At 32.7% G+C, this 144,179-nt stretch overlaps 4 protein-coding genes across 4 annotated transcripts in view; 1 reads left to right on the forward strand and 3 right to left on the reverse strand.

The window, feature by feature from the left end:
• Positions 1-8,714: 8,714 nt before the first annotated feature.
• On the reverse strand, positions 8,715-64,669 carry LOC143058193 (metabotropic glycine receptor-like). Its single transcript, XM_076231652.1, has 10 exons — positions 63,258-64,669; positions 46,508-46,616; positions 33,261-33,599; positions 31,997-32,065; positions 22,835-22,944; positions 20,364-20,602; positions 19,337-19,475; positions 16,220-16,325; positions 15,499-15,672; positions 8,715-11,544 (listed from the first exon to the last, which is right to left on the reverse strand). The coding sequence occupies exons 1-10, from the start codon at positions 64,196-64,198 to the stop codon at positions 11,209-11,211; spliced, it is 2,562 nt and encodes an 853-aa protein (XP_076087767.1). The 5' UTR covers positions 64,199-64,669; the 3' UTR covers positions 8,715-11,208.
• Positions 64,670-80,042: 15,373 nt separating this feature from the next.
• On the reverse strand, positions 80,043-86,595 carry LOC143058194 (SOSS complex subunit B2-like). The gene is made up of 6 exons (XM_076231653.1): positions 86,068-86,595; positions 85,083-85,221; positions 84,337-84,408; positions 83,076-83,136; positions 81,526-81,652; positions 80,043-80,429 (listed from the first exon to the last, which is right to left on the reverse strand). The coding sequence occupies exons 1-6, from the start codon at positions 86,150-86,152 to the stop codon at positions 80,275-80,277; spliced, it is 639 nt and encodes a 212-aa protein (XP_076087768.1). The 5' UTR covers positions 86,153-86,595; the 3' UTR covers positions 80,043-80,274.
• Positions 86,596-93,707: 7,112 nt separating this feature from the next.
• LOC143058195 (uncharacterized) lies at positions 93,708-123,339 on the forward strand. Its single transcript, XM_076231654.1, has 12 exons — positions 93,708-93,838; positions 97,163-97,190; positions 99,011-99,072; positions 99,821-99,964; positions 101,211-101,344; positions 102,182-102,367; positions 105,760-106,901; positions 108,829-108,993; positions 111,176-111,250; positions 116,109-116,338; positions 118,173-118,298; positions 120,821-123,339. Exons 1-12 carry the CDS (start codon positions 93,734-93,736, stop codon positions 121,649-121,651), a joined length of 3,228 nt encoding a protein of 1,075 aa, XP_076087769.1. The 5' UTR covers positions 93,708-93,733; the 3' UTR covers positions 121,652-123,339.
• A 19,172-nt stretch (positions 123,340-142,511) lies between these two features.
• LOC143059700 (uncharacterized) overlaps positions 142,512-144,179 on the reverse strand; it is a 2,651-nt gene continuing 983 nt past the window's right edge. The window contains exon 1 of the mRNA XM_076233259.1: positions 142,512-144,179. This exon is cut by the window's right edge and continues 983 nt beyond it. Within this exon, the coding sequence (XP_076089374.1) occupies positions 143,308-144,179 (872 nt within the window). The 3' untranslated portion in view covers positions 142,512-143,307.

Genomic DNA, 144,179 nt, shown 5'->3' on the forward strand with positions numbered 1-144,179 from the left:
ATTTTTTTTTAATTTTCAACTTAATTTTGAATATCCAACCGACTGCTAGCAGCCGGTTGGATATTGAATATCGAATAACGAATAACGAACCGGCTGCTAACTTCACATACATCAACTTAGGTGAAGATCGTTTGAAAAATACCAATTTGGTCGTGTTAACAAGTGTGATACGGATGTACGGACAGTCCAGTAATTATTTTTCATAAATTTTGGAAAATTTCATAAAAGCTTTTACACCAAAAAATTAATCGTTATTTACATGCGGCAAATATTTGGTAAAAGACTCACATAATCATAAAATTGAAGAGAAAGCGGGTCTGGATGCAGAATGGGTGCTGTATTTGTTTTAATCAATGCAACATGAAATGTTGTGTAAATACATACAAAATAAGAATAGTATATGACAGAGACATATATTGATTTATTTATTTGGTTGATATATATTCTGAAGCTATATAGTCAACACAATATATAACCGCCAATCCAATATGTTACTTTTTGATAACCATGATGGTTTTTGTCTTTGAGACGACCCATCCATTTTACCTGTAAACTACAGTAGGTGTCATTAGTCGGTGTCGAGAGTTGTTGAAATGGTCTATAATACTACTTAAAAGTATGTTTAATTGATACCACACGGCACTTCCATTTACTTTTATGCCCCACCTACGATAGTAGAGGGGCATTATGTTTTCCTCCGTCGGTCCGTTCGTTGTACCGTCCGTTCGTTCGTTCGTCCGTCCCACTTCAGGTTAAAGTTTTTGGTCGGGGTAGTTTTTGATGAAGTTGAAGTCCAATCAACTTCAAACTTAGTACACATGCTCCCTATGATATAATCTTTCTAATTTTAATTTTTACACCAATTTCACGGGTCACTAAACATAGAAATTGATAGTGCGAGTAGGACATCCGTGTACTGTGGGCACATTCTTGTTTAGATCATTTTGTACAATGGAGAAGAAAGCATATATTTACCTTGTATCCCTTCATACCAGAACATTTTTTACGCGTACATGAAAACATCAAAAGCAAAGACAATGTGCTGTCAATTCAAGTCACAATGATGGCCGAAACATAGAATAAAATTATGAAACTGTTTTGTATGCCCCACCTACGATAGTAGAGGGGCATTATGTTTTCTGGTCTGTGCCTCCGTCCGTCTGTGCCTCCGTTCGTCCGTTCGTCCGTTCGTCCGTTCGCTTCAGGTTAAAGTTTTTGGTCAAGGTAGTTTTTGAAGAAGTTGAAGTCTAATCAACTTGAAACTTAGTATACATGTTCCCTATAATATGATCTTTCTAATTTTAATTCCAAATTAAAGTTTTGACCCCAATTTCACGGTCTACTGAACATAGAAAATGATAGTGCGAGTGGGGCATCCGTATACTTGGGACACATTCTTGTTTCACATAGTTTTCATTTCGTTACAATAACATAAAGAATATTGAATATTTTCTTTCTTATTTGCAAATGTTTCACCTCCGTCAAAATATCTAAATGTATGATATCCTGTATCAATTTGATAATATGAATGCTTGTTAGTTTTGAATAATGAATGAGTTTTGGATGATATCATAGGCGGATCCAGGGGGCCCTGGGGGGCCCGGGCCCCCCCTGTCGTGGGAAAAATTTGGTTGATTATATAGGGAATCACTGAAGCATGACTGGAGCGGGCCCCCCCTTAGGCAAAGTTCTGGATCCGCCACTGGATATTGTCATGGTAACCCAATATTGTACACCAATATAACGATTTGTTCTGATTTGATTTAATTTGATTTGTTTACTATTTAAGAAGAAGTAGAGTATCATATATATTTGCAAATTATTGCATTTTTTTCCTAACATCGGTATTGGAGATTTCGAAGCCAAGACTCCGTGTTGAAGGACGTGCTTTGTCTACACAGGTCGAACAAAATGTCTTTGTGTAAATGTATCTGACAAAGTGTCTCTAGTCTACATGAGTGTGTCAAGCACATAGTTATATGATATGTTTACTTAGATTATTTGATTATTTTTTTAAAGATAAATCAATTTGTCAAACTCTGAATTGATATTCAGTAAAAGTGTTAGTTTAGTCCGTCTTTCGGAGAAATATGTGTGAATACAAACTGAGAGACTAATGAAATGAAAAAAAATAAGATGATGTGAAAGTGCTAGTAATTAAAACTCAATATTACCGAACACGAATAAAATATTTGCCACTGGACACATAGCAAACGTCAAACAATCAATATAAGTTCAATATTCATTCAATTGTTTATTTGTGTCTATTTAGAATTTATAATGAAAAGTCTAATTCACCTGTATTCGAATGAAATTCTCAATAGAATTTTATTTTTCTGAGTTTTTATTTGTATTTGTACTAAAACTATGTGTAATCAACCTTTTCATTCATTCATTTATTCATCACATCACTATGATTGACTTAAATTATAAAAATATGAATATTATTTTTCTTTGATTTGTACTATTTCATTATTGTATACTTACATTGCCATGTAGTCCTATAAAGTACTAAATACCGTTTGGTTTGTGTTGCACAAGACGTAAAATTAAATTGTTTCTAAAGTATTATAATATATACTAACTGACTTTAAAAACGCAACACTCATTTTGTTGATTATTTTTACCAAATCATGTTTGATTCTCATACAACTACTATTCAATGTACTTTTATCATTACCATAATATGTGTACTGTAATGCCATATCTTAAGTGTTTATTGTATTTTTAAATTGTATTTAATCTTTATTTATCATTATTATTTAAAATGTATTGTTTATTTTTAATGTAATTATTATTGTATTAAGGGAGCCTTATTGAAAATTGGTGTAATCCAAATGAGTTACTCTCTCTAAATAAAAATATTATTATTATTATTTTTTTTTTTATAGAACCCAAAACATATCGAACAGAATTGGTTGACCTTTCTGACAATCATTTTGACGTTTGTTAAATGCAAGCATTGCTTTTGACGGTGACACACATTCATTCAAAAATTCAAAAAGAATAATATAGTGTTGCGTTTCTAGGGTCGGTCAGTATATTTATATATAATATAAATCTTGGTGGTAACGGCGATATGAATTATACTTTGTTTTATGTTACACGCTCATTAAATCACGGATTGGTAATTTGATGTTAAGATAAGATAATCAGTATAGATTTAGGTCGTCTTTTGTATGGTCAGTTTGCAATAATAACTTGTACTTGTCAGTAAAGTATAATTATTTTAAGTTGAATTTAAACAATTTACATAAAATTTATTTTAAATTTAATCAAACCAATACAGTCCCGTATTGAACCTAGACTGCATAAAATGTTAATGTGTTTCAAATAATAAATGTTCATAAATTAATAATAAATGTTCATAAATTAATCTCTCTCTCTCTCTCTCTCTCTCTCTCTCTCTCTCTCTCTCTCTCTCTCTCTCTCTCTTTGTGTGTCGCCTTTTATAGTCACGAATTAATTTATTTGTGCTGATTCTGCTATTTCTTTGTCCAAAATCTGTGTCACGGACAACATATAGTTCACTGAACTTCCCCCTATAATTCGCCGAATCGATTACAAATAATTTTAAACTCAGTGCCAGAAAAAATCATCAAAGTTACTGATATTCACGCTTCGTTTTGTTTAAAGATAAATTACAGACAGAATTAATTAAATATTTTATTTATGCATAATTGGTGGACTTGGCTGAGTACAAAGGTTTAGCAACGGACATTTTAAAAACATATTTAAAAATAAAATTGTCACCGTTTAAATCTGTATACTTGATATTGTACCGAATACAAATCGCAAGATTTGGTTTATTGTCTTTCTTATAATAGATAAATTATCGTCATTTATAGAAGTATGGTCATGTTTTAAAGTAAAATCACAATACATGTTGGAAACACAATTTCGTATGTTCTATTTACCAGAACATGTTTTAGAATATACGGAATGTAATATCATATAGGTATGGTTAAATATTATGGTATAGTAGCTCAATCTTTCTTAATATTAGTCGATGTTATTCTAATAGTATTGTTAACTTTCAAATTGTCTTCGCTATTATTTCATGTCATAATCTGATTTCGTCCATGACAGCGTACTTGGATTTGGATTCAGATCGAAACAAATGTTTCAATTTCGCCATAAATCTCGACTCGTTTGCAACAGTCTCAATGTTAACATTGGTCTTATTATGTGTCCTTGAGGAGATTTTTGAACCCATATTTAAAATCGGTCAATTTTTTTATTTTTTTTTCATACAATGTAGATTCGACGAAGTGCATAGGATAGCAATATAGACGTCATGGTTTTTTTTATATTTGCGTTTTGTTCTGGGTATGAATAGAAGTCATGTCTAATCACCAAAGAGATAAAAATTTACAAAAGACAAAAGGACAATAACCTGAACAACTACATATCACGTGACATTATTATGCAGTCTTCGAAATAGGGGAAATGAAACTTAAGTGCAGTGGCGAATTGAGGGGGTGTTTTGGCGCGTACGTCCCATTTTAATTGAAAAAAGTATCAGATTTTTGGTATAAAATCGTTCAAATTTGTTGCACCACGATATGATCGGCGGAAAATGCGACATTTTCAGCAGTTACACATCCTATGAGAAATCCTAGATCCGCCCTAAAATGTAACATGCTATACTTAACACTCATATAAAAACATAACTATGAACTAATTTAAATTAGAAAATCAACAACCAGATTTGAACTTAAACAATGAAATGAAAAATATGGCAAGCAAGAAAAATTGGATTACTGATTCCTGCATGGCAATGTATGAGCTTTGCTCATTGTTGAAGGCCGTTCGTTCACATATGGTCATTATTTTCTGTGTCATTTTATCTCTTTTGGAGAGTTGTTTCATTCGTTATCATACCACATCTTTTTATTTTTACATAAATAAAATTTAGTATGCAAATATAAATGGGGTATAGGTCAAAGAGACAACAACCCAACCAAAGAGCAGATAATAGCAGAAGGTCATCAATTGGTCTTCAATGTAGTGAGAAAAATTCAGCACACGGAGATGGACATCAGCCGATCACTTAAATGCTCCAACCCTTAATTAAACTAATAAACAGATTATGTCTTCATCATATGAATATCACGCACAATCTTGCACGTTAGGCCTGTGGTTTAGTATCATACCATCATAGAAGAACATAACCTGTATCATGCCGACAACTGGTTTAAGAATAACTGCAAAGACCGTGAATCAATTTTAAAGCCAAAATATGCTATCTTTAATGACCTGACAACAGTATTGTATATAACTGTAGTCTTTCTTAATAAAGGCTTGTCTATTTAAAGGTTTTGTTATAGCTTTTGAGATGAATGCCGACATATTGTATGCATTGTAAGAATATTATCATAAAAGTTTGTAATCGTGCCGGCGTTAAACCAATCACTTCTTCATAATTTGGCCGAGGTGCGATAATTTAAGTTATATGGCTCGCTATTGATCCCCTACGAACAATAGAGGATGAATAAAGTCCATAGAATATTCGGACTGTGGCCTCCTCCGCTCTGCATGGCTTTTAGCGAGCCATATAACTTCATAAATCATCGCACCGCGGGTAAATTATGGCGTGATTGGTTTAATGCTGTCACGTGGTGACTCCTATGGAACCGTAGGTAGTTAATAAATTTCATAGTGGGGTTTATGGCGTCACGTCATCAGTTTATTGTGACGTCATTCATAGATATTGTCTATCATTTTTTTTCTACGCAAACGCAGCTATAAAAGTCCCACGTTCGATTTTATACTGTTCACTACTGACCCCAATCGGACCATAGAGGGTGAGTAACATACAGTCATTAAAATTAAATGTATCCTAAATATACAGAGTCTGTCCTTTTCTAAATCCTTTCTTTGGGCTGATTGATTGGTGTTTAACGCCATTTTCGGCATGGTGCTATTTCGTGGCGGTCAGTTTTTATTGATGGAAGAAAACGGGGCGATTGGAGTCGAGCGCAGCTGCGCCATGTTGGATTTGAGCTAACAACCTTAGCGTTGGAAGACTAGAGATACAGTAGTTCGACTCTTTACACTACTCGTTGATGAAGTTTTTGTTACCATTAGCCTGTAATATAAAGTTTGTTCAGATAAATTTTTTTTTAAATATTGCCTTTTTATTTAAAATCAAATCACATACAGTTAAGCACAGCGTATTATTCTCTCACTACATAATTCCAAATTTGGTGTCTATGTTGAATGCATCTATTCCATCGAGCTTGAGATAAAAGGTACAACAGATACAGTTAAATCTGCATCATATATTCAATACGAATAGAAATTGAAAATCATGTTCGGTTGAAAACAAAAGTTTACGACAAAAGAGATGATTTCAGATTCCCAATTATGAACTTTTCATTTCTATGTAGTAATTTCCAGCAGCGATCGAATACAGAGTATTTAACTCCTAACGGATACGATATTCCCGGTCTTGTATCATAAGTTGACTCACCGTTATGGAATATCCGTTTCAAAGATGATCGAAAGAGGATATGTTCCTGCTGTTTATTTGTTTGTCTTTTTCTATTTTAGCCATGGCGTTGTCAGTTTTTATTCGGTTCATGAGTTTGAATGTCCATCTAGTGTCATTTCGCCCCTCTTCTATTGCTTTATCACTTTAAACTTCAGTACTCAATCCATTTTCTCCCGGTTCAAATTTCCAATACCAAAGTCAATTTATAATGTGTTTATTCAAAAATACGAATTTCTCGATTCAAAATTTAGTGGAGTGAAACTGGTTCAATTTCCTTAGATGCAGCTGCATCTTTCAAGTCCACAAATGTAAACAACATTAATCCAATGTATAGTTCAGTCCATGTTAACTTGTCTTTGTTAATATTTCAACGATATTTTATAGTATGTCTTTCTATGCTGTATTGTTATACTACTGTTACAGGTGCGAGTGAAATAGGCGCGGCCTATTTAAACCTTTAAACCCGCTGCATTTGTTTGCACCTGTCTTAAGTCAGGAACCTTATGTTCAGTAAATATTGTTTGTTGATTTGGTTCTTATACAGATTTAGACCGTTGGTTTTCCTGTTGAAATTGTTTTACACTAGTCATTTTGGAGCACTATAGCTTGCTGTTCGGTGTGCACCAATACTCTGTGTTGGAGGCCGTACTATGATTTATAATGCATTACTTTTTTTAAATTGTGGCTTGAATGGAGAGTTGTCTCATCTGCACTCATATCGCAACTTCCTATATCTAATAAATGCTGTCATTGTTTCAATAATTAGTAAGCTAAAATGCACACATGAATTCCATTTCATTTAAACAGTTGTCTACCGCGTACATACCGAAGGTCTTTCTCATCAAAGCAGGGCCGTAAATTACATAGAGGCATGTAGGCAGTTACCTCCTATTGCGGGCTAACCACAAAAAAAAATGGAGAAAAAAAAACACTGAAAAGAAAAAACTGGTTAAAATCATGCATTGTTTTTATGGCACTGGTTGTTAGTTAAAACAACAAGGTGGTTAATCATAATGGCATGCAGGTGTGTTCAATATTTGGATCTGAACGGTCAGTACCCATCTCAACTCCTTTGCACACATAAAATTTTCCCACCAAATACTACTGCATCTGCATACATAGAAGTAACAATGTTGGCAATATTGAATGCATAGAAGTGCTAAAAAGATGGGATTCGTCCAGTCAGAAAAAATCACCTTAGCATTTGACAAAGCCAGAATAAAACTTTTTGGTGTATACAAACATTGTTAGGTTTTAATAATTTGAACTTGATAGATAAAATTATGAGTTATTGAGTATGCATTTTCATTTTAAGGTTTGAAAATTGTGTCTTTGAAACAAAGTCAAATTTAGTTCGATTTGGACAGCCAAATAAGCCGGATAAACCACAAAAAATTACCAACTTCACGGGGCTTTCATTTTAAGTCTTTGCAAAATTTTCCCTAAACTTAAATAAAATAGCTTGTAAAGAGTCATAAAGCAGGATAAAGCGAAAACAAATCTTACTCTACCGGGACACGTAATCTAACTCTGGTTTATAACTGTTTTTAATATATTCCAGGTGCAAATTTATTGAAATGTAACAAACAATTAACAAGTCGTGTATTCTTGGGAGACTTGTACATTGCATACAAGGAAAAGGCCCGAAAAATATCCTTTTCTGCATGGAATGGGTCAGCTCGGCGATAATGAACTGCCTCCCCTTACAGGGAAGGCAATTTACGGCCCTGCAAAGGTCAAATTAACAAAGACATTTTCATCCATTACAAGTCTAACAAGTAAAATAACATAAATATCGAACTCCCAGAGAAATTTCAAAACGAATAGTCCCTAAATGAAAAGGCAAATTGAAATGCGCAACCACATCAAACAAATGGAAAACAACTGCATGTCATATATTTGACTTGGTACCGACATTTTTTTTTTATATATAACAGGGTTGTTAAAACTTAGTTTTATATCAAAGTTATTGTAATAAATATTCATCTTTCATCTAACAATCTAACCCATGTTATGAACAAAACTGGACAATAGTTATCTCTAAGGTACCAGGTTTACAATTTAGAACGCCAGACGCGCGTTACGTCTACGTAAGACTCATCAGTGATGATCAGATCAAAATAGTTATAAAGCCAAACAAGTACAAAGTTGAAGAGCATTGAGGACCCGAAATTCGAAAAAGGTATTCAAACACATACCAATAAGTCAAACAATGATATAATATAACAATTTATAATTTTATTACAAAATATTTGTTTTACTTACATAGCTGAAAAGGAAGGAGATTTGGTAATATATATATACATAACGATATACAGTAGAAACCCTCCATGGTCCATTTATAGTAAAGATAAATATTATAGAATAGAAGACTATGTTCATACTTAGCCAAGCGGTCGCTTGTTTTTTTCGTTAACGTTTTACAAGAACGTTTGTCACTTCAAGTCAGACTTCCTTCCTTTTCTCCTTTTTCTTGAAAAGTTTTTTTTTGTGATTTTTAACAGCTATTTGGATTTGTTCAACTTTCATGACATTACATAAAAAGATAATTATTAGGACAAGGTGTTGTAGGGTAAGTTTATATCATTAAAATGATTTCATGTTTTTATCGTAGAACGCCTTTGACAAAGTTATTATTTAAAGTGCAAATGTACTTAATGGGAAATAACTCTAACCAACTTCTAATATGAATGAAATCAAAAACTATTTTAATAAATATGTATTAACGAAATAAAAAGTTATTCTAATTTGTAATTAAGATAGTGAAAGGAATTCTTATATGTTGTTTGCTGAAACACATGTTCTTTCTTCATTAAATAACATATGATTCGTTTTTATAGAAGAATGTCAATTTTATCTTTTCGATCAATGTCATTATACCAAATATGGCAGTCACACACACACACATTCATACAAGCAAAATAAATACACACATCTTTAAAATACCTTCTGTTATTTATATATTTATAAGATTTATTAAAAGTAAATTTAATGCAATCTTTTACAAAAATAAACGATTATTAGCAATATTCGTTTTCTAGTAAAGGGGGTTTCCCTAGGATAAGGGAGATAACCCATAACACACAATCTGTTGTATTCTGAAGCTTTAAGGTTACAAGAGCGCAATTATTCGTAATGCATTTTTCATAGGTAACTACTAGTGTTCCGTATTTTTTTTCTCGAAGACTGCACAAACTAGGGAAAAACGGGTAGCAGTTCCTGTTACTAGAAATGCCAGTGTTGCATTACAACCAAAAAAATATATAGGGTCATGCGGCTCAAATTGACTTAAAATGCAGTTAATGAAAAGGGCATATTTTTAATGGCTCCGACGTGCAGAAATTGAAGATATTTTCTATAATTCACAAAATGTGAATATGATTTTCGGCAATTTACAAACCTAATTGGATAAGCCTTCGATTAAATGTAATTTCAATCCTGTATCAACCAATCAGAAGCCGTATAGGATTCTATTCTGAGTACCATCTCATAAAACTCGTAAAATGTAAACAAATAATTGCGCTCTTGTAACCTTAACATATGTACCACAACTGGTTGACGAAAACGTACAAGTGATTGTAATAGTTACCTCCCATAACCTAGGTTGTATACAGCTATTAGTAGTTAATGATAAAATGGCACTATATAATTAAATCGTGTATGAAATATGGTAATGTTTTGGCACAATAATTAATAGTTCCAAGTGTAACTAAGCCGAACTTAAGTAGATCTCTTTTTTCAATCTTTCGTTTCTCTGAAGTTATGTTTAATATCTGGAACTAATTTTTTTTATTTCACTATTTCAAAAAATATTTTATATTTGAAGACTTGATGACTTTATGTCGTGAATTGAACTCTCAGTAAATGTGGTCTTCAGAAAAGGTGTTTAGTAAGGTATTAACATTTTGTTCTTTTTGTATCATATTTTATCGACGTGGGGCGTTAAAGTTTTGCTTCGATAATTTTAATCTTAATTATTAAAAAGAGTAATGGGGTACATACATAATTTTATCATGTTTTTAAAATTCTAGTTTCAAAGTAGATTCCAAAGTAAGAAACATTTATAAATTCAGATCCCTACAGTTATTTCGAATCAGTGGTAAGAAAAATTCATTGACAAAAAATTTGTTATTTCATCCACATTAGATATATTTTTCGTACCTGGAAAGTTGAAGTATCATGTAAGCCCAGAAGAAACATGTTTGCCTTAGATATGGCACTTTTGAAGATGAAATTTGTTGCCATAACAATAGCTCATCAATTTTCATATTTTAAGGACAAAAACCTAATGTATAACAGTAACACAGAAAATTGAAATACAATATGAACAGTCAAACACAATTCGCCGTTTTAGTATCTAAATGACTACGGGTAGTTTCATTGTTAGTACCCCAAATGGAAACAAAAGCACGCCATTGGTTGAATTCCCATTGTTTAGGACGTTATTAGCCAATCAGAAATATATAATAATATTGTTGAGACAGTGTTTGCATTCTGGTCCTTACATCTAAAACAGCTCCATTACTATCACGTGAGGTATTTTCATTGTTTTCTGACTAGCATTTTACTGTTTCTGTGGTCTAACCGCACGTACACATACCCCATCGTCTGTAGCTTATAAGGCTATCTCATTGGTCGTGATTCAAGTACAGGTCACGTGTTAAATGCGAACTTTTACCTTCTGTAGAAATATAGATGTACTTAAAAAATCTTTATTTGAGGCCCATTTTGAAAGTGACTGTACACTGTTCCCTTGGTTTTGTCTCCTTTTCATGAGTTTCACCGTCACAACGATTCGCGCATGCACTTTCAAATGTTAGTGCAACAGCCTCGGCACTGTTCGTTGATTCTTCGGGTGTTTTCGACATTTCGTGTTCGTGATCATGGTCACTATGGTGATGTCTATGTTTATGATGGAATGCCTGTAATGAAAATCTCCTATGTGTTTGTTTTCTGCCTCCTCTTCGTTTAGAAATATGTGGATTGTCTTTTCTCATTGTTCTTGTTTTATATATTTGAAGTTGGGTATACAAACGTTTAAGCTCAGCCTGAAAAAAAGAAATATAATCCAAATGAGTGATGAAATAAATAAAAAAATAATTATCCTCTCAAAGTACCATTATAAAGAAAAGTAACAAAAATAGCGAACTCCAAGGAAAATTTTAAGCGGAAAGTCTCTTATAAAAAAAAAATTAGAAAAAGCATACTGTCTACTTTTAAAATATAATTAAACTCATCAAAAATACCAGGGTTGAAACTTTGTATTAACGCCAGACGCGCGTTTCTTCTACATAAGACTCAGCAGTGTCGCTCGTATAAAACAAAATAAAAATAATTTGAAATACAAAGTTAAAGAGTATTGGGGACAAAATATTCCTAACTTTTGCCAAATACAGCTAATGTTAGCTACCCCTGAAATAGACGTCTGTAGTAACAGCTATTTTGTTCTTGCTATGAGTAACACTACCTCTGCCCTGTTTGGTGCACCTTTTTTCGTCCCATTAACATATGGAGTCGTTAGTTTTTATTTACATAGTGTTTCGTATTAATATATGCTTAACATAGTGTTGGTAATTCTTATGCAATTCGTATGTAACTAAGACAAAAATAAAGGACGTGTTATATTTTGATAGCGAAAAATGCACGGTTGACCTTTCTGTAATAATGTAATTAAAGAATGTAGTCACTCAATAAGAATACCAAAATAATGTTAATAACTTCACATATTTACGACCCAGTCCCCTCCTCTCCGGGTAAGAATTTGTTTTACCAATACGGTGTGTCTTTAACTCAACTCACTAGCAGTGGCGGATCAAGATATTTTCATAAGAGGGGCACTGACTGCCTAAGAAGGGACCATCTCCAGTCTTGCTTGAACAGTGATTTCCTTTAAAATTCAACCAAACAGCCCAACCTTAATCCGCCTCTACTAGTGTGTTTATGGCTTAAATATTTGAATAGAAGAAAAATCCGTCTTATGTGTTATTTAACCGATACGGGTCTATTCCCAACTATGACATACTTAATGAGTGGGGTTTTGCATGCAGATTGATGCATGAATAGTAAACGACGCTCACCCTGTCAAGGCATCCAATCCTATTTTCTGAGTTCGTGTGATCCCCTCAGTTTTTGTTTGTTACACTTTTATTTTTTACATTGATTTATAATATTTGTACATTGGTAAAATATGATATTATGATTTTGTTCTATCGATTTACTGAAATATTTGATTTTTTTCCCCGAATAAAATCAATAATTTAAGTAACAATGTAAATCTTACTATAAATGCATTCATGAATAAAAAAAAATTATAACATTTCAAGTAAAATGAATTTAACTAGCACAAAAATTTACGTAACTGTGTAAATCTTAATGTTACTAAAAATAGACTTATGAATAAAAAAATTAAAAAAAAAGTTTTTAACATTTCATATAAAATGGATTTATCTACCACATGTTGAAGTTTCTAGAATACAAGGCAGATAAACATGAAATAATAGAAACATTCCTATCTTTATGTTATGTTCCAAGTAAGACAAAAACATTGAAGCAATAAAACAACAATTAATAAACAGCTGCGCCATGAGCGCATGATACGCCCGACGTCTTGTGTGGAAGTTTAATGCAAAAATCATAAATAGTTTCTGAGAAAGTTTTAAGCAATAACCATAAATTGTTTTTGAGACACGGCGGGACATGTGAAACCCCCAACCCTGTATTTTTTTTACAAAAAACTAAATATCACTACAATAAAATTTTGAATCAAAACCAAAAAGTATACAGATCTTTAGATTAATATAACAAAGAAGTGTGTAAAGTTTTAAGCAATAATAATAAATTATTTTTGAGATACGGCGCGACACGTAAAAAAACCCTCCCCTGTTTAACAAAATACTCAATAACTCCAAAATAAAGTTTTGAATCATCAACAAAAAGTATGCAGATCTTTAGATTAATATAACAAAGAAGTGTGTAAAGTTTTAAGCAATAATCATAAATTGTTTTTGAGATATGGCACAACATGTAAAAAAAACCCTCCCCCTTTTTTTACAAAATACTCAATAACTCAAAAATGAAATTTTGAATCATCACCAAAAAGTATACAGATCTTTAGATTAATATAACAAAGACATGTGTAAAGTTTTAAGAAATAATCATAAATCGTTTATGAGATATGGTGCGACATGTAAAAAAAACCTCCCCCTTTTTTACAAAATACTTAATAACTCAAAAATAAAATTTTAAATCATCACCAAAAAGTATACAGATATTAAGATTAATATAACTAAGAAGTGTTTAAAGTTTTAAGCCATAATCAAGAATCGTTTTTGAGATACGGTGCGACATGTGAAAAAAACACACCCCTGTTTTAGTTACAAAGTGTCGTAACTTAAAAAGTTTAAATCTTATTTTCACCAAAAAGTATACAGATCATTTGACCATCATAAGAAACAACTATGTTAAGTTTCATGAAATTTAGATAAGTCGTTCTCAAGTTACAGTGCGACATGTTTACGCCGGACAGACAGACGGACAGACGGACAGACGGACAGACGGACGGACGGACACAGGACATTTGTATACCATAATACGTCCCGTCAAAATTTTGACGGGCGTATAAAAAAGGAAGTCGTGCCAATTTGGCAAAGTTTATACAACACAACCAATTACTAACCAAACACAAAGGATACATTAGTGCAAAAAATAAAACACATAAATTATAGCGTTACTTGTATAATTATGTAAGAATTACAAACCAGAGGCTCCAAGTTCTAGAACTCTTGCCTTTTACAATTTAATTTCCGAAAACCCAACCAAAAGCATGGTCGGTGTATTGAGCAACACATTATACTTCATCATTAATGTTTTTATATCAAATCAATTTAAACATGTTTCAAAGCTCTCCTTCGAAGTATTAAAGCACATTGTTAAGTGTACATATTTTTTCAAGTTTACAATTTGATATTATTCATTTATAAACAAAAACAGTCTTCTTTCATTTAGAAATCAATTTAAGCTAGTTTTTGTATGGACGTGAATGTTTTACATAATATACAGATTCTAAAAATGTTGTGTAACACTATCTATATTTTTTCATAATTAAAATTGTTAATTTGTCATTTCAATTGATTGAGGCTTTGCATTCCTCTTCCCATATTCTGAAGTTAAATAGTTTTCAATGGTATTTAGTGATCATCTATTATGTTTCTACATAATACAACAGTACTAATACAAGACCTATTGCTTGTATAAAGTAAAAAGAAGCAAATATATGCATTACAAATCTTAATAACTAATGTGTTTCAAAAGTTCATATGTAGTTTTTAGCCATCACATGATTTTAACAATGAATTGTTCAATCGGAATGAGACAAAACTGGAATCATATGCATTTGTGTGGGTAATGCAGTAGATACAGGTTTAAAAACAAAACAGATTAATATTAAAACCTCTTTTCGATGCCATTTTTTACTTCGGGAAAACCCGAGAAAGAAAAAGATAATGAAGTCGAATTCTAAGGAAAATACAAAATTATCACTAATGATGGCTAAAATGATTAATTGTAATTTTTTCACATTTTCGTTTTTTTATTGTTCTTCTTCTTCTTCTTTTGTATGTATATACTCTCAATTATGGAACACCTCTGCAACGGATATTATCCAGAGGGGAGTTAATTAAAACTTATCTTGTATGCACTAAAAGTTTTCAACAAATAACATAAGAAATTTAGATTCAATGTACACAGATAAAATCTAAACTATTTAAGGACTGATAAAATAATTTATGCAATTAAAAGGTAAAAGTATTTAGGCCTTATCAGACTCTGTCGAAATCTTAACTAACCGTGATATTCAAATCGCTAAAGAGATAAATAATAATTTTTCTATATTTTCGTTTGTGTATCTTTCTACTTGAAAACCTTCTTTGTTCGTGTTATGTCAGATAACTTTTATCGTTTTCTGTATCTAAGCATTGTTTGTGTAAACATTATATTGGACTTACTCTGATATCTTCTGGGTCCATATCAGCTAGACTTATCTCCCCTACATCGACATCTCCATTTGAGGAAATGCCAACATTTAATTTTAGCGTTTCCGGCGCCATATTGTCTGTAGCCTCAGAAGGAGCCCGATTTCTTATATGGTGGTCCTCAGGTGGGCGATGTGCATATAAAAGCTGCAAAAAAAGAATCGATCGTATGAAAAATAATAGCAAGCAATTCAATGGGTGAATAATTATCAAAAAACTGAATTTATGTACCGGTTTTGTTGTTTTTTAACTGATTATCATTCAAATCAAATTCAGGAGTTATCTATAATGAAATTAGAATGAACAAACAATAATTTAAAATTGTATCAGGAAAACATCGACTCAAAGCCATGTAAGTGAATGTTTACTTGTGTGTGTCTATGCGATATAAATGCACCCTTATCCCAATCTTGAAAAAATCAAAAGATCTTCATTTTTGACAGAATTTAGAAAAAGACATTGTCAAAATTATGGATTTGCTGATACTGTGTAGCAGCAGATCAAATTCGCTTAGTTAGATCATTTATTTGCCAACCCTTTACTATCATTAAAAGTTTTAAATTGGGTTCCTTTCGTGCTCAAATTTAAGCTGCATCTGTAGTTTTAGTCTTTTCCCTTTCTCTTATTTTTATTGTCCCAAGTGTGTTCTTTCTTCTTTTTTACTATTTGTATCTTCTTGTCTTTTAAAACTTACTTTTGGTCCATAAACGAGAAGAAGGGTAATTGTAACAGTCATCTGACAACGAACAAAATACATAAGAAACAAATAATCTGGATGAAGATTCAACCAATAAACATGCCTGAAAATACAAAAAAAAATCATAACATGTACAGAGAACATTAAACAATCAATTTGAGAGATAATTATACACAGTGATATATTTTTTTAAAGAAATAAATTTTATTGAAAACAAATACTTAATTTCAATAAATTATACCTGATTGTATGGTCAGGAATGACAAAAGCCATAGCACTTGATCAAAGGTTTCTAAAAACAAAACAAGCCAGGAATATGATAGTTGTTTTCCACTCGTGCTTGTGGTTGATGTGTTTGATTTAGAGTTTTTATCTCCCTTTTTTATTTTACTTTCCAGTTTGGTATTTTTGTCAGAAATGATCATTGGTTTATCATGTCGTCTTATATAGAGAATTATGCGTACTTTTTCATATAGAACTGTGTTGTGTCTCGAAAGCATTTTTACAATGTTTTAAGTTTTGGCTGCCGAATCCCAGTTATTGTCATATTAACCAAATATGTCTTTTTGGGTTGTTGACCAAATTTTTGTCAATAAAACGGAAATAAATGTATAAACAGCTGTCATTCAAGTTGAATATTAAGCTATATATTCTTTGAAATATACCTGCACCAAGTCAGACATTCGTTTTTCATTCGTTTCTACGGTTGATTTGGTCAGGTTTCATAGAATTTACCTTGGAGTTCGGTCTTTTTATGAATATGTTTTTCCAATTGCAATGTCTTAACACAACAATGTTTTGTATAGCACAAATGTTAAAATAATGAAATTGAAATGAAAGGGGGGGGGGGAAAGTAACGTTTGTTTCAACTTATTGAAACTTTAAATTCATGTACACATCTTGGTGTAATGGTTATTTACGTTTGAGTGATCATATTCATTGTCTCTATATACAAATAAAAGATATCAGGCTTGTGATCAGGCGGATAAGTACTTCGTCAGAATAGTATCCTCTTTGTCAGATATTAATATTTCACACGCATGAAAAAAATAGCTATTTCATATTTTACGCTGTAATGATAACTCTTGAAAACCATTGATTTCATTCATATTTCATCAATATCAAATCCTGCTTGAATGTTATTTTGATAGAAAGTGTTTCTTCTCACTTATAAGTAATTATAACTCGTATATTAATATGCCTTTGAACTATATGAAAATGTTGTCTGATTAATTTTCAGGGCGACGAAAGATCAAGAACATATCCCAAAATTATATGAAAATATTTCGTAAAAAGGCAGATTGAAAATTAGTAGAAGTTGAAGACTTATAGACAAAGACAACATTAAAAAAAAATTGGTCGTTTAAGGTAGCACAATACAAAGATTTTTCATCCCTAATCAGACATCTTTAAACTGATGTAATTCCACTCATCTTTCTTTAAATTTTATAAATGAGGTACCAAAAGAAAGAAGAAGGACCAATCTTTCAAATTGTGATAATTTCATATGACATAATTATTACATCATTAATTGTTATGTAATTAGTTGCCATATTGTGATGTCTAATAGTTGTGCTACCTTAACTAATGCCTTTTCAAAAGGGTAAACGCCTATCGCGTCAAAAGGTTTTATAGAAGAAAAATGTTATTTAATTTCAAATACAATTATATCAACACTCGAATCTGATGCACTTTGGTATATCTTGCTTTTGTTTTAAGTTTTAAGTCTGCATGACAACACGGTAGACTCAAATACACATTTATTTGAAAGGAATACACGACTTACTCTTACTTAAACTGTAATACCGTATTCCAGGATATATTATTCCAAAAACGTTTTACGCACAACCTTTTGGAATTTTTTGTCCTCCAACTTTGTAATTGGTTGGCTTTATATTTATTTTGATCTAAGCGTCACTGATGAGTCTTATGTAGACGAAACACGCGTCTGGCGTATCAAATTATAATCCTGGTACCTTTAATAGCTATTGACGAGGGTAGAGATTCAGATATATGCCTTTAGTAGGCAAATCTTTGTTTTTGTGTTGGATTTTAAACGGAGGAATTGGTACGGAGGAATTGATTTGTATGCATATTTAGGTCCAATTCATTTGCAATTACCACAATCAAATCACTAGTTTAGTACATTTTTTTTATGAAAATATGCATTATCTCCTTAAGTTTCATATTAAACTTTATGAGTTTGACTGTCCCTTTGGTATCTTTCGTCCCTCTTTTAAGTATAGATAAGTAGATAGCATACAAATCGTTTTGAAACAGACGAATGTAAGGTATGCTATCTTGGTCGTTTGATGTTCTATAAAAAAAGTTTAATTTCTATTTTTCAATTTCATCTGGAATTCTGCATTCGACATTTATAAGAGTAAGAGCATTTAAAATATATCCTAATTTGTAGGTAAAATCGTTTATCATTCTTTTTATATACCGTTAGCGATTATTTTAGTTGATGGTTTACCAAATTATAATGAATATTCGTTATTCAATGATGGCTTAGTTTTCAAAAATACAGTTTTCTAGATAACTGTCGATCTTTTGTTGTTCAGTTAAGTTTTTAGAGTTAGTCATAGCACAGTATTGAGATAAGTGCTTCAGAAGATGAAAATTACCTTCATACATAGAATACTATTGCAATAAATGCCTTGAAACATTAACAGTCTACCTATATAATTACCTGAATATGTTAAATAATACTGAAACAAGTTAGTATTGACACAACCTCACAAAACTTCCTTACACCATAAATAATAAACTGTAATATTAGTAAATGCAGTGTATTATTATACCTTGGTTATAGTATAATTGAAAAAAAAATGTATTAGCTAATTTAAGATCACGTGATGAGAATAAATTCGGATATTTTCCTCCAAATAGGTAAGGTTGGTTAATAACATCAACAAATTGTGTTGCCCGGTCAATAACCCTATTATTCTCTGCCGGTGAGGAGGCCGGACGAAATGTCAATATTTGTTTAGTACTAATAAAGCAGTAACGACCCTATAAATCGGGCAATATCTAAAATTATCAGCCCTGCTAAGTTTTGGACATTGTGGATATCCCCTCCTCATAGTGCTGTCATTGTAACAATAAACTTACCTAAGTACATAAAATACTGTTGAAATAACTGCCTCATAGCATATTGCTGCAGAAATATATGTTCCTTCTGAATAATCAGAAGGGGCTGATCTTATACGATAGCAGAGGTATATACCAAAACATAGAAATAATAATTCAGCTGAAAAATAAAGGAAACAATTAGCCACAAATAAATGGTTGAAAACTTAAAACATATACTAGCTTGACTATTATCATTATAGAATTGCAGGTTGTCGAAATATTTCACTTGAGACATAGCTCTAATTCCATTGTCCTGCTTTTGCTATATTTTTTATCCTTTTTTGCATAAAACCTTTTTTATTTTTGGAATTTGGTAAGATTTTGAAATATTTTGGCCTCAAGCATCACACAAGAGAAATGTATATCGAAATTTGCATCTGTTGCAGTAAACATTATATCGTTAATGTTGTTGCTTCTGTCTGTTGTTGAAACAGCATGTTGCCTTTTTAATCTCTTGATTATTTTTGTTTTTGTGTTGTACTACTTTCGTTCTAATAAAAAGGAACCATGTTCAATTTTAAAACATGCATCATGAAAACAAACCAAACAATGTATATATGAATGATATATGTACCCTTCTTACATGTATATACTATGGAATTAAATTCATTAACCATTTCATTTGTTTATAGATCGCGTAAATAATATAAAATAACATCAGTAATACTTTTATATTTATTATTAAATTAATTAATAATGTTTATTGTTTATTTTCATATTTCTAAATTTCAGACCTAGTGCTTTTTTTTAAAAGTTAAATCAGAAATTTCCTTTATGAAAAGGACCAGTGAAACATTAATAATCGTTTTACTTCCATTTGAACCCATCTCGCCACATAACACATATAATACAGGACAAAAAAAACATACCTTCTTATTTGATATTTTGTGGCATAAATGACTGACACATATTTTAAAAATAAAATATTCAGTTGCTCTCCATACACTTATTACTGCCTTCATGGAATTCTCAAGGAAAAAATAATAACAGTAGAATAGACACTTACCACTTTCTATAACATATTCCCACCATCCTGATTTACATACTAAATATTTCAAATTGTCTTCAGGAGTAACACCTGTATCTAGAATAGTTTTTCCTTCTCTAATATGATCTAAAGTTACAGTTGTCCACACAGACATATATCCTAAAACTACTATTATAACACAACATAAGTATTTCATTAAATCTTTATCACGAACATGTACTCTGTGCGCTTTCCTTGACTGAAATTCTCCTAATAACCTGAAAATGAAATAATATTTCATGATTTATTGCGTTCGATGAGATTTTTCTGGATTTTAAAGAGACTGTAGGTTTCTGAATGAAGTGTACAGAATTGATAATCATAGGCCAACTCTTTTGTAAGGGTTCCGCGGAACCAAGTGTCACGCCTTCTTCATGAATTTAATTAATGTTTTAAGAACACTAACTGCAGACTGTATGTAATCTCAACTTGAAGAAAAGTCCATATATAAGTAACATATGGAAAAACCGTAAATATGTTTAAAGAATTTTCTTTTGCATACTAGCTTTTGATCATAAACAAGCTGCTGTCAAAGTTTGGTAGAAATCAAGGATTGTTCAAGAAAGTTATCAAAATTTCTAAAAAGTTTAACCCCAGAGTGAATATAGTGTTAACCGCCAGAAAAACTAAGTCCATTTATAAGTAAAATAAGAACAGAAAAAACTTTTACTTCTTGATACTATCTTTTGATCATAAACAAGCATTGTCTAAGTTTGGAAGAAATACAGGATAGTTTAAGAACTTTTTTTTAAATTTCAAAAACTTTAACCACAGAGTGAATAGTTATGGACACAGACGACGGAATATAGGACCGCTATGTCTCGCTTTTTCGACAAAATTGGAAGGCTCGACAACAATAAACCTCGATAAAAATAGAGAAAACGGGGGTGTTCAAACATAAAGAATAGAGAATAGTGGTAAATATAGATATAGAATGAATAGTAATATTGTGGACTTTACAGAAACCATGACATAATCGAATCTGCGGGCTTTTACAAAGTCAACGATCTGGAATATTCAGAAATTATTGCGAGGTTTTTATTATTGTGATAAATGTGACAGAGTTGTAAACGCAAACATTTAAACTCGCATTTTGAAATGTTTTATATGAATTTACCAGGAGTTTTCTCAAAATCGTAAAATTTAAAATCGCATTTAAGTCTAAGATATCAAAATCGCAATAATAAATGCACGCCATAGTTTCTGAATTTACAGTATCTGAAATATTCAGAAAGGAACCCCAAAAAAAACACATATCAAGTGGTGTAATAGCCATTGTGTAATCGATAGTTCATCTAAACTACGATTCTACTATCCAAGCCGAGTAAAATAATTGCAAATTTCAAATAGTTTTGGTTAACTACGATTACGTGTTTTGTTTTGTTTAATCCAATTTAGCTATTTTTAATATTAACCAATATGACATATTTCGACTAATTCTTAATTATCCGAAGAGTGTAATAACAATGATGAACCAACTTCTTCTAATCGGATTTACGTTAAAAAATGTTATATGTTTTTTTCACATATCTGATCAACTACATCATGTACATGAAATACCATCACTACTTTAATCAAATTTTTGTTCTTAAATTGAAAACATTATAGCATTATTATCTATTTCAGTCAGTTTGGTATGATGACCATCTGAACTGGACAATAAGAAATTTGGCATATAAATCACAGCAAAAACAGAAACTGAATTATATTCTTGAATTGCATTGAAAAAGCCAAAAAAATGTACAAATAAAATAAAACATGTATAACAGTATACGTTTTAGTCAAAACCACGACAGAAAGGGTACAAAATATGTATTTTATGACAAAAACATCAGCAATAAACCAATCAAAATCCATAATCAAGTGTGTATACCCTTATCAGGGGTAACTATATTAGAATAGCATAGTATGATATGAATGCAACTTATCAACGACATGTTGTTCGGTGTGAGCCAAGGCACCGTGTTAAAGACCGTTCATTGACCTATAACGGTTTACTTTTATAAATTGTTATTTGGATGGAGAGTTGTCTCCTTGGCACTTACACCACATCTTCCTATATCTATGGACAATTCCTTTTCCTAAACATAATTCACAAAGATAGAGGAATTCTAGTAATCGTTTAACTTGTTTACCTAATTTCGAATAGGGTGACACTTTTGCGTTTCTATCGATTTTCTTCATATTGATATAAACAAAGTTGCTATGATACATTTGGCAGAGTATGATAACAGTCTTATTTGTGTTATGTATTTTTAGCACATTTGCTGCTTTGCCTTACATTTAAACTTTAAATATCAATGTTTGCCGATGTGATAAAAGGTTATTTTTTCATAAAAATTGTTTCTGTTGTTTTTCTTCATAATAATATAAGCAAGGTACTTATTTGTCATATTAAGAGTATTTACTCTTCTTGTGAATTCTTTTAGTACCTTTCAGCTTTGTCTTACCTATAAACTTTTAATATTAATGCACCATATACAACAGCAAATCCTAGCTCCCGAAACCATGGTAACGCTAAACAAATGGTCGTTGTAGGCTCAAAATATTGTATTATAACCTAGGAAATAGACAGAACAAAAAATATTAATATAGATGATTAAATTGTAATGTCATCGAAAGTATCATATGTTTTTTTTTCGAAATGTATAGACATAGCTATTGATAATTTCTGTATTGTCAATGTAACATTGCTTGAACTTTTAAATTGTGTGCACTTATAAAACACCACAACTTTAATGTCAGAATGAAATATCAATTAATTCGATTCCCTCAGGGTTTGGTTGTTTCCACTATTTTTGTATATTCTAATTGGATTTTATGGTTTTGATATCGTAATCTACTATTACAATAATGTTAATGGAACATTTTGTGAGTTTTGCACTTTCGTTACTTATTGTGATGTATACAATCTATACTTAAAAGAGGGACGAAAGATACCAAAGGGACAGTCAAACTCATAAATCTAAAACAAACTGACAACGCCATGGCTAAAAATGAAAAAGACAAACAAACTACAGCACATTCTTAAACTGAGAATTGAAATGGGGAATGTGTCAAAGAGACAACAATCCGAACAAGAGAAGATAACAGCCGAATGCATTTAAGAACTTTTACATTTATAAGAGAAACAAGACTAAACTTTTACAAGCATTTGTAATAGAAACAAGACTTAACTTTTACAAGTATTTATAATAGAAACAAGACTTATCTTTTACAGGAATTTGTAATAGAAACAAGACTAATCTTTTACAAGCATTTGTAATAGAAACAAGACTTAACTTTTACAGGCATTTGTAATAGAAACAAGACTTAACTTTTACAGGCATTTGTAATTTGTAATAGAAACCAGACTTAACTTTTACAAGCATTGGTAATAGAAACAAGACTAAGCTTTTACAAGCATTTTAATAGAAACAAGACTTAACTTTTACAAGTATTTTTGATAGAAACAAGACTTAACTTTTACAAGCATTTGTAATAGAAACCAGACTAAACTTTTACAAGTATTTATAATAGATACAAGACTTAACTTTTACAAGTATTTATAATAGAAACAAGACTCAACTTTTACAAGCATTTGTGATAGAAACAAGACTTAACGTATTTATAATAGAAACAAAACTAAACTTTTACAAGCATTTTTAATTGAAACAAAACTTAACTTTTACAAGCATTTGTAATAGAAACAGGACTTAACGCATTTGTAATAGAAATAAAACAAAACTTTTACAAGTATTTATAATAGGAACAAGACTTAACTTTTACAAGCATTTGTAATATAAACAAAATAATGTTCTAAAAGGAAACACTATTGCTGTTTCAGTTTAGAGTAAAGGTCCCAAAACATCACTATTCTATAACTTAAACTGTTCAACTAAATACAGCAGTAAAGATAAAAATGTGAAGTCAACGCAAACTTCTGAATTGGCGTTATCATAAATGGAATAAGTGTATTACTAAAAATGAATTAATCAGCTTTGTATTTGCAGAGTGCATATAATTATACACAGGAGGAAAATAATTTCAATAAAGCCACATTGTTAAGAGCATGATCATGTTACATTTTGAAAACCGTATCATTAATTAAAACTTCAACTTGTAATATCATCAAGACATCGAACTGCAACTAGTTTTCAATATCAAAATTAAATACCTGTCAAATACAGTAATTCATCAAGCAAGTGTGGCTAGTATGGGTTTCAATTATTGTGAAATAAATGGGGAAATTGTCCATGACACACAGATGATGCCCCTGCTTGCATATAACATTATAAAAGGACATGACTGAAGAACGCTATAAAGGCAACAGTAGTATATAAAGGCAACAGTAGTATACCGCTGTTCAAAATTCATAAATCGATAGAGAAAAAAACAAATCCGGGTTACAAAATAAAACTGAGGGAAACGTATCAAATATAAGAGAACTACGACACAACACCGAAACGTAACACACACAGAAACGAACTATAATGTAACAATGGCCATTTTATTTTCTGACTTGGCACAGGGCATTTTATAAAAATAATTGTGGGTTGAACCTGGTTTTGTGGCATGCCAAACCTCTCGCTTTAATGGCAGTGTTAATTATAACATTAAATGACAACATTACACGACAGGGTTTTTTGTCCATGGATTTATATAAGTTTTGAACAGCGGTATACTACTGTTGCCTTTATTTACAATAGATTTATATGACTCATCTAACTTATATTAATAACAGTGAAAATTATAATACTAATTAACTTTTAATTGAAGTAGTAAGTAGATAATTGTATTATCTAGCTTTGTGGTTCTTTCTTCTGATCAAACTGCAAACTAAATACTAAGATATAGTGTAAATTTCGTTGATCCAAAATTAAATCTACCAAATGAACTGGACGAGTAGTTATCCCCCAAATACAACACACAATAATACAACAGAAACTAGAGGCTCTAAAGAGCCTGTGTCGCTCACCTTGGTCTATGTGAATATTAAACAATGGACACAGATGGATTCATGACAAAATTGTGTTTTGGTGATGGTGATGTGTTTGTAGATCTTACTTTACTAAACATTCTTGCTGCTTACAATTATCTCTATCTATAACAGTACTTTCTGTGGAAAATGTTATTGAAAATCTTCAAATTCTAAGAAAATTGTTAAAAATTGACTATGAAGGGCAATAACTCCTTAGGGGGTCAATTGACTATTTTGGTCATAGTGACTTAGTTTTAGTTCTTACTTTGCTGTACATTATTGCTGTTTACAGTTTATCTCTATCTATAATAATATTCAAGATAATAACAAAAAAACAGCAAAATTTCCTCAAAATTACCAATTCAGGGGCAGCAACCTAACAACCGATTATCCGATTCATCTGAAAATTCCAGGGCAGATAGATCGTGACCTGATCAACAATTTTACTTCCTGTCAGATTTGCTCTTAATGCTTTGGTTTTTGAGTTATAAGCCAAAAACTGCATTTTACCCCCATGTTTTATTTTTAGCCATGGCGGCCATCTTGGTTTGTTGGCCGATTTACCGGACACATTTTTTTAACTAGATACCCCAATGATGATTATGGCTAAGTTTGGTTAAATTTGGCCCAGTAGTTTCAGAGGAGAAGATTTTTCTAAAAGATTACTAAGATTTACGAAAAATGGTTAAAAATTGACTATAAAGGGCAATAACTCCTAAAGTGGTCAACTGACCATTTTGGTCTTGTTGACTTATTTGTAGATCTTACTTTGCTGAACATTATTGCTGTTTACAGTTTATCTCTATCTATAATAATATTCAAGATAATAACCATAAACAGCAAAATTTCCTTAAAATTACCATTTCAGGGGCAGCAACCCATCAACGGAATGTCCGATTCATCTGAAAATTTCAGGGCAGATAGATCTTAACCTGATGAACAATTTTACTCATCTTAGATTTGCTCTAAATGCTTTGGTTTTTGAGTTATAAGCCAAAAACTGCATTTTACACCTATGTTCTATTTTTAGCCATGGCAGCCATCTTGGTTGGTTGGCCGGGTCACCGGACACATTTTTTAAACTAGATACCCCAATGATGATTATGGCCAAGTTTGATTAAATTTGGCCCAGTAGTTTCAGAGGAGAAGATTTTTCTACAAGATTACTAAGATTTACGAAAAATGGTTAAAAATTGACTATAAAGGGCAATAACTCCTAAAGGGGTCAACTGACCATTTCGGTAATGTTGACTTATTTGTAAATCTTACTTTGCTGAACATTATTGCTGTTTACAGTTTATCTTTATCTATAACAATATTCAAGATAATAACCAAAAACAGCAAAATTTCCTTAAAATTACATATTCAGGGGCAGCAACCCAACAACGGGTTGTCTGATTCATCTGAAAATTTCAGGGCAGATAGATCTTGAACTGATAAACAATTTTACCCCATGTCAGATTTGCTCTAAATGCTTTGGTTTTTGAGTTATAAGCCAAAAACTGCATTTTACCCCTATGTTCTATTTTTAGCCATGGCGGCCATCTTGGTTGGTTGGCGGGGTCACGCCACACATTTTTTAAACTAGATACCCCAATGATGATTGTGGCCAAGTTTGGTTTAATTTGGCCCAGCAGTTTCAGAGGAGAAGATTTTTGTAAAAGTTAACGACGACGGACGACGGACGACGACGGACGACAGACGACGGACGACGACGACGACGGACGCCGGACGCAAAGTGATGGGAAAAGCTCACTTGGCCCTTCGGGCCAGGTGAGCTAAAAATACGATTTACAACTACAAATGTTAAAACATTTGAAAACATCCGATGACAACAACAAACACAACATCAAAACCCAACAAATTAATTTGTGATTGATAAGTACCGTGCTACGTCTGAACAATGCTGAAAGCAATTCGTGATGGTGTCCGTAAAATTTACGTTGTGTCATTTTTAATCTGTCCTTCTCATAAGTTTGTTGGAGCAGTTTCTGCGTTAGGAGCACACTCCTGTATATGAAGTCCGTATAGTGTGAACATGCACGAGAATAACGTATTAATTGAGATATGTAAACACCATACGAAGAGTTGTTCAAAGGTCATTAATCGGTTGAGAAAAAACAAATTCGGTTTACAAACTAAAAAACGATTAAAACACATCAACTATAAGTGGAAAGATGGAACAACAGGAGCACTATAGTACATCAAAAACAAACGCCAACATACATAGAAACGAAATATTTGATAACAACTGCCCTACTCCTGACTTAGTACCGTACATTTTAAGAAAATTAAGTAACGCCAACAAAACTTCCAACTTACTTACTTTGTGGTAATAAGCATTGAGTAAAAGTTTCAACCTGTTTAGATGAGGTCACCCCGGTAAAAACTTCTGGATCCGCCAATGGTCAATGATACGTTTACCTAGATGGATTTAATATCTAAAAAATGATTCAGACGCTATACATTGCCGTTGAAAAAGAATTGGAAGTTGGACGTGCTTGTTGCGCTTTGCATCAAATGACAAATGAAAACAGCAAGAGGGATGTGGTATGATAGCCATACGACCACAGGGCAAAGATAAGATCAATTAAAATCAAAGTTGAGCCTACAACAATTAGCAAAGAAGGATACCAAAATGCGAGATAATTAAAACGGTAACAGCAACTGTCTGATGTATACAACAACAATAAACGAATAACAAAGATTGTAGCTAGAAACCAACGGCAACCATTAAATTATAGGCTCCTTCATTGCGTCAGGCGCTTAAGGAATTTTACAAGGTTAAATATTTTTGAGTTACAAGATTTTAACCTGATTTTATGAACATATAGGGCCAAGTGAGCTTTTCCCATCACTTTGCGTCCGTCGTCCGTTGTCCGTCGTCCGTTGTCCGTCGTCCGTCGTCGTCCGTCGTGGTTAACTTTTACAAAAATCTTCTCTGAAACTACTGAACAAAATTAAACCAAACTTGGCCACAATCATCATTGGGGTATCTAGTTTAAAAAATGTGTCCGGTGACCCGGTCAACCAACCAAGATGGCCGCCATGGCTAAAAATAGAACATAGGGGTAAAATGCAGTTTTTGGCTTACATGTGGGTAAAATTGTTTATCAGGTCACGATCTATTTTCCCTGAAATTTTCAGATAAATCGGACAACTCGTTGTTGGGTTGCTGCCCCTAAATTGGTAATTTTAAGGAAATTTTACTTTTTTTGGTAATTATCTTGAATATTATTATAGATAGAGATAAACTGTAAACAGCAATAATATTCAGCAAAGTAAGATTTACAAATAAGTCAACAAGACCGAAATGGTCAGTTGACCCTTTTAGAAGTTATTGCCCTTTATAGTAAATTTTTAACCATTTTTCGTAAATCTTGGTAATCTTTTACAAAAATCTTCTCCTCTGAAACTACTAGGCCAAATTAATCAAAACTTTGCCACAATCATCATTGGAGTATCTAGTTTAAAAAATGTATGGCGTGACGCAGCCAACCAACCAAGATGGCCGCCATGGCTAAAAATAGAACATAGGGATAAAATGTAGATTTTGGCTTATAACTCTAAAACCAAAGCATTTAGAGCAAATCTGACACGGGGTAAAATAATCTATTAGGTGAAGATCTATCTGCCCTGAAATTTTCAGACAAATCGGACGACCCGTTGTTGGGTTGCTGCCCCTGAATTAGTAATTTTAAGGAAATTTTGCAGTTTTTGCTTATTATCTTGAATATTATTATAGATAGAGATAAACTGTAACAGCAATAATGTTCAGCAAAGTAAGATTTACAAATAAGTCAACATGACCAAAATTGTCAGTTGACCCATTAAGGAGTTATTGCCCTTTATAGTCAATTTTAAACCATTTTTCTAAAATTTTAGTATTCTTTTAAAAAATCTTCTTCTCTGAAACTACTGGGCCAAATTTAACCAAACTTGGCCAAAATCATCATTTGGGTATTTAGTTTTAAAAATGTGTGGCGTGAACCTGCCAACCAACCAAGATGGCCGCCATGGCTAAAAATAGTACATAGGGGCGAAATGTAGATTTTGGCTTATATCTCTGAAATCAAAGCATTTAGAGCAAATCTGACAGGGGATAAAGTGTTTATCAGGTCAAGATTTATCTGCCCTAAAATTTTCAGACAAAACAGACAACCTGTTGTAGGGTTGCTGCCCCAGAATCAGTAATTTTAAGGAAATTTTGCAGTTTTTGGTTATTATCTTGAATATTATAATAGATAGAGATAAACTGTAAACAGCAATAATGTTCAGCAAAGTAAGATCTACAAATAAGTCAGAATGACCAAAATTGTCAGTTTACCCCTTAAGGAGTTATTGCCCTTTATAGTCATTTTTTAACAATTTTCATAATTTTTTTTTAATTTTTGTAAATTTTTAGAATATATTTTCCACTGTAATTACGGGGCCTAGTTCATTATAGATAGAGATAATTGTAGCAAGAAGAATGTCCAGTAAAGTAAGATCTACAAACACATCATGATCACCAAAATACAATTTTGTCATGAATTTATCTGTGTCCATTGTTTAATATGCATATAGACCAAGGTGAGCGACACAGGCTTTTGAGAGCCTCTAGTTCTTTACCATAATAGCATTACGAAACTTATTGACTGTATTGAACGGAATGTTTAAGTACAACTTTAATATATAACTAATTTGAATAATTTGACCTTGAAGAATATTGAACGGTTCAATCATTATATGAAATTGTTTCTAGGTTTCTGAGTAGCATTATACAAACCCGTTGTACTATATTATGCATGTTAACATTTTCCACAGACTTCGTAACAGGAACAAACGTATGCAAAACTGTATTCGTTCATCAACCCATATATTTCTCACCACATTCAGACATTTTTTTTTAATTGGGTCAAGCAATTGATATTTTGTTTTAGATTTGATATCCACTATATCTTTCACAGTTTAAATAGGAATCTTTTCATTCTGGAAATACAATTTCTCAATTAAACTCCCCTCCCTTTACTCAATCTTATACAATGAATAAGAATTATGTTCCACCACCTAAAAGTTAATTTATAAATAACAGTAAAAGAAAACATTCATTAAAGGAACTAAAAAAAGGCAATTAAACTACCTCTTGACCCTTGTAACATGTGACCAATACAATTCATATTGGAAATTCAACAGATTGTCATCATATCGAAAGAAGTGCAATTAGCATAAACGTAATATGCCGGGGAACTGAGTTATCTATCTGCATTCGGAAGTCGATGGAGTAGAAAATCCATCTAGAGGAATAATAGTTGATATTGATTCGAGACTTGTTGGTTTCTTATCAAAGCCAATGGGGCGCTACTGGGAAATTGAACATATTATATAAAAGAAAATACTAAATATGATCAGCAAGAAAAAAAATGATCAGCAAGCATTTTTGTTTCCAAACTGCAATTTCCATTGAAACTATGGAAATATATGATAAAAGATACGATACAAGAGTGGTACATATTTAAACATATGTTAATAGAGTGTAAGCAAGTATTTACAAATATATATTTCTAGATATATTCACGATGAAGTTATAATAATTATAATTTTAATTAAATCAATTACAGTAGTTTCTATAAACATATAATGTATCATATGTCATTGCAAGAGAGGCGAAATATAACATGCAAACCAAATGTGTTCTGTAAGACGGTTTCTGAAGTGAATGGGTTGGACGATACATGGTGAAATAAATGAGGTTACCTCCTTGGTAAAATAGAGAAATGGTGGAGTGGTAACACAGAACAAGAGAAATAGAGAAGTCATACAAAAACTATTAAAGAAATAAAAGATCAAGAAAATATTGGAAAGTACTGATATATGACTTATTAGGAATATGTAGAATATGAATGCTCCAAAAATGATAATGAACACCCCACAAAAAGTCAACACCCTCAAATGCCTGGATTAAATAGTTTACAGGAAATTAAAATAATAATCTAAAAAACAGATGGCGAAACAAGACGCAACAATAGTAAACTGATATTAAAATTTTACTAATTAAGAAAAAAACCTGAGAACATTGCTTAGTGTACATGCATTGATTTGTGATTGTGTTAGCTTAAGGAACCAACAGTGTCATGAAGATTGATACTTTGAATGCAGATGTATTAGCATTGGCATATATATCCCAATTCCAAGAACAAAATTGAAATAACAAAAATACCAAACTCCGTTTAAGGAAATTTCAAAACGGGCATTTCTTTATCAAATCGCAAAATCTAAAGCTGAAACACGCCAAACCAATGAAACAGTCATATGTTTTACTTAGTACAGACATTTTCGAATGTAGATAATGGATTAAACCTTGTTTAACAGCTAGCTTAACATATTATTTGTATACATTTTATGTCCCTTCACTAATAGCCAATTGAATGTTTTGCATAGTGTAGTTGTATTGCAATTTTCAAGTCTCATTTCCGTCGACATTAAATGTATAGTTGACATGTTAAATGATTAGAGTAAAATAAAAAAAAAAATAACACACAGGTGACACATATATCAATCTTTTTCGACAGTTTACGTATAAACAGCCACGGATAGCCTTGGCATAAATAACAAAATTTTGACGAAGATGATCATCATTATTTACTATGATGTCATTTCACAGTGCACTTACTGTAGCATAAAGAAAGACTGCACCAATAAGGATAATCTCGAGTAAAACCCACATACCACTAACCATCACCTGTTATAAATAAAGAACAAAACATTAAAAGGAGGAAATAAATTGCATATTTGAATCCATCGGATGGCCATTTTAACATAAACAAACTGTATGTAAATCTTTTATTATGCATTTCATTTCATAATGGCCCTTTCCAGCAGACTTTGTTCGAATAAATACTAAGAAAAATTTAATCAGATTACGAGTTAGTTACATGCGTTTTAAACGGATGCCTTTACCTGCATATTTGTTAAAGTAAGTTCAAGATTGTATTTCATTTAATTGAAAAAGGTGACTCTTTGCTTAGCAATTTTATTAGTATTTTTCTCCGTTTAAAATGTCCAAAAGAACATATGCTTTTAAATTAATACACTGATAAATCTTTTCGTAACGTGCTATTTTTTTATCTATCGAATTCGTTGTAAGATTCACCCTTTTTCTTAAAAACACATGCAGCAAGACACTTTCTTACAGAGTTCAGTAGAGTTCCTTTAACAATGTGGTGCCAAACAAGGCAATAATAGTTACATTTAATACATCCAGAATACTTTTACGTAACTTTGATTGGCTAATGCACTACAAAAGTTTTATTATATTCCCATATCAACAAATGATCAACATGATCAAACAAAACATCTATGAATGCAAGTGCTTTCCATGACAACGTTCAAACAAATGAACGTTTTGATTTATTTTGTAATTTCATGGTAGTAGCATTAAAATGTAATAACTATTCAGAAAAGAATGATTCTTCTAATATAATTTCGTTGTAAACATATTGAACGTGCGTACATTTTCAGTACGGTCTTCCGCGATACCTACAAAATGTGCTTCGGTCATCGCTTTAACACCCAAATAAAATTACAAAAAGAACCATTGAATTCTCACATAAAGAACCGTTTACTAAGATTGAAATATCTATTGAATGACTAATATTTGTTGTATTCCTGTTGAGTCAAACCTAATTTCCTCCATATCTTACTACAATTGGTTGGGTTCTAATATCATTTACAAGTTAAGAGGCCGAAGCAGGGAGCCCCTAGTTTGTATTGTTGACCATGCAGAAGACATAATTCAAACAAAATAAAACTCTGCTTTTGTTTCGATAATGCAAGCACAGAGGGTTGTTTGAACAAACTGCACTCCTGCGAATTATTAAATGAAAAATAGAAGACGAAATAGACAAAATGATAGAAGTAGCAACATTTTTACTTACTTTTGTCTTGCGTAGTCTTAAAACGGCCACGCCAATCACTAGTGAAACTGTAATACAAAAACTCTGTATACCAAGAGGAATACCGCGGAGTAATATATTATATTCCGCCATACATGGCGTTTTGTCATCACACAGTTCACATCCGGGCAAGCATGGAAGACATTGAAAGTCACTGCTGTTCATTGATGATTTGTTGTAATAGTCATCTAGAAACGAATTTTCCATTGTAATTCCAGAGAAATATTTAGTTGTAGCGTTCTGAAGGGGAAAGTAGTACCCAGGTCTACAGACGCATTTGTAACTTCCGGCACGCAATCCTCCTCCAGGTATGTGTTCACACTGAAAAAATACCCAACATTAATCTATAATGGTAACATAAAGGCGTGCATAGTTATACAAAGGACACGAGAAAGATATTAAAAGGACATTCAAACTCATAGATTCATAAGTCGAAATCGAAGAAGCATATTCGACATTGAGCAGGTCCAACATGACAAGGTTTAATCCGACCTGCGACCTTTAGATGTTGAGAAGACGATCTGGCAACCTGGCGTCTCTTTTCAAAAAGTAACATTGTGACCTTCAGCAAATTTTAAACGTGACCTTGTGACCTAAGGGTGTTACCCTAGTGTAGCCCCATTGATACTGTCGCAAGATTTTCTGATTCTGTCATAAACATTTTAGAAGATTTTACATTGCTTCTAATTTGTTCTGAAAATAAATTCTCTGCGGAATCTTCTAAATAGTAAATCATATGATAAGAATCTACAAACTCGGTGCCTAATATATCATGTATATCAAATGATGATAATACTTATTTCATTATTTCTGATTTATTCTTCTATTTATTGCTGATTGTATAGATAATAAACAACATGAAAATATTACCAAATATAAAATGACAAAGAATCATACATTAATATGTGGGTTGAAACTTCAATGGATAATATTGATGCAATTCTATTTTTACCAGACTGAAATCTAAGACTAGTACCACGTTAACACTTAGAGTTTCAAAGTGAGTTTCTTTAGACAAAAGTACAAAACAATTGCGCACTTGAAAGCACAATCTAAAACGCACCGATACCGGGTAAGGAAAGGATTCGCGAGGAAAGGTAAATGCATCTTCTAGTTTATTCTTAGATGTATAATCTTTTTTATTAGTTTTTATTGGCTTTGAACTAGCTGTCAGTAACTGCGAGTACTCTCAGACCTGTATTTTTGTTGTAAGGATGTACAAGTACCTAGCCACGTCCACTCTGTAGCTGTGTAAGATGTATTTCTATTTGTATGCAACTGATGCTTTTACGACAGATTTTAATATTCGTTCTTAGGTTGTACTGTTACACCACTGTCCCCGGGGATGATTGGGTCCATCTAACTTGCTTAACTCCGCCACATTTTGTATGCATACGACTGTCCCAGATCTGGAGCCTGTAATTCAGTGGTTGTCATTTGTTGTTGTGTTGCATTCTTTTTTTTCGTTTATTTTTTGTACACAAATTAGGCCGAGTTTTCTTGTTAGAATTGTTTTACATTTGTAGATCCAGAATTTTTAAAAATGGAGGGACCACCAAGGTTTAATAAGGAGTGGGACATGTATAAAGTATATGCATTATCCATATATATATGTAGATCCAAACACCCCCTCCCCCCTTTCCCCATAAATCCATTACTGCTAAAATCACTAATCAAAAAGCATTTCAAGTTAATCAAAGAGTAAAACAAGATGAATGAAAAATTATTGATAACATGGCAGCCATCGCTTAAAAACCAAGTTCATAAGTTAGGCCGTTAGTTTTCTCGTTTGAATTGTTTTACATTGTCATTTCGGGGCCTTTTATAGCTTACTATGCGGTTTTGGCTTTGCTCATTGTTGAAGACCGTACAGTGACCTACAGTTGTCAATTGCTGTGTTAGTTTGGTCTCTTGTGGAGAGTTGTCTCATTGGCAATCATATCACATCTTTTTTTATAGTTTTATTTTTTGGAATTTACACATTTAAAATATCTATAACTGTATATCGACGTCATTTTATCACTGTATCCAATATTGTGACAAGGTTCCTATTTTTTCAATCGACATACCGGAGAGCAAAAAAACTTATTCTAAACTACATAATCTCTTACTTTGTATGTGCATGGTGGGCAATATGGGTCCGTTAACATGTTAACAACACCTCGATTTTGGAAAAAAACAGTTAACAACAAATGCAAAAATGCTAATAACAGTTAACATAGTGGGTTGAAAACAGTTAACAGCTTTAATTGATCTCAGATAACAGTTAACAACACATTGAAAAGGGCCATAACAGGTTAACAAAAAAGGGTATTGCCCCCCCCCCTCCCCCCCCCCCCCCCCCCCCCCGTGCATGTGTATATAAATATTTGTTATCTCCTGATGTTCATAGCTTCAAGAAACTTTGATGTTTTTCTTGAAATTTATGATAAATAGACTTTTCGCTACACTATGCAATATTTTTTTTTTATTAAACAAAAATGTTCTTTCATTTTTTTAATATAAATAAGGCCGTTACTTTTCTCGTTTGAATTGTTTTACATTGTCTTATCGGGGCCTTTTATAGCTGACTATGCGGTATGGGCTTTGCTAATTGTCGAAGGCCGTACGCTGACCTTTAGTTGTTAATGTCTGTGCCATTTTGGTCTCTTGTGGACAGTTGTCTCATTGGCAATCATACCACATCTTCTTTTTTATATGTAATTCTCACTTTCAATAAACTGTGAACCCCTTTTTTCTATGATCCTGTTGGGTTTAGAATTTGCTCAAATAAGGCCAATATAAATGTACGTCCTCATAAATATCCATCTAATCTCTTTGTAGAATATTGTCGTAACTAAAAAGAATAGACATTTAAATAGGTGTCAAGATAAACAGTTATTTTTTGCTGAACTGAAATGTCACTTAATGTTTCATGTATATATAAAGACTACGATATAATATACTGTACAAGTGTATTTGCTACAGAAATTTAGAATTACAACACTTTTATAAAATAAAAAAAAAAGAAGAGAGAAACACACAAAAAGAAAAACTACAAAATTTTATAATTAATATGATGCGACAATGATTGCTTGAACCTCTACAACACATGCCAAAATTGTGCAAAATCCAGCCTGAGTTGTAACAGAACCTAGTCGGGACGATTCCTGATAGAAACTGAACCAATTTAGTTTAAACATATTTATTTATAGTGGATTGGGAACCAATTTAGAGCTTGAAATATTGTAAATACACTGTAAAAACAGTGTTTAGATCCTAAACACTTATCTAAACACTTTTTCTGTGTACGTTTTGAAACGCGTTTAGCATCTAAACATGTTTAGATTTTAACAAGTGTTTAGATTTCAACAAGTGTTTAGATGTTATATGTTTAGAAATATATGGTGTTTAGACCTTCCAACGGTTAGCCTACTAGTACTATGATTTCACAGGAACTACTTGTGGTACAGCACTACAGGTTGAATAGTCCACACGGTATTGTAGAATATACAATGCATGTGTACATTTCTGCTTAATTTTCTTGCAATGATTTTTACCATAATAAAATTATTTGACTTGTCTATATAGTATATTAAAGCTGGAAAACTTCAGTAATGATAATAATAATATTAACAATAATAGGTTTACACATTTTATTCTTCCTGGAGACCAAAGAAAAGTTTGTAAACAATAGGACCAAGTTAAGAAAAGTCTGTAAACAATAAGACCAAGTTTTGAAAAGTCTGTAAACAATTAGACAAAGTTTAACCCTCCATTATTTTTTAAGGAAAAGCCTGTACCAAGTCAGGAATATGACTTCTTTTTTTCGTTCTGTTTGATTGTTTATGTAGTCAAGCGTTTGATTTTTTTTACGTTTTAAGGACCTTCCACCTTTTTATACAACTTGGAGTCTAGTTCTTTTGTTTTTCTTTTTTCTGATCTAGTCTTAAACATAACATACAATCTATTCAAATTTTTCAATAATTTATTTTTAAGTCTCACTAAATGCAAACAAAAAATAAAATTATAAAATTTGATGATTTTTATCATCAACAAAACAGAAATTGTCAGTCCATCTCCTTTCATACAGGAATTTTTCATTGCGGAACAATCTTCTTTTGAATGATAAAGGCTCTTGGTGTGCAGTTCCTTTTGGTTGTCAGGTGAACTTTTGTATCCTGAAATGAAAAAATGAAACCTTCATGTACATATGTACATTGTATGCAACAGTCACTTATTCTTAGATCATGTTTATTAAAATACATTAAACAAGCTTCTTGAAAAAGATTCTTACAAAAGAAAAATACAAATTGTAGTTAAAAAGACAATACTTTACACCTTGTACAAAATACACATCAAAAGACAAACAAATCAAAGGGAACAATATATAGAGCAAACAAGCATGCAAGTTTTTTTTTATACCATAAAACAAAATCCTTGATTTCTGAGAACTTCAGCCTGTTTTTCCTATTTTATCCTAATATTATGAATATATTTTTTTTTAAATTGCCCGTTTGTTACCTATTCAACAGGATAAATATACATGTAAGGGGATGATTTAACCTCCATTTTTCTATCATATAGTTCTATTGGCAACTTAATAATATACTTATATATTTTTACTTACATCTGCTCTTGAAATTAAGTCATCCTTTTCTTTCTTCGTTGCTTTCTTTCTGATCTGTTCTTCAATGTGATCTATGATATAGATTTATTCTAGCTCTTTTCATTCCAACTACATGTACAGTGTCACAGTCCTATAAATGCATACATACAAATAATTATTATAGGTTTATATGAAAAAGAACAACTTGACAGTTTTTTTTTGACATTGGAGTTTGAATGTCAGTTTATTTTCAACTTTTTAGTCATGGCATAGTCAGTTTATTTTCAACTTTTTTGCCATGACGTGGTCAGTTTATTTTCAAGTAATGAGTTTGAATGTCCTTTTGGATGTTTGGTATTCTTTGTTTCTCTTTGACAAATGAAGTGAAACTATAACTTCAGTGTTTGTGTACAGGATGTTGCACTATGGGCCATTGTGATCTTATTCCTTGCAAAGTTAAAATACTTATATGTATATATGTACAGTGACAGTTTAGACTATTCAATCTCATTTTAAATTTACGAACTAGCTCACTCTTATTTTGTGCTTGGTCCCTGCGACTGATTATGTGTGCATATTATATGATTCGTACCACAATAGTCAATTTGAAATAGCATAGGTTAACAGTGTAATGCACATATTCCTTTTATTAGTCTGTTAAATTATGGTTTGTGCCCCTCCCCCTTTTTACAAAATCTGGATCTGCTTACCTTCCACTGCTGTAATAACTGTTAAGATGGCTTTTGATTCCGTCAATATTCTAATATATGAAGTTCTGTATCTGTTGCATCGTCAATAGATATATATACTTGATAGATGGGATCCATTGTTTTAAATGTTGTTTGTCTTTGGCGGGTCCGAAGGCGTCCGTATCAAATTACCACGATAGATAACTCTGTTCGTTAATTAATATAAGATCATATTCGGACAATGACTCCGGAAATTAGAGAAAATATGAACTGAACTGAACTATAAATATTATAAAAGATTATTTTATATGTCCCTGATATAAACAACTAATTGCTTAACTTATTTTTGCTTAACTTATAAAAAAAATAATTGAAAGTAATTTAATAAACCCGGATGTGCAATGGCGTAGCTGCTTGAAAACTGCTCCGCAAAAAAGTGTGTATTTAACCTGTTATGATCGGAATTCTTCCGGAAAAAAAGGTACAATATATTCATTTGAATTTGAAGAAGCTTTTGGCGAGAAATATTTATCTTAAACTGTGCTAATTTAATAATTGTATTTTGAAACGATATTGCTGTTCAAAATGATTTGAAGCGTTTCCAACGAGTAACGTCATAATAACAACCCTGATTATTCCGTAACGTTTTCCTATTGTGTGTTTTACGTTCTACAATTGTTTAAGAAAATGGCGTCTAGCAACAAAAACAATAACAGTCAAACATGAAAAAAATTCAAAGCACAGATAATAACAAAACTGTTCAACATCAAAATATATCAAGAGACTACACTTTAAATAAATCAAAGGCCTTGACCAAGAAACTAGATGCAACAAGATCAGAACATTTAAGTTTTAAATTGACCGGTGGTGGCCTTAGGCTGTTTTTTAGCACGTCTAGTTTTGAAGTGTTTAAACGTGCATGCACATACTATTATAAACATCTGAATACAAATGGAGGAGATAACAGAGAAATCGCATTTATTCCAATCAGCGATAAGAATAATAAAAATGCCGTTGAAGAACAAATTAAAGTTTCCGAAAAAGGTCTTGATTCGTTGGGAAGATCTATCAAGCGTAAATCTTATTGTATTAATATATATTTCACAACATCTTCTGTACTTATTAATGGAAAAGGACTGAACATATTTTGTGAAACAGATCTTCCGGTCATTGTAGTTAAAATGAAGGAATGCCAAATAAACGGGAAAGATGTAAATTTAAATGAGCTAAACAAAATTTTCGAAGAGGTGATTTTAATGGAGAAACAAGGAAAAGAAGACTGCAACAACAACTCTGTTATAGATGTAGATAAAACAGAACATTTAAACCCGGGTATCATTCAAATATCAAATCCTAATAACAACACAATAAAATCAATAAAAGAGGATGTATCGTCAAATACAAATCGGGAACCGTCAACTTCGTCAGTAGCTATACCTATAATAAATATTCCAGATGATACACAAGCACAAGTGAAAGATATAAATCCGACTAATTCAGAGGATAAAAGTACATGTTTAAATGGAACTGGTAACAATTTACCACAGTTGAATATTCAAGACTTCGTTACAACACTAGACAAACTAACTACTGTTGTTACAAATTTGAAAGACAAAGTTGACGAATTGGAAATATCTATACAAGCAAATAATTTATCAAATGCGAGTAGCATTCAAATTTTAAATGACCGCATGACAGCTTTAGCAAAGGTGCGCATGCAACATGACCAACAATCAATGAATAAGATGCAAGACATTGAAGCAGAAATTCAAAATGTTAATAAAAATTTGGAAAAAAAAGTTAACATGTTACAAGGAAAAACACAAAGCATCAGTGATAAAATAAAACTGTATGAAGTGGAAACCATTAAATTACAAAAGAGCTTTATGCCGGAGGAAAATCTCGGTAACCAATGTACCCCAATGTTAGATGAAGATCAAACAATTCCAAAAACAACATGTGAAACAATATTACAAAAACATCCACATGAACTAGAACAGTCAATAAATGCTGATATAAATGAAGAACCACAAAATCCTGTGTATGATACCCAACCAAAACTGCCATTATCAGGAAGTAGGGTTTTAATTGCAGGAAGTTCAGTCCTAAAAGGAATTGACCCATCTAAATTAAAAGATTATATAGATGTCCATGTTCACAGAGGAGCAAATGTACTAGATTTATACGAAGACATAAGAAGTATGGATCTGAGTACATACAATACCATTATAATTCATGTAGGTGGCAATGATGCAAGTAGCAAAATGAATGTACAACAATTTGTGGACATTTTCCAAGAAATCATTAACTTTGTAAGATGTCAAAACTGTCGAGCAATTGTATCTGGCATATTGCCAAGGATACAATGTGATGTCACTGAATATAACACAATCCTAAAACAAATGTGCCATTATAATGATGTCAAATTCATATCAAATTATGAATCTTTTGTTTACAAAGATGATCATATAGCTAAATCATTTTACACCACAAATGGCATTCATCTAAATAGATATGGAACAATAAAGATGTTGGCAAATGTTAATAGAGTAATTAAAGTATTCAAGGGAAAACAAATACAGCATCATTTGAACCAACAAAACAGAAATATATATCAAAGTTCCAGTCACCAATATTACGCAAACAACTTCAGAAGGAGCCCTGCAAAACCAAGATATCAATCTCGGAGCAACATGAATACAACAGACAGAAGAAATTTCAACCATTCACGAATCAACCCCAGAAACGTAAAGGACAGAAATGATCTCAATATGAACTCTCGTGACTCGTGGGAAAACAATAATGAGCTAAATAGACAAAATGTAGACAGAGCACCATTTTTTAACAATCATTCACCAAACTCTGTACGTAAGTCAGATTATGTTCATAGGTAGCATTTAGCTTGTTCTAGTTTTTCAAACAGATATAATATTTTAAATCTGTTATGTGATAAATGTAGTAGTATACAATGTTCATGTAATATAAAAGACATTGATAATATAAACAACAGTAATAATAATAATTGGAGAAAATCTCAAAAGAGACATAGAAAGAGTCAAAATAAAACACCTAGTTCGGTAAATAAAAGTAGAAATAATGAAGCAAGCTGGTTGTTTAAAAAAGGGTTTAAACTAGGTTGTTTAAATATTCAACATTTACAACCAAAAATTGAAAAAATAAAATATCTATTAAAATATGAACAATTTTTTGATATATTTGGTATGGTAGAAACATTTTTAAATAATGAAATTAGTACCGAAACATTACAAATTGAAGGTTACAAAATAGAAAGAAAAGATAGAAACGCTATTAATTATGGCGGAGGTGTGATTGCGTACATACGAAATAGTGTATGTCATCAAAGAAGAATCGATTTAGAAATAAGTAGTATTGAATCTTTATGGATTGAAATTAAATTTCCAAACACAAACTCTATTTTAATAGGCATTTTTTATCGTCCACCGAGTTCATTTCAATCTTGGATTGATTCAGCTGAAAAAGAAATAGATAAAGCGTCTGCAGAAAATAAAGAAATTATACTCTTAGGAGATTTTAATATAAACTTTTCACATATAAATCATACAGTTGTCGGAAACCAAAAATGGAAGGACTGTATTAATTTGTATGGTTTACAACAAATTGTCAATAAACCGACACGAGTAACAGATAAATGTGCAACTACCATAGACCATATATATACGACCGATGTAGACCATATTATAGAAGTAAAGGTGCCTAGTTATGCTGTCAGTGATCATTATCCTGTTTGCGTAACAAGAAAACTTAACCCAAAAATATCAAAAATGGAGCATTTGTCCATAGAATATAGATCATTCAAACAATTTGATAAAAATAAATTTATTGAAAATTTAACAAATACTCCTTTTTATCTCATTGAATCGATTGGAGATGTTGATGAAGCAGCTAATTATTGGTATAATTTATTTCTCAGCACCCTAGACAAACATGCTCCTAAGAAAATTAAAAGGGTAAAAAACACCCAACAACCAGAGTGGTGGACTTCTGATATAAATAGCGCTAGACACCAAAGAGATTATTTTCAAAGAATTGGTGATATATATAATTATAAAATTTGGCGTAATAAGGTTACATTTTTAGTAGAACAGGCAAAGAAAAAATATTTCCAAAATGCTATTTCAAATTGTAAAGATAGTAAAACTATTTGGAAGTATGTAAAAAGTCTAAATCCTAAAAAAGCACATAATAATATCACGCATTTAGAATATAAAAATAGTGTAATTCAAAATGATGTTGATATAGCAAATACATTTAATGTGCATTTCACAAATATTGCTGAAGGTATAGTTGATAACAAATTATGTAATAATGATGATGGTGCCAGTTTTGATGCACTCAATAAATTTGTAAAATCAAAGTTACAAACGGATAGTGAAAAATTCATTATACCAGAAATGAGTATTTTAGATGTAAACATGTATTTAAAAAAACTTGACAAGTCGAAAGCAACTGGTTTAGATGATGTCGGACCAAATATTTTGAGTATGTGCAGCGATGTCATTGCACCAGCCTTGACATATATATTTAATCTAAGCATCAAAAGTGGTAAATTTCCAAGTATTTTTAAAACTGCAAGAGTTTGCCCAATTTTTAAAAGTGGCGATGCCTGTAATCCTGATAATTATAGACCAATAGCAGTTTTGCCTTGTCTCTCAAAAATTATAGAACGACATATAGCTAATAGTTTGTATATATTTTTAAATAGTAATGACCTTCTTAATACTACACAGTCAGGTTTCAGACCTAAACATTCGTGTACTACTGCTCTTACTAAATTAGTAGATGAATGGTTAGCAAATATAGATAATGGAGAGATAAACGGAGTTATATTTTTAGATTTAAAGAAAGCTTTTGATCTGGTTAATCACATAATTTTATTGAAAAAACTTGAATACTATAATGTTTCAAATTGTACACTAGACTGGTTTAAGTCATACTTGTTTGAACGAAGCCAACAAGTTAAGGTCAATAACGTCATGTCTAATACTAAATGCATAAAAACTGGGGTACCACAAGGTTCTATCCTGGGCCCTCTGTTATTTATTTTATATATCAATGATTTACCACTAAATATAGAACATTCATTAATAGATTTATATGCAGATGATTCTACATTACATTGTAAAGGTAATAATTTACTTCAGTTAACTTCTAACCTTCAAAATGATATTCATGTAATTGAAAACTGGTGTTCGCAAAATTGTATGAAATTAAATGCCAAAAAGTGTAAATCAATGATTATTGGTTCAAAACAAAGGCTTTGTTCAACTGGAAACAGTTTAGATATCAATATTTCAAATGAACAAATAGAAAATGTAGATTGTGAAAAACTTCTTGGTTTATATATTGACAAAAACCTAAGTTGGAATCAGCAGATAGATAAAATGTCATGTACTATAACAAACAGAATCAATTTATTACAAAAGATAAGAAAATATTTACCTATGCATATACGTATTATCTATTTTAATGCTTATATTCTGCCATTATTTGATTATTGTTGCAATATATGGGGAAGCTGTTGTGAAAGTGGAATAAATAAACTTAATAAGTTATTAAAGAAATCTGCTAGGGTTATAGTAGAAGCTGACATAATGACATCATCCAGTTTATTGTTTAATAGTTTACACTGGTTAAATATGGAAAAACGCATTCAATACCAAAAGGCAATACTTGTATTTAAATCATTAAATGGTATGGTTCCTAACTATTTACAAGAAAATTTTCATTTTACTGATAATCAAAATTATAACTTACGTTCAGCTGATGAAAAACTATTAAATCTTCCAAAACCAAAAACAAATTTTTTAAAGAAAACATTTACATATTCAGGTTCTCAAATATGGAACAGTTTACCAAATGAAATAAAAATGAGTAATACACTTGTATCTTTTAAAACAAAATGTTACAAATTTTTCATCAATTGTGCAAATTAATATGCTTTTTCATTATTATTTAAATACAATTGTATATTGTGTATAATATAACTTTATAATACTCTATGTACTTATAAATATTTTATTATTATTTTGAGGACTCTCAGGAAGATTAGTTTTAACTAATGGGATCATCCTCTTGAAATAAAGATTATTTATTTATTTATTTTATTTAATAATCTTACAACACAAAAAAGGGAAACTCAGTTGGGGAAGAGTAATATGATTTGTCACAGTCTTATAAATAAAGAAGCTCCGCATTCTTGGGACTGAAGTTTGAAAATAATTTTAATTTCAAGACAGCCAAGATATCATAGTTTCACAGAATATGCTGGAATATGTAGGAACATCGGGTAAAAAGGTGAAACCAGTACTGAAATATTATAAAGTGTTTAGGTGTTTAGGAAAGTGTTTCAGAAGTGTTTAGATGCCATTTAATGTTTAGCTTAATGATAACATTCACTGATAATAACCCTGCAACACGTTTAAATTCTAAATACGTTTAGGTTTTTATGTGTTTAGATAAATATCCGTTTAGATCCTAAACGCTTTCCTAAACACGTTTAGACCTAAACATGTTGTAGATCCGTTTCAAATCTAAACGCTGTTTTTACAGTGTACTACTGATCTTGTTGAAGACTACACATGTTCTTCTCTAGATGTCTGTATATGGTTTTAATTTTCGTTGGGTTGTAGTTTCATTGACATATTCATTTCCCTTCATTCATCTTTGCTATCAACTTTCAACGAAAACTAGACGCCCTGGTTTGTCTTTAAAAACACTATAGACGAACAATAATCCAAAACGCAAAATACATCCGACTGCATATTGTACACCACAAATCCATCTGGATGGAGTTTCTTCATGTCTGCAATCTTTTATCGTTTGGCCCAGTTCACTCTTTTCTTTATATTTTGGTCCGGTATTCTATATAACCTTTTTTTGAGCACCCATTATTCTCTGGGTTTTGTAAATGTTTTGTGCTAATTTTTCTCTAGACCACTACCATGACTATAAACCCCTGCATACTCTCAACAATGCATTAAACTTCTTTTTATGCCCCACCTAGGGGCATTATGTTTTCTGGTCTGTGCGTCCGTCCGTCCGTTCGTTCGTCCGTCCGTCTGTCCGTTCGTTTGTCCGTCCGTCTGTCCCGCTTCAGGTTAAAGTTTTTGGTCAAGGTAGTTTTTGATGAAGTTTAAGTCCAATCGACTTCAAACTTAGTACACATGTCCCCTATGATAAGATCTTTCTAATTTTAATGCCAAATTAGAGTTTTTACCCCAATTTCACGGTCCACTGAACATGGAAAATGATAGTGCGAGTGGAGCATTCGTGTACTGAGGACACATTCTTGTTCAAAACATAAGATTAGATAGAACTATGCTATGTCCTTGTGCTTGTTTTGTCGAAATTGTAGTATTCAAGAATTAAACGTTCGACAAGAAAATGATGCCTATGGATATTTCATATCTAATTTATGAGAAAGATATGAATGAAAAATAGCTATAACGTATACATGTGATTCTGTACATGGTCATCTTGTAATACGCCGGGGTTTGGTCATTCCTAAAGAAAGAATCAATCAAGAGCTTCAATACAATGTAGAAACAGTGAAGAAATGTCAATTTTCTAGGGGAATAAACATTTTTAAGCTCTGGACATGGGATCCTTCCAGTGGCGGATCCAGGGGGGGGGGGGGTTCCGGGGGTTTGAAACCCCCCTTTTTTTGGACGATCAATGGATTTGAATGGGGACATATAGTTGGAACCCCCCCCCCTTTGTCCTTGGTTGGGAACACCCCCTTTTTGAAATGGCTGGATCCGCCCCTGCCTTCAGGTTTTTTATTCTTAATTTTTGTAAACCATTCTTAATTTATTTTGCTCGATATTCTCCATTCTATTATTTTTGACTGCCTGTTTTTCTCTTTTCTTTAAACTTTTTATCCATGTAGTGTTTGTTAAAAAAGCTTTTACCTGCGTGGTTTCTGTATAACATTTGTGTGACTTGGAGAACAAGGAGTCATCTTGAGCACACTGGTTTATATCTGTCTTGTTAAGATCAATCTCTACCATCACGACACCTCTGAAAATATGAAAAAGTGACATATAACAGTTCTGTTAAAAAAAAATAGAAAATTGTTTTTGCATAACATGTTCATGTATTGCAGGTATTTAAATTCACATTGTTCTTATAAAAATAATATGAACATGTATAGGAATTTCCATGGTTCTTATAAGGAGTTATAAACAGGTATTGTTCGTCAAATAAGTTGTGTAAAGGGGGTGTACGAATTTACCTTGTTCGTATAAAACTTTGTGTACAGATTTACGAATCCACCTTGTTTGTATATAAAGTGATGAGCAGATATACAAATTCAGATTGTTCGTAAAAAAGTTGTGTACAGATTTCCTTTCATGACATAAAATACCTATGTGTATATGAACATAAGTACCTGACACAACGAAAAGTAAAGGAACAACGCTTACATTGCTGTTGTTGATTTTCAAAATCGCACTGATTACTAGTACTTGGAAATATGAACAAAGGAGGCTCTCCTATTGCTGTAGTCACATCAATACCTTCAATTTCAGGATGCCCCTAATATTGCTGTTGTTCAACTCAAAATTACACTTTTACCTTCAAGACATAGCAAACGTTGAAACTTTTCTGCGCCTTACTTATATTGATAGTGCTCATCTCAGAGTGCTGTTATTACTTTAAAAAGGAAAGCAGATGGGCACAAAATGTTTTGTCAAGACTTCAAAATTTGTATTTAATTTAAGAATTTGATTTTGAAAATATTTTGGTTTCGAACATCACAGTAATAATCACTGATGTCGGAGATAACACTTGTCGAAATGCTCATCTGGTGTAATACATTTGGTACCGTTAATGCAATAATTATTTAAGAAAAATCCACATGATTAACAAGCAAAACGTGAATATGTATTTACTGTCATAATTTATCAGATTATCAGATTATCAGATAATCCCAATGATAAACAAACATTAATACTACCAGAGGCACATCAGCTGTTATGTTACTCTTTCTCTTACGACACTGACTTAGTATAGAAAAAAAATGTGCGTTTTAAAGACTATCAAACCGGGGAGATAACTTGCTTCGCATAATTAAAAAGGTTTACAAAAGTGCAAATATACTGACTTCAAATTCATTGGCAAAGAGGACAAACGCCCTCCCTCCTCAGTGTAAATAAAAGTCAATAGCTACATTCAGTGATATTTTAGCAACTAGTGCCACTATACCTCATTTTTTCTAGAATCCAGCATCCGCGTATGGAGTTAAAATTTCTGATGATACAGCAGTACTAGTATCACGTTATATAGTGGCGCTTTTTCATGAATTATTCTTTTGCATGCCAACTACACAAGTTTTAGTTGTTAACATTCAAAGTGTACAAAGCAGCCGAAACGACATAAATGAACAAAAGCAGTAGTATCGACAAAAACAATACCGACCAATCGATATCAAGTTCTGCATTCACTTCTTTTTTTTTTTTTTTACATCTAAATCTTTTCAAACCACATAATCAATCAAAATAAAATATATTGTATAATATTGATTGTTATGTTTGTGTCTGCATCACAGGTGAAATTTACAATGATGCGTCTATGTGAACTTGCGTGACGTAACAGTTACCATAGTAACCGTATACCTATATGACAACAGATCAATACATTATTTCATTCATAAAAATAGTACCGTAGAATGTGTAGGAGGGAATAAGCTATTGTCAAAGTAATTGTTACGTCTACTTATTAACAAAATGACTATTTGTAGTTACAGCAGTGTTAAAGGATCTCAAATATAGTGGGCGGAATCACGCCATTAAATTTGAACAAGAGTCTCAGTTTGAGATTTTACTGTTCTCAGTTTCTGATTTATTTAAAAGGTCAAGGTTTTTTCTTGCCTCTTTGAAATTATGTTGCATTATATAAATATACCCAACAGATAAAGAAAAACTACTTGTTAATTGCAGAATACGTTTTAAAATTTCACTGGAAGAAAATCTGTTCTCAAAAACTATTATGTTTAAGTTCATTAGAAAACGAGAAATGAAAACAAAAACACATAGTACCGTCATTTAATTGCAGTTTCCTATTAAAAAGCAATAGTAATAACTAATCGCTCAAATTTTTTCAGTATTATACTTCTAAAAGACAGGCTTACGATGCCAGGGCTATTTTAAAAAGAAACAAACCGACAATAAACGTCATGGCAAACAACGATTAAAATAAACAACTGCCCACAAAACACTATTGCATGGCAATGTCACAGGAATGACAAACAGAACATTTGAACCATATATTCTGAACATATTTCCTGCCAAACCAAGTTTCTGAAATATTTGGTGATGTCTGAATTTGAAAGTATGCGATATCCTCACTAACATACATATATGCCTTAATGATTATGAACCAATAAAAACTCAAGCTTTGTCTCCTACGTCAATCGTCTTGCCTTTAACGTTGAAATGTTTAAATTTTTTAAACTTTCAGACGAGGGGGGACATTATTTTGGTTTCTTTTCATTTAGTTATAGACTGACAATGTAGAGATGACAAAGTGTTTGCCAACGATGGTCAAAAATAGACCAACATTTTTGCGTGCGCAATCAATGACCTTCAAGATTGGATTGCTGCTTTCAACTGTTATAAGGGGTTTGTTTCCCAGTTACCACCCATAAGCCTAAACAGATTAATTTAGCCTTAAATTTCCAGATTTTTTTTATGAACTTAGCCTTCATAATTCCTGCCAGATTTGAAATGTCAGAATAAATAGGACAATCATTTAAAAGATTGAAATAAGGAAGTAATACATGATGGTCAGTATGACATTTATATAGCAAAGACCGCCGAATCACACGGTTTCCACCAATATACAACGAATTCATGAGACAGATAACTATATATGTTCTGCCCGTGACGACTCCATAAACAGCAAAGCTTTTAAAATATTTCACAAGGTCAATGAGGAAGACAGAAGAAATTCAATACTTTTGATTGGATAAAAAATTCTGTTATTGTCCTTGACCTCGGATTTTAATCAATAATTAAACATTCTAACTATAAGAAAATCAGAACTTTAGCATCTTTTTTTTCGGTAACTTCAATCGTTCCTTGATACATACTATCTAATATTTAGTCCATCTTTCTGTGTTTGTGTTCCTTCTTATAACTAGTTGGGTGGTTTTTTTTCAAACTCATTTCATTGTGCTAAATAGTTTTCGTTCTTTGGCTCATATAAATTTTTAAATATGGGGTAGTGAGCTCTTATAAAAAAGAAAATGCAGTATGATTGCCTATGAGACAACTATCCACAAAAGACCAAAATGACACAGAAATTAACAACTATATGTCACCGTAAGGCCTTCAACAATGAGCAAAGCCCATACCGCATAGTAAGCTATAAAAGGCCCGGATAAGACAATGTAAAACAATTCAAACGAGAAAACTAACGGCCTTATTTACATGATTTATGTAAAAAAAAAATAAACGAAAAACAAAAATGTAACACATTAACAAACGACAACCACTGAATTACAGGCTCCTGACTTGGGACAGGCACATACATAAATAATGTGGCGGGGTTAAACATGTTAGCGGGATCCCAACCCTCCCCTAACCTGGGACAGTGGTATAACAGTACAACATAAGAACGAACTATAAAAATCAGTTGAAAAAGGCTCAACTCATCAGATGGACAAAAATACAAGTGGACGTCCTAATTTGTTTATTTTAGAAAAGTTTGTACTTCTTGTTTGGTGTCCCTCTAAATGTCGCTGGTTATTATCGTTGATTATGGCTTCCATGAATTATTTCTTAATTATTTTTTGTCTCATTAACGTATACCTAACGGACTAAATGTATACCCCAATTCTGCTGTTCGTTAAAAATACACAAAGTCAAATACTAACTTAACTGGTGCCCGGTGGTTCGTACTATGTACGTTTATCGACTAGCAAAAGGTAACACAAGAAAGAATTTTAGTCTACGAATGAATGCTTGCAGTTAAGCAGAACTTGGAAGTGTAAACGAAAGTTTATCAAAGACTATATGGAACAACTTAATCCCCTCAAATATTAATACTTCCTAACGTCATATCTGGTACAGGACGCTGGTTGTAAACCTAGCGTAGCAATGTCGCGTTGTATAGAATACTAAATGAATAAAACGCTGAGTGGTAAACGCCTTTCTCAACAGTTTTGATCGTTGTTTGGGGTTACGTTTTTATTTTTACAAATTTTTAGCTATTTTGCGTCCCCGATGATACCAAACAGAACATACGTCTGACACTATGATATCATATTTCTGGTTCTTCTGCATGAAATATTTGTCACTGGACGTTAATAAATCAATCAATCAATCAATCATGTGGAGAGTGAAACAATAAACCGATGAAAAAAAAAACAGTAACCAAAATACCAAAGAAAGATTATTTTGTGTTATTCATTATTATCATTGTCAGAAATAGTACCTATGCAAAAGTAGCTGTGTGATATACATTACAACTTTAACAATTTTAACAAGGCAGCACTAGTCACCTTTAAGGAGGCTCGCGGGCATAAGATTTTCAAAAAAAAAATTAAACATTTATTTTTCATTACACATTTTATTTATTACCTTAAGTATTTGTTACTTTATCATATGGTACAAAAATCATTCCAAAAAATCAATTCGTGTTGGCCCCAGGTGACTTTTAAAATGAAGATATCATTAAAAAAGCTCCAAATTATCTCCCTTTGGTGCAAAAAATGCATTTTTTTGGCATTAAATTGAAATATCTTCTTTAACTCATTAGTGACCTATATTGTTTATTGTTGTTTTCGAATAAGCTGTACATAAACTAAATAATTGTAAAATTTAAGCGATTTCTGCATGTTCTGTAATTTAGTTCTTTTTTTATTTCGATATTACCGCTATTTCTCCTATTAGTTCAACAGAAAAAAAGGACATTAACAAAAATGTAAAAAATGTATGCTTCTTTCGAAGGCAGATTGTGAGCGTAAATGAACGCCGACCCCATTTTTTTATTACATTTTTCTATTAAGTATAAGATAAAGTTCATTTATAGAGAAATATAGCGAAATCCTATATTAAATAAAAAAAAATTGATTTAGACCCGCGAGCCCCCTTAAGGAAATAACGCTAAATAGACAACGGTTAGTTGTGTACTTACACCGAACCGATGTAAGGAAGTGTCGAAAGCGCATATAAATTAAGAAAAGTTGAGCGTTGAGCTGCTTATGTCACCTATTGTAACCAGACCTTCGTATAATGGTGAAATGTTGAGAACTGCATGCATATGTTATATCTATGTGTGATGCCAATCCAAATTCTGGATTTGAAATCACCTAAATTGTTTGACGTGACTATATAAAGCATTCATTTGGTACCTTTTCAGTCAGGAAAGCTAACTTGATTCATGAACATGGAGCCCAAATGTGAATCCAGAGTTTTGAAAAGAGAGGGTCAACTTATAGAAACCTTACGAGTGTGACTTGTAAACATTCGTATACATTAAACTATATGTATCATATAGCATGATAAGGAGTGCCCGGGACCAATATCCCTAAATCCTTGGTGTTTACTATATACATGATATATATCTGTACATTGCGTAGATGCTGCACGTGCCTGCGTATTGTACATTTGGTAGAGGCTGCATGCACATGTCTGTATTGTACATTGGGTAGAAGCTGCACGTGTCTGTATTTAATCGTGTTTACCATTCTCATGTATCTACAGGGATCCGAGACAGGGATAGTAAGTTTTCATATGGTATACATCGACATGTGTTTTCCCTGAAGTTTAATTATATGTATTGAATGTATAAAACAGATGTTTAATTATATAAACCAAAATGCATGTTCACAGTCTGGCAATTAAATTAAATGGTAACCTTACTGGGGTCCCACGAAGGGTGTTTTACATAGATTCATACATGATGGGGCCTTTTATAGTGGATATAGTTGTCTCATTTGGCAATCACACTACATCTCCTTGTTTTGTTATGTTAAGGTCACATTTGGTTGCTTAGCTTTATTTTTTTCCATTTACATTGTAAAGAAACGTGATGACAACAACACACATAGAAATATTTCCTATAAAGCGTTTTTAACTAGCCTATTGTTATATATCATTGGTTCATATAGTACAATTGTGTTACCCTATCAAACCCAGTGGCGGATCCAGCCATAAAAGGTGAATTCTATACCAAGGATAAAGGGGGGTCAAGTTATATGTCTTCATTCAAAAGCATTGATCGTCAAAAAAAGGGGGTACAACCCCGAAACGACCCTAGATCCGCAACTTAAATCTATTCCAAGATTTACATAATTTCCCTATATCATATATATCATTGCAAAATTGATCGAGATTAAGAATGACCTCTTGCCAGGTTTAAGAATGACCTCTAGTGGTTGTATGACTGTCTTGATTTCATTTGACTGAGAAAAAAATCAGCTAAAGTTCGATAGTAATAAGAACTGTAAAAGGTTTTATTATACTTATTGCCCTTCAAATTTATGTCATTTTGTTTTTCATATTTAGTATACTCATGTAGTAACTGATGTAGCTAGATTTCAGGGTGATTTTGATTCTAAAAAGGATGGTGTAATTGTATGTCTATTTTGCTTATATTTTAGTACCATATGTTACCAGGTTTGAGGATGATTTTGGATCCTTAAAATTAAAAAAAATGTGGTTTAATCAATTGATTGGAAGCAAATGATTTTTTCATGAATTTTTTGTTGAATGCTCTATTTCTATGAATGGTCATATTTGAAGGCGTTTGGTGTCAATAATTTTATTCTTAAAGGATGATAAACATATCTATAGAGTGTTTTTCATTGGACATTCGAGAAAAGAACCATTACAGCCAATTTCAGCGAGTGTGTAGGGAAAGGTAGAATCCATGGTTAGCTTGCTTGTTAGATGAGCCGTGAAGTCAGTATAAGGTAAGGTAAACTACCCTCCTTTAAGAGTAGACTATATAGTTCGACAATTAAACAATCTATCTGTCAGTAAGACTAGACTACTTCGAAAGGAGGGTAGTATATCTTACCTAATAATGAATTCACGTTCAGCTAAAAAGCAAGCTAACCAAGGATTCTACCTTTCCCTACACACTCGCTGAAATCGGCTGTAACATTTGTGCCAAATAAATAATGAAGTATGCTTGACATTCATGATATTGGCCATTCGAAGGTATGGTTCTCAACTATTTATCTGATATCATTCATGTATCAGTTTACCAAGATCTTGATCAGTGGCTTTTTCACGAGATTTTTTGGTCAAATTATACATAGGTTGCGTTTAATATCGTAGCGGCTACTTAGTGATACGTAGATTTTTGTCTACCACCCAGGGTTGCGTTCAAAATCGTAACAGCTAAATAATGCTACGTAGCCCTGTGTAGCCGCTATGATATTGAACGCAACCCTGGTTAGAAGGCTCGCCGTGGAGAAAAGAGTACACACATCATTGCAAATTATTTATTTTAAGACGCTCCTGATCTGTTTCCTTAGCCAGGTGCATGGCAATTAATCCTGTTCTGAGAAGACTTTCGACAATGAATTTTCTGTTGAATTGACCAAAACCAGGTAGAAGATAATGTATTTCGCATGTTTTACACTAACAAGCTTTTATCTAATGTGTCCTATGTCATCATGGGCATGTATGTATGCATATTGTTCAGAATCTATGAATTTAATTTTGTTCCATTACTTTAAATAGGATCGAAAGTCGTGAAAGGGCTGGTGGCATTTATCGCATAATTCGCAATGGGATCACAAATAAATCATCTCCTCAAACTTCAATAGTATCTTTAAAATCCATTGCATAATTTTTAACATTTTTCAATTGATTTATTTTCATACAGTAGTCACGCTTGACCACAAATCGCACAAAATTGATAATATGGGTTATTTATTACAAATGTAACACCATTCTGTTTCGACTCTCACGGCATCACATTAAAGATGTTAAACTTTTACATAAAAGAAGATAAAATATACTAAATTGTCCAAGGGTAATTACAAAACATTTTTAAAAGTGTACTTTGGACTGTGAATTACATACCCTGAACGCCAAGTATGGCACAAGCTCACAATGGACATTGAATCAGTAGAGTTGATGAATAGGGACAAATATTTACCATTAAAAGACCATTTCCGTTTGCTTTAAAAATTCAAAGATTGAATTACTATTAAACATGTTAAAACGAGCAAACAAATACTGGCAAAGACAGAGCAAAAACTGAAAATTACATATCTTTATACCATAATTAACCAACATTCGATAAAGATGAAAATTTACCTACTTCGTTTAATCAAGTTAAAACAGATGTTAACAAAAAGTATCTAGATTGTGTAAAAATAGACCATGCACATATAGACGGAATATATGTGTCAACTCGGAGGATAACTATACCATGTATACATATGAAAAGAAGGTGTGGTACGATTGCCAATGAGACAACTCTCCATAAGAGACCAAAATGACACAGATATTAACACCTATAGGTTACCGTACGGCCTTGAACAATGCCCATATCGCATAGTTAGCTATAAAAGGCCCCGAAATGACAATGTAAAACAATTCAAACGAGAAAACTAACGGCTTTATTTATTTTAAAAAATGAACGAAAACAAATATGTAACACATAAACAAACGACACAACCACTGAATTACAGGCTCTTAACTTGGGACAGACACATACATACATAATGTGGCGGGGTTAAACATGTTAGCTGGATCCCAAACCTCTCCCTAACCTGGGACAGTGGTATAACAGTACAACATAAGAACGAACTATAAAAATCAGTTGAAAAAGGCTAAATACTCATCAGATGGACAAACTATTCTTTCTTTATAACTGACTATACGGTATCTTATTTTATAACTGATGAAGGCCGTATGGTTGCCTATAATTACTGACATCCATTTCGTCTGAACTTCGGTAAATACTTGCTTCTTTGGCGAGCATACCTCATCAACTTCATCTCATATATATAACAAAAGACCAGAATAGCACACACAATGTGGTTAACTTGTAGTTCAGTTGTTACATGGTTTTAACCTAACAGAAGGTACAGATTTGAGGCAACAACTGTCAATGTATAGCTGCAGTGCCTCGCGGATCCAGGAATGGGCGTCCGGGTCTGCGAACCCCCTTTTTATTCGGACGATCAATGCATTTGAATGGTAACATATGATTGGAACACCCCCCTTTTTTGTAACCTTAGTTGGGAATCCCCTTCCAAAAATGGATAGAAACGCACCTGAGCTAGTTTTCAAGATGAAACCAGGTGTGTTAATCCGAAAAGACAAAAGCTTCAATAGGAAATTTCGGTCCTTTATCCACCAACAAGGACACTGTCCAAACTTGTAGGGTCGACTTCAATTGAATCATTGTCTCTGAGGATTTTTTTTACGACGACGATGATAACCGCCATTCTGTCCAAGATGTCATTACTATATACACAGTACCGCATTAAATATAAAAAGAAGATGTTGTATGTTTGCCAATGAGACAACTCTCCACACGAGACCAAATGCACAAATATTAAAAGTATAGGTCGCCACCGTACGAAATTCAACAATGAGCAAAGCCCATACCGCATAGTCAGCTATAAAAGGCCCCGAAATAACAAATGTAAAACAATTCAAACGAGAAAACTAACGTATGTTTGAAATTACCGAAAGAAACATGCATGCATACTTAACATGCTGATATGAAATAATGTCTCTGTATTAAAACTCTAATATTTCGATTGCAGAAATAAACGATATACAGAATGGAAATTATAAAGTTGCGGAAAGAATAATAGTAAAATTATTTTCATGAGAATTTTCAGAATAAGCGTCATTTCAAAGATAAAGAAATATGCAATTGAGTTTAATATACCCCTCATCAAAACCATCATCTGAGGGAAAATTACAAGTACTGGGGTAAAATTAGTCATCGTAATCTTTTTTGAAGTGATAGTTTTCTGAAGTTGAACTTCGTGAAGCAGCACTTTGAATTAATGTCTGCATTGTTACCGTTACCTTTAGTCAGTATCTTTAGATCGGATTCCCCCTTAGTGACCTTGATTAGAAAAAAGAATAATCTTTTAATCTATAATAACAAAAACTTCATTAAAACATTATTCGCCATGTTCACGTATGTATTGATTACATTTTATATTGTTATGCAGTGTAAAAAATGTGTTTAAATGCAAGTTCGATTCCAAGACAGTAAAAATCATGTGACTTGTGTGCATGTCCAATTTTTGGATCAATATCAAAACTGATATCATGTGACTGGTAACCAACGCAGAATCATAGAATCAATTTCTGGTAGTGTTTTGATTTATATTCTGAAAAATGATTGCAGTTAAGAGTTCGTGATTTGCCTCATTATGGGAGAGGTTGATACACTTTTCCCTTTTCATGTACAAGAATTATGGACATTTCCAGGCGAGATAACTCGTGTTAATTTTCTATTCTGGTTCCCAATTTGTTCTCATCATCTGGTGACCAGTAGATAAGAAAAGATAACTCCCCTAAACAAACACCCCCACCAATAGATGTCGATTTGCCGTTAGGCATATTGCGTAATTAATGATATTAGCAATTACACGATAATTCCAGAAGAAATAGATTTTAGAAGGGATCCCCACTACGACTTTAAAAACTCTAGGTCAGCCAAATAAAGGTTAATGATCCTTGATTTTAGAAGAAATATCCGAAGCAGATATCAATAATAAATTATCTGTTGATTTTGTAAATATGAACAAAGAGGTTATATGATACAGACCATTCTCTTAAATTGTATTTGAAAAGTAACGGTGTAAAACAAAGTTGTGGAATAGAGAATTTGAAGCTGTAAAGTCTGATTTTGTTATTGAAATTTATAAAATCATTTGCTTAACTATGTATTTATTGTTAATTCTATATATGTCATATATATACTTTATTTAAGACAAATGTATCAAAAAGTTTTGATTCGTTTATTCTACATTTGCCAGAGGTACAATTAATGTATAGCGAGAGGGTTGAGTTCTCACAAAACATGTTTCACCCTGCCGCATTTTTACGCCTGTCCCAAGTCGGGAGCTCCTTGTCTGTCTTTTTTTATTCTTGTGGGTTGTTTTTAATGTTAGTTCATTCAAGGATTTGTTTAGTTCATTTATGTGTTTAATTTTTGGAGTTTAGTATGACGTCGATTTTCATTAATTCTTTCACAAACATTCGAAACTCAACTAGACCCAACTCGAATAATTCAGTGCCCTCTATCTACTACTTTTCTCGTGAGTGTGATCGAAGTGATCATAATATAACGACTGGATTATTCGGGTTAAACTAGACCTTACTAATTCAACAGTGATAAACACAGAGTAGGAAATTTTCTTTGTTCGCAAGTTTAATAGAGAGAATCCCAGTGGCGGATCCAGGAATTTTCATACGCGGGGGCCCACTGACTGACCTAAGAGGGGGCCAGCTCCAGTCACCTTTCAGTGATTCCCTATATAAGCAACCAAATTGTTTTCCCAAAAAGGGGGGCCCGGGCACCTTGCCCCCCCCCCTAGATCCGCCTCTGAATCCATAGACATATTATAACCAAATATACACGGAACAGAAATATAATACATTTTATGAACGGAGAACCAGTAATGACCGCAAATAAACAGAAATCCTGACACAAAATTGTTGTGATTTAGGAAAGATTGTAACCCTCCTGTGGGTTTATTGGTCAAGTATTTCCAACAACCGCTGTCAGTAAGCAAATACACGGAAATAATTCAAAACAGAAACAAAATATCTAATAGCGCAAAACATTTGTCAATGAGGAATGTCATGACACCCGAAAGTCAGGTGCTCGTTTAGTTCACTTTTTTTGAAAATATTCGTTCATATTTCAACGTTTCTAAATTTATTTTCACTTAATAAAATACGTTTTTTTTTTTATGTATAACCCTCTGTATATTCTTATGTGTAGAAATAAGAATGCCCTTATACAAAAGAATAGAGAATAACAAATATAAATAAGTATGGTTATATCGCCAGAATAAGAGTTATACAAGAAAGAAAGAAAATGAAATCTGAAAAGAATATTTTCAAATAAAACTTTACCAAAATAAAATGAAAAAAAAGGGGGGCACTCAATAAGAGCCTGTGTGTGAAATACTTTATTTTCAATATAATACTTCCATGATAAGATAAAATAGCAACATATGGTATTAATTGGGGATACAGCACTGGAAAGGATTTGTCGTGGCCCCATGGAACGCTTATATACTATGTAAATATTGACACATTTGTGTTTTTATGGCAGTTAAGATCATGGAAGTACAAAATGTATTATATAATACTTCCATATTTAGATCGATTATTATGGAGCTTTTCTTAAAAACGATTTTCGATGTATTTTGTCATTTTCATTCATTGTTTATGTTTTGAATAACATTAATATGTCACGTTGGCATCTATATTCTATTTCAATAAAAATTTTCAGATTACGTAACCATTTTTTTTTTCATCAATACAATCATTGTGTATTCAATTAATTGATAACAAATTAATGCTATTGTTACTTGAAACTAAATAAGTTTATTTAGACAAAGCCTTTTTTAGAAAAAAAAATTCCCTTTTCCGTACTTTTCTCAAAGATGTCGACAGAACCACACTACTTAACTTTGATGTACTTTAAAGACATCTTTGGTATAACAGAAATTAATGTATTGCTTAAAACCTAACTAGATATTTTAAATAATGGATGTAAAAAAAAAAGGAAATTCATATCCTAAAATGGAGAATTCAAATTATAACACCAACCACAATTCGTCTTTGAATACGGTCAATCCTAGTTGTCTGAATATACGTTGTATAACAAAAAAATATGAAGTTCCACTTTTAAAAGCATAGGGACACCAGTAAACATTATTTTAAAATGATGATTTTTATACCATTTGATAGGAAAACTTTTTGCCGATATTGTATAACGTATTAATTTAATTTACAATAAAAAATGAATTAAATATGATTTTTTTAGTAGACATATATACCTCGTATTTGCTATATATTCAACCAAAAGATGACCCAACGTTCAACACGATGAGGACACCAGTAAATTTCAAGATAAAGTGAATTTTATTACACCATTTTAAAGCTAGAAAAATGGTGCAATCTTTATAATTTGTTAATTTTATATGATATCTATAGTATAGGCATAGTATTTCTTTATCTAACTAGTGGTCATAATTCCCCGTAGACAATAACGTTAAAAAAAATTCAATGATAACTGCTCTCTGTGGGATAGTTGATAAGGCCATCCAGCTGAGCTGTCCGCAATTCTTGTGTATGTGGGATCCAGACATTTCCATTTAAATGGGGGGGGGGGGGTTGTCCTGACTGCTTATTCAAGAGGGGGCCGCTCCAGTCATGCTTAACTGATTTCTAATATAATCAACCTAAAAAATGAAAAAAAGGGGTGCACTGTTCGATCAAGTCCATCGCAATGATTACTAGAACATTTTTTACGACAATGGATTGATGTGATGACAGCAAAAGAAGTCTTACATCATGGAGATAGTGTTTAGGAAACAACAATTTACTTCAACTGAATCCAGATTTTCCCTATACCTTATATAGTGTTAGATATTGAAAATTATAATTTGATTAATAGTGTCTATAAAAACTTTTAAAAAATCTGAACAACCCTTTTTTTAAAGTTAAAGGGTTGTTCCTTTAGTGTTTTTGACTTTTCAACCCAGAACATAAACTTCGGGGCCTTCTTTATAGTTGACTATGCGGTATGGGTTTTGCTCATTGTTAAAGGCCGTACGGTGACCTATAGTTGTTAACTTCTGTGTCATTTTGGTCTCTTGTGGAGAGTTGTCTCATTGGCAATCATACCACATCTTCTTTTTTTATAGCTATTAACTTTGACAAATACATTCAAAGATAATAAGTTCAACATTAGGATGCATGCTATAGAAAGATAGAATCACGATTTTCGTTTTGGTCTTGTCATGCTTGTTGTTCATGTTTGGTCTTGTCATGCTTGTTGTTTATGTTTGGTCTTTGTCATGCTTGTTGTTCATGTTTGGTCTGTGTCATGCTTGTTGTTCATGTTTGGTCTTGTCATGCTTGTTGTTCATGTTTGGTCTTTGTCATGCTTGTTGTTCATGTTTGGTCTTGTCATGCTTGTTGTTCATGTTTGGTCTTTGTCATGCTTGTTGTTCATGTTTGGTCTTTGTCATGCTTGTTGTTCATGTTTAGTCTTTGTCATGCTTGTTGTTCATGTTAAATAGAAAAAACAGAATTATTGTAGTCATCGTCACAATTGAAACCCGCCCAGCATGAACAGACAATGAAGAAATCATAAAGACAACAAATGGAAGTTTTTAACGACCTTGGCATCATAAAAAGCGGAGCGAGACAAACCCATTTTTGACGATGTATTGCTAAAGAGTTTTTAAAATCGTGCATGAGAAACCTGAACTGTTTGTTTGTTTTTTTTATTTAAGATTAAAATGGGGAACGTACATCCGTACGCCATATCCTTTATTCCCTCGTTTCAAACTATGGTCCAGATCATAAGTTTTATAAGACATCATCAATGAAATGTGAATCAAGTCAATAATTGCATTGTATGCATTTTGTTAAAATAGAATATTCATAATATATATTATAAATAATCCTACATCTCTCAATATGTTGCATGAAAAATTGAATGTATAATTCACCTGATAGCAAGCCCCAATATTTATGATTTACTAGTATAATTTTATGGTTAAATAATAATATTACATAATGTTACATACATATGAACTACATATGTTACATACATATGAACATACATTACAAATATTTTTAAAATACAGAATAGAACAAAAATATTTTTCAAAATTAGTACGTTAGACATATTAGAGTTGTACCAGAATCGTAAAATATCCTTTTAGGCTTGATCAAGTTGATTGCTAGATCTATTTTAAACAAATAAAACCATTACACTTATTTCCATGAACCATTATATATGTTAGATATTGTGCCATCTTCACTAGTCATGCTAGTGTCACAAAAGGAGGGGCTTGATCAAGTTGATTGCTAGATCTATTTTAAACAAATAAAACCATTACACTTATTTCCATGAACCATTATATATGTTAGATATTGTGCCATCTTCACTAATCATGCTAGTGTCACAAAAGGGGGGGGTGGGGGGGGGGGGGGTAACAGTCATTAGTGGAATGTTTAAACAGTATATGAATCGGTGTTAGTCAGACATTTGATAAGTCAATGTTATTAGATTTGATTTTGGTTATAAAACTGTGCAGCAGTTATATATTCGTCACCTCTATCCTTTACCATGATTTGTCATATTTGGCATGTGGAGCAAGGGACTTATTATCGTCAGTGGCATGGACAGCTGTGGAAAAGTTTTAACAACAAATAAAAACGTATAGGTAAAACTTTTGTCAACCAGAGGTTCTTGTATTCTTTATATTTTCGTTATCACATATACTTGTAATAAAAAAGTTATATTCTCCCCCCCCCCTTTTTTTACCTGTTTCCAGCCCATACCACAAAATATTTGTTTCTACTTGTATAACTATTTTCAACGATCATGACGATGGAACTACCTTTGAAATGTGTTCATATATCTTTTCTACACACAGACAAGTTTCTCTGAAAAAAATACTGCAAGGTACACGTATGGTCATGTATTTAGGTAATTTGGGTCAGAGAACAGACTATATTAGTGCCTTTGATTCTTCGCCTCGTCTTTTAACGATAAATAAAGGGTATATCATGAATGCAAACATATATACAGTTTATGATCTGAAACATAATTGATATAGTACTACATGAAAATATAGATATACTTACTAAAAATGACCAATAGCAACCATGTAAATATATGGTAACATGGTAAAAGGTAGCTAAAAAAACTGGTAATACAAACTATATCTAAACTAAGATCTAGGATTTCGGTTTGCTTTTAAGTTCAAAGAGGCGAACTTAATCAGATTGTACTGTGCTAGTTTCCCATTTCCATTCTTAATTTTAGTTGTACTACAGAGACTATTTAGCATGACGAATAGAAGCAATTAAAGCTATCTGAATTATATTTTGTTCAGAGTTTCAGACTTTTGACTCTCGAAACGTTACTAGTTTATTGGTGGTAGACTACTCATGGTACAGAAAAGGATGTAACAATGTAGGTATAAATGCTACAGGTATCAAAGTTAAGTTTGTTTAGGCTAAGGAAAGGTAACACACTTAGCATTGATTCTTGTATATTATAAGAAGTCAGTTCTATGCACATGATACAAAATTTGTTTCGTGATTTTAAAGACCAATTTGTAAATGCATTCCAAAAAAGATGTTAAAACGACCATTATGATTAAAAGGGAGAGAATTTGCAGGCCAGGATATTTATTTTTTATCTAACCCCTACCCATATGCCAGAATATAATTATTTTCCAAAATCCCCATTACCCTTTAAATTGATCCTTAAAACAGGTACAGGGGTGTATCTAGCCATTTTAAAAAGGGAGTCCCAACCAAGGATAAAAGGGGATCCAACCATATATCCCCATTTAAATGCTTTGATCGTCAAAAAAGGGGGTTCCAACTCCTGGACCCCTTTCCCAAATGGGTCCACCACTTGTTTAAACGTTGCAAAAATATAACACCATGGCTATCTTACCTAAAGGTTGGTTTGTTGTTTCGTAGATAGAAGAAAGGAACTGAGAAAGTCAACACCCAACGCTGTAACTTTCTGCAATCAAAGTAGGGTCCAGTCCAATGGCCATTTCTTTCACTTTGGTATTGGGTCACATTACTTCCGGTTTGTAAATTGTGAAAATTAGAATTCCAATGAATCGAATAGTTCCGGTTTTCAAGGACAGAGTAAAAATTCCATTCAGAAAAATTGGTTTTTATTTCGGTTAAATTTTGTGTTTTTCCGTTGGACGCTTTGGCAAGATAAGGAAAGAAACCATGGTTAAATGCTATACCCCCAGCAGCAATGTAATAATCGTTCTCAACATTGTATTTCAGTAAAGCAAACACTGTTGGCATCTGTGTGGCGTTTAAATGTTTTATATCAAGATCTTTGTGGTTAAAAAATAAACTTGTTAAAGTGTTGGCAATTGAAACGGCTTTCTTGGCTGAAGGCCCAAATACTGATTGGAAATTCGACTTGGAAAATCTGAGGTTAAAATCCTTTAATGTTACTCCAGTTTTCGATATATCACAGCGTTGTCTACGAAGTTCACTTTTATCTTTTAACTCTTCCATAAATTCTAGTGCTACTGAAGACTTTTTCGACTCTAGTTCCATGTCTTTGATCGTTTGTGTGTGTTTGTCCGTGAGGTCTCGAGGTGTTGAAGGAGAATTAAGTCTTTCCTTTATAGTCTGGAAGCTGTAATATCTCATTTGAGAAGCCTGGGATATTTCCATGCTCCCATGCGTAGTGCGAGGTAAAATGCATAATATTAACTCCATGGCGGCAATACCAACATATAGCACATGATAAAAACAATAAACATTCATTTTGACACAAACAAATTGTGTGCTTATTTTATAGGCTTCTTTAAAATGCCGAGAATTCGGTTTAAATAATAAACATATTACGCGGACATTCATACACTTATGCCCTTCTATTCACAAACCAATCAATTTAGTAGCATTCTCCATTGACTGAGATAAAAATCAAAGACTTCTACAGAAAATCCTGATTTTTCATATCTTAATTCCATGTTAACTAACTCCATTAATTCTTGAGATACGAATGAATTGAAAATAATCATCATCATACTTTAGCCAAGATGGCGAATACGAACGTCTGTATATTAAAACGACTGACATTTTCTTCTTGATCGTCTGTGTCGAGTGCGCAAGGCGGCCATAACTATCAGATTCACTAGTATTACTGATTTTCTCAGTCGATAAAGATATTGAATACACAATTCTCATGCCTTTCATTAAAATACTTTATTATCTGATCCATGTTTTCCCAATGTTTTGTCAAATTAATGAAAACTGACCTTAGAATTGATCCATTTTAGCCGCCATAGCGAGTCGTGCTCATTTTGGTCTTAGAAAATGAGAATAACTGTATGCAGTTCATAAATTATAATAATGCTGTGTGTTCAATAGCGTCTTGATAACAATAGGATAAACGCGAATGTAAATATCGGATGAATTAAAATTTATTTATAAGAAAACAGATTTGGAGAAATTTTATTTAGTTATTAGCCGTATTAAATCATTTTTATTTTTTTAATACTTTTTTTTCTGATAAATTCAAATTTTTGAAATCTTTAATACTTTTATATAAAAAAAAAAACAACAACATGTAAATCTTTTTTAACCGTAATTTATCTTGATATGAATTTATTGGGAAAATCTTATTGATTCTTTTCTTTTATCACCTATAAAAAATATGAAATAAACGAATGACTAAATTCATAATAATCAGCTGATTAAAAACCAATAACGCTTTCTACAGTCGAACCTGCAATCGGCCAGAACGCTGATAATCATTTTTATTTTACGCGACAAATCTATAGGAATATATGTTGCAATTTTCTCTCTCTAATAAATTGAGCGTGTTTTCTTTATCACGCCCTGTTGGTGCCCCCTCACACTTCCCCAATCGATCAGCCGTCTTCACATCGTTACAATGCACTTTATAACATGGAAGCGTATTGATCCGCTAGATCACGTGACCGCGGTGCATTCAGCAGCAAACCGGATCGATTTCCCAGAAACGACAGTCACAGTTTTTATTCATCTGGCGGAATAGGATTTAGTAGCTGTCATATATATGTATTATTTCACAACATAACTCAATGGAACACAGATAAAATTATATGCACTCATGCATAGGAATTAAAATTATTTTTTACATGTATATTTAACCAGAGACATATATTATAAATGTCTTTGGTTTAACTTTTTATATATACTTAATGAAAGACAAAATTGTCAGTACATTTATATATATATTAATACTATGACAAATCACTAATAACCCATCCGCTTATTTTATTTTTCTCTCTTTCTGAATTTAAAAAAAAATGTTAAAAATCATATGTATATTTAGCAAAATTTGTTATCGTCTCCTCGGAGACGATATTAGAATTGAACGATGGACAGTCAGTTCGTGAAAATGTTTCCAAGTATCTATGAAGAAAGCATGACAAGGATCTATGTATATTTTCATGTATTTAAATGGGATATGTAAAAGTTTTCGACATGTTTGTGCAGAAACAAAACTAACCGTTTTTACCATTAACAAAGGCTGACAATTCTACTCGAAATTACAGCTTGAATTTCTAATGCAAGCTTGAATTTCCTACGTTAGAAATCCAAGCTGTAATTTCGAGTAGAATTGTCTCTTTCCTCATGAGTTGATGTATTGTATACTATACGTACTTATTAAGCATCTATTTTGTGTAATGTTGATAAGCGTAAGACGGTAGCCCGGACGTCTCTGGACTCACCCCCCCCCCTTCCATTTTTCGACTTAACTTGATTTTAAAACTTTAAACTTGAAGTCGACTTCAATGGTCTTTAACAGTATTTTAGAGGCGGTCGGACCCCCATTTCCCCCTTGTTTTCAGATGTAGGCATTTAAAAACTTATCCGCATTTTGTACAGATTAAAATGCAAAACAATAACAAAAAATCAAACCCTAGGGAAAATTATAGTTAGCCTTGTACACTTTATGGCATGCATTTGATTGATTCTAATAAAACAGGATCGAGACGAATTTAAGTCGAACATCAACTTCAACGCCAAGACTAAGACTACAAAACAGAACACAGTGGCGGATCCAGCCATTTTAAAAGGGGGTGGGTCCCAACCCAGGACAAAGGGGGGTTCCAACTTTATGTCCCCATTCAAATGCATTGATCGGCCAAAAAAGGGGGGGTTCCAACCCCCGGAATACCCCCCCTCCCTTGGATCCGCCAATGCAAAACATGCAAAAAATAAAGACTTAGCATCAAAAACCTCACCTACACTTGGAGTTATCTCAGGTGCTCCGGAAGGGTCAGCAGATCCTACTTGTTCTTTCTAGATGACTTTTGGTTACCGAGTCATTTACATGAACCCACATCTCCATCTATAACTATTTATATAGACTGACACCTGTCCTAATTATATAAAAAAAGAAGATGTGGTATGATTGCCAATGAGACAACTCTCCACAAGAGACTAAAATGACACAAAATTAACAACTATATGTCACCGTAGGGCTTTCAACAATGAGCAAAGCCCATATACCGCATAGTCTATAAAAGGCCCCGAAATGACAATGTAAAACAATCTGATGTTTATTAGTTGTCGTTCGTTGATGTGGTTCATAAATTTTTCTCGTTTCTCTTTTTTGTATAGATTAGACCGTTGGTTTTCCCGTTTGAATGGTTCTACACTAGTCATTTTGGGGGCCCTTTATAGCTTGCTATTTGGTGTGAACCAAGGCTCCGTGTTGAAGACCATACTTTGACCTATAGTGGTTTTCTTTTTTAAATTGTGACTTGGATGGAGAGTTGTCTCATCGGCACTCATACTACACCTATAACTTATTGTATCCATTGTCTCAAATCGAAGAATCGACTGACCGTGTACGGAATATCCCTCGACCTCGAATTTCGGTCGCATTTATTCACATTTAAAATAATGAATCGTCTCGCATCATCAAAAAGAGCACTCTTCAGTTTCATTTTCAAGAGCTCAAACTGTGAATCATAAAGGCACATGTATAGTTCTTTTTCTGCTTTCACGAGCACAACCAATAAATCATAAAGGCACATGTAGTTTTTGTGTCCGCTTTCACGAGCACAAACAACAAACCATCATTGTACATGTATGGTTTTGTGTCCGCTTTCAAGGGCCCAATCAATGAAAGTGAAGGCACATACATGGTTAAGTGTCCGCTTTCATAGCACAAACAATAAATCATAAAGGAATGCACATGTATGGTTCTGTTTCTGCTTTCACGCACAACCCCGCCTAAGTTATATACGAATAAATAGGATTTTGTTTATACAAAATACTTCTCGATATTCTTTTATGATCATAAACAAGCTTAAATCTGTCCAAGTTTGGTCGAAGTTCAGAATACATTTTAAGAAAGTTATTAATTTCAAAAAGCTTTAACCACAGAAATATTTGTGGACGCCGCCACCGACGAATAAAAGCACAGAAATGAGATCACTTACCTACAACCCAATGTCGGTCCGTGTAACACATCAATTCAAAGTTTTAAAAAGTTTTGAAATTTTAGATTTTTGGAATTTTGATCAAAGTTTTAAAATATCAAAATTCCAAATTGTGTAAAAGTTTTGAAATTTTGAAATTAAAAATATTAAAATTCTAAATACCGTTTTTAAGTTTGATAGTTTAGAAATTTGACCAAACTTTTAAAATACTGAAATGAACGTGCAATTTTGATTATTTTACTTTTTGAAAGTTTGATATATTAAATTTTTGATAAAAATATCAAAAATAGAAAAGGGGCGAAAAGAGGGAAACATATAAACACGGCACTGATTATAATCATGCTTAGTTAGGAATAAATAGCACGAAATATATCAAATTATTTTTAAATACAAAATAAAAATTAAAAGAAGAAATGGTTTTTTTTTTTTTTTTTTTAATTTAACATTTTAAACATCACATGGAATAACAGTATTGAAATTATAAGATTGTGCATCTATTAAAAAAATATTCAATCCTATTTAAACCGGCATCAAAAAGGCCAGAGGCTCCTGAATTGGGGCTGATGCTGGCCCGCAAATGCGACAGGGTTAAACATGTGTCGTGAGATCACAACCCTCCCCCTCTACCTCTAGCAAATGTAGAATGAATAACATTCACACAGTTAAACTCACTTTTAAAGAAATCCAAGTCCTATGTCAGAGTAGGAAACAAAAGAAACTAATCAAAATGACAATGATAATAAATTAACAAAGGACTACCATATATATATATATATATATAAAGCCAGCGCAAGAGCTCAATTAAACTAATTGAAAGATAATGTCTTCATCATATGAATAACAAGCACAAATCCTCCCTGTTGTATTTCTTTCTATCATTCATGAAATATTTATCATGGCAACCAACCATCGATAATTCAAAATAGGTTCTTTACATACAAATGTCAAAGAAACTTAGGATACAGCTCGCTCTGGCAAAGTAGCCCTTATAGATGTTTAATAGATATAGGAAGATGTGGTATGAGTGCCAATGAGACACTCGACATCCAAATAACAATTTATATAAGTAAACCATTATAGGTTAAGGTAAGGCCTTCAACACGGATGGTTGGCTCACATACACAGCAAGCTATAAAGGGCCCCAAAAATAACTAGTTTAAACCATTCAAACGGGAAAACCAACGGTCTTATCTATATCAAAACGAGAAACGAGAAACACGTATGAACTACATCAACAGACGACAACCACTGTACATCAGATTTACTTCATTTTGGCGAAACACCTCTTCAATTGATTCGGTTCTTATATATACTTCACTTTCAAATATTTAGTTTTCAGCGTTCTGTAGGCGAATGCTTTACTTGAAATTCAGGATTTTACAATAAACTGGTTTTTCGAGAGCAACATTGGTGTATGGCCAAAAATGGAAAAATCCATCATGCAGCTGACAGCGTGGCACTCTCTTAAATTTACATGTCCGATTCTGATTTGACGTACCTGTGTTCTTTTACTTTGATCAAAGTTGATTATCGTACGATAACTTAAAAATGCATAAATAACAAATACGGAAAAATGATATACCTTGATACAAAAAAAAAAAAACCTTTTCCTTTTATTTGCTATTTAAAAACATAGGTTGATTTAGAACCCCTGTTATGGAGCTACGTATATGATAAATGCATATACTTTTTACAAGCATCAGTCCAAACGTTGTCTAAGGGAGCAACCATTAAATTCAAAAGATGTTTTATTGAAGTGAAAAAAAATCGCACTAAGCGCTTAAAATTTAATTTATTAAGTTTTTTATCGCTATTGATCAAATTATTTGGTTCGAAATTTAACACTATAAGGTATGGGGGAAATCGGGATTCAGATATTTGTTTTGTCCTCTGCTTGCACAGATTGTTTTCCCATCAAACTGGGGTTCAGAATATTTTTATGTACCATCATTGAAGCCCCTCGTGGAAGTATCCAAGTAAAATAAAAAAAAAGTGTCACCTTAGTGACAATATTTATATATTAGATTCTCAAATAAGATAACCATTTATCGCTGATATAAACTATTCAAAAATTTTCAAAATGCCGACGCCTACAAATGGATAGATGGGGGCATAATGTACAGCTGCAAATTTTTCATAAATATGAAGGCTGGAAGTAATGTTCCCACATTCCAGACTAGCACAACGTTCATTGGGCCGTGACACCATGAATTCAGATTTCCTACCGTACCAATACTTAGAACTGAAATCATTGATACAAGGTAATATACGATCGTCATGCAAACGATAAAAAAATGAATACAAAACGTTAAAAGTTACAACCGAAGCGCTTTTCTGGATCAGGAACGCTCAAAGCTGAATATCTATAAGGCCAACAATTAATAAAGAAAGGAAATTGTTGTTGATTAAAACGTTAAAGATGATCTCTTAAGATTTATTCATCTACCGACATGATTGCAGGAAGTAAGAAATCGTAGAGCAAAACAAAAAAAGTTGAAATCAAATGAGATAATACAACGTGTATTGAACAATTAAATTTGTTTAAAGTCCAGCAGAAAACACATATATACTCAACCTAACCATACTATTTGACCTACCGCGAGTTTGTCAGTTTTTACTGTTACTCCTAAAATATGGGTACTGGGTAAACCATCATGTAAAAATGGTCATTATCAGAGCCGTGTGTCTTGTTTTAAAATGAATTATCTTCTTTTGAGAAATATTTATCTTGTCATCCTATTTTTCACCTCATAGAACTGTCCGTACCTGTGGTTTTATTTTATACATTTACTTTTATGTATCAGCATGTTTTCATTTCATTCTGTTTCATTTCGTTTCGCAGTTTACAGGTACCCCTCTTTTTGCCCCTTTTCAATTTTTGATATTTTAATCAAAAGTTTAAAAAATCAAACATTCAAATAGTGAAATAATCAAAATTGCACGTTAGGTTTAGTTTTTTTAAAGTTTGATCAAATTTCTAAACTATAAAATTTAAAAACGCGATATTTAGAATTTTAATATTTTAATTATTTGGTTAAAATTTCAAAATTTCAAAACTTTTACACAATTTGAAATTTTGATATTTTAAAACTTTGATCAAAATTCCAAAAACCTAAAATTTCAAAACTTTTTAAAACTTTGAATTGATAAGTGTTACACGGACCAATATCTTTAAATATATTTATTATTAATTTGACACATTTTCAAGAGTTGTGGCTAGGAGAAAATAATATTGGGCTTGAGTGTGACGTTAATTTCTCTTCCAACTTAGTTGACGTTTAAAATTTCAAAGGAACATATATATATAGACAATAAAATTGATTTGGCCTTTATTTGATTGTTACAATATTGGCCACAGACGACGTCTGAAAACTAAAGAAAAAACATCACATTGATTAATTAACGTTTCACTTAATAGTTATATTATTGTATATACTTTGATTAGGTTAATTTCACACTTGAATCGAGTTGGACTTATCTTTTCTCTCTTGCCAAGCAACAATCTGCGTTGAATAAACTGATATGGGGAAAGCTGTATAGAAACTTTTATCTAACGTTATAAAATAAACACAGCAATCTGTACCATGATACAATACTATTTTTTTTCTTTTGGCATTTCAATAAAATCTGTGTGAGGTAACTAGTATTGAAACTACCAGTAATGTTATCTCAATGCAGCGGATTTTGGAAATATATCGAACAGGGTCCATAATGAGATAGATTTTAATCCTGGTTTACAAGAGGAAGAAAATTATTCGAACCGACAATAAATACGCTAAAAGTTCTGCTCATCGTTGAAGGCCGTACTTGAACAAATTTCAGTTTGTAATGGCGTTTTGTACAACATACAGAACAATTCTGGATAGTAATATTCGACACATGTATAGCGACACAAGACCAGAGATCCATCTCAGGAAAGCTAATGTTATTCATTATTTGGACCCGGCAAAACGTTTTCATGATGAACAGCTAAAGACATACGACAAATTTCAAGCAAGGTCGATGGTTTACATTCCAGAATATGACATTATACTACCAAAGGCACCGGCATTTCGAGAAGCAAGTGCAGCGGAAGTGAAGAGGATTGTGGGTCGTCTCGCTCGGCCAATACAATGTCAAGTGACGGATTACACATGTCACAGAGAAACGACACGTCAAATGAAGGATATGTGTGGACCGTGTGAGCTTAATTTAACTCCGAATATTGTACCAAAGAGAGAGTTAGAAAACATAAACGAAAGATTGCAATCCCCAACTACTTCATTTCTAAATCGAAGCCGAATGCGACCGCTACGAAAATTTGACATATTCGAGATAAACGAGTCATGCAAGAAAGCAGGAACTCGGCCAAATTCGATGTTACCCAGAAGAAACTCGAGTGTCCGGTCTCGCCCTATGACTGGTCGGTCTCGACCTATAACTGCCGCATAATAAAACAGTTTTACTGGAAGACTGGACGATCATGAATCCATTAGAACCTCAAATATTTGCTGCTGACTTGGTTTTTTTTTTATTTTGGAAAGGGATATACACCACAATTTCCAACCACCTAAGTGAAAAATATGTGTATAGCACTGCATAAATTTAAAGATATTCATAATACATATTTCTTCAAGGAACTCCCAAGTATATATATAGTTGTCAGTAGTAGTCATAAATTATGTACAAATAGAAAAAAATAACTTTTATTTGTTATTTCTGTGAATCATGTTATTTTGTTGTCATGAGTGTATTTAACTTTTTTAAATATTAAAAATGTATTTCAATCACAAGTCTGACGTTAGATATATAATACATAGCTAAGTTAATTTTTGTACCCTCATACCCCGACTAGAGGGTCCACATTAGGCCCAAGATGGATGACCTTTTTAAAGAGAGAGTTCGAAGGTGCCGAGGCCACCGATAGCTAATACAGATATCATTTCTGTCATTTAAAACTCATCATCAATAAAACTATTCTGTAAAGTTTACTTTATTTATTTCCGATATATATATATATGTATGTGTAATTTTACACATGATTCCAATGTTGTTTGGACCAAGCTAGGTCGGCAAAGCCGTGCAGATAAAATGACATATATATATACCGACTTGCTTGTGCTTGTTCACTAACTATAACTCATTCATCGTCTTAATTTTGATAATATAATGATCATTGCACGGTTTTAGAGAAAAATGGCGAAACCAGTTACCCTTAACTTTGATATGTTAAAAAAACAGGTGTGGGGTATAATAATCAATCGACAAAAAATTCAAAGTTTTTTTTAGATATATAGTGAACAAGTAAGTTTCATTTTCAATGTCGTCATTTTTGTAATTATTTTGTCTTCATCCAGTTTTCTCTCAATGCGCAAATTTCGTCCATGGAGACATGTAATGATTTTTTATAGATAGATATAAGAAGATGTGGTATGAAAGCCAATGAGACAACTCTCCATCCAATTGCAAGTCATAATTTTTAAAAGAAAACCATCAGATGTTCATATGTAATATGAAATTCGTCAGTAAAGGTTTCCATGGAACCCTCTGTCTCGCCTGGGATTGCTGTAAGTGTACATAATATGAACTGTAATACAGGTTTAAAAAACAACTTTAGAAGCCTTCTCTTGATCCTAAAGATTAATGTCTGCTCAAGTTTAATAATAATTAGTGAAGGTTTAGAAATTAATCATGCCAAAAATTTATTCCAGGCATTCTATTTTAATCTTCAGAAAGTTTCGTGGTTTGACAAGGTTATCGATATGTAACAAACTTTAACCCCACCGTATATACTTAATTTTTAACCGCAAAACATGTCCTTTTGTTGGTAAAATAAAAAAAAATACGTGTTCATCATTATGTTCTCCCCCCCCCCCCTTATTATACTTACAAATGGACTTAAGTTTTTCTGCCAGTTAACATTACATTCACTCTGGTTAAAGTTTTTTAAATTTAATAACTATCCCTGATTTCTACCAAACTCGGACCGACGCTTTTTTATTGTCAAAAGCTAGCATCTAGAAGGAAATTTTGAAAAATATATTTCCTGCTTTTTCCGTATACTATTTTTAAAGGGATAACATTACATACATCCTGCAGTTCAAGTTCTTAAATCTTTTCTTAGATTCATAAAGTAGGCGAGACACTGGTTTCCGTGGAACCCATACAATGTTTTCCCTTTTCGGGCATCATAGTTTTAGATTTTTTATGTTTAATGAAGTTCAAATCATAGAATAACTACATTCGTATCAAAGCGAATGAAAAGGTTATCATGACATGTAGGATGAAAGATGATTGCTGAAAAAATGTGCAATAAATGATTTCTGAAAAAATGTGCAATAAATGATTGCTGGAAAAATGTGCAATAAACGATTGCTGGAAAAATGTGCAATAAATATTAGATCATAAAGGTTGTATCTATATAAAAAAAAAAACGTTTTAATATTGCTGCAACAGCCATACCCAAATTACCATATTGTTAAAAAGAAAGGAAATACATGTATCTAATTAAAAAATATTTTTAATTTGAATTATATTTTATCGCCTATTTCAAGATATTTTTTTTCCCTCCAGCATATTATTGAACTACATTTCAACGGTCTGCTATTTTCTCCTTGGCATATACATGCAACACCATTTAAACAAATGTATGTTATCACCTTTACCGCAAACAATCATCTTTGAATATTTTTTTTTATCCATTTCGCGGACTCCGTATGAAAAAAAATCTGGGTTTTTTTTTGTTTTTTTTTTTGTTAGCAATTTTTATGATTGTGTACACCCAAACAATCATAATGTGTGTACAACTCAGTTTACTGTATACACTTTTTTATTCATTTTAAAAGTAAATGAAGTAAAATGCAAATTTGATCACATTTTTGGTATTAGGCGTACAGTATAAATACGTCAAAACTTGAAGTCCAAGAAAGAAGACTTAACAGTTTATAGGTATAATTGCAGGGATGATTCCAGGTGTTTTCAAATGGGTCCCTTGAACATCAAATTGGGAATTTTTATTCTAATTGGGAATTTTTTAAGCATAAAATCTAAGACGAAATAACATTATTTTCCTGTAAAAACGGAAAATGTATATTACTAGTTTTACCTGTACACTGATGTTCATGTAAGTTGTAACATTTTAAATAATTCTGGATGGGCTACTGTTATTACATGTATATCATTGAACATGATGCACTAGTCTATCATCTTAGCTATAGTTACCTAGGCCTATTACAAAAACATATATTTCAGCTAACATAAACCACTGAAAAAAATCATTCATCGGGTATTTTTTCAACAGCAGGTCATCTCTATAAATTTACCTTGATTCAAATGGATTTCAAATTGAACTGGTCAATTGTCGAATTCAGAAAAGCAATTACAAAAGTTCATATACTTAATTGATAAGATATTTAAAGCATTGAACCAGTGTTCTTTAAAATTATTTGGATCATCTTCAAAACTTTTGAAATAGTTCCATAATGATGACATCGTATTTCATGAATGGTCTATCATCAACATTATTTTCAAAAAACGCTCAAACTTTTGTCTTTAGAAATAGTTTCTTTTACAAAACAAGTTTTCATGATCATATTATATAACCAGCTCTGCTGGGCGATCTGCTTTAACGAGATCGGCGCCCATTAAACTTTAACCATCAATGTTATATCAAAATTTGAATTTGTTCTCTGCCGAGGTCTGCTTTGACTTCCTTTTTTTATCAACCTGTTATATTTATAGTTGCCTTAATCGGTGACAGAAACTTTTCCAGAAATATCGATTTTTATTTTATTTTCCTGAATTGGGAATTCATTTTCATGTACATTTTTTTGGGGCCGCTGGCCAATTTTAGGGCCGCTAAGCGGCCCTAAACTATATAGTGGAATCATCCCTGAATTGTATCTTCTTGAGGTGCCTTTTACGTGTATGCTTATAACTACTCCTTAAGCAGTGGCGGATCCAGCCATTTGAAAAAAAGGGGGGTCCAATTATATGTCCCCATTCAAATGCATTGATCGTCCAAAACAAAGGGGGGTTCCAACCCCCTGGATCCGCCACTGTTAAAGAGTGTTTTATGTCTTCGTCTACTGCATGTAATTGTAATACACAATTTACATATTCTTATTTTTCTAGAACACATTGTCTGTAGCATATATGTGTGTGTTAATATTCTTCTCTTTATTACACGTCCATTATTGTATGCCGGTGCCCGTCCGTCCGCCCGTTTTCAACAATTGTCGAACAATAACGCAAACATGTTTTAACCGATTTGCATGAAACTTTGGTGAAATATTTAGATCTATCTACGCAAGTTCCCTTCCGATTCGAATAAAATTTGAGATTTTAAGTTTCGGAGTTAGTTTTTTTTTATTATTCATTACAGAGGGAAGGCTGTCCCCTTTTATGTTGGAAAAAATTTGGTAATGTAGAAAATCAATGAACTTTATGACTGTAGCGGCGCCCGGCGCCCTCATAAAAAAGTTCCGGATGAGCGACTGATGCGATCATAAAACAGCGGATTCATGATTTCCCCTATTTGCACACTGCCATAGATAAAGTGGCATAAACAATGTGTTTTCCTGTTTTTGAAAGTATGCCGATGCCTTTTCATTGGACTTGTTTTCAAAGCATATTTTGTCAGTATATATGAAGTTAACCAAAAGCACAATATGTAAATATCATCTTCTATTAGCAAAACCTTCAAAAGGTCACCATGGATTTCAACCACGTCCAATTATTTGAAGATCTTATTGTGCTTAACATCTTTACTTTTTACAATTGATCTGCATCATTGTTTTGCAAAAATATATTGAACGGGAAAATTACTCATGACATGTAGGCTGTAATTGTTTAAGACTCGAGGTCTAAATTTTTGAGATACAAGCGAAAATTTCAATGTTACCCCTACGTTCTATTTGTGGCCACAACCACCATTTGTTGCTGTATCAAATCACTTGCGTGGTATATTTAACTAGATTCCATAAGGATCATTCAGGTAAACTTTTGCAACGTGGACTAATATTAATAAAATGCTTCGCTGAACAGTTGAGCCAAATTTGGATTGTTGTCAAATTTTTTACATTATATAGGTTTCTAACACAAAACAAATGTCAAAATCTTACAAATTTATTGCACAATACTGTGCAACTAAAGATGTCTTCTTGAAACTTTATAAAAATTTGAAATTTGAAGAAAAAAAAATTTGAACCCTTTAATCTGAATTAGAACCCCCAAAATTCCCCCTTGGAGCAATTACCCCCACCTTTCCCTTGTAGTATGGCCTTGTACAATTTCAGAGAGAGCCATACACTTAAACACAAGTGATTAAATCTGAAATTTTGCAAGTATGTTCTTGGTGCTTCCAAAAATTGCACAAATATTGGAGTTATATCAGAGCTAGGTAGATTTCCTTTATATATAAACATAGTAATTCAAATGTTTATGTATTGGCACCGTCTTGAAAACTCGCCCACTGATCTTTTAAGTGATGCTTATATTGAAAGCTCCTCTGATAAAGCTGTGGGTAATCAATCGTGGTTACTGTATGCAAACATAAAGTTTTTTAGTGAACAACTTGGTTTAAATTTAGCGCTTTGTAAAAAACTCAGTAAAAATAAATTCAAAATTTTACTTAGAAAATGTATCAAAACTGATTTTTTAACATATTGGAGCCATCAAAAAGACTTAATAAAAAAAGATGATCACAGTAAATTGAGCAACTACTTTAAATTTAAACATAATTTCACTTTTGAAGATTACTTTAATATTAAGAACAGAGATAAGAGAGTTATACTAACTAGATTTAGAATAAGCAATCATTGTCTCCGCATAGAGAGAGGCCGTTACGAACGAAAAATTGATGAACATGGAAAAAATATTACACTGCCAAGATCAGAGAGAACATGCCAGTTTTGTTCAATGAACTCAGTTGAAGACGAAGAACATTTTTTATTTAAATGTACCCTTTATAATAAGGAAAGAAAAACCTTTCTGGATGAACTCTTTACAAAATACCCATATTTATCACAAATATCCGATAGTAATCTGCTTATTTGGTTCATGTCAAACGATAACCTTCATTTTAACTCTAATTATGTGAATTACTATCCTCATTTTACACATTGAGAAACTAAATATTTGCTTAACTGAAACTTATTAAGCTTATTTATAGTCTATTGTCACATATACTTGAATTGGTTTATTTTCTATTCTGGGCAGTAAGAGTTATCCTTCGTTCCATATATACAATGTAGGCAACGGACTCTCCTCATAAAATTAAAAGAAAAATACATTTGTATTTGTATTTTATTTTTCATTTACATGTTGTACTGTTAAACCAATCATCCTTAATCAGAACGATAGTTGTATGTGTGAGTGTATGCGAGTGGGAGAGAAAGGCTTTTTATTTTTACTTTATGCGATTACATGCTTGTTATGAGCCCTATGATTAGGAAATAAAATATCTTTATCTTATCTTATCTTTATTATCTGGAAACTAGATATATGCTTGTTTTTGACCCCCAATCTCAATCCCAGCCTTCCTTTTATGATATGGAGCCTTGTGTGTGGTACATTGTCAGATAGATCCATACTCCTACATACAAGTTAATGTTCAGATACTATAAAAATACTGGTTTATGGCCCCTTTTTGGTTCTCAATTCCTACACTGTTGGCACCATAACCCCCAAAATGAATGCAAACCTTCTACTTGTGGTATTCAACATTGCAGTACAATTTCAAAGCAATTGAAAAACTTGTACACAAGTTATCCTAAAAGAAGAAAAATGCTTGTTTTGGGCCCCTAATTCCTAAACGGTTTGGACCGTCATCGCCAAAATCAATCTCAACCTTCCTTTTGTGATATTGAACCTTCTAATTAATTTCAAAGAGATCCATTCACATAAACTAAAGTTATTGTCAGGAAACCAAGGTGTCATCGGACGACGCAGACAACGACAACAACATCATACCATGATACAATCCCAAATTATTTATGTGTTGTATAAAAAGTTTACAACAATAGACAAACTGACGCCAAGTAATGGCAAAAGCTAAACTGACATCATAGGTCATATAAAACACAAAATAATATGTAAACTTTGATATAAATATAACTTTTTTAAAAGACTTCATATTTGTTGCAGTAGAGGGTATCAGAAAAGTAACAATTAATAAATATGTCAAAATCCCCAACAATGTTTTTGTTTTTGGTAAAACACTTTATGGGCGTTTGACATTTGGCTCAGGCCTTGGAACTTAAAATACATAACTCCTGATATCGATGGGAGCATCTAATGATCTTTTAAAAGACCAGTCTGCTAAAAGAGCTGAAATCTACAATTTGCAGTGGCAGATCCAGGGGGAGGGTTCCGGGGGTTGGAACCCCCCCTTTTTTTTTGGACGATCAATGCATTTGAATGGGGACATATAGTTGGAACACCCCTTTGTCCTGGGTTGGGAACCCCCCCTTTTTCAAATGGCTGGATCCGCCACTGATTTGAATGATTGATGATTGCTTAAGATTAGCACAACATACAGTATTTGGATAATTGTCACAATCAATGGATGATTTTGATGTTGCAATCTTTCACTGGTAATGTGGGACAATACTACATATAGTTCACTTGTCAAATTAAATAATTGATGAAGCAGCTTTTAAATACAAACCTATTACTAGTACTCCCATTCTTATGCATTCCTTTTTTTTAATGCATTGTTCTCAATTCCTTATTTTTCTCAATTCTTTACATTTAAGAACACCATTTACATTCTTTATTTCCTCCCCCTTCCCCCATTTTTTTTAGACTGGCCACCCATTATCTTTAAATTTTGCTAATGGGAAACCCCATCAAAACCATAGGCGGTTCCAGGGGGGGGCAGGTCCCCCTTTCGTGGGAAAAATTTGGTTGAATATATAGGGAATCACTGAAGCATGACTGGAGCGGGCCCCCCTAAGGAAAAGTTCTGGATCCGCCACTGAAAACATTGGTTTCAGATGTTGTGATTCATTCCTCAGTCACTGATTCCAGCATCCTTTTCCTCTTCAAGATCAACATTAGATATATACATGAAAGCAAGTACTTCTCTGAGCTTATCTCCAGTTCTGTAGTGAAGGATTCCTCTTGCTGAAACACTTTTCTGTGGATTTTCAAATCTTTTACCATGTTATGTTAATTAATTAAAGATTTTTAAATTGCCACTATTATCTGTTTTCATGATCATTAAATTGATACTTGTTCCCTTTTTTAATAGAAAAATTAGGGATAAAACATTAGATGACTTCATATTATTCATACTTTTAACAACCTATTTGTATGCAAAGATGTCAGAGTTCTCCAGTTTGATGGAATTTATACAAATCAATATAAATTTATACACAACAGAATAACATTTTTCAACAGAAATGTCAGGGTTTGGGGTTAATCTCAAAATTGTATTTCAAGGTCATTGTTAGTTATATGATTGGAACAAAATGAATGATTTTTTTAACCAAATGAGCTTTCAATCATTGGTTATCTTCTTGGCATGCCACGCCCAGATTGTCCATTCATTGGTCTGATTCCATGTGGGGGTCCGCCCCCTCTGTTATGCTGTGGGTTCATCAACCTTGGATCATGTGGAGCCATTCTTGGATCTTGTGGTCTCGTGTTCTGGAAATTCATTCCACCTAAATAGCAATAGATGTTTAATCTTAAAAATAAGTCACATTTATTCTTAAACAGATAGCCTTTCATGACATTACAAAAGCAAAAGTAGCAAGATTTCAAATTAATTAAGGGAGTTCGCTTCTCAGTTTCAAAGTAATTAACTTTTCAAAACACTAGTTTATATTGAAAGGGGATTAATAAAGGAATCCAAAGAGCAAAAAAAATATATAGGTCACCGTGCTTGTTTTCAAAATATTAGCCATTGAAATTTTGGCGGGAAACTATTCTCTCTTGACTTTTCATAGCTTTATCATTGACAAGTTTAAGTTCTCAAAAACTATAAAAAAGAAATTAAAAATTTATAAGACTTTTCCAGATGGCTTATCATTATACATGTAAAAGATTTACAAAAAGAAAAATGGGGGTTACAGGGCATTTTTTTTTCAAGGCATTCAAATGGATAAAACCAGAGGATTCCGAAAATCTGACAATATATCCAAAACATGACAAGCAAGCTTCCTTAAGAAATTAGCCTGAATTATGTTAACTAAATCAGGGGCAAAAACTGCAATGTGCTGAAGATTGAGATGAAGCAGATTAGAATTTCAACAACAGATGTTACAGGAAAAGTTAAAAGGCTTTCAAGGTCAATTGGGCCCTTTAAGAAAGCTTGAAGTAAAAATCAGTGAAATGGTATTCAATTATGTCTTTGGTTGATTGAAATACATGGTCAAGTATATTTAGTGCTTATTACAATATGCAACATTGTTATCCATATAAAATGTGGAAAGTGCTTATTACGAGCAGTGTTCTCCCTAGGGCCTGTTAGCATCATGGTAATGTGAGGCTATAGTTTTAAATGTCATGCTATCTGAAGTGGTTTTCTTATAGATTGTGTTATGGATGGGATGCTATAATTTTTAGAAAAAAGATAATATTTTAATTTTTTCTGTTTACCAGGATGCTAAATGAAATATCTGAGGAGAACACTGACGAGTTGCAGATCAATATAACACACAAAGTTTAAGGACTGAAGATTTTGAAATCAAGACAGATGAAAGTTCTCACTATAGTATTTCACATTATCCTTAATAAAAAAGGTTTGTTTAACCAGACCTGGAGGTGTTCCCATTAACGGAGGTCTATTACTAGTTTGTATATTAGGAGTCTGTGGTGAGTTTCCCTGTTGGTTTTTAGCATCACTGCCCTCTGTTGGTGATTTTCTTTGGGTTGGTGGCTCATTCTGTAAAATGTAGTACAAAAAATGTTACAGGTGACAATCATAAATAAAGACTCAATGATTTAGTTTAAATATGTACATGTAGACAGATGGATTAAACAATTACCTTAATTGCATTCTTACTACATGTATATACTGTAAATTCAGATTTTTCTTTAACATAATAATTTAGATATATGTATTTCATTTAAGAATTGAATGCTTCTTTTTGTAAATTTATTGGGGTGTAAAAGCGTTGACCGAAGTACATTTTGTATGAAGCGCGGATTTTTATATATTTTTTTATTTAATTCACCTGTGCACTTTATTGTTGGACCACGTGTTATCATGAATAAAAAGTTGTATTGAGCAATGCAACTGCTTGCGGAATAACACGTGATGTGCAGTTAGCCAATCAGAATAAAGTATTACATGTATAATGAAACATACATCTAATGTAATTATTTAGTGTTGACAATTTTCATTCCTGTTCCTGCCCTATACATTTTATGGACTTTTTTTTTGTCTCCCCTGTTAAAAGTCTAAAGACATTTTTGATTAAGCTCTATGAAACTCCGAATCATTTCCAAATATAGTCCTCATGTAGAAAAATTTACATATAAATTCTACCAGGAGGCCAGACACATGCATATTTTTGGTGGGGCAGTGCAAATATTACAAACAGGCTTCAATTACAATTAAAACATGCATAGGTCAGACTGACCATTCAATATAGTCACAGAGAGACAAATTTGTTTTCACAATCATTATCTTGAATCAATAGGAAGAGAAATATAAAATTACCAGCAAATAATAACCTCTGCTTTACTTTGTTACAAATCTTTAATTTGACAGACCAGTCAAAGGGGGATAACACTTATAATCAAAATCAATATCCTGATTCCATCAGAAGAGAAATAGATAATTTATATGGTTAGAAATTTGATTTTTCTGTATATAGGTGATACTATTTTTAAAATGTTCATTGTTTGATTATAATATAATAAACGCTCTGACGTTATTTCAACTGCGGCTAATACTTTAGATTAAATAGTGCGTAGTTTCCAAGACCATTTGATAAATTAAAAAGAACTGTTTGCAGGACTTGTGGTGCAACCATCAAATTCATAAGAAACCTAAACATTAAAAAAATCGGAATCGATAATAGATCTCAGTTAAATTTTAATCAAGACTTTATAAAAAAAACTTTCCTTGCTGTTGGCCTGTCCAATCCCCATGAATGGGAGGTTAGGTTCATATACAAAAAATGTATACTATTTATAACATTTCCACACTTATGAGAGATAAGACCTTGATATATTGTTTGGAAACTTGTCTCATGTCAATAAGCACAATATGATTGATCTCATTGATAATTTCCTTGCCAGGTATATCTACTTTTCAAAACTTTCAAAAAGATTATTTTTTGCATTTGATAATTTCCTACCTTCACTAAATCGGGATTAGGTTCACTCATATTTGGTAGTTCAGTGAACTGCAAACAAAATCTGAAATGATAATCATAAATTCATTAACATAAATTCATTAAAAATGAATATATTGGTAGCTGTATGTTTACATGAGTGCTTCTATATGTTTACTTCTCTCACTATTTTCTGTATTTTTACCAAATAAAAATTTTCAGAATAGAAGGCATAAATCTAGGTTGAGTTGCTAGGCAATTCAAATTTGAAATTTCAAGTGCATCTTGATTGCCATTCTTCAACCAAAGATAAATATTGAATATTAATTTAACTATTTTAAATATGCTCAGATTTTGCAAATATGGATTCATTTATTTTCGTGATTATTAATTTTTTCGTGAATTGAGGAAAGGTTAGAGTGGGGTGCGCATATTCGCCAGGGACACAATTACGCCGTTTTACTATTTGGAGGTGTAAATACTTCAAAAGATGGCTGAAATGGAAGAAATATGCCGGTGACTTAGATTTTCCTAACAAATATGGTTATTTTTTAAACTACGACAAAATTGCGGCACTTACCGCAAAGGACCGAAAAACGGACAACGATTTTCGGCCAATTTCCTGAATGAAAAACACGATTTCAAAGAAGTATTTCTTAGTAATTTTTTTACCAATTGCCCTAAATTTCAGTTCTGTACACCTTTAAAATGTCTGCTATTGTCATCTATAATGAAGTTGATTTTAAAAATATGTTTAAAGCTGCAGTTATTTGGGTTTAAATAGATATATAAAAACGGCGAATATGTGTCTCCCATTGACAAAACATCAAGCAATTGCAAACACCCTTAAATCTAACTTTTCAGATGATTATTTTCAACCAAACACGTTTTCAAGCGTAAGAATATTTTGCATTTGAAGTTATCTTCATATAGAAATATCAGTATACTTCAAAAACATATAGACCTGAACATAAACTGTAGAAAACATGGAAAGATATGGCGAAAATGAGCACCCCACTCTTATTAATATAATTTTCTTGAATTGAGGAAAAATTGCAAATTACATGGCTATTTGGTTTTGTGGTTTTTGCCAAAATCTACATACAAACTTGTGGAAATTGAGCACTTAAAATGTTTATAATATAAATTCATCATCTGATTTTCCAATCTGACACCACCAATCTCAAGAAAAATATTGAAATAATGAATATAATGAATATGCCTGAAATACAATTTCAACCACTAGACAGTAAACAAATAATAATCACTGAATAAATAATCTTACTCTCCAATTTTTGTTATTTCACCAATTTTCCCGGTGTACAATGTTAAACAATTCTTCCATACATTAGAATATCTAAAATAAAGCACAATAATTAGTAATCAATTCTATCAAAATAAACTGATCTATTACATACATATATATGTCTGATTCATTAAAAAAAAATAAGGAAAAAAAAAATTGTTTTTCCCCATGTTTCGAATGGGATATAAATAACTCAAGCAATTCCACTAAAGGCAATTCTTTCTTGAAACTTTAATCAGCACTATCTTCATTTCAAATCTTTATATAGTGGAATTCTTTGGGGAAAAAATACCTGCCTACCTAGTAGTCTACCCTATGAATACTGTTAATACAGAAATTATTGTGTGCATTTATTATTCATTATTGTCATTTTGTCATTTTAGACTTAAATGCGATTTTTAAAGTTTAGCAATATTGAGAAAAATTCTGTTTTAATTCATAAATAAATTTTAAAATCTGAGTTTAAATTATTGCAATTATATCACTGTCGCATTTTAGCAATAAAAACATTGCAATAATTTCAGAATTTACATTACAAATTACTGTTCTGCAAATACTTTTAAATCTCTTTAGGTATTAAATTTGTAGAAAATTAAAAATTACAACAATTAACATGATTAAAACTATCATAGAAATCATACATTTGTAGTTTTGAAGGCAAACACAATTAACAATTAACTATTCCATAACAATTAAATGATTGTGTATAACATGGTATAAATTACCCTTTAGTAAGTTTACAAATATCTCCAGTTTGCAGCAGATCACCAGCTTCATCCCATATAGATATGTTGATAGAACCTGACTTATCTGCAACTTTTACTGAGCGGACATCATGACCATCTTTAGTTCTTGTGGGTTTACCTTAAATGAGAAAATCAATAAAACTAAAAACTGTCTAACTGTCTAACTGTGTTAACAACAATATAAGTTACACATGTAGTTCCATAGTCCAAATAATTATGATGTCTTCAAAGGCTATTTTTGTACATTGTAGTAAAGAATTTTTTGTCATTTTTCATGAAAGCAGTGGTGGATCCAGAACTTTTCGTAAGAGGGGGCCACTGACTGACCTAAGGGGGCCTGCTCCAGTCATGCTTTAGTGGTTCCCTATATAATCAACCAAATTTTTTCCACAAAAGAGGGAGGCCCGGACCCCCAGGATCCACCTATGGAAAGTCAGAATGTTGCTCTCATAGACCCTATGTAAAAATATTAGAGTAAACCATATCCCTACCCTAACTTTTTTTTTTAATTGTGACATGAACCACACCAGAGACATATAATAAATTAGGAAACAATTAAATTTTGATTTGCAAAATGTATTAATAATTTAACACTAATTACTGTATATTCCATTCCATTTACTTACCTATTTTAATTTAACTGACGGATTTTTATTAGCTTTTTTAAACAAAATGTGGTTTAAAAATTAAATATTGAATTTTAAAAAGTTTACACATCAAACGGTGATTTTCTTGTTAAATGAAAAAGCAGATTTGCATTCCTCAGATATATATGCTTTAATTTTAAAATTAATTGCTAAAAAAAAAATCTTTTAAATTATGAAATGATTTTACGGTAATTTAATTCTATTTGCCCTTTCAAGCACCCCAAATTTTTCCATCAATGAATGGTTGACCCCTGACCTGTAAATACCGGAAAAGTCCTTGTCTTACTGAAAATTAAGGAATAAAGAGCATACATTACCTATTTCCAACACTATAAACATTACGTTTATGTTCTTCTGTGACGGTCGGACTTCTTTGATCGGCATATACGAGGGTTCCGTCATTTTCCTACCAGAAAAGCAAAGACAAATTGGGGATCCAATTAGGTTCAGAATTTCTTCGTCAACTATTCCTCCTCAATACGTTGTCGTTCATAGTTGTGAAATCTACGAGTATTTGAAAAGTTTCGTTTGTCTGAATTGACCTCAGCAAAATTTAGGTAAAATGACTCGAGTAGCTTAAAACTTTGTCGTAATTTTTATCTTTTTCGATTGTCTCCCTTAAATCTTTTGTTGTCAGATCGGCATTTTAAAATATTAAATTTCTAGATCAGTTGACACGATTTTTGATATCTAATGTCGACTTTCAGTAATAATTATGGTTTTTGTATATAAAGTAGCCGGTTTGTGTCAAAAGGTTATCAAATGAGTTAAGGAAAGGCGTTCACGTCCGACTACCGCACGTTGCAAAATTATAATGATCCGGGCACTTCAAACAAGGAAAATAACCCAAGTTGCCGCGAAATTTAAAATCAAAATGTTTTTTTTTTCTCACTCCCGATTACTCCCAGTCAGTGTTAAATTTTGAAAACTGAATAGATTGATGGTCATTGCGGTGAGCGTCGAAACACTAAATAAACATGTTGGCATTTTGTAGAAAAAAATCTGACTCAGAATTCTGTATCTGAGACAATATCTGAAAAAGTCTAGTTTTTGGCAATAAGAAAAAACCAAAAAAAATTCTTTAGACCCGGTATTTTAATAGCACAAATCGGAGAACACACATTGGGGATCTAGGAACTGTTGTCTGTAATTCAAACAATTGTTTAATAAGGAAACAATGGCAATTTAAAAAATGGTACAAAAAAAAAAGTTCTTTCCTGTTACCAAAGTGAATCAATTTTAAAAAGTTTCTAATGGGAATAAGGAATAAGTTTAAGACACTATTTGTGGTTTACTAGTATATCCTGCAATAGTTTATCAAATGCCAATTATTGATTTTAGCATTTGCAATACAAAAGGTTTAGAAATATACTTAAATATAGTCAGATATGTCGGTAACATGAAAGAATCTTGAGTAACAGGACAACGGTAACAGGACAGAGTTGGTAACAGAAAGGATTTTTCTGCTTTATTTTAAAGTTTAAGAAAAATAAATCATTTTAGATTGGTCACAATTGGAAGATAACAGCAAACAATGTCATTTATCCTTTGAAACTGTATTTGCAAGATGAAAAATCTGCCTAGGTAATGAAAAATTCTAAAATAAATTCCTTTCTGTTACTATCTACTATACTAGAATTGCACAATGTTCTCTGCTGTTATCAAAAGCAAAAAAACCTATTTTTTTATTCAATATACTGTATATTATTTTGAAATTTATTTGATATGGTGGTGATAACTTATATTAAATGAAATGGTTGGCATATAGTAGATTAACTGTTCGATTCTTCAGTGAAATTGTCTTGAACATCCTTCCTGTTACTGATGATGGTTATGCTGTTACTTTTGATCAGGTAACATGACAGAAAGTAACAGAAAGGAATTACGCGATAGTTTTTGTCCTTTTTATCACATTAAATGTAAGTGTATTTCCTGTGACATATAACTTTTAAAAAGATGATATAAAAACACACTTAATGTTGTGGTGCACACTTAAAAATATTCTCAGAAAGTGTAAAAAAAGGCTATAACAGGATAGAACACCAATAAGTATTTTTCTATAAATTCTTACCTTGGATGGGATTGAATTTTCAAACCTGGCCGCCTTTCCAACTATTTGTTTGTACTAATACATTCAGGGAATGATGCTCTTCACAATACATAATGGGAAAATAACTCTTGGTCTTGTAAACGTTTCCACAGGTAAAAAAAACAGTGGTAACAGGAGGGAAATCACCCCTGGGGGCAAATTTTTTTTCTCTTAAAATTTGCAAAATTTTATTACATGCTATATATAGTTATAATATAAAAAGACAAATTAGGGGCAAGTTTATTAACTAATATATCATATATGTGAGAATCGGACGCCTGTTTAATTAATTTGGATATTATTTGAATGATTTAGTTTTCAAAAAAACACAGGGGACAACATGATTTTAGGGGGGGGGGGTTGAACATTTAAATTACAATATTTTATTGGAAGAAATATAAGAATGAGTGTTTAATTGACAGGAGTTGGTGCATTATATAATTTAGTTTATACTGAAACTTAAAATTTTCAAAAAAGATGGTTGAATAAAAAAATAATTACTGGTGAAGTGAGGGACATGGAAATTAGACTTTTTCAGATATTGTCTCATCTGTATCTGTATCTGTATCTGTATCTCTGTATCTCTGTATCTGTATCTGTATCTGTGTCTATATCTACATGTCTGTGTCTGTGTACTAATTATTGCTTTTACTCAACGGGAGAGAGATACACCTATTGGAGAGCAGCCTTGAAGTTCTCAGCTGTATCTGTGCGTACAATACGGTCTTCCAGTTGGTTCTCTGTATCTGTATCTGTGTCTGTGTCTGTGTCTGTATCTGTATCTGTACGTTGAAGATACTAATTCTTGCTTTTACTCAACGGGAGAGAGATACACCTATTGGAGAGCAGCCTTGAAGCTCTCAGCTGTATCTGTGCGTACAATACGGTCTTCCAGTTGGTTCTCTGTATCTGTATCTGTATCTGTGTCTGTGTCTCACTTTGTACAGAAATACCAGCCGTTGACTTGTTCTTCTTGATTGTAGATTGTCTAGTTCTTACTCGGCTAACATTTTGGTGACCGACCCCTCTTCTCTAGACCTGTAGTCGCCTGTAATGAATCTGGCTGCTCTGCTTTGTATTCCTTCCAATTGATTTATATCATGTTGTGTATATGGGTACCATATTATGGCTCCATATTCAATAGTTGATCGTTCTCATGATATATATGCGCGGTCTTTTTGTAATCTTTTGGGTAGAAGCGTATGTTTCTTCTTAGAAAGTCGAGCGTCAAATTGGCTTTCTTGTCTACATTTGAGATGTGCGTATAGTCCATTTTAGGTCTTCTGATATTTGTAAGCCTAGGTATGGATTGTATTGGACTTGCTGCAGTACATGTCCGTCTAGGCTGTACATCTTCTGACTTTTGTTATTGATGCTGAGAATATAGCACTTCTTTGAAGCGCATGCCCCAGTTTTTGGCCAATACCTCTAGATTTTGGAGGTCTCACTGTAGGAGTGTGTGGTCATGTTGGTTATTTATGTTCCTGTACAAGAGTCAACCATCTGCAAAGTCTGACCGATGATTGAACTGCATCTGGAAGGTCGTTAATGAGGCAGAGGAAGAGAAGGGGTCTTAGTACTGTATATTGTGGTACACCGGAGTCTACTGAATCTTCTTCTGATTCCTCTACATCTACGACAGCTTTCGTTTTCATTGGTTAGGAATATTTCTAACCATTTGTTTAGTGGTCCTCTTAAACTGTTTTCATTAATTTTGTGCAGCATTTTGTTATGTGGCACGGTACGTGCCAAATGCTTTGGAGAAGCCAAGGATAGCTACATCAATTTGTTTTCCTGGTGTCAAATGCTTTCATGAAGTCATGTAGTGTGACAAGCAGTTGGATTTCACAGAAAAAAGCCTGACCTGAAACCATGGTTTAGTGATGTAAATACTCTATGCTTGTCTAGATGTTTGTTATTATATGTCTACAGATAATATGTTCCAGTAGCTTGCATGTTAATGATACTAGTCTATAGTTTTCTGGTGCATGTTTATCTCCCTTTTTGAAGACACTTGATATATTTGCGTTTAGCCAGTCTCTTGGTAGTGTACCAGTGTTGATGGATTTTTGGAATACCAATGTAAGTCCAGGTGCTAGTTGTTTTGAACATTCTTTTTATATTCGGTTTGGTATGCCGTCTGGTCCTGATGCCTTGGATGTATTCAACTTTTTCAGCAGCTTTTCGACTCCATATGGTCTTATGTCTAAAGGCGGTATTGTGCTTTTTATATGCTTTGATGTTTTTGACAGAGTTTTGTCTTTATCTCTTGTGAATACTGAATTGAATTGTTTAATCAGTAGTTCTGCTTTCCCTTTGCTGTCATTGATTAGGTGGCCATTGCTTTTAAGGGATGCTATTCCTATGTTGTCCTGTTTTCTTGATTTAACGTATTTCCAGAAGGGTTTTGAGTTGTTGTTTTCTAGCCCTTCTAAGATTGTGGTGTTAATATAGTTCCACTCATCTGTTGGTCCAGTTTAAGTTTTCTTTGCCTGTTGGTGTAGCCTTGTTTTCTTATTAAACATTTTCCTGATTTCTATACTATTAAACGAGAAGACCTCATTTTGTGTGTGACTGTCGCTTCTCTTCCTTCCACAATAAATCAATCATCATGCCTCTGTGTCCTATAGTTAACATGCATAGTCGCATTTGTCATCCATTCTTATGATTATTCAGATTGAGTTATTTTGGGAGAAAAACGACAAAAAAGGGGTCCGGATATGATTCCGTTATCAGACTGAATTTGTCATAGATGAGACATCCGGTTTGAAACATGCAAAAATACAACCAATCGTATGATAGATAATCTATAACTATTAAACGAGAAGACCTCATTGTGTGTGTCGCTTCTCTTCCTTCCACAATAAATCAATCATCATGCCTCTGTGTCCTATAGTTAACATGCATAGTCGCATTTGTCATCCATTCTTATGATTATTCAGATTGAGTTATTTTGGGAGAAAAACGACAAAAAAGGGGTCCGGATATGATACCGTCATCAGACTGAATTTGTCATAGATGAGACATCCGGTTTGAAACATGCACAAATACAACCAATCGCCGGTATGATAGATAACAAAAAAAAAAAAAAAAAAAAAAAATAAGCCAATCAGAGCGTTCTCAATATCATGGTGTTTAGATCGCAAGAACCACAACTATTATACCTCCTTATAGAGGACAATTATTTCTCGCGTTTATCTACATGTAAACAACGATTCATGATACTACTTCAATATATAGAGACTCTCTGTATTCTGTCTACTGTTTTCTTTGAAATGTTAACGTTTACTATCTAAGGGGTCATACCAGTTGTATATATATTAAAATAAGTAAAACATGTGACACAAGTACAACCAATCTTATAATAGATAACAAAAATGAAAAATAAATAAGCCATTCAGAGCGTTCTCCATATCATGGTACGTGTTTAGATCGCAAGAATCACAACTATTATACCTTCTTAGAGAGGACAATTATTTTTCGCGTTTCATATCATGGTGTTTAGATCGCAAGAACCACAATTATTATACCTCCTTAGACAGGAGAATTATTTTCGGCGTTTATCTACATGTAAACTACGATTATACTACTTTAATATATAGAGACTATCTGTATTCTGTCAGGGACTTTCTATGTTAGTATAGAAAGTCCCTGATTCTGTCTACTGTTTTCTTTGAAATGTTTACTATTAAAGGGGTCATACCACTTGCATATATATTAATAAGTAAAACATGCTCAACTTTATCTAAAACTAACTCGACCAAAAACTTTAACTTGAAGCGGGACAGACGGACGGACGACCGAACGAACGAACGAACGCACGGATGCACAGACTAGAAAACATAATGCCCATAAATGGGGCATAAAAATGTATGGTTGAAAGGGAAAATAGTGATCTGGCAAAAATGAAAGTAAGGTAGAGATAAGAGGGAGGCAGGACATTTTTCGGGGCGTCGGGATCGGGTGTTTTTAAGCTCGGAATTTGGGGATTGATCCTTACGGAATCCGGGAATATATTTTCGATTTCGGGATTTCGGGATATGAATTTCTTTAAATTCGGCATCTCGGGATTTCATGATTTTAAGCCAGGAATTTCGGGATTAGGACCCCTCCGACCACCTCTCAAATTAGCCTAAGTCGGTCTTAGTTATTTATACATGATTCATATCCTACCATTGGTATGTTAATAAGGCTCTCAAAAGAAAAGGCACTGATGGATTGTCCTAGAAGCATATTTTATTAGACTAATAATGGTCTATATATAAGCAGTTACATTTATTTCATGTTTGAAACGGTGCAAATTTTAATTTGATTTGACTTTTACCAAAAGAAGCATTGTAGCAAAGGAGAAGAATAATTGTGGTCTGAGGCCAGAAACACGAAAATAATTGAATTTAACAGAAAGGAAACAAATATCGGACTTTGGAAAAAGGGAGAGGGCTTTTGATACCTTAATTTTATGAAATTCTCCATACATAATATCTTTTACAAAAAATCATCCTACAACAGTTCACAAGCTGTATATGCCCGCGATTTCGCGGACCCCGTGTGTTCTAGTAATTATTGATCCAAGGAAGACTGGTTTTAGATCGGATGAGTTTTGATGGTATATGGTTATCAAGGTTCAAATAAAGGTCTGTCTTGAACTTGTCCCATAATTCCTGTACTATGACACCTGCATGATACATTTCAGTGATGTCGGTTGAAAGGATAGTCAGGTCTTTGTGTAGATCTTGCCATTTTGCTTTGGCGTGGCATCTTAATCTGATAATGTGGTTTTGTGTCGCAGTCTGTTACAATCATATCGTGGTCAGATATTCCAGAAGCATTTGTAGATGTTTTGATAAGTGACGGGTTTGAAATCAGCACTATGTCCAGTAGTTTATTACCTCTTGTTGGTGTTTCATGTCACGATCTGTGTTAGTGAATGTGATATGATACCAAGGAATTGTATATTTGATACTAACTTCCATTAGAGCTCTTTGAATTTCCTTGTCTTGTCCATTTTGGTGGTACGGACATTTTTCTTGACAAAAACATGGCACTTTAATGGTAGGTTAAATCTTGTTCAAATTAAAAAAAGTGCAAAAAAATAAATAAAATATTTTAACAAAATGAGCGAGATTACTTAAAAAATACCAAAAATATGAAACTTGAGATTTTTCGAGAAATTGATTTTCAATGTGTGAGTGATAGGTATGTTCGTCTTATTTAATTTATATATTAATTCAAGCTTAAGACATGAATTTGACAGAATGCAGATACATCAAATTACAATGACACAGAAATAGCACTGGACATAGTTTATAGACACTAACATGATTTACATGATTACTAAAAATTATAATTTAAAAATTAAGATTATGAACATTATCTGCATATTTTGATAATATGTCTTTAATAGACTAGATTGAATAATCATTTGATGAGTGAAATTTGAATTGACTAGATTTTCACTGTAGTCTAAGGCAGCAACCATTTGATTTTCTGGGGGGGGGGGGGGGGGGGGGGGGCTATGGTTTTTTTTGGAAAAAAAAGTTTGTTTCCAGTTTTTGGAGAAAAAAATAATTTGTTTTTGATTCTGAGAAAAAAAAATTGTTTGTTTCACCCTCAGCTGCCACTATATGTAATGCTAAAATTGAAAGCAAAAAATTGTTTTCGACTTGTCTCGAAAAAAATAGATTGTTTTTCGCCGCAGGCGAAAAAAAAAATTTGTCCAGAAAAAAAAACCATAGCCCCCCCCCCCAGAAAATCAAATGGTTGCTGCCTAATACCATAGGATAACCCACAAAATTTGTTGAAACTTATTTCCAGTGGTCTTATGTCTGACCCCACTTTTAATTTATTTGTCAAAGGGAGATAATTCCAGATCTCATGTGGGAAGTTGAAAAAAAATGGCCGACAGGAGGCGAAGGCCTCATTCAGAAGCCGAAAGTGATGAAGAAAGTACAGAAACAGGGAGTACCCAGAGTCCTCGTAAACCTCGACAGTCAGAATGTGTTAGTAGTCACATGAAAACTCAATTGAATAACAAGTCCATTCATGAAAACCGTTTGTGTTTTGCTAATGAATCGAACTAAAAATTATGTTCATTTCACATTTTATGAATATTTTTTTATGTAATTTTGTTTTCTTACACATAGCGCGCATCGTGCTAATGTTGTTACACTCTATCGATTTCGTGTGTTATATTGCCCTGCGATGTATAAAACATAATTTATGATGCTTACACACCGAGTTACACACAAACATGATTTCACAAGTTCAACATGTACAATGATGTACATGTACTAGTCCAAATAATTATGATATATTGATAGGCTATTATATTTTTTTGTTTAACACCTTACATCGACGCAGGAAGGCGTCAAAGCAAAAATTTAAAATAGCCTTCCAAGACGTCATAATTATTTGGACTAAACCTGTAATTACATGTACACGGGAACATGTTAGAACTAGAAGATTCCCAACAAGTGACACTTTGCCTTTGGATATAGGTAAAGATTATCAGTGCTGTAGTTTGAGATTTGCTTTTATCAATTGTCTATTTGACAGTTGGAAATTTATTGCTTGTTGTTACTAGTGTCTGGACCTGGTGAAGCAACTGTCAAATCCCAATTGATGGTGGCATCTTATAACAGAAAACAGTACTACAGTGTAATTCTAATTCATCTCAAAAAGAGAAAGTATTGATATGTCATTGCAAAAGATGATTAAATTAAGTTAAATAAAATATCTCAAAACAGTTTTTTGGTGGAAGAAGAAGGCCAATGGTGTCGACTTTAAAATCATTGAACCTCCGTATGCCGCATTCGTTTCTGTGTGTTACAATTTCATAACAACTTCCGATTCCTGACACCAATTTTTACACATGATTAAGCATCTGAATCATTAATTTGTAAATTAGGATTGAAAAACAATCACTATCGTTAATATGTACCCTTTTATTTATGTAAATTATAAGATTTCATCTCATCTACATGAACGTATTTTGTTTACTTGTAACCGGATGTTTTTACTGTAGATATTTGTAGTACGCATGCTTGAAATTGGTATCGGGACAACTCACCCTGTTTACATGTTTGCCCTTGGTCTGTTCATCCTGAGTTCTTTCGCCCGTATAGTACAGTCACCCTGTGTTCATTCTCTTTACTCTTATCAAGGACGTTTTATAATACGTCCTTGCATTTATTAAAAAAATATTGATATTAAGGGTATCGTTAAAAAAACTATAAAACACGATTTAGTGAAAATCATCTGTTCCTTGTAAAACAATCGTGTTCAGCTAATCAAATTCTGTGTTTCTCATGCTCCATTAATAAGCCTTTCAAAAATGTTTTCTCTGAAGATTATTCTAACATGCTAGATTTGAACTTGTATTGTTTTCTCTAGTTGTAAAATCGTGAAAATGGCATGTGAATTTTCATCTGCAAGCAGGTTCTTACACAGCTTAAGGATAAAGCATGGCTGATTGACAAAAATCAATGAAGTAGTACTACCATAAAGATAATAAATAGTATTTTTTTCACTAATTTTTTGACATAATACTTGTTGCAAGGATTTGTATAGTAAGACTATACAAATCCTTGCTTGTTGTAACATATTCTATTTTTGTATTCAATTAAATCATTTAAAGGACAATGTACTATTCTTTTTTCACAAAGACCAACAAACAGTTTGGGACCAACCTCCCCCCCCCCCCATTATGAGTGGTGTCCTTTAAATGAGGGACTGTTCCTAAAACAAGGGGTCATTTTACTGTTGAAAAAAAAAGAAAGAAAATTTTTAAGATTTTTAACTCAAAGTTGGAAAATTCATTATATTTGGAACAACTTTTCTAAATGAGGGGTCAAATTAATAAAGAAGATAGAAGTTTAGAAACATCACAAAATTCTTTTGACATGTTTTGACCATTTAATACTTGATAGATGCATAGTTCTTGGGGAAAAGTTTCATCAAATAATATGAATATAAAGGTGCTCATTTTTTACAGTGGGTTGTATTGTACTTCCAATGAGGGTTACCCCTCATTTGGAGTGTTGTTCCCAACTTGTTAAAGGTCCATCTTTGTGCATAATTCAAAATTAGAAATTTCAATTGTCTTATATTCTTAGACAAGAAAATAAACCCTGGCCTGCTAGCTACATGTTCATCTTTTCTACCGATTTAATAACTAGAATCATGCAAACAGACTTAAGAAAAAGGCATGTAAGTTCATCATACAAATAGGAAACTTTTTCTAGACAATCCAGATCGTGCAAAATACTTCGCTAAAAATTGTAACCTTTAAAATTGTTGTCGCGCACTAAAAACCCCCATGGGAACTTTCAAAAGTTGGCTGGTGTGTAACAAGTCTTACTATTTTTATGCCCCATTTATGGGCATTATGTTTTCTGGTCTGTCCGTCTGTCCTGCTTCAGGTTAAAGTTAATGGCCGAGGTAGTTTTTGATGAAGTTGAAATCCAATTAACTTGAAGCTTAGTACTACTTAGCCAAATAAAAATATATATGTGTGGTTCCAGTTACATACTTTAGAAAAATAGGGTCGGTAGGTCGGCAAATTTTATTTATTTTTTTCTAAATTTTATTTAGGTTTGTCAAAATCCAGAAAAAAATTGTGTGTTTACCGAAATTGTTTCCAGTATTACACACATCAATACGGTGGACAATACCGGAAGTCAGCCATTTTAAAAGTGTTTGGTTGCAATTTATTTTTTCAGAAATGAAAAAAAAGTTCTAGGGTCGGGGGGTTTAAACTAGGGTTGGTCGGTTTACTGAAACCACACATATTTTTATTTGGCCTTAGTACATTAACTTGAGTCTTCCACGTTTAGACAAGTCCATATTCTATTTTTCTATGAGATTATGCATCTTACGGAGTGATGACAAATACAGGAAAACAAATTTATTGTCTGATGGGTTTAAAACACAGGTTTCGTTTCGTAAAAGTATTTGCGCAAACGACATTTCAAGGTCAGTTATTAATTTGTCTATTTTTAAATACAATGTACGTAAACATACAGATTATTTTTGAGGTTTATCTTTTCACAACACAAAGTGTTATCAATTATTATATTAGTGTTCAATGCATTTCATTTCATAAAAAAGAATATTTTATTTATTTTTCAGGGATAATGTATTTGATAGGGTTGGCGGGAATAAAAAAGCATGAAATGTCAATTTTATTTTTATTCTGCAAATCTGAAAAACAGGGTCGGCGGACAGTAAACCAACAAATAAAAAAACTCTGGCCTAAGATTAATTAAAAAAAAAAAATCGATGAATTTGTTTATTTTAAAATTTCTCGTCTTTTTTCTTGACAGGAAAGTGAAGGTGAAACGAAAGAAGCTGGTAAGTTTTATAAACAAAAGCATGTAAATATGGTAAATGACTGAAACCTCAGTTTCAATTCTATTTTAAAAGTGCAAAGTTTATTTATAGCTTCAAAACAGAATGCAGCTATAGATGCATTGACATAACCACTCTGACCACACAACTATTTAGGGATATTTATTCATATTAAGTTGATAACAAACTGACAATGCTAAGGCAATAAGTCAAAAACAATCAAGACACTCAACAGATTACAAAACATAACATTCTGAAAACTTAAGCAACATAAACCCTATAATATCCAGGGGTGATCACGCTCATACGGGTGTTTTAGAATAGTAAGCAGATCCTGTTCACATACTATGTATTAGATACCTTTTGATAGGATTAGCCCAAATGGGTGTACCATGTTATGATTTATCTTATTTACATCAAGATATAATTTTCAATGCAGAATGATTATCAATGATAGTGTTCAATGATTTAGGAGAGGTGTCTTTTAGTAATTTGATCATAATCATTATGTTATTGAAAAATATGATATAATGTAATAATTTTATTCAACCACAACATGTTGTACAATAAATAGGTAACTGCAGAAAAAATTCTTACACAATTATATGCTCTCATAAGTCAGACCGAAAGTGCAACTCTCCAAAATAAGTGCAACTTTTAGCACACTAAAAACAACAACCAATCCTAGGTGTTATCTATAATACTAAAATTACGAGGTCCAATTTGTCAGCCGTCATCACGTAAAAACGACGAATTAAAGAATTCAACTTTATATACAACCATGACAACTAATATAGTAAAAAGGTGTAGATTAAAAATTACACCACTCCAGGCCCTTTTGTTTTCCACGTAATTAATATCGCCAATAATTAGGAAGTTCCGGGTTGAGTCAGATACCGATACCAATAGTATAATCACCTGTTACCTATTACCTTATCTGTACGTTCCGCATCTGACAGGCGCACCACCAAACGGTGTATTCATGATTAATATGCTATATAAACGGGTCATAATCACAGGGTTGACACTACTAAATTGTCAAATTGTTACCTATTGTAGTATTTTAATCCGTAAGACTTTCTAAGATAACAATACGAATACTAAAAATCTGGACTAAAAATAAGTTTCAATTTGTTAGCGGGCATGACGTAAAACAGCGAATCAAAGAATTCAACTTTATTTATAACTAATATAGGACAATGCTGTTGATTAAAAAATACTCCATTCCACATGTTCCAGGACCTTTTGTTTTCCAAATATTTAATATTACCAATAATTGATAAGTTCCAGTTCGACGGGTTCAAACAGAAAGATTTGAAAGCAGAGAAAATTGTGTATCTTATAATCGGCATGACTTTATCAGATGACAGTACTAATACTAAGATAAGGCTTGCGCATAGTTATATACTTTAATTCAGTCACGGACCCGCGATATCACGGGTGTGTTCTAGTATTCTTTAACATTCTGTTTAAAAGTTTGTACATATTATTTTGAAACATAAAACATCTGTGTGTACATGACATGTACACACCATGCACACAGATGTTTTATGTTTCAAAACTAAATGAAAATAACTTTATTGTACTATATCAGAACTAAACTGTTTCATTTCTCAAAGGGAAATAATAATAGCTTTTAATTACTTTAGTCTTATCCCAATGCATATCTGTAAAAATATAACATCCTTCTTTGTTGTTCTTAGCTTTGTAAGTGCATGTATAAACTTATGTAAAATTTGACTGCTAAATTTTAACTCAAGATTGCATCATTTTATGTGTAGAAAAAGGCATAACAATAATTTGACACTTGTTTCTGTTTACAGATCTAGAGGTATCAGATTATGAGAGTGCTAATGAGGACAATGGAGAGGAAGGGGAAGAAGAGGTTTGTTATAAAATATGTACTGAGATAATACTCCTAATCGCTATTTATTCCATTCCGGATAAGTTCTAAAATTACAAAACTTTTTTATCTAGTTGAAGCTATCTGGGACCCTGTTTAAACAATTTACCATGTACGATACTTTTAATGAGACCTGTTTAAGCTACCGTAAATACTTCAAACAAAATATTTTTTACTTCAATTTTAATTTCGAAAAAAAGTGGATCATACTCTATCAAATTTTCTTGATGATCGCTTTCTAAAGTTTTCGCTCTCTAAGCTCACTACTGATGACCTTTATTTTCGGCGGCCTGACCCAAACAGGAAGTTGTATAAATGACTGTTTTTCCCGGATTGGACTAAATAGCGATAAGGTGTATATTCCCCAGAAATTTCATTAAGCATCCAAGTAAATCATAGAAATTTAAAATACCATCTTGTTTCTTAAAATTATAACATCACATCCATAACACATGATCTATAAGATAGCCAATTCAGATAGCATCACATTCAAGAAAAATAACACCACATTAACATGATGCTATAATGCCCTGGGAAAACACTTACTGCATGGAGAAAACTTGTCAATTTATTGTCCAAAAAAAAAAAAAAATTTCAATTGGGCATTTTCCCTCAATCAACAAAAATTGGAACCAAAAGATAATTGAATCCACAGTATTCGCAATGGCTGCAGTATATATGATATTCTGTTTTTGATTTCTTAAATGCTTAAAGAACTTCATATTTGTAGGAAGAAGACGACGATGAAGAAGAGGAGTCAGAAGAAGAGGAAGATGAGGAAGAAGAAGAAGAAGGAGAAGAATATGAAGATGAAGATGTTATCATAGAAGACTATGATGAAGTGGGAGAGGAAAGACAAAGTGGGGATGGAGAGGTTTGTACACATAGCTTAAAAAAACATTAAAATGTTAGTTGATCCATGTGATAAATCATAAAAATAAGGAGATTTGGTATGATAGCTATTGAGACCGCTATCCACAAGAAGTCAAATAATGTGGATGTATATTTAAGACAAAGTCAGAAACAATATTCAAAATTGATTGACCTAATAATACCTGTACGGATCACATCAAATTAAACGATAAAGTCGAGTATGTGGTTCGACTATCTGCTATCTTTATTCATCAAAACTGCATATAATTTTGGCTTCATATACTATAGTAACAAGTGTTTCTCTGCAATAAAATACAAATACTCATTAACATACATCATAAGTAAAAATATATATCTTAACACTAAAAACATAATACTAAACAAACAGTAGGAATCACTTTCTTTCACGCTTCATAAATAACTTGTTAAATTAAAAGTTAATTGAAATAAATATTAATTTATAACTTCTTTTACATTTCTTAATAGTTTTTAAAATAAATAGTGTTCTTAAAAATGTACATAAATATTCAAAAATAGTATTTACAAGTATGATAAATAAAATAAATAAATTCAGTTATAACAAATGGAAGAAACCCAACAATTTGGAATAACATTTCAAATCTAACAATACCTATAACTTATATTTATACCCCCACTTTACCCGCTTTAAAAAGTAGGGGTATACTGTTTTACCTCTGTCTGTCCACCCTTCCGCCAGTCCCTCCGTCCCATGAATATTTTTGTCACATTTTTCTCAGGAACTAAAATACAAGGATTTCTGAAATTTGGTTTCAGGGTTTATATACTGATATAAATCAGTAACACCATGTGAAGCATTTTCAGATTCATTACTCAATAACTTCCTGTTTACCAAAATATTTTGGTGGGGGTATCATCAGTGAGCAGTAGCTCACAGGTTTACTTGTTTTAATAAAGTTTACTGGTTGAATACAAAAATCTGTACCCTCAATTTTTATATGACATAGTCCAAATTTGTTCCTATGGAGAAAAAAGGAAAATCACAAAAATACTGAACGCTGCTAAAATTCAAAATGGAAAGTCTCTTATCAAATGGCAAAATCAAAAGCTGAAACATATCAATTGAATTGATAACAACTTTCATATTCCTGAAATTAAATTATTATTTCTGCGTAAAATCTGCAGTTGAATAAATTCGATGAAATTGAAAGTTCTACTAGATATGTAAATTTTAAGCTGTTATGAACTTATTTAAATTTCCAATTTAGGAGCAACCTGACAAGTCTAAGTTAGATGATGATGAGGACAGAAAGAATCCAGCTTTTATTCCACGGCAGGGAGCTTTCTACGAACATGATCTCAGGCTGGGAGAAGATAGTCAGGAGGGACTAGAAGAAGATAAGTGAGTGGTTATCTCCAAAATAAAGTAGCACATATATTAATCAATCAAGAGAAATTGAAGGTTATTTCAGCACTCAAGTCAAATGTTATTTTTATGCCCCACCTACGATAGTAGAGGTGCATTATGTTTTCGGGTCTGTGCCTCCATTCGTCCGTCCATTCGTTTGTTTGTCCATTCGTCCGTTCGATTCAGGTTAAAGTTTTTGGTCAAGGTAGTTTTTGATGAAGTGGAAGTCCAATCAATCTCCCTTTGACATGTTTGATTAGATTTAAGTAAATAACTTTTTTGTCATTAATTATATCAAGATATCTTTTTGAATTTTCGGTCCTCAATGCTCTTCAACGTCGTACTTTATTTGACCTTTTAAACATTTTTGATGCGAGCGTCACTGATGAGTCTTTTGTAGACAAACGTGCATCTGGCGTATATATAAAATTTGAATCCATGTATCTATGATGAGTTTATTTGATTTTTAATCTTTTTGTTTTCTTATATGCATGCTAAAATAAACATCTTTTCTCTGTTTTTCAAGTAAATATATATTCTCCAGCACCACCTGATAATTGAATTAAAATAATTTATCATCTTGCCAAGGACAGTGTCTTATACAGGTTGTTTTTAGTTAAGAAATATATATTCGATAAGATTGCAGTCTTTATGATAAACTTTTAGATCCACATGTCCAAAGCTCAATTATACCAAAATCTTAGTTGGATTCGGTTCATTCAGTTGCTTTGTTGAGAAAATTTTTACAAGCCTTGGCTGGTGATTTTGTGGTTAAGCGTGAAGACTGAGAGTGATATAAAATGTAACTGTACTCTCTCTCTTTTGTTCTAGGCGTCCAACAGGTCCAAGAAAGAAGTTATGGCAGGATGCAGGACGCTGGAACCATGATAAGTATGCTGACTACATGCAAGCCCCTAAGTCAAGAGAGGAGCTAATCACAATGTACGGTTATGACATCCGTCTGGCAGACAAACCTCCAGATGCTCCACCCCGTAGAGGAGGTGGGGGAGGGCCCAGGTAAGGATATGATTGAAATTTGTAATGCTTATGTAGCTGACATAATTGTTATACAAAATGATGTTATGTGTAGGATTTATAAACCTAACCATACTTGTATAAAAGAAAATAACATAAAGTGGGAATGGTGTATGAATCTAGTATCTGTTTTGAAAATCTCAATGATGAGATAAAAAGAGTTTTCTTTTATTCAACAAAAATATTGCACATGCTGTTAATAGATTTCTTCTTGGGTACATCTATTTAAATGGAAATTGGAGTTATCTTTCTTTGCCAAAAATTATATTTGCCCACTCCATTGACCATAGTTTAAGTATTTTTAAAGGAAAAATGAAAAATAATCACTTCACAACAACTATAAAATGATAAATTATAAAACAATGTTTGCTAAAAAAAGAATTAAAAAAAAAATGTTCAAACCTTCAAAAATTTTTTAAGGCAGATTCCTTTTAGTCAGTAATTCTGAAATTTTTGCTCCTGTTTTTTTTTTGTGAATAAAAGATGGTTTGGGGTACTATCAATGGCAAAACATTTAAATGACACACAAAAAAAGAACACCTGGGAACCTAAGACATCTTAAGGTCTACAAACAGTTTTATAAATAGACATACATCTATACTGTGGATTTGTGGGTATCAATTTTCGTGGATTGAAGAAAACTACCAAAACTCCAAAGTCTGCATACATTCTCATGGAAAATGTGTTATTCTTTAATTTGTATATTGAAAATCATTGTACATGGGTAACCACGAAATCAACAAAGATTGATATCAAAAAAATTTAATAAAAAAATCACAGTACTTGTCAAGCTCAAAATTACATTTAAACATCAAAACTTATCCAAGTACTACACTCAAACAATATCAAACATCAAAACTTATCCAAGTACTACACTCAAACAATGTCAAACATCAAAACTTATCCAAGTACTACACTCAAACAATGTTAAACATCAAAACTTATCCAAGTACTACACTCAAACAATGTCAAACATCAAAACTTATCCAAGTACTACACTCAAACAATGTCAAACATCAAAACTTATCCAAGTACTACACTCAAACAATGTCAAACATCAAAACTTATCCAAGTACTACACTCAAACAATGTCAAACATCAAAACTTATCCAAGTACTACACTCAAACAATATCAAACATCAAAACTTATCCAAGTACTACACTCAAACAATGTCAAACATCAAAACTTATCCAAGTACTACACTCAAACAATATCAAACATCAAAACTTATCCAAGTACTACACTCAAAACTTATCCAAGTACTACACTCAAACAATATCAAACATCAAAACTTATCCAAGTACTACACTCAAACAATGTTAAACATCAAAACTTATCCAAGTACTACACTCAAACAATGTCAAACATCAAAACTTATCCCAGTACTACACTCAAACAATATCAAACATCAAAACTTATCCAAGTACTACACTCAAACAATGTCAAACATCAAAACTTATCCAAGTACTACACTCAAACAATATCAAACATCAAAACTTATCCAAGTACTACACTCAAACAATGTCAAACATCAAAACTTATCCAAGTACTACACTCAAACAATATCAAACATCAAAACTTTTCCCAGTACTACACTCAAACAATGTTAAACATCAAAACTTATCCAAGTACTACACTCAAACAATGTCAAACATCAAAACTTATCCCAGTACTACACTCAAACAATATCAAACATCAAAACTTATCCAAGTACTACACTCAAACAATGTCAAACATCAAAACTTATCCAAGTACTACACTCAAACAATATCAAACATCAAAACTTATCCAAGTACTACACTCAAACAATGCCAAACATCAAAACTTATCCAAGTACTACACTCAAACAATGCCAAACATCAAAACTTATCCAAGTACTACACTCAAACAATGTCAAACATCAAAACTTATCCCAGTACTACACTCAAACAATATCAAACATCAAAACTTATCCAAGTACTACACTCAAACAATGTTAAACATCAAAACTTATCCAAGTACTACACTCAAAACTTATCCAAGTACTACACTCAAACAATGTTAAACATCAAAACTTATCCAAGTACTACACTCAAACAATGTCAAACATCAAAACTTATCGAAGTTCTACACTCAAACAATGTCAAACATCAAAACTTATCCAAGTACTACACTCAAACAATATCAAACATCAAAACTTATCCAAGTACTACACTCAAACAATGTCAAACATCAAAACTTATCGAAGTTCTACACTCAAACAATGTCAAACATCAAAACTTATCGAAGTTCTACACTCAAACAATGTCAAACATCAAAACTTATCCCAGTACTACACTCAAACAATATCAAACATCAAAACTTATCCAAGTACTACACTCAAACCATGTCAAACATCAAAACTTATCCAAGTACTACACTCAAACAATGTCAAACATCAAAACTTATCCAAGTACTACACTCTAACAATGTCAAACATCAGAACTTATCCAAGTACTACACTCAAACAATGTTAAACATCAAAACTTATCCAAGTTCTACACTCAAACAATGTCAAACATCAAAACTTATCCAAGTACAGAAAATCTATGAATGAATTTGACTTAAATAAATCATAAGTCTAAAAATTGAGCTGTTGAGAGAGGTGAAATATTTGGTACTGCATGAGTTTCAGCATTGGAATTCTTTTATGATTTCACTATACATGTTGACAAGATTTACCTTTCCTGTTCAATGATCTGCATAAAGATGAGTTTTTATACACATGTGACCCCATCAGGCATAGTCATGTTGTAATTGAATTTTGACCAAGATATACGAGAGATAATTGAGATTTATTGAACTCCATGCTTGTTTATAATTTATTGTAAAAAGATAATATTAACCTCTCAGGGAAAAGTATAAATTGGTTAAGAATTAGAGAAGACATTTAAGGATGTACTTAGGTGAGGTTTTGGAATTTGTGTCAAATGTTCGGAATCCTTGGTGTTTTTCCATACAATACAATGTAAAATATTTTGCCCCATGACACCCATTTATTTTTTCATATAAGACTTAATAGCTCATGAAAGGTCATTTACCAAAATTTGAGAAGATTCTTGATTTTCTTTCTTTGTTTGTACTCCCAAATAATACCAATGCAAATATAGGGTAAAAGTCCGAGTCAGCCTTTTCCCGCCATATTTTAAATTTCAAATATCTCGAAAAGGAGGTCCATGACCTATCAATATTTTTAGCTTATCTTTATCCTTAATTGATACTCTACCAGCTTATAGTATCAATTTTAATTTCTTAATTTCTAATTTTTTACCTAACCTCACCTAAGTACATCCTTAAGGACATTTATTTGTTCTTTGTACTTTTAATAAAATGTGAATATTGTATAATTTTTTAGAAGACCAAGGGATGAGAAGCCACGGTTTAGTGACTTTATTCCGGAATCCTCTAGGGATGACAGTTATTTAGTAGAAAGAAAAAATGACTATAATAGAAACAGAGATAGAAACTTCAGAGGCAAATCTGAAGAATATCGTCAACAGGATGAAGAACGAGGTGCTCCACCAAGTCGGTCATATGAAAATCAGAATACTGGTAACGATAATGAAAAACATCAGCCTCCAAAATATGATGAGTGGAATAGTCGATACGAAGAAAATCAGTCATATAGATATAGATCTCGTGGTGATTCAAACAAAGACTCAGGCAGAGGATACGGCAGAAATTCAGATTCAGGTAGAGGTTACAATAGGAATCGAGACTCAAATAGAGGCTATGAAAGGGAATCATATCAGGATTCTAATCGGGGTTACGATAGGCCGCCTCGTAGGGATTATGATAATCGAGGTTATGACAGGCCACCTCGTAGGGATTATGATAATCGGGGTCAGAGGTATGATAATCGTGATAATAGGGACTATCGTAGTGATCGTGGGAACTATGAATACCAGAGAGGGGGGAGATATAATGGTAGAGGAGGATATAGAAATGATCCTCCTAGACGGGAGTTTACATATTCTAGAGGACAGAGAGGTGGAAGGTCAACAAGACCTGACCGAGGAAGAGGGGCTGCCCCAAGAAGAAGTTTTGAACAAGAAAGGAAAATCCCTCCACGTTTTCTCAAGAAGAAAGAACAAAGGTTGCAACAACAGTTACAAAATAATTATAATACTGGGGAATACGTTGATCATGAACAGATGCAGAATTATTATAATGACAATGCCATGGAAGGGTATCAGCTTGTAGAAGGTGATATAGAAGGCCAACATGTTGTTATTCAAACAGAAACTTATACACCAGGGGGTGGACAAGAAGATGTTCAACAACCTCAAGAGGAAAAAGCAGAAGAGAAAAATGAAAATGTAATTGTACAGTCAAGTACCAGTGAACGCAAGTCATATTCAAAAGATCGACGTGCAAGAACTGTTGGGAAGACACGAGTACAGGATTCTGCTTTAAATGCTGTACAGGAAGGAATGGTTAATCTACAGCTTCAAGAGAGTCAGAAAAGTTCTAAGGCTGGGGACGCACAAGATAGAGGTACATTTATATGAAATAAGGGCATAGGTTTGAATGTTAATGATTTGGATGTTAGCAACTATTGGTCACTGTATGGCCTTCAATAATTAGCAAACTCATAATAAAGATCAAGATAAAAAAAATCCAATCCATTATGTATGAAAAATAACAGTTTAGACATTGAAATGATATGTACAATAAACATGAATTATAATCAAGCTAAAAAATTAATGTTAAATGTTAAAACATATACAGCCCGGGTGGATTTTGCTTTTTCAACCGGCCCACCAGTGCCCACTCCAGCTATAATCTCTTTTTTAGCTCACCTGATCTGAAAGGTCAAGTAAGCTTTTCTCATCACTTGGCGTCTGTCGTCCATAAACTTTTACAAAAATCTTCTCCTCTAAAACTACTGAGCCAAATTTAAACTAACTTGGCCACAATCATCCTTGGGGTATCTAGTTTAAAAAATGTGTCCGATGACCTGGCCATCAAACCAAGATGGCCGCCATGGCTAAAAGTAGAACACAGGGGTAAAATGTAGATTTGGCTCTTATCTTCAAAACCAAAACATTTAGAGCAAATCTGACATTGGGTAAAATTGTTGATCAGGTCAAGATCTATTTGCCCTGAAATTTTCAGACAAATCAGACAACCTGTTGTTGGGTTGCTGCCCCTGAATTGGTAATTTTAAGGAAATTTGGCAGTTTCTGGTTATTATCTTGAATACTTTTATAGATAGAGATAAACTGTAAACAGCAGTAATGTTCAACAAAGTAAGATCTACAAATAAGTCAACATGACCAAAATTGTCAGAGAACCCTTAAGGAGTTATTGTCCTTTATAGTCAATATTGAACAACTTTTCGTCATTTTTGTAACTTGTACAAAAATCTTTTCTAAAACTATGGGCCAAATTGAACCAAACTTGGCCACAATCATTACTAGGGTATCTATTTTAAAAAAGTGTCTAATGACCTCGCCTACCAACCAAGATGGCCGACATCAGTAAATACAGTAACAGGTGAGCGACACAGGCTCTTGAGCATGTTGAGAGCCTCTAGTTTTGTAAAACCATTGATTATAATTGCTTATCTGCTTTTTTCAATTGATTGTAATTGCAAGTCTTTTGCTTAAACAAAAGAAATTGCATCCCCACTCCTATGGGTGGGCAGAGTGGACAAGCTAAAAATTTTGCCCACCCGGTGCCCACTCCACTTGTGGACAGGTGGACAAAACAAACCTGAGCTGTAGTGTAGGTTCTACCAAAGAGATTGCAGTTTATCCTCACTCGACATTATAGCTGTCTAATACTTTGAAGAATATGCATACTTTTCATTTACTTCAGTTGGGGCTTTTCCTGCTGTGAAGAACAGTTTCCATTTGCACCATTTCTCATAAAAAGAAAACAAACATTTGCCTCAATTTAAAAAAACACTAGCTGTCAGAAAAAAGTCCACCATAAACATATAAACTTCCAGAGATCATTAAGGTCCATCACATACCAGGATAAGGTCTGTATGCATGGTACCAGTGGCGGATCCAGGGGGGTTCCAGGGTTGGAACCCCCCTTTTTTTTGGACGATCAATGCATTTGAATGGGAGCATATAGTTGGAACCCCCCTTTACTCTGGGTTGGGAACAACCCCCCCCCCCCCCCCCTTTTTAAAATGGCTGGATCCGTCACTGGGTACTCTGCGATAATGGGTATACATATTAAAGTAGATGTACATGTATATACAATGATATAAGTAATCTTTAAAATTGAAGTTGTCTCCCTTTGTCAATTATGTAGTTAAACCAGCTACCTATGGTTTATACAATGCAATATATTTAATTTTACTGCCCACTGATAAATTACTGCAATCTTTACACTTCAGTTCTTACAAGCACTTTAATTAATATGTCAATATTTTGCACAACCTCATTTTAATATTTTTAATTTATAGGTGAACAGAAGTCTAAAAGGTCATCTCAGGGTCAAGCCGACAATTACCAAGCATCCTCCAAACAAGATGGTGGAAGGTCAAAACGTTACTCATCACAAAGACAAAGAAATCCAGAGCAATCTTCACCTGATACTGCTCAGTTCTATCCTCAAGAAGTTCCTAAAGGTAGATTTTAAAATTATGAATAGAAATGGGGAATGTGTCAAAGAGACAACAAGCTGACCAAAGAGCAGAAAACACCCAAAGGTCACCAATAGGTCTTCAACACAACAAGGAAATCCTGCACTCAGAGGTGGGCCTCAGCTAGCCCTAAACAAAAATGTGGTATAGTTCAGTGAAAATGGACCTTATACTTAACTCCAAAACGTATTATTTGAATTAAGATTAAAAAAACACATTTAAGACTTACAAAGGACATGGCGCTCCTACTTTTGGAGAGGTACAAAAATATGGTAGAGTTAAACATGTTTTGTAGACCTTAACCCTTCTCCTATACATCTTGTCAATGTAGAATAATTAGGGCCCCGCCGACGGCGGGTCGCCCTATAGTGATCAGTCTGTCCGTCCGTCCGTCCGTCCGTCCGTAACACTTTCGTGTCCGCTCCATATCTAGAGAACCGTTATGATTTCATACTTAATACTTAACATGATTATTAACCAACACCAGAGGGTGTGTCATGTTGTATGTACAACTTCCTAGGTCAAAGGTCAAGGTCAAAAACTTTGGTTTCAGTTGACAACCCCGTGTCCTGTGGTGAAGATCGTGTCCGCTCCATATCTAGATAACCATTATGATTTCAAAGTTTATACTTGACATCCATTTTAACAACCACCAGAGGGTGTGTCATGATGTATGTACAACTTCCTAGGTCAAAGGTCAAGGTCAAAAACTTTGGTTTCGAGTTGACAATCCTGTGTCCTGTGGTGAAGATCGTGTCCGCTCCATATCTAGATAATCGTTATGATTTCAAAGTATATACTTGTCATACATTTTAACCACCACCAGAGGGCGTGTCATGATGTATGTACAACTTCCTAGGTCAAAGGTCAACGTCAAAAAAACTTTGGTTTCAGTTGACAACCCTGTGTCCTGTGGTGAAGATTGTGTCCGCTCTATATCTTGAGAACCGTTATGATTTCAAATATTATACTTGACATCCATTTTAACCAACACCAGAGGGTGTGTCATGATGTATGTACCACTTCCTAGGTCAAAGGTCTGTCTGTCTGTTGGTCTGTCCATCGCTAACAAATTTGATCCACATTATATTTTAAGAGGACAGCTGTTATTATTTCATACTTTATACCTGACAAACATTTTCAACTTAACATATATATTAACCAACACAAGAGAATGTGTCATAATATATGCATCCTAGGTCTAAGATCAGTCTGTCGGTCTGTCCATCCGTTCGTTGTTCTTAACAAATTGTGTCCGCTCTACCTCTCGAGAACCATTAATATTTCATACTTTATACTTGGTGGGTCATAATATATTGAAGGCATAATTCTAAAAATATGTGACAAATATCAATTGGGCAGCACCTTTAAACATATTGTTCAAACATCAATCCATATATCCAGAAGTCACCTTAGAGTAGTAAACAATGAGTTCACATCATGCAGTCATATCACTATTATACTATGAAAGTAAGATGAGAATATTTATCAGTTTTAACTTAAAATCTTAGATCAAAATCACACATGAGACTATGTAATAACTTCAAATAATGCTTCATATCAGATTATCCATACAACTTATTTACCCCACGTTATTGACAGCGGGGCCCACAGAGATGGCTCCCATCTCAATGATATCTAGTTTTTTTATACACCCTTTCTATACTATATGGTCAATCCATTTGAAAAGGTCTGGCTGTATCTCAATTTATAAAAATAAAGGAGTTATGGTTTGGTTGCCAATGTCATTTATTCATCTAAGGACCATATTTAATGTTGAGAAAACCCATACTATGTAGCAAGCTATACATGCTATTAAAGGCTTTGACTTGAAATAAGGAAAAACAATAAAACATATATGTCATATTAATGTACAAAACAATAATGAAAAACTAGCTTACTTAAAAAAAGCAATTTTTATTTCAATGATTTTCAGCCACGTTTCCCAGATTTGTTTTTTTTTTAAGGATATATATCAGAAAGATATACATGCATTATACATTGTATGTCAGAATTTTTATTGAGTTTTAATATAGCTGTTGAATACACAATTTTAATGCATGTAAAATTTTAACCACTGCATACACTAGATATTTGTTTGTACTTGTCTAAATGTATATGAATGTCTATATGTGTATTTGAACATACTCATGCTCCATTTTAACAGGTTTCCAAAAACAAGAAGTAGCAGTTACATTTCCACAGCCCATCCTAAGACCACCCATTAATTATCCAATTCCTGGTAAGTAGTAATACAAGGTACTAAATAGTGTATAATAAAGCTGGCTCTTTGGTGCTATAGAGAATGGTAAAAGTGGGAGGCAGAAGGTACGAAAGGGATATTCAAACTCATAAATTGAAAATAAACTGACAAAACATGACAAAAAATGAAGCAGAACATTAAAGACTGAACAACACAACCTAATCAAAACGCAGGAGTGATCAGTAAAATAAATAACAGAAATATACAGTAGAACAGATAAAAATAAACGAGCAATTATAACTTATCAGTCCTTTTATGCCAACAAATTGAAGAATTTGTTTGATAATGCTAAAATACATTCCTGGGAAAACAGCGAATGAACCATATCATATTGCATATTGCAGAAAAACTAGGGATGTCAGCTTGGTGAAGATTTACTAATCAATTACTCGTTGGATTTACCAAGTGATACTCGAGTTCTCGCTCGGTAAATCATATACAAAATGGAAACACAAAAATATACTGTTTTATGTACATGTATTGTGGCTCGTAGTCGTATGATAGTAAAACCCTCAACATGAGAACTGTAGAAAAACACATTTAATGATCTACAAAGGGTGACGATTAGAACAAACTTTACATTAATCACTTTTCTGAGGGTCGATACCAGGTGTAACGAATTTGCTCTTGTAAACTTATTCGGGAACGTAGGGATTTCTCAATTTGTTTGGTAACTAACAGTCCTGCTGATGAAAATATATTCTCTGAAGGTACAGAGATGGGAGAGTGAATATAATTAGCTAAAAACATAAGCCTTGGAAAAGTGCTCATATTCATAAATCCTATATGTACCTTTTGGTGTAATTTTAAATGACAGTTGAACGCAAATATTCTAATATTAATTTTATTTTTATTAATTTTGATTAATGAATGATAATTTCCCGGCAGGCACTCTCAATAAAATTATTTTTTTGTTTATAAACTTGAGAAAGCAACAACATTGTCACAAAAGACCGATAAGTTGAGTATCATTTTGGTAATCGATACTCGGTACTAGTCACAAAAGACCCATAAGTCAAGTTTCATTTTGGTAATCGATATTCGGTACTACAGATCGATCCTTGAGTACTTGTTGACATTCCTAATAAAAACTGTTCCATAATATGGATTCATTATAAGTTTATATGGTTATTATCATGGGTTTTGTTTGTAAAGACTAACCACAAATTTTAATACCCATACTCCTTTTCCCACAATTCATGTTATGAACTGCAAACATTATATTTAAAATACTTTTTTATTTGTGAAGAGCATTCACTGATATTCACATACACAATTAAAGTACAATAAGAAAAATTATTCACAAATATTGAAACACATTATAATAGTTTTTATGCAGTTAAGCTGCATTATGCGAGCACCCTAGATTTATGGTCTACCCAATAAATGCTGAAATACTTGCCATTGTTATTATCTAGCTGGCTACTATGTTATATGTAACTAATTGAACACTTTTTTAATACTTTTAATTCTGGATTACAAAAAATATGACCAGAAAAACCTTAAATGATCGTCGAATCACCCAAAAGTTTTGAAGTTGCACATAGGAAGTAGTGCTCATTAGGAATCCTTATGTAGTTTATTATCGCCTGTGCTTTTGGCTAAGATGTCAAAGAACAATTGTATGAAATATTTAATCGCCGAAAATCTTTAAAGACAAGTAGTTTAGATTTCCCAAATGGCAAAAGTCGTAGGAATATTGTTTGTCGGCAATACGTAGTACTACGTCAGTAGTCTATTATATAATAAGTTCAACTGTTCATGCTGTTGGCGGCAATTTCAAATTAGAAGACGAAATTTTCGTATCTTTCAATTTGGAGGCAGGGGTTCAAATTAGCGGTGGTCCGATGTCCGCGACCTTCCACTTTCGATTTGGTTACAAGCCACGCCCGACGGTCCTTCCACTCTGAGACAACTATAACACAGTTATGGTAGTCTCAGTTCCACTTGAAAGAAAATAAAAAATAACTTTGCAAACCTTTTCGCCAAAGTCTCCAAATAAACGATCTCAAAACTTATTTTAATCATTATTATTCATGACAGCGATGTCCATTTTGTTCAACCACTAGCTAAATTCAGAAAGTCGCCGACAAAAAATTTGTTAATTCGAGTAAAATCGTAACTGACTGACAAAAACAACATTGTAAACACAATGACAATGGCTGCCGTGAAGAAGACAATTACACAATATCGGAATCGATTCCGGCAGCGGATAAGGGTAATTCCGGGTTTTAACTACAAAAAAAAAAATCCATGCAGGTGACAAAATACATCTATGCATGGTAAATGAATATAATTGAAAACCAAAAGATATATGTTAAAGAAAGAAAAAGCAGAAAATATTTTATACAGAAACTCAAAATTTAAATACTTTTTGACAAATTTTAATGTCAAAATCCTATAAAATTTGACAGCTGGGAACAGTATATTTAACAATATATATGTTCCTGGTCTCAGTATAAATTTTCTTTATCAGTGATAAATGTTGATAATGCATGTAAGATGCTTTTAAAGTGTAAACATATTACTGCAATTTTGAAGGGATATTTTTTTCTCAATTTTGAAGGGTCAGTTATATCAGAAATATAAGGGGAGTCCCTGGAGTTGCCCCATCCCCTCCCGTTTGAGAACTTGGAAATGGTCGAGTTCCCCGCCCCCAAAACCATACATACTCATGTATGGGACAATATAACTAATCAAATGAAATATTGGGGGAGTCCATGGGGTTACCAACCCCCTCCTGTTTGGGAACTTACGAAACGGTCGAGATCCGGCCACCCCTAAACACAATATATATTCAAGTATGGGACAATATAATAAATAAAATGAAATATAGTGGGAGTTCCTGGAGTCACCCCACACCCTCCTGTTTGAGAACTTGGAAACGGTCGAGATCCCAACCCCTAAACCAGATATATTCAAGTATGGGACAATATAATAAATAAAATGAAATAATAGGGGAGTCGCTGGGGGTCACCCCACCCCTCCTGTTTTAAAATTTGAAAACGGCTGAGATCACTGTACACCCTCCTAATTGAGAACTTGGAAACTGTAGAGACCCCCTCCCCTTAACCATATATATTCATGTTTGTTACAATATAAAAAATAAAACGAAATAATAGGGGAGTCGCTGGGGGTCACCCCACCCCTCCTGTTTTAAAATTTGAAAACCGTTGAGATCACCACCCCTTAACAATATATATATTCATGTATGGGACAATATAAGAATTCAAATGAAATATAGGGGGAGTCCCTTGGGTCACTGTACACCCTCCTGTTTGAGAACTTGGAAACGGTCGAGATCCCCACCCCTAAACAATATATATTCATGTATGGGTCATTATAACTAATTAAATGAAATATAGGGGGAGTCTCTGGGGTCACTCTACCCCCTCCTGTTTGAGAACTTGGAAACTGATGAGATCCTCACCCTTAAACCATATATATTCATGTATGGGACAATATAACAAATCAAAATGAAATATAGGGGAAGTCCTTGGGGTCACCCTACCCCTTCCTGTTTTAGAACTTGAAAAACCTCCAGATCCCCACCCCTAAACTATATATATTCATGTATGGGACAATATAACAAATCATTTACATTTACTATGGGCAGGTCAGTCAGACCTCACCTTTGATTCTTGTAGTAGTGAACATTTGTCTGATTTGTATCTCATAACTTTTGTACTGTAGAACACAAACTCAGTTTTCTTTACTATTCATACTATTACATGTTCGTACTAAATTTAACACGTACTACTAACAGTCAACTAAAACCAACGTTAACTACCAACTAGAACAACTGCAATCATTGCGAACTTGTACCACTGTAGACTCACCATAAAAAATATACATTGATATATGCATTGCTTTTGAAACCTTGATAACATATAAATTATTTGCCTTAATAATTAATTCACATAAATGTACAATATATGAATGTTTAATGTTGAATCAACATTGCCACAGTTTTCATAATTACGTTTGCCTTAGTTTTTGGTTAACTGCCTTCAGCGCTTACAGCGCTTTGATTACAAATATTCATGTACAATATACAAGTATTCACAAATGTTCATGTGCAATACTTATAAATTATCGTTGATCATGTCAACAAGATTGATTTTCTCACTTGAGCCAGTATGAAGTCAGCGAGAAAAGTAGTCGAGTGGAGATGACCAATGATAATCTGTTTATCGCTATTTTACCTATCATTTTCATGTCAATTTCAATAGCAACTCTATGTGCCTCTTTAGTTTCTAGCGATAATTTTCCATCTCAAGTGAGTAGCATGATATGAAAAATTATCACAAAAAAAGATCAAAGGAAAAATGCACAAATTAGTGATAAAAGAGTTTTGACAAATATATAAATATAAATATGAACAAACAGTCATGTACAACAGTATTCACAAATATTCAAGTACAATATGATAGTATTCATAGGCATCTGTAGAATTGAAACACATTTTAAGAGCTTTCACAAATATTCATGTGCAATATAATTGATTCCAAGGTTTTTCCAAGCTATGAACATTAAAACTTATGATCTACCTACTGTATATTCTCATTATATTAGTATCACATGAATTCTGTAAATTCAGAAATTATTGCAATGTTTTAAATTTATTATTGTGAGAAATGAGACAGGATTATCATCACAATGATTTAAACTTGCATTTTGATATTTTTTATCTGAATTTAACAGGATTTTTTTCAATATAGCAAAAATTAAAATTGCATTTTAAATGAAAAAATGGCAATAATAGATGCAAGCAATATACTGAATTGACAGTAATATTTATTCGATGACAGTTCATTGTGTATTTACCTTTTTTCAGTGTCAACTAGTGCTTTACCAAATGGTCCTCCACAGAGATTATTTAGACCTCCTCCAGTATCAATGACTGGACCAGTGCCCATTATACCACCACAGTTTATCAACACTGGAGTAATCTATGGACCACCACAGGGCCCAGGACCATATCCAGTTGCTCCTATTCAGGGATTCCCATCACCACCTCCCGTGTCAACAGCTCCTCCACCTCCCATACCCGGAGTATCTTCTCCAGTAAGTATAAATCATTTCTTAAGGACGGTCTCCTATTCAGGGATTCCCATCACCACCTCCCGTGTCAACAGCTCCTCCACCTCCCATACCCGGAGTATCTTCTCTAGTAAGTATAAATCATTTCTTAAGGACAATCTCCTATTCGGGGATTCCCAAAGCCATCTCCTGTGTTTACAGCCCCTCCACCTCCCATACCAGGAGTATCTTCTCCAGTAAGTATAAATCATGTCTTAAGGACGGTCTCCTATTCAGGGATCCCCATCACCACCTCCTGCATGTCCTGTGTCTACAGACCTTCTACCTCCCATACCCGGCGTATCTTCTCCAGTAATCATAAATCATTTCTTAAGGACAGTCTCCTATTCAGGGATTCCCATCGCCATCTCCTGTGTCTGCAGCCCCTCCACCTCCCATACCAGGAGTATCTTCTCCAGTAAGTATAAATCATGTCTTAAGGACGGTCTCCTATTCAGGGATCCCCATCACCACCTCCTGCATGTCCTGTGTCTACAGACCTTCTACCTCCCATACCCGGCGTATCTTCTCCAGTAATCATAAATCATTTCTTAAGGACAGTCTCCTATTCAGGGATTCCCATCGCTATCTCCTGTGTCTGCAGCCCCTCCACCTCCCATACCAGGAGTATCTTTTCCAGTAAGTATGTATCATTTCTTTAGAATGGTCTCCTATTCAGCTGCACCACTTCTATGTCTGTAGCTCCTCCACCTCCCATACCAGGAGTATCTTCTGCAGTAAGTATAAATCATGTCTTATGAATTGTCTCCTATTCAGGTGCACCACTTCTGTGACTACAGCTCCTCCACCTCCCATACCAGGAGTATCTTCTCCAGTAAGTATAAATCATTTCTTAAGGACAGTCTCCTATTCAGGGATCAATCACCACCTCCTGTGTCTACTGCCCCTCCACCTCGAATAACCATGTCTTATGGATGGTCTTCTATTCAGGGATTCCCATCGCCATCTCCTGTGTCTACAGCCCCTTCACCTTCCATACCCGGAGTATCTTCTCCAGTAAGTTTAAATCATGTCTTAAGGATTTTTTCCTATTCAGGGTAACAACCTCCATACCAGGAGTATCTTCTCCAGTAAGTTTAAATCATGTCTTCAGGATTTTTTCCTTTTGGGGTAAAACAACCTCCATACCAGGTGTATCTTCTCTAGTGAGAGTCAACCGTGTCTTAAAGATGGTCTCCTATTTAGGTTCACCTGATCCTGTGTCTACAGCTTCACCACCTCCCATACCTGGTGTATCTTCTCCAGTAAGTATAAATCAAGTCTTAAGAATGGTCTCTTAATGAGGGTCACCACCTCATATATAAAGTGCATCTTTACAGTGGTTAGAATTCATGTCTTAACGGTGGTGTCCTATTCAACACCTCCTGTTTCTACCGCTCATAGTCTTAGTGTTTTTTTCCAGTGAGTATAAATCATGTCTTAAGGTCAAGTTAAGGATGGTCTCCTATTAAGGTTCACCACCTTCAACATTGCCTCCTCCCATACCAGGTGTGTCTTTACCAGTGAGTACGGTATATATCAAAGTAAATGATAACCATTGAACAGTCTGAACATATCTTAATTAAATGCAAATAAATTGTTCAACTTAAATTATTGACTTTATAATTTATTTTTCTGTCTTTTAAAAACTATTCAGATAAAACTGCTTTACTAATTTATTAAAAGTCACGATATATACATGTAATATTGCTTTAGACAGTGAAAAAATGTCAAAGTTTCAGTGATACTTAGAATAAAAGATTTTGTTTAAACTAATTAGATTTTGTTTAAACTAATTAGAATCTCCTTTTCTTTCCAGAATCAGCTTCAAGAAGTTTATAGACATGGAACAACATACTATGCCCCTGAGATGCAATATCCACAGATTAAAAAGTTTTCTCCTGTAAAAAGAACAAAATCAGCCATACCAATAGTCAATCCTGAGGTGAGTTATTTCCCTTGAGTAACCAGCATCACATTAATATTCTTGTTAAACATTGACAATAATAGTTATCTTAAATAAAATCTTAAATAAGTATACTATGGAGCGCATTAATCAGCGATTTTCAATGCAAACTCATGGACAAGTAAATTTTAGCTCAAAATGGTCTAAATATATTTTTCTTTCACCGCAAGTTTCATTTCTGCAAATTCATTGGTCAGTTCAAATAAACAAGGAGAGAGTAATTGGTGGTCTGACACCTAATAGAATGAGTGCAGTATAAAAATGATTATTTATGCATCTCCACTATAGAAACCGTGTAATCTTTTTAACATTTTAAAAGATGTGATGATTCTATTGTTGCCTTACATTATTGATATTTGTATTGTGTGGTTTTTCTTCTTTCAAAATAATACACATTTAACATTAAGAAAGTCTCATATATTAACAATTGCAGAATTTTCCATTTGATTAAATTTATAAATATATGTAAAAACAAAAACTTCAGATTTAACATAATGCTCATATTGGTTGAAATTTTATAAATGTGTATGTAGCAAAAAAAAAAAAAATACTGTTTGAGTTTTTGGTATACATTGAAATAGATACAAGTAGAGCTTAAAAAACTATGAGGAAGAAAAACACATGTTAAATAGAAACAATGATTTGTATAAAATTTTGTCATCACTTGGCGTCCGTTGTCCATCATCATAACTTTTACAAAAATCTTCTCCTCTGAAACTTTTGGGCCAAATTTAACCAAACTTGGCCACAATCATCATTTGGGTATCTAGTTTGAAAAATGTGTCTGATCACCCAGCCAACCAACCAAGATGGCCGCCATGGCTAAAAATAGAACATAGGGGTTAAAATGTTGATTTTGGCTTATATCTCTGAAATCAAAGCATTTAGAGCAAATCTGACTCGGGGGTAAAATTGTTTATTAGGTGAAGATCTATCTGCCCTGAAATTTTCAGACAAATCGGACAACCCTTTGTTTGGTTGCTGCCCCCAAATTAGTAATTTTAAGGAAATTTTTCAGTTTTTGGTTATTATCTTGAATATTATGATAGATAGAGATAAACTGTAAACAGCAATAATTTTCAGCAAAGTAAGATCTACAAATAAGTCCCTATGACCAAAATTATCATTTGACCCCTTAAGGAGTTTTTGCCCTTTATAGTCCATTTTTAACCATTTTTCTAAAATTTTTGTAATCTTTTACAAAAATCTTCTCTGAAATTACTGGGCGAAATTTGACCAAACTTGGCCACAATCATCATTAGGGTATTTAGTTTTAAAAATGTGTCCCTTGACTCGGCCAACTAACCAAGATGGCCGCCATGGCTAAAAATAGAACATAGGGGTAAAATGTAGATTTGGCCTATATCTCTAAAACCAAAGCATTAAGAGCAAATCTGACATGGGGTAAACATGCTTATCAGATCAAGATCTACCTGCTTCAAAATTTTCAGATGAATCGGACAACCCGTTGTTAGGTTGCTGCCCCTGAAATTAGTAATTTTAAGGAAATTTTTGCCGTATTCGCTTATTATCTTGAATGTTATGATAGATGGAGATAAACTGTTAAACAGCAATAAATTTCATCAAAGTGAGTTCTACAAATAAGTCAATATGACCAAAATGGTCAGTTTACCCCTTAAGGAGTTATTGCCCTTTTATAGTAAATTTTTAGTAAATTTTTGTTATCCTTCACAAAAATCTTCTCCTCTGAAACTACTGAGATGAATTTAACCAAAGTTGTATACAATTATCACTAGGGTATGTAGTTAAAATATTGTGTCTGATGACCCCGCCCATGGCCGACATGGCTATAATAGTACATAGGGTAAAATGCAGTTTTTGGCTCATACATCTAAAGTTCTAAACCCAAAGAATTTCGAGCAAATCTTTCAAAAAATAAAATTGTTCATTAGGTCAAGATCTATCTGCCCTTAAATTTTCAAACCATTCAGGCAACCTGTTGTTGGGTTGCTGCCCCTCAATTAATTTTTCAGCTTTTAGTTATGATCTTGAATATTATTATAGATAACTATAGAGATAAACTGTAAACAGCAATAATGTACTGCAAAGTAAGACCAACAAATAAGTCAACATGAACAAAATGGTCAACCGACCCCTTAAGGTAATATTGCCCTTTATAATAAATTTTTAACAATTTTCACAAATTTTGTTGTAAATTTTTACAAAATAATTTACACTGAAACTACTGGGCCAAGTTCATTTTAGATAGAGATAATTGAATGCATCAAGAATGTTCAGTACAGTAAGATCTACACATACATCACCATCACCAAAACACAATTTTGTCATGAATCCATCTGTGTCCCTTGTTTGATATGCACATAGACCAAGGTGAGCGACACAGGCTCTTTAGAGCCTCTAGTTTAGTTTTCTCTTTATGACATTCCATGATTGTAAACACACAAAGTTTTCAAAAGATCCCAATTATTTTTTATACAATCAATCTGTGTATATATAAAATGAAATTCTTTTCATTTAAGGAAATAACTGGTAATGTTTATGTGGAGGGTGTTGAAGGAGAACAAGAAGTAGGTCAGGATCAGTTTCAGGTGGATAACAGAGATGCCATGCTCCAAGAAACAATCGATAGAGAATTTGGATTTGAGGATCAAACCGAGCCTCCATCATTGTATGAAGGTAGTAAATCTGTTGCTGAACCTGTTTCAGACAAAAGATTGTTTACAGATGGACAGTCTTCAGAGACAATAGAACACACTGATAGTGATTTAGACTCTTTATCATCAAGGTTAACAACAGACATCAGTAATTATACTATAGCATTCAGTACAGATCAGGAAGTCATTGAGAAGGATGATGATCAAGAGGATGAAAGGAACTCTCCTGTTATGGAGGTTAAAAATAGTCTGCCTGTTGTTGAGAGTGTTCCAATTGTAGAACAACAGGACAGTCTACCAGCTGATAGGATATCTCCTGCTATTGAAAAAGGAGATAATCGTGATGATGAAAGAAACTCTCCTGTTTTGGAAGTTAAGAATAGCATGTCTGTTGTTGAGAGCTCTCCAGTTGTGGAAAAAGCTGACAGTCTAGCAGTTGAAAATACATCTCCTGCCTTAGAAGATAAAAATATTCTGTCTGTTGTTGAGAGCTCTCAAGTTGTGAAACAAAATGACAGTCTGTCAGTTGATAAGACATCTCCTGCCATAAAAGAGAAGAATGTTGAGAGCTCTCCTGTCGTGGAGGAAAAAAACAGTGTGTTAGTTGATAAAAGCTCTCCTGTTCCTGAAGATACAAAAGATACTTCACAAGAAGCAGCTGATGCCTCAAGCTCACCAGAAATTTCAGTTACATAGTCTTTCATAATTATTGTTAAGTGTTTTTGCAATTTTGTTTATGTATAGTATGTGAGGTATCATGTTGGTAGAGAGTGTTAAAGTTACAAGCATTATTATTTTCTGCAATTTAAAGCTTGTTTTGAAATTATATGAATGATAAGATACATGTAAGGCATGAGTAGTCATCTTTGAGCATAGTATTTTCATCATCATATATAGATATTGTCCATTTTGTCAGTTAAATGGGTAATTATGTATAAACTGATGAGTCTTGGTAACAGTTAAAACATTTTAAATTACTGCATAAAATTTTGTGTCCTTTTTTAAGTAGTTTTAAAATTAAAATCCTTGGATATTGGTTTATTCTTCTCTCTCTCTCTTATTTTCTTTCTTCTGCATATTATATCATGAACCATAAAGTATGAAGCTGAAGGACATTGAGAACCCGAAATTTCAGAGACTTACAAATATAACAAACTTTAGCTAATCTATCCCTGGGGTAGAAAATCCTAAGTATTTCCAAAGAATCAAAAGTTTTGTAAATTGCTAATTACAAAATTACCATGTATCTTTGATGCTTTTTTTTGGTCAATTGATGTTGACATAAAATTTTGATGTAACAGTTTGAAGAACTAAAGATAATTTGCAATTTTGGTAACTGCAATATTAATGTGCCTTTCCAAAGTCTGGAAATTTGTCAAATTTGTTGTAATTGTTAATTATCTAGTTTTATTTTTTGTCCTTTAATAAATTTGGTGTTAATGGGAGATTTATGTTTGCCTCTGAAAAATCATTTAAAATATATTTTACAAGGTTTGTAAGTCCTTGTGGTTTGTGTAGTATTTTCTGTAATTATGAATAGTACAAAGCACTCACTATTTTAGGTGGTTCTCATGACAATTAGCTAGTTGGGACTAATCCAACTAAAGAACTTTTTTCTCATCTTGTGTTGTTTTGTACAATTTAGAGTTTGTCATTTTGTTTTTTTCTAAATACAACAATGTACTTGTCTATTAAGGTGGTACCCAACACTTTAACTAAAATTACTTTGGTTCGTTTAATTTTCTTAAAATTTTGAAAAAGGATTAACTTTGACCCTTTGACAAAAATATAATAATTTAAAAAATTTGAACCAACCGTTTTATCAGAAAAATTACACTGGTTATATAGCAGTTTGATGAACACTTATTTTGATCATTTAGAAGCGTAATATTCCCTTAACAACACAACTTTATCAAAACGTTTAGCTGATTTTGCAGAGTTATCTCCCTGTAGTGTTAGGTACCACCTTAATGAAGTGTGAATGGTTGCTCATTGATATATATACCTCATATCTCAATTTATTCAAATGTAAAAAAATGTTCTGGTGTGAATAAAGGATCCAACAATTACTCCTATTGTTTACTGTGGAATCATTATTGTTTGTGAGATTCCAGTTTTTCATAGATTTCATGAAAATACTATTAGGAAATTACAATATTCAAATCTTCAAAGAACATTTTATACAAGCTTGTATGCAGATTTTGGCAAAACTACAAAATTCAATATCCACAAAAAAACGACTTTTCCTCAATACACAAAACTTAGTTCCCTCAATACACAAAAGTTAGTACCCTCAAAAATAACTGAATACACAGTAATTTAGTTCACTCATTGTAACCAGCATTTAAAATGTGCTGTTTGTTTTGTTTAATTAGGTATGCTTTTAAACTGGGTTCTGACCATTTCTTAGAAAAGGAGTAAGATCAGAAAGGTCTGAAATTGTAGCCATAAAAATGTTCATGAAAGAAAAGAAAATAGCATTTAAAAAAATATCATTGATTGGTAACTATCAAATATACATTTAAAGAATATTGCATTTGAGGAACTATCATGGATCAGTAATTATTAAATATCTAAAAAGGGGTTTCCAATAATGGGGAAAAAATCTGCTTTGGGGATAATGCAGATATAACATCAGTACAATATAAAAGTAAATTTGTATAAGGATTATATTTATTTTATCATGCGAAATCAAGTACAATGTATAATATGTATCTATCAGTATTTGTAAAAAAATGTTGGTTTAGTTGAATATTTTTGGACATTTTTTGTCCATATTGGTATTATATTGTGATGTATCGTGTTTTACAGGACTTTAAAAATGCATTATAAACTTAAAACTACAGAATAAATTCATACGGAGTTACTGTAAATTTAGAAATTATTGCATGCTTTTACTATCATGACTATTGCAGATTTAAAAGAATGGACAAAAATGCAAAAGTAATATTGTAATAGTATGGTAGTTGTTTCATACTCCCAGTCCATTGGCGGATCCAGGGTTGGAAACCCCTTTTTTTGGCCGATCAATGCATTTGAATGGGGGACATATAGTTGGAACCCCCCCCTTTGTCCTGGGTCGGGAACCCCCCTTTTTTAAAATGGCTGGATCTGTCCCTGGAGTCCATTCATTTCGATGTGATTACTTCATATGAATGGAATGAATTAAAAAGGATGTGTACAGTTGCCAGATAAATTCGAGAATGGAAATGGGGAATATGTCATATAGACAGCAACCCAACCAAATAGCAGATAGTACTTTTTCAACAAACTTTAGAGCAACTCCTTGTTGAAATTAGATCTTTTATATGGTTTTGACTATTTGTTCTTTAGTCCAGTATGTTATTGAATGCATCTTATCTCCTGAAACAATCTGATTTGTTAAATCTTATCGCTAGCCTTTAAACTGCCAACTTAAAGTCTCAACGCATTATCCTTGGGAGTTTGTTCCGGTGAAAATCCTTAATATGCAACACAAAATTTGTAATAAGTGAATATTTTGAGTTCGTGATTGACTAAAATTAATGTCATGTGATAAAAATCCACTGTTTTATGTTGTCAAAAGGAGTACTTAAATTTGTTTTGTAATTATTGAAAGAGGCTCATATTACAAATTATTTTTTTTTTATACGACTTTATATATATGTTTATATGTTTGTAGTATTAAAGAAAATTCTGTTCATGTTTCTTGAGAATTGGAGATTAAGATTTAGCTCAGGGCTGTTCTCAAATTTAACGGGTGGGGTGGGGGATGTAAGGCTCTGAAATTTAATAAATATTGGTTGCATTTTCGATAAAATTACAAAAGTTTTGCAAAAAAGGGATTGTCTACTTTTCAGGTTTGGAAAAATTCTATAGCATATCCAATACTTCAAGTACTTGTGAAGAAAAATTATTGTATTTTAAAAACAGTTATACCATATTTGAAAATGTGATCATTAAAAAATTAGGATCTTAGAACTAAATTAGAACTAAAACTAGATCTCACATTAGAACCTTGTAAAAAGCATATATAATTAGTTTATTTTATCATAACAAAGTGATTTTCAGATGTAGATATTATATTATATTAATTTAATTATGCCCCACCTACGTAAGTAGTGACCTTATTTTTTGCATTGCAAACATTTATAGAATAGACCCATTAAATGTAGGTTGGTGTTGTATTTTAAATATAAAAAAAATGTGCATGCATTTAACAAACAATAGACACACATGCCATACTTATTAATGATAATTAAAAAAAATTATTGCATATTGATAATTGCTAGCAAACATTTAAACTTGAGCTTTTGTTTTTTACGAAGAATAACACATTGTAATTTTTGAAACAATAAAAACTTTGCAAAATTTACAGAATTAAAATTTAAAAATTTTTATCACTATAACACCTCTACATTTAAAAACAATTGTCGGATGAAGAACAGAAAAAAGCACAGAGTCAGCCATTTTCCCTACCTGTGAAAACATTTAAGGGTATATTTTAGATAGATATCAATTTCTGTAGTTTCCAATCAACATTGGGTTATCTCCCTTTTATCTCAACAAGCATTCATTATGTGACTAGGTGTTTTTAGTGTGTGTGGGTGTGTGTATCAATGGTCACTGGGGTAAAGCTGATGACCGTAACTGCATTCACGGTCATCCCAAGATGTCGGATGAAAAATTAGGTCAGTTTCTGTATTGTCTGTTAAAGTGTTTCTATATCATTTTCTTTACAAATCATACATTGAAAAGATGTAAATTTATAAAAGAATCACTCGGAAATCACTAATTACTTCTGAGAAATGTGCACGAAACGGGAAATTCGATTTGAAAAAATCGCCAAGATGACCGTAAATCACAATCGAGATGACCGTAACAGAATCAGCGATTCATAACAAGGCTGACCGTAACTGCTTTTAAGATGACCGTAATTTGTAAATGATGACCGTAACTTTTAAAGGATGACCCTCAATTCTCAGAAATATCCGTATTTAATATATAACTATCTTTTTGTATCAAATGATTAATCGTGTTGGTATACACATATTAATATGAAAGTTTATCCTATAGGTAGAAGAAAATAAGACGTGCTTCAAATGCAAAGATTACCATATGTATCTTTTTTACAGTAGAGGGTTCAATTTTTAAAATGAATTTGCCAAAAGACATGCGGTGCACAGCCTTCAACTACTCGACAAAAGATTTTTTTTGTCTCTGGGATTCCTTTTAATGACATATAATAAATACACATTTTTAAAAATGCCAAAAAATTGCATGTACACCCATTGATATTATATCGTCTTTCATTTTGTCGTGCAAATAAAATAACAGAAATATTTTGAAAATATCATTCGAATAAACTAGTGAAGGTGAGCTCCAGCAAAGTAGATCCTTAAAATAGTATTGTACGAAAAGCGTATCACAAGGCGGAACGTTGTCAATTTGTATATATACAGAAATGTTATTCATACAGTCAGGATTCTACTTCTTTAAAATTATCTCCCCATTACGCCAGTTCATGCTCACAGTCGAAGAAATGAAAGCCATTGTAGGGATGACGCTCTGCCAATTTTGCTCTTGAAAACTGATAAATTTATCCACATAGCACCATTACGATCGATCGTTATATGTCAGTTATATTTTAAAATACAAATGTATCTACTAGCTAATGAGCATTAGTTAATGATCTTGTCTGCATTGATTCAACTTAAAAATATTGTCTGTTTGGATGTCAGATGGAATTCTTGAAAATTCTTAAACATTTACAAAAATTCTAATTAAATATTTCGTGGAAGGGCAGACTAAACATTTTCAGTGGTTGAAGATTATAAACCCTAGTTATCACACACACATTTTCATCATCCAAATTAAAAGACTGTCGTCAAGTACTTTTAGAAAAAATAGCTATTCGAACACACCTACTCTGATTTTGTGATTCATTAGATAGGTATCTTAATTGACCCATATATTTCACCTTTTCGTACTGTCATTTTTTTACGTTATAAAGTCAACCTGTAGCTTTGATATATAATAATGATAGAATCTGAAGCGAGATGCTATATAAAATACTCTTGCTTTGTACGTTTTAAAGACAAAATATACACCCCAAACATGCCCTAACATAAAAAGGTGCACTCGATTTTTCTCTTTTCGATACAATCGTTACCTGTTTTGGGGAATTTTTTCTTGATTCACATAATGGAAGGGCAGACACGAAAATTTCTGAACTAAAAGATTGATATGTTCTCCGTCCGTGATAAAAAAAATCGGAGGTTATGCATTTTCTACATCCAACTTATAGATACTATATATAAAAAAGAAGATGTGGTATTATTGCCAATGAGACAGCTATCCAGAAAAGACCAAACTGACACAAACATTAACAACTATAGGTAACCGTAAGGCCTTCAACAATGAGCAAAGCCCATACTGCATAGTCAGCTATAAAAGGCCCCGATAAGAACCATGTCGTCGACTTGATATCTTATTGTTTTGCATTACTATGTAATAGATACATTGAAAACTTATGCAAATGGTGTTTTTAAAATAAGAAAATTGTCGTTTTATTTGTTTCTATTAACTTTATAAAATTTTGTTACTATATCAAACATTACAGTTAACTTTTATCGCTTTCTCGATAAACACAGAGCTTCGATTCTTTTGTTCTATTTCAAAAGTGTTTCCGCCTGCATATATCAAGACAAATTAAGATTTTAATCTGCTTCCTCTGGACCCATACACATGGGCTCGATTACCAAATATTCGTATGTATTATTAATGTTTTTAATGCTCCATTTATTGGCATTCTGTTTTTCTGCTCTGTGCGTACGTTCGTCCGTTCGTCTGTTTGTTTGTCCGTTTGTCCAGCTTCAAGTTAAATAAAATTGAAACACATTTTCCCTATGGAATGATCTTTTTAATTCTAATGCCGAATTACAGTTTTATCCCATTTTCATAGTCCACTAAACATAGAAAATGATAGTGTAGATGAGGCATCCGTGTACTAGGGACACATTCATGTTTCTTCAAATTTTCGTCGTATCGCTGTAAATTTGTGTTAAAATTTTAACGTCGATATCAATAAATATTTCATTGTTTACGAGAAATATGCAATTTACTATCATTGTTATAAATCCTAAATATCGCCAATTATATTATAGTTTAAAAAAAGAAATTTATGAAACATATTTATATCCGCTAACCGAGCCCCTATTGAGATCGACAAACTCAACAAAAAAGCTTTGAATACAATACGGATATTTCTTAGAAGTTACGGTCGTCCTATATAAATTATAGTCAGTCTTTACAAATTACGGTCATCCTTTACAAGTTACGGTCATCTTTTTACCAATCACGGTCATCCTTGTTTTATGTTACGGTCATCTTGAAAATATTTTGATTATGATTTACGGTCATCTTAACGATTTTTTCAAATCGAATTTCCCGTTTCATGCACATTTCTCGGAAGTAATTAGTGATTTTCGAGTGATTCTTTTATAAATTTACATCGTTTCAATGTATGATTTGTAAAGAAAATGATATAGAAACACTTTAACAGACAATACAGAAACTGACCTAATTTTTCATCCGACATCTTGGGATGACCGTGAATGCAGTTACGGTCATCAGCTTTACCCCAGTGAATGGTGCAAGTACTTTGTTTCAATATGACAAAATAAATATAGGTGTAATTTTTTTTAAATGGGGATTGGAATTTTTTATATAAAAATCAAGATTGAAATGATTAAAATTGTGAAACATTTCATGTTTTAACATTTTAAGTATTAGTTTTTCTAATAAAATGGACACATTAGATCGTAGTAATTTACATCTATAAGGCCAGTCAATGATATTTTACATTTACTTTCTAAAAGTAAAGACCAAGATACGTTTGTGAATCAAATAAACATGAAAAATACATTATAATTGTACATGTATTTCAATTTTACTTGCAATAAAATTTAATAAGCTTTATTTCAACTTTTTATTGCTTGCTTCAGGCAGGAATATCATATTGTATTTTGTTCATTTAGGATACTGGTACCTGTTTTTATGTCCAACCTATGGACATAATGTTTTTCGGTCTGTGCCTTTGTTCGTCCAGCGTTTGGTTTGATGGTCCAATTGTTCATAGGTCTGTCCTGCTTAAGGTTTAGGTTTTTAGTAGAGGTATTTTTTAATGAAGTTGAAGTCTAATCAACTTGTAACTTAGTATTTATATTCCCTATGATGTAATCTTTCTAAATTTAATGCCAAAGTAGAGTTTTGACCCCAAATTCAAGGCTATGGAAGTGATAGTGCCAGTTCTTATTTATGCCTGCCTATAGTATTATTATAGTGGTTATTCTATAGTCACATCAACTTGAAACATAATGCATGTGTTCATTGAGAAGCAAACTGTGAAAACTTTATCCAAATTATAATTTTGACCTCTCTTTCATGCTTTACTAAACATAGTCACCTGCTTCAATATATAAACTAGTCCATTCTCAGGTTAAATATTTATCAAAGGTACCAGGATTATAATTTAATATGCCAGACGAGCGTTTCGTCTGCATAAGACTCATCAGTGACTCTCAGATCAAAACAGTTAAAAAGCCAAACAAATACAAAGTTGAAGAGCATTGAGGACCCAAAATTCCCAAAAGTTGTGCCAAATATGGCTAAGGTAATCTACTCCTGGGGGTAAGAAAATCCTTAGTTTTTCGAAAAACTCAGTTTTGTTAACAGGAAATTAAAAAAATGTTAGTGTTCAAGTAGTTTTGCAATAAAGTTGTATTCACATCAATTAGAAATCTAGCTCATTGTGAGACTGTTTTTTTTTTTAAATTTTACTGTACATCAACACATGATTGGACTCCAACTTCATCAAAAACTACCTTGACCAAAAACTTAACCTGAACGGACGGACGGAAGGACAGACGGACGAACGGACGCACAGACCAGAAAACATAATGTCCCTCTACTAACGTAGGTGGGGCATAAAAATCTGAGCAAGATCTCACAAAAAGACTGGACTGAATCAAATCTCTTGATTTGTCTCATTAGTGGAAGAAGATTAAGTTATAAATAAAAAGAAGGCAGTGACTTTTTTGCTGTCAAAATAGCCACTGCCTTATTGCCAATAAAAAAGACGCAACATAACCTTTGGTGTTACATCATCCAGGATAATGTATTTTTATGTAGACTTTGTCGATCTCTTTATGTCTTTTGGTTAGATGTGTTTTTGTCTCGCTTGACAGAGTCAAAAAGCGAGACATAGGTATGCTGTTTCCGACATCGGTGGCGACGACGTCAACAATGTATTAGTTTGTGATTAGGTCTAGTTTATGGTGAACCACTAGTGGTAGGTCAAAGACACTAGTTTGGTATGAAGTTGTATTAGTATTGGCACATCTCATTGCCATGGAGATTATTTGGCCCTGCCCCCTCAGGTATGGTCTATTGACTTTGAAATTTTGCTTTTGTTCATGTATTAGTTTGTGATTAGGTCAGTTTATGAGGAACCACGTGTGGTAAGTTAATGATAATTGGTATGCAGTTGTATAAGGATTGACATATCTCATTGCCATGGAGATAATTTGGCCTTGCCCCCTCTGTCATGGTCTATTGACTTTGAAATTTTGTTTAATTTGAATGTATTACTTTGTGATTAGGTTTGTTTAAAGGGAACTATTTTTATAATAAGTCAATGGTATTAGTATGCCGGCAGTTGTATAAGCATTGGCACATCTTATTTCCATTGAGAATTTTTAGCCATGTACCTTCAATCATGGTTCATTGACTTCTTTAATTTCAACATTTGCATTATCGAAATTACAAAAAAGCGAGACATATCTCTGTGATAACAGTTTATCTTAGGTTTCTGTTTCATTGAGATACATGCACATCTTTTATATTTTGATAAGCTAGATTTTAAAACTAAATTAGACGATGTGTAGCAACGTTTGGAAGGTTAATTATAACCTTCAAATATCGTTAATTTATCTTTTCAAGAGGTGATTTGGTAGGATAATTTTTGATCGATCACAAGATCAAAAAAAAACTTTTTTATTCACAAACTAGATCTCGTTCAATTCGAAAGATATTCAGATTTATCCTCCAAAATCTCTAATTTAAGAAATCCTACTGACTAGTAAATAATAGGTACCCACTTTATCATTTGTAAGTAGCAGATTAGCTGAGTATACATTTCTGTCTCGTGCTGGAAGGACGTTAACCTTGCATGACCTCTTGTATTAACCGAATGAAGCGTTCATATGTCACTTCCTACAGGGCAAAGTTTTCCCGTAGGAATCCACATTTCGGCCCGTTGTATCGGTAGGTCGACATTTTTAAATCTGGCTAGTATTTGGTTGATTGTTGTTTTTATTCTCGGCATGAAAATGCTTGAAACATTTGTCACTGGTCATCAGATTATTTTCCAAATAGACATGTTGTGATTATGGTTAGTAATCTGAAATATAGATTTAAATGAAGATATGTGTTATTAGACGGCAACTTAACAACACGACGAAGGCACCAAAAGACAACTAGAGGTCAACATATGACCTTTAGTGTGGCATATGCACGAGTCTAAAAACGCTGTTCATTAATTTTACAATACATATCTGGTTAGATTTGCCATGAAAGGGGAATTTCCAAAGATTGTAAATAATAAAAACATTAAGATATAACAAAATCAAACCACTGTCGATGTTCCGGATTAAGGTACAGGCATTATAAAAGATCTACTGTGAGAACAATCTCTAGTTTAAGAAGACACCAACATTTAAATATCACAAACTTATCCACCTACCAGGGTTTTACTAAGAACAGACACATGCACATGTGGCGGGGTTAAACTATGTATTTTTAAGATCAACCTTTCTCCATGTTATATTGATCAGCAGGCTTACAACTAACTATACAGATAGAAGAACTTAGTCTTTTTTAATTTTCGATCTTGATATTAGTTTTTTTTTTAGTTTTGAAGACAAAATACTTTTCCTAAAGTGTAAAGTTTAGGGTTACAAATTCGACCAAAGAATTAATTTAGCATGCATTTAACATGTGTACTTCGGTGTTTTAAATCTTTGTCGTACATTTTTATAAGTGCATTTCAAAAAAAGTTTACCCCCAGCTTGTGACAAGTTTAATTAAATGTATGTTGTATGACATTCTAAAAAGAACAAAATCAAATAATTAGAAAAAAAAATGATCTTTCTTAACATTGAGTTGCAACAAGGTGTTAGTTTCAATCGCGTATCTTGAAATGAAATATTAAAATATCTCTGACGGCAAGCAATTTCATAAATTAAGAAAATTGATTATGGTGCATTTTATTTAATCTTGATTTTTGGTTGATATTAGATTGTAGGTTTCTAATAAACCTAAATGTAATTCATTTAGATACCACACATTTTAAATCATTGTTTGACATAGGATTTCCAATAATATTTAGTATCGATAAATGACAGGGTATTTGTTTCATGTAACGAGTATCAGGTGTTAGTAGTTATTTTATAGTCTTTAAATCAGAAACTGCAATTACTATAGTTCTGTTATTCAAAAGAATCTAGCAATAAATTGTCAGGTTTTTTTTAAATATGTATACTTCATAAAAAGCAAGAAACTCTATCGAGAATACTATTAAAGAATTTTTGTATTTTTCAGCTTCAAATGAATTATTCCTTATAATTTATCGATGTACGGGATCGTTGTTATATATATATCATATAAAATGAACAAAATAGAAGCAATAAATAAAATGAGAAATCAAATGGGAATGTGTTAACCCGACCAAAGACCAAGAATATGACAAGCAAATTAAAGGTATTAATATTAAAAACCATGAAAACGAAATTGGAAAAATGACAAAAAGGTAAACAGCGGTTTGCCAAAAAAAACCCCAAAAAACAACAAAAACTTATTACTGTGTGCTGTGGTAGTATAGCCAGATCCTGCTTCGCATGTTGCTCATATTAGTGGTCACACGTCAATTTTTGTGATCCCACAATCCATGAAAAGAGAACGGGAGTGTATCTTCGACAATTGATAGAAATCCGTGCTCTTTTGTGACACAAATTTCCAATGACAGTCACCCAAATCACGCGAGAGTTTGTCTGTAGATGGCAAGACGAACCAATAAAGTTCCCATGACAGCTCTTTGACATTTCAATTTTCTAAAAAGGAAAGTGGAAGAGAATAATTATCTGAAGCACAGAAAATAATAACAGAAAATGAAAAAAAAATGTTATCAGCGACCAAATTAATATAAAGTTTTAAAAACTATTTTGCCATATATAATTTTTTTTTTTTTTTAATAATTTTTATAATTGTCACGTAATGAAAGTTTCAATCTAATTGAAATTGTGGTGACCTGCTCGCCTTGAATCACGTGCCTCGAATGCTGGAGGTCGTGTGTACCATCCAGGACGGGTCATAGCAAAGAATTGAAAATAGATATTTGCCCGTTCGGAATCGGAATAAAGAGTCCAGGAAGGTTGACCCATCTTCCTGCCGACGGATACCTTCACGGCGAACTGGCAAGTTAAAAATTCGGCTTAAGAAAGTGTGCCGATCTTGCACAAAGCAGAGTTCATATTTATATTACATTCATTATTTTCGCTCTGAATATTGATTTTAATTTGTCACTGGATGTTAACAGATATTCATTATCACAATCATTATTGTCTCATTTGGTATCACCAGCCCAGTAGTCAACACTTCGGTGTTGACATGAATATCAATAATGTGGTCATTTCTTATAAATTTTCTGTTCACAAAACTTTGAATTTTTCGAAAAACTAAGGATTTTCTTATCCCAGGCATAGATTACCTTAGCCGTATTTGGTACATTTTGTTTGAATTTTGGATCCTCAATGCTATTCAACTTTGTAATTGTTGGGCTTTTTAAATATTTTGATATGAGCGTCACTGATGAGTCTTATGTAGACGAAACGCGCGTCTGGCGTACTAAATTATAATCCTGGTACCTTTGATAACTATTACAACATGATCAGTTCATATGACAAGTTGGCAGTAACATAGGAGAAAGCAAATTGTACTAAAGTGAAAATTAATAAAAAAAAATTGTCTGATAATAACTGTTCAGCTGCGTTTCAAGAATAATAATTATACCAAAAGTGGACTTTACAGAAAAAAAAAGAATGAAAATCCGAAGGGGCATGTGAACTGAAACAGATATTGAAAAAGGCAGAAAACACAAACAACAGTATACACAACTCTTTATAGAAAACTAAAAATGCATTAACAGAGGGGGGGATAGGGGGTCCGTTAACATGTTAACAACACCTCGATTTTGGCAAAAAACAGTTACAAAAAATGCAAAAATGCTGATAACAGTTAACAAAGTGGGTTGAAAACAGTTAACGGCTTTAATTTATCTCAGATAACAGTTAACAACACCCTGAAAAGGGCCAAAACAGGTTAACACAAAAAGGTATTGTCCCCTCTTAACACGAACCCCACAATAAGCTGGGATTAAACTCAGTGCTTTGGAAGGTTAAGTCGTTCCTGTTCTGCTGGTTGCAACCGTCGTGCTACTAATACATTTGTAGCAAGTAAAATTGGACAGTAAGCTTAAGTGTAATTCGGTCATGCATACGGATCTTTTTCTATTACAAATCCATTTACTAAGATTTGTCATCCGCGAATCTTTCTTTTTACTCTAACTTGCTGATCGAATATGTCTACGTTCATCTCTGTTTATGGTCAGTCTTTTTGGTTTTTGTAAAGTGTTGTTCGTTTTATGGCTTTTGTGAAGTGTTGTTCGTTTTATGACTTTAATGAAGTGTTGTTCATCTTTTGTCTTTTGTGAAGTGTTGTTCGTCTTTTGTTTTTGTGAAGTGTTGTTCGTCTTTTGTCTTTTGTGAAGTGTTGTCCGTCTTTTGTCTTTTGTGAAGTGTTGTTCGTCTTTTGGGTTTTGTGAAGTGTTGTTCATCTTTTGTCTTTTGTGAAGTGTTGTTCGTCTTTTGCTTTTGTGAAGTGTTGTTCGTCTTTTGCTTTTGTGAAGTGTTGTTCGTCTTGTCTTTTGTGAAGTGTTGTTTCTTTTGTCTTTCGTCAAGCGTTGTTCGTCTTTTGCTTTGGTGAAGTGTTGTTCGTCTTTTCTTTTTGGTTATCTTGTTGTCTCTCATTATTATATGGTCAGATCATATGTTTTCGTACGTCATATAAATTCTATTTCAATAGAAATTATAACGACACAATGCATTTTTCATAGCACGAAAAACCATGAGACGAGGATATATTTGTTTCGAAATTTTACGTATGTTTTGGAGTAATTGTTCAGGGAAAGTTGTTGAAAATATAGATGGTTGATTAATATCTAACCATTCCCCTCTTTCTATCACCGATTTCATTTCCTATAGCGCTCTACTCATTTTCCTATAACCCTGCTGTTAACATTATAGTTATTTGGCGTAAATTGAGTTGAAGAAGTTGAGGCCAATTTGACATTTGATTTTTAAATTTAACTTATTACAAAAATCTGTAGATTGTTGTATACATGTTCATATAGCCATGTTTTTAACATTATCATTTAACATAAATTGAGTTGAAAAACTTTAATATTTGACTTTTACATTTAAATTAAAGATTTTATTTCTTTAGAAGAGATCTTTTCTATATCACATAAATCGTCCCATTGCACAGTATGTGAAGAAATACCTACACAAATCTGTAAAAGTAAGTTAAATTTAATCACACGAAAACATTTCAAATTGTATTTATCATTTGATCATTTGTATACGTTGTGCAGAGTCGCATTTATAAAGATTAGACTATTTACTTTTTAAATGTGTTTTGACCTCTTATAGCATTTAGTATAGAGAATGTTAGAAGTTTGAAAACGATCGCTTTGAGTGGGGTTTTTATCAACACTTCTGTCCGTATTGTGTGGTCTGCATTAAAACAGTAATTTGTATATATAAGCTGATAAATGGATATGTATGTACACATTGTATAGATCAATTTGTGACAAACCTTTTAATAGAAGGATTTAAATTTCAACTTCTTAAATTTATTGAAAACTGTTTGAGACAAACATGATTACATAATTTGCGTTATTTAACAAACACACTTTAGTGAATCACTTGAATAAAAGTGCAATACATGTTAATTATGAGGAAAGACAAATTTCCCCTTGAAAATTTTCACGTCATGGTCATTTTCAGATAGTCTTTCAATCTTTACTTAAGTACATAGTTATACAGTTCCATGTGTGTACTGAAAAGTACTAAATTATTCATGTTATTGTAGAACATATGACCAAGCTATACATATTATTCTAATTGATAGTTTATAGTGTGTCTCTCTATGTTATGATGTTATACTACTGTTTCAGAAAAGGGAGAATGTTTGGTACCATTAACACGTTTAATCCCGCTGCATTTGTTTGTACCTGTCCTATTTCAGGAATCTGATTTTCAGTGGTTGTCGTTTGTTAATGTGGTTCATAAGTGTTTCTCGTTTTTTATATAGATTAGACAGTTGGTTTTCCCGTTTGAATGGTTTTAAACAAGTATTTTTTTTTTGGGGGGGGGGGGCTCTTTATAGCTTGCTGTTCGGTGTGAGCCAATGCCCCGTGTTGAAGACCGTACCTTGACCTATAATGGTTTACTTTTATAAATTGTGACTTGGATGGAGAGTTGGCCCATTGGCACTCATACCACATCTTCCTTTATCTATAAGCTATAAATGCCAGAAGATAGCTCTAACCTGATATATTGATTTTTTTTTTACCAATTTCAGTATTTATCCTCAAAATGGATAATGACATTAAACCCTTAATTATGTGGCCATTAAACTTTATATACATTTGCTTACACATTATTTTATTTTTGGTTAGATACTTCCTTCGATGCAAAATTTACAATAACATGCAAAATTTGTAATTTTGTATTAAATGCCATAAACATATGAGTATAAATTATATTGTTTTTCCAAGAAGTAATTTTAAAATGTCACCATTTACTGACAAATATCTCACTTTTATTTATTAGCCATTTCAGTTAACTTCATAGGGAATTTCCCCATTTTATCTAATATAAAGGAACGGCAAAATACAAATACAAAATATAAAGAAATTTGTAATACTATACTGAAATCTTGCCAAACAGAACATTCTCTGTAAGACCATTTTCCGGGAACGGTATGTTTCTTGATTTATGACATTACATTGATTTATGTGATGTGCGCAGTTATGACGCCAAACTTCTACTAAATATCTTCTCGTTTTTACGCGTATGACTCTCTTTACAGGGGAAAAAAAATCGGAATTAAATAAAAAGTCCTGCTTCTCAAGAAGTAGAGCCGTTTGACAAGAGAGTAAAAGATCGTTTGTTTTCATCACCACACTATATAAAAATTAGTCCGAGATTACTCTGACGTCCAACTGCTGTTTTGCCAGGCAAGCTGGGGCGTGGGTCCCACGGCCCCAGCTTGTCTGGAAAAACAGCCGTTGGGCGACATAGTAATCTCGGACTATATAAAAATGAAATTTATCTCGTTAGAAATATTTCAGTGGTTAAATTTGCCATTTTAATCTAATACAAAGGAAATGTAAAATACGAATACAAAATATATATAAAGAAGTCAAGAGTTTATATCATTGGTTATGATTATGTGTAAACCTGTTTGAATGTACATGTATATTTTATACGACATATAGAAATATGATGATTTGTTACTATTACAAATTTTCATTAGAGACCAAACGACAAGGACGTTAACAACTTTAGGTTAATGAAATAGGAGAATGCGACACTCACCGCAAGCTTAAGTAAACGTGTAACAATTCGTTATAAGGGCTGTATAAAGGTTGCCTGTGGCTATGCAAAGTTCTGCCCATACCCATGCAGCATACTCTCTATTGTATTGGAAGTTAATTATTCATCATACTATCTAATATCCAGATCAATCCAATGCCACTTTAATTCATTGTGTTCATGATCTGAAAATGCACTTATTTCAAACGGGATAGCAAATCCTCATTTTTACGGAAATGTTCTTTACCGTGACCGGAAATTTAGAAACAATCCTGGTGAATTTATCGATCCTTAAATAAACTTATTCTAAAGGTTACCATTTCAACACTATGATTGGGTCATTGAATATTGTTTTTAATGATATTAATATTGATTTTGTTATCAGTAAATTAAAAGCAAACTAAACGTTATTGTTATTTACATATACACATTCATGGATCTACAATCTGTCGATACCTGTACCTTGGCATTGCGTAAGGTCGTGTTTTTCTCTGACTGTTTATGACGTCTTTACACTAAATCTATTGGATGTTGAATATGTACTGATTGATAATTTAGTCTAAGATGCATGATTTTTTTTATGAGATACTAGTGGTTTGAACTAGCTGTGAGTAACTGCGAGTACTCTCAGATCTGTATTAAGTTTCTGTTGTTGGGATATACAAGTACCTGGCCACGTCCACTCTGTGTAATATTTGTATTTGTATCCATCTGCTGAGTTAAGCCTTTTTCAACTGATTTTTATAGTTCGTTCTTATGTTGTACTGTTACACCACTGTCCCAGGTTAGGAAGAGGGTTGGGATCCTGCTTAAATGTTTAACCCCGCCACATTTTGTATGTATGTGCCTGTCCGAAGTCAGGAGACTGTAATTGAGTGGACGTCGTTTGTTGATGTGTTACATATTTGTTTTTTGTTCAATTTTTGTACATGAATTAGGCCGTTAGTTTTCTCCTTTGACCCGTTTTACATGCATTTGTCATTTCGGGGTCTTTTATAGCTATGCGATATGGGTTTTGCTCATTGTTGAAGGCCGTACTGTGACCTATAGTTTTAAATTTCTGTCATTTGGTCTCTTGAAGAGAGTTGTCTCATTAGCAATCATACCACATCTTCTTTTTTATATGAAATATATGCTACTTGACATTAAGCAAACTGTGTTACCGCCACAGTTTCAAGACGGGTGCTTTTAGTTCAATATGTCCTGAAATTTATCATTTGTTTCCCCATGATTTGTACTTGCTTACCTGAGGGAATGTGTTAAAAATATAAGTTGAAAACAAATATGTAGTTTAATAAAATTGAGAATGGAAATGGGGAATGTGCCAAAGAGACAACAACCCGACCATAGAGTAGACAATACTATTTATTTGTCGTCTTTTTCTTGTATTCGGTGAAATGGCATTTTAAATCGAACATCGTCTCTTTTAGAAGCATTAATAATTAATCGTACTAACTACAAGTCTTTGTTGGACATTTGTCAGAATACGACTCTATTTTATGTCGTAGTATATCTGAATTTTTAAGCAAAATTTTTTTATTGACCCTTTTCTTACACGTACGTGCTAGAAACAATATATATGCAGGTTGGTATACATAATTTGCTAGGAAAGTAAAAGTATCAAACCAAATTCTTTGTAACTTGAGACCAAAGTTTCTTAATAATTTCTTCTTTCTGAATTTTTATCAGTGGCTGAGTGGTCTAAGCAGTCGAACTACTGTATCAATAGCCTATTAGCTATGAGGTAAGTTTGAATCCAGAATTTGGCTAGTGCATTCGACTTCAATCTTAATTGACTTGAATCATTCGGCAATCCTCCGTAGAATCCGCTACTCTCATGAGGGTACGGAATCGGCCGAGTTGAGACGAATGTGACTTGAATGTCACGTTTTACGTCAGTGGTTTTCTCCAGCTTTCTTCATAAACAAAGCTGATCGCCACAAAACAGGACACACATACTAAAATTGGCGTTATACACAAATAGTTCAATCAATCTTAATTTATTAACGGTGAATTATGATATGTTATAATAATTACATTAGATGTATGTTTCATTATAATATTTTATTCTGATTGGCTAACTGCACATCACGTGTTATTCCGTAAGCAGTTACAATGCACAATACAACTTTTCACTCATGATAACACGTGCTCCAACAATAAAGTGCACAGGTGAATTAAATAATAAAATATATAAAATTCGTGTTTTCATGATCATAGCTAAAAAATGTAATTATAAGTATTGAATGCTTCTTTTTGTAACTTTATAGGGGTGTAAAAGCGTTGACCGTGCGTACATTTTTAGAATGAAGCGCTTCCGCGCTTCATACAAAATGTACTTCGGTCAACGCTTTTACACCCCAATAAATTTACAAAAAGAAGCATTCAATTCTTAAATGCATGCTAGTATCGAAGCACGGACTACTTAAAATATACCTCCGAGGACAAACGGTTCAACAGCAGTATCTCTTGAAATATTTTATTTTGCATAAGAGGATGAAAAATTAAGTGCGGAATACATAGTAGAAGTCTTGGGTTGGGATTCATGCAAAGCAATAGACGAAACGCACATATGATACCGGTATATAAAATAGTATTTGTATTTTATTTTGCATAAGACGATGAAAAATTAAGTGCGGAATACATAGTAGAAGTCTTGGGTTGGGATTCATGCAAAGCAATAGACGAAACGCACATATGATACCGGTATATAAATAGTATTTGTATTTTATTTTGTATAAGACGATGCACAATTCAGTGCGGAAAACGTAGCAGTCTGGGCTAGGGATTCATGCAAAGCAATAGACGAAATACACATACCGTTATACATACTAATTTTGTTTTTATGTTGAATAAGTTCATTTCAAAATCCAAACTGTACTAGACTGGAAACAGTACGGTCGAACGATTTAGAAAATCGTGCCTTTCTTTGGAACCTGTAGCTAGATTAAAATGTCATATTTTCGTTTAATGGTTAGAAGTTTAATGCTTTTAAAAGCTTTCCTTTAGTTTTAAATTAAATTATTGACGCATTTTAAAATTTATTAAACAACATCTTATACGATAGATTTAATGTATTAGGAAAGTTAAAAGCTTTTCAAAACGTTGTTTCGTGCGGATAGTGTCCCACACGTGAAATCTTTTGAAGTTTTCAAATTACTCGAATTAATTCTAATTAGGTTCTTCATTCTAATCTAAATCTTTCAATACACATTACAACGTTATATTAATCCATGTTTGGATTGGTAGTTTTAAAACCGATAATTTAAAATATTTTCAGATCATTAAATTTTAAAAGCAAATACCAACACAAATAAATCAATGTTTACATATTGAATAAATCACACTGCTTTTAAAATAAATAGCTTAAGTATTTAACTTTAATTCAACTTATAACAAAACTGTAAAACCATTTCAGACCAGTTTGTGTATTGGAATATTTACGTCGTCAGTATTAGCAGTGTACCGCCATATTTTATATCTGATTATTTTATTGGACCCTAAATATCTCTTCCTTCGCACATCCAATGTGTATTAAACGTCATCAGTTATTTGCGGTGTGCGGCTTATATTTCATACCAGATTATTTTATTGGACCTTAAAAATCTCTTCCTTCGCACAGCCAATGTGAATTGATATAATTTAATGGTTTTAGTCTGTGTAAATGAAAATATTTTTGCACCTAGCTTTCAATATTGATATTGTGACTATACATTCATTTGAACATATAAAAGTTTGGTGAGAGTTTGTGAGAAAATATTTAATTTCTATGTCCTCAAGTAATGAAATTAAACAAGTGGTTTAAAACAGTTTACAGTGTACTTATATTTATGATACAACTGCTTTGAACAACCATGCAAGTAAATATGAACTGATTTTAAGGTGAAATCGTTAAATCACAAATACATTTGTAGTATGTGCTAAGCTCATTATCCCCATAATCCTTTAAAATTACCTAAATTCTCGCAACTTGATGCCTAAAACACCAGTCCATCACTTTTGAATTATTTAGTGTATGTGTTTTTAAGGTAGATTGTTCACATGATTTTTTTTTCTGAGACGAGTGCCTGTGAGATTGTTAACAAAATTTGCTTATTAGGAATTTGTTTTCATAACTATATAAGAAAAATAAGAAAATATCAATAAATGATAACAAAAATTCATAAATCGTAAGAGGAGAGGAAAATCCATAACCACAGGAAATAAAGGCAAACATTTAGTCTACGTTAAGTTTCTTAGAAAAAAAAATTGAGCAACATCCATTGCTATAAAATACAAAAGTAAGCTCAGTTCATGAGGAATAAACTGCGCTTCACATGAGGCACCGACAATGTGACTTGGAACATGTTGAGTGGGATAAAACGTTTTAATGGTATACCAAACCTTTTCCCTTTTCTGAAACAATAGTATTACATCACAACATAGAAAGACACGCTATGTAATATTAATTGGAATGACTTAACTCAACCACATGCATTTGATGTTCGCTATGCATTGCCTACGCGGCAAAATATAGCTGCTATTACATGCAATTCTCGTTTGAATTGTTTAAAGACTGTTATTCGATACATGTTTTAGCTGACTATGCGATATGGTTTTTGCTCATTGTTGAAGGCTATACGATGACCTGTAGTTGTTAGTTTCTGTGCCATTTGGTCCCTGGTGGATAGTTGTCACATTGGCAATTGTACTAAATCTTCTTATTTGTATATATGAAAGTATGTGTTTGAATCATACTGAATAGAAAACTCGGATATTGCGTGTTATATGAAAGTAAATTGAGTTTAACAAATTATAAGCAATTCTAATTTTCTATACATTTTAATCATAAATAACAATTAACCACATATTGAAGAATGCATGTTGGCACATTTGATACAGAAAAATTAAATATTTACCCCATTAAGGAATGTTTGTTTAAACTACTGAAAAGTTGTATTTCAAAGCTCATTTTGAATCTTTATTTTGAAATATCAATATAAAGCAATTGCTTATACCATTAGAGGCGGATCCAGCAATTTGAAAAAGGAGGATTGCAACCCAGTAGAAAATGGGGTTCCAAATACTTGTAACCATTGAAATGCATTCATTTTGATCGTAGAAAAAGGGGTCCCACCCCACCCCCTTTTTCATCCGCCACTGCTATGTTTGATAATCTTATACCCCTGATCATGAGGTAATGCCTTGTCTATAACACGGTACTAGTCTACGTATATATAAATATTAATACTGAGTAATGAATAACATTTTAAACAGAAAAACTTGTAATGTTAATGTGAATCCTCAAAAGGTGAAATGGTCTGTTTACCTGAAAGCATTCTTTGTCATCGATTTTTTAGAATGCATATAATTTTATTCATTGGTATAATCAATCCGGACATTTCACGCCTGAAATTGAAAATACGAACCATCTGTCGGCGTATTTACTTAATACTTCAACTTTTCTTGGAAACGCAGCACATTATAAAATAATTCATTTTCATTCAAGTTAAAACTACCTAACAGCATTTGAACAATCCTCTCTCTATACATTTTAATTGAAATCACTCTGAATTAAGTTGTCCTAATGTTAATACTGCAAACGTGTTTGATTCTAGTTTATAAATTTTGATATACTTTGATTGAATGTTGCCATAGTTCCCTAACCCAAATGTGATTCCTATGATCAATTCCTACCACATCCGGCCAATAAATCTCGTCCTTCTCCGAGATCAGCACTCTTTGGTATTCCCCGTAAACATTGAGCAAATGCAAGGCGTTGTTGTTTATATCACATACAATTATATTGCCGTCTTTATCACATTTTAAATCACGTGGGTCAAAGGCTTGATTCAAAGTTCCCTTTGGTGGACCCTTATATACACATTTTACACGTGCGTCCTCGTCTAGGATTGTCACGCATTCATTTTCAATATCCGAAACACACATGTCACCATTTATATTGATATCAATATATTCCGGATAACTAAAAATTCGCCCATTTTGATCTCGCTCAATCTCCTTTTTCAAAATTCCATTACGCGAATATACCATCAGACGATTCCGGTGCTCTCGCTTATGACGTCGTCGGAAATCTTGAACGGCACAAACGACCACGTCTCCGTAACTTGTGACTCCAATGCCAGCTGGATGCATGTCCATTTGAGCGAATATATCTATTTCTCCTTCTTGGTTGACCACTTTGATCACTTTTGCAGTGAAACAAGAAACGTATATATCACCCGTTGATTTATTTATAGTCATATCGCGGACCTCATTGAAAACATCTATACTTTTAATATGTTCCCCTTCGCTGTTGTATTTGTGTATTCCAGATGACATTGCTTCAGCTATCCAACACTGGTCACCTGTCGCTGGACAAATTGACAAAACATAACTTTCTACATCAAACTTTTTAATCAAACTGAAATTTTTCTTCCATCCTATTACGGTTGGTGTTTTGAAGTCAAATTTGGTCTTCTCGTCTGTGA

Source organism: Mytilus galloprovincialis, chromosome 14 (genome assembly GCF_965363235.1).
Source record: "Mytilus galloprovincialis chromosome 14, xbMytGall1.hap1.1, whole genome shotgun sequence".
NCBI classification, from domain to species: domain Eukaryota; kingdom Metazoa; phylum Mollusca; class Bivalvia; order Mytilida; family Mytilidae; genus Mytilus; species Mytilus galloprovincialis.

Excerpts from the sequence above, each read along its gene's own strand:
- LOC143058193 (XM_076231652.1), bottom strand. The coding sequence starts at position 64,198 with ATGAATGTCCGCGTAATATGTTTATTATTTAAACCGAATTCTCGGCAT. Across the intron at positions 32,066-33,260 it reads TAAGACTACGCAAGACAAAA|GTGATGGTTAGTGGTATGTG; the intron begins GTAAGTAAAAAT and ends TATTTATAACAG. Across the intron at positions 20,603-22,834 it reads TTAATATTAAAAGTTTATAG|GTTATTAGGAGAATTTCAGT; the intron begins GTAAGACAAAGC and ends TTTCATTTTCAG.
- LOC143058194 (XM_076231653.1), bottom strand. The coding sequence starts at position 86,152 with ATGACGGAACCCTCGTATATGCCGATCAAAGAAGTCCGACCGTCACAG. Across the intron at positions 85,222-86,067 it reads GTTTATAGTGTTGGAAATAG|GTAAACCCACAAGAACTAAA; the intron begins GTAATGTATGCT and ends TTCTCATTTAAG. Across the intron at positions 84,409-85,082 it reads ATTTGTAAACTTACTAAAGG|ATATTCTAATGTATGGAAGA; the intron begins GTAATTTATACC and ends GCTTTATTTTAG.
- LOC143058195 (XM_076231654.1), top strand. The coding sequence starts at position 93,734 with ATGGCCGACAGGAGGCGAAGGCCTCATTCAGAAGCCGAAAGTGATGAA. Across the intron at positions 101,345-102,181 it reads GAGGGACTAGAAGAAGATAA|GCGTCCAACAGGTCCAAGAA; the intron begins GTGAGTGGTTAT and ends CTTTTGTTCTAG. Across the intron at positions 108,994-111,175 it reads TCCTCAAGAAGTTCCTAAAG|GTTTCCAAAAACAAGAAGTA; the intron begins GTAGATTTTAAA and ends CCATTTTAACAG.